We start from the raw sequence: 128,391 nt of genomic DNA on the forward strand, positions 1-128,391 counted from the left end.
TGGATGTCAGCTAATCTCTATTATGTATGGTTAGCCTTGTGTTTGGGCTGTTGGGGCTGTGCGGGGCTGCTTCAGGGACTGTTGGAGGTTTCAGTGATGCATGCTGCCATCTCTTCCGTTCTTTTTGTTTGGCAAAAATCGATATCTAGAACCAATAACCGACTTAATCTTGCCTATGTAGGTAATCGACTAACAGGTTTTGATGTGTTTAAAAAAAATATTCTAATATTTCTTTCTTTTTATAAACAATAGTCTGATTAACCACTAAACCCACTATTATACTTAGTACTTTACTTTTTTTTACATTTTTATCCCACGGTTTTTGTAACCCACCCAGTGCCAATTATCTAAGTAATCCTGGGCGCTACACTGCCTATGCCAGCCTAGGGAGAGCCTAGAGCCGAGCTCATGCCTCCTTCAATGCATGAGAGCTAGCAAGCCGCTTCTTAATCACCCGACAGGGGGAAGAGTCCCCAGTAGGATGTAGCGTGTGGAAGGAACACGTTATTCCAACCAGTTCCTTTCCCCTCCATCAGGCGCCCCGGCTGACCAGGGGGAGGCGGTATAGAGACCAGGATTACTGCATGTTTTTGTGAGGGTATTAACTACCCTAGGAGACACGGGGAGAACATGCGAACTGTTGTACGTTACTAATGAGCCCAGATAAGACAGGGCCCTATACTGTACATCCACAACAGCTCCCTGACAGTTGAGTAGGTCCAAGTCAATGGTGGACGCGTCCTGGATGTCAGTCATCCAGGACTCATAGTGTAGCTCAGTGGTTCTCAACCTGTGGGTCGGGATCCCCAAATTATTTTGGGGGGTCCCCAGATGATTAGCTTAATGTGCAACATTGTTTTCTCACTCAACAGTATAAACAAATCGACATACAGTATAAGTGAATACAGGGTATCTGCACATTTCTAAAGTGACAATTTGAGGACTTTTAAGACCAAATTGTCAAATATTACGTAAGAAAGAGGCAAACGTTGTGAAAATTGCAGATCTACAAGCTCACAACGCCTTGCAACGCGTATTTATCTGTGGGAACCGAGTCAAACTAAATGTAATGCCTCAACTCCTACAATTCCAAGTCCTTGTCAGGGTGGGGGGTCCCCAGTTCAATTATTTTGGGGGGTCCCCAGTTCAAATATGATTATTTCTGGGGGTCGCCGTCGCGGCCTGAAAAGGTTGAGAACCACTGGTGTAGCTTACTGGTCTCAGATATCCTCTCATCTGAGCCCACTCCCCAGTCATAGCTTGAATCCGCTTCATTGTTGGTGACCAGCCTGGAGACAGAGGTCATGAGGGTCATGAGGGTCGGGCAGGGTCCCGGGTCGGACCAGTGTAAGAGAGGCTCCCGATGTCGATGAGGGATTTGGTTCAGGTCACAGTTCAAGTATAGCCCTTCAGCTAGGCCTATATCAGCCAAGTCGGTGGCACAATTACTCCTTCTGGTAAAACAGCTGATTCCTGGAGTCCTATTGATAGGTAGGCCGGCCAAATCTCTGTGACACAGTTCTGTCGTAACCCCGTGTGGAGGTCTTCAAGGTCTGCTAGTGCCCGCCTCGTTCCAATGCCAGCGCGAGGTGGATGACCATCTCACCATCTGACCAGCTATGATGGAGTTCAGCCCCCATTTGAACCTGGCTGAGACAGACATGTTGTAGGCCCATCTCTGCAGTGGCCGTCAGTCCCAGCAAGGAGCCAGCGACGATGGCATGCCACCCAGGGAGCTTGGAGGAAGGGAGTGGTGGCTCATTGTAGCACCTTGCCATCCATCAACGGAGGAATACATTATTTTGTCAACTGTCAAGGCCTGGATGGTGGCTGTAGTAGAAACCAGGGTTTATTGTTTATTGTAATTTTTTTGATCCCATTAGCTACTACCTTAGCAACAGCTGCTCTTCCTGGGGTGCACACAGAAATACATTACATGACATAACATGACAACATATTACATGACAGTAAGAGAACAGTTACAAACTTAAAATACAACCAAATGTAAACAAATGAATAAAATCATTACAGTGATACCTCAACAACCATAGATCCAATTTCCGGTTTATAAATATTTACACCCAAGAAACACTAAACAATGTATAGTATGCTTTAGCTGTAATATAAAAGAAGATTTCTTGAGATGTTTTTTTATTTCTTTTAAAAATCTGATTTACTTGTTGACTGTATGAGTTGTGATGGAAGACTATGCAGCTCTTTCATTGCTCCATACATTACTGTGTGCTGCATTGAATTAGTATTTGAGATGGGAAGCGTAAAGAGACCTTGTGATGAATGAGTGGTGTTAGGTGTGTTCATCAGCCATACAGGACACCCGGGACCCTATTTGAAACAATGCCCTCTTTAGCGACGTGTGTGGGCCAAGGCGGCGTCAACGCTTTTCGGCGACTGCCGTTGCCAGTGCCCTTGGGGTGGCGAGAGAGCCTGGTGCCTTCGACTGTATGTTCCTGTACTGTAACCAGTTTGGTCATCCCACTTCTTCTGACACCAATGTTAATAAACGGTGGGTTGAAGTGGCAATGAAGAGACATGGCAACTTCTCTCGGGAGCTCTTTATACTGTGGCAACTGTACAATAAAGTTTCTGCATGCCAACCTCTGCCCCAAACACCACTCAACTAAACAGGCTTGGCTTTGGAGATGAAAGTGGATCCAAAAAGAGACTCTCCCACACAAAAAGAAAAGGGAGGGAGTGCATACAGACACTACTCACTACTCACTAATCACCCACGGTTTGCAACAGTAATACACATACAAAATAAATGGCTCAAATGGAACATCACTCATCACGATAAACTATGCTTAACCCATTTCCTAACTTAGATGCAATAACTCAACAATGAACAATAACTATAGTACATGCCCAGAGGCATGCTGAGAAGACCATCTAGGGACACGTATAATATCATGAACATGTTTCACATTATCTGTGTGGTGGTTGTTAATATTGAGCCATTGCAATATCCTCAAGCTTCTGATAGTTGAGATTCCCAGGAGAATCAGCAAAGCCCAGAGATCAGTTAACTATTATGAAAGATTAAAAAATGCAGTCCCATAAAAACAAAACAAGCAAAATGAGCAACAAACAATAACAACGAAATTGTCCAGAACAGCACATCTTGCTGCATTGTTTTTACAATGACTGAAGCAAAAGCATAAAATGCGACACCATCACTCATGGTGGAAGGAGCTTTTTTTTTTACCAGGCAGACCTTTGAAATGGCCACCCTTTCTGCACACAGTATATGAGATACAAGGTATGTATTTTCTGAGTTGTGTGTTGTGCGAGCGTCTTCCTTGAGCTGTGTAGAGGTGTGTCTCAGTCTGCATGGTTAAAGAAAACATTCTTTCAAAGATTAGTTTTAGGTAACATTAGATGTTTGTGTTTTGACCTAGTTCTGAGGCCCAGAAGTCATCATTGTTCGAAGAAGAGAATCACAACAATGGCTTTTTTCACCCCCTTAATGGTGTTTGGTTTGACGTTACGCTTTTTTGTCAATGACACATTTGGGCCTTTTCGCAGATTTCACAAGGTTTCAATGGTCACTGTATTTACGCCGCCAGTTATACCTTTGTGCCTGTTACAAAAACTAGTATACTCTGTACAATGCACCTGCCAGTTGGGTGGAAGCCAACATAATTGCAACACAAGAGCAAGCATTATGTCATGTAATGTTTTTCCTTGCCACTGTGATAGGGCTGCACGATTATGGCCAAAATTATTTTCACGATTATTTTGGTCCATATTGAAACCAGAATTATTTGTCATGATTATTCACTGAGTTTAGTGACACAAATATTTTTGATTGCACACGTAGCACTGCTTTTACATACATTTTGTGCCACTGTACATTCCTGCTTATGTAGACATTTTTTAATAAAAATAAAATTGGTCCTCCTTATTCTGTACTTTAAATTCTGTGCATCTCAGAATGAATACCAAAACTTAACACCAAATATGTCAACAGATTACTGCTTTCACTTTTACATTGTGCTACATTCCTGCTAATTAACACATCAGTAAATGTCAATAATCGGACGATTGCGTTCATTTAATTGTGGGAAGCCAAAACCGTGATCACGATAAAAATGTGATTAATTGTACAGCCCTACACTGTGGCCAAATGCTTGTTCAGGAGGGAAATGTTGGGTCTCTGCTCTTGTGCTCTATTAGTGTCTGGAGACAACTTGTTGTGATTTGGCACTATAATAAAATCTAATCGAATTGAATAATACTGGGATCTCCTTATGGAACTACCTCGTGCTTTAAGGCAATTGTGGAGAGTATTATTGTTTTCCCTGTTTAAGAGATGGAGTTTGAACCATGCCGTGCGGTATCTTGTAATGTATTTGTTTCCATAGACTTGTTTATTTACATGTATAGTTTGTTTCCATCAAGGAGCACTTTGCACATAAGTTGCAGCGCTATCTACTGAGATGTTTATGTCATGATGACGCTCCCTTGAGTTATTGTGCTTTATAAATTCCTAATAAAAATCCGATCCGATCAGATCACTGCTTTGTAAACATTCTCACATTCAGCCTTTATAATAATAATAATAATCATTTAGTGTTAACGTAATGCTTGAATACGCCTTACGTTTTAGATGAGAAATAGCTGATTATTGGATAGAACTGCAGTTCTTTCATGTTTTTCTGAGACATGGGAAAATGCAGGTGACTTTAGCAAAGAGAGGGGTATCTCATAACATGGTCCATGTCAGCTGTCCCACTGTGCATCTCTCCTTTCTAATGACGCTGGCCATGGATCCTGCCCTAACCTGCTTGAGGTTACAGTGAAATTAACACCCTTCCACAGGCTACTTACTACAACACTTTGTCATCTTTTTTTTCCTTTCTAGAAGTAGGTTTGATGCATGGCCACGAGGTTGAGAAATGTTTCCTTTCCCCAGTTTGGTAACTCAGTAAGACATCAAGGTCAATTCAGCATGACATCATTTCATTTGTGATCAGTGTGTGATTCACTGTATAGTGAGTTGATGGTATTTCTTCAGTATACGTCATTTCACTCCTGTTACTATAGGCCTTCTACAGCTTAACCACCTCAACCCTATAAGGTTGACCGGAGTCCCTCAGGGCAATATACTAGGGCAGTGGTTTTCAACCTTTTTCATGCCAAGGACCCCTAAATTGATATACATTTGGCCGCGGACCCCCATCTGAAAATGTTTCATGCCAGGGACCCCCAGAAGAGAAGATTTGTGTTAAAAAAAAAGAATAGAAAACGAAATTCACAAAAACATTCTCACTTTTATCGGTTCTCGCTGCGAGCTTGTAGATCTGCTATTTTTGAATAGCCAACGTATACAATATGGATAAAGGTTTGAAAATGTATTAACACCTTTTGCTGGGGACCCCCTGGAACCCCCTCAAGGACCACTGGTGGTCCCCGGACTGTACTAGGGTATTTTCTGTTTTCTGTTATTCAGGGGAAAGCTTTCGCATAAAAATAGCAGATCGACAAGCTCACAACGCATTGTGAGCTTGTCGATCTGCTATTTCCTGCGAAAGCTTTCCCCACAAAACGGGTGCTGGGGTTTAGGTGGTTAAAATTGGAAGCCCATTCATATAGAACAGTGGCTTGTCCATAAAGTGCTATTTCTCTTTGGCAGAACATTAACTTTAGCACACACAACATTTATGAACCTCAACAGACCCTTGGGCATCAGCTAATACCCACACAAGTCCAGAGCTGTCTATGGCTCATGAGGTAGAGTGCAGGCCATTAGGCTTACAGGAACCAGAAGGGTCACAATTCCATCCCAAGCTCTTCCTGGTTTTAATTGTGTCGAAGTGTCCTTGAGCAAGAAACTGAAGCCCACTGCTTTCTCCCAGTGAGCTGGTACCTTGCATGGTTCCTGTGTGTGTGTGTGTGTGTGTGTGTGTGTGTGTGTGTGTGTGTGTGTGTGTGTGTGTGTGTGTGTGTGTGTGTGTGTGTGTGTGTGTGTGTGTGTGTGTGTGTGTGTGTGTGTGCGCGTGAACGTGTACAAATGGGTGCATATAGACCAAGTTATCACCCATCTATCTATCTATCTATCTATCTATTTATTGCATAAGGGAAAACATATATGTAGTTAAGCAATATACCTGAACCAAATGTTTTAATATTATATATGGTGAGACCAGAACAGGCACTCAAATGTTGATGCTTTTTTCTCAGCTGAGATTTGCAGATTTTCTTGATGGCAATTGTTTGTCTCAATTGATAATTCTTTCTGCGTGTGTGCACACACACACACACACACACACACACACACACACACACACACACACACACACACACACACACACACACACACACACACACACACAGAGAATAAACATCATATCCTCATCATCATGTTCTAGCAAGCCATCAGGTCGATTTCAATTTCAGTCAGTGGTTGCATGGATGGATTGTGTGTGAACAGGTTACAGCATCAGTTCCCAGACCCAGACAGACTGATCCATGCACAGTACTGTAGTGTTGCAGTGGTAGCAGTCAGCCAGGCTAATACTCGCAGGCTCTAGGACCCAGCAGCAGCAGCGCTGCTGTCAGTGCGTTAGGAAGGCAGCGCTGTAGTCTCTCTCTCAGACAAAGAGTGTCGGCAGAGAGACAGACCGCGTGCCTCTGTGTGTGTGTGTGTAGACCCTGCAGCATCTATCTGTCTCCATACTATACACCCACTACCACCAGCCTCCCCACTCCCTTCAGCACACCACTGACACGCAGGTGAGTTACACACACACACACACACACACACACACACACACACACACACACACACACACACACACACACACACACACACACACACACACGGATGATTAACTCATTTGGTTTGATCACCAAATGTATTTTACAGTCAGAAGGATTTCAGCCAGCAGCACCCGCTGTCTGGCACAACCTGGCGATTGTCATTTGTAGTTAATTTAAGAATTTAATGATTGATTTAATGAGCTTTTATTCAGCGTGATGATGTGTGTGGGGCCACTGAGCAAGTGGTCTGTGTGTGTGTGTGTGTGTGTGTGTGTGTGTGTGTGTGTGTGCGTGTGTAGGTGTGCGATCACACCCCATTCTCCTTTTCTTCAATGTTAAACCTGTAAGACCTAATATTCTCTCTAGTCTACAGATGAGACGTATAGTGAAACTTTTGAATGCGGCTTTAAAAGCAGCTCAGAATGGATTGATATGTCTAGACATTAATATAGATGATGCTGAAGCTGTGTCTTTAGAGTGTGTGGGGTCTTCTATACTGTAGATCTCAGTGGGGAGTCTCTCTCTCTCTCTGCCAGCCTGCCACACAGAACAGAACAGAACAGAACAGGACCAACATCACATTATCACACAATGTAACTGCAATGCTGTCTGTCTGATCATGATCATGATGATGATGATGATGCTCAGATGAGCTGGATTTGATATGGAAGAATGTGTCCTTTTCTTTTAAACCTGCTCTGTTAAACATAAAGCATCATGAATGATTATTATGATCCTCATTAATATTATGGTGGTTTGACTAATACTATAGTGGCTATAGCCTATATACAAGTGACTTGTGGCTGTGTGTTAAGGAAAAGCAGTGTACTGTATCACATCACATCCATTCATTCATTCATTCATTGAGAAGAGCATGTACTTTCTTGACTTGAGTCAGTGCATGAGTCGCTGCATGCTGCTACTACTGGAAACGGGGTTCATGATGTCATAGTCTAATGGCAGGACAATGGACTTTGAGACAATGGACCTGTCCTAGATGATGCTGCTGGTGTGTGTGTGTGTGTGTGGTGGGAGGAAGGGTCACTTGTTTGTTAGTTCTGTCTATTAAGGGCAGCAGATGGGATTGAGAGACCTGGTGGTGGGCTTTGTCGGCTGAAGAGAAGAGCGCCCCCCAATTCCACACACGAGTCCCCACCCACCCTATCTGTCCGCCTGTCATAAAATCCCGGTTTAGGGGGGACGGCTGGGGGTGTGGCCGGCCGGGGCAGGGGGGGGGGGGCTGCTTGAAGGCCCACCACCACCACCTCAACTCAACATTTGTGGGTGGTGACAATGTGCTCCTTCTATTTAAATGCCCTCTGTTTGTCTCTGCTGCCTGCTCTGATATGCATCTGTGGAATTCAGCTGGGAGGGATTAGGAATGGTGGAGAGAGAGAGAGAGAGAGAGAGAGGGGTTTGGTCAATATATGATCCTTATTGGACCTTTATGTATTCTGCTGCTCATCATGCATAATTCACAGCCATGAAATTAGTGACAGTGGAGATTATGATTTGATTGAAATTCTTTATTAGCAATAGAATAACCTCTTGAGATGGGTAACATCTCGTTTTTCGAGGGGGTCCTCAAGAGGATCACATGCATGCAGGACTGTTTCATTCCATGGGGTTTTGTGTGTGTGTGTCTGTGTGCGTGTGTGCGTGCGCGTGTGTGAATTTATAAGGTGGTAATGATGGGTCATTTTTTTTTTGTCAAAAACCTATAGCACTGGTGATTGATTCAGAATGAATGAATCTTGTCAGGACTCCTATAAAAGCTGGAATGCAATTATTGCTTTTTAATCACTTTCAAGTTGGCATGCCTATTTTGGGCCTGTCATTATTGGCAAAAGATGTTTAAAACATTTTCCAAAAATGGCAAACATTTTAAAAAAAATAGCGAAAATAGCTGATCTTCAAGCTACAAGCTGTGACGAGTGTGAGCTTGTAGATTGGCTATTCCCGCTTTTTTTCCTCTCATTTCTTTTCCTTAAGTGGATAACAAGCCTGCTCAAATTGAGTCTGTTTAAAGCCCACGTCAACGTATTTAGGCGAGTGTTGCGAGGGAGTTATTGGATTACCACACAACATACGGCCAACAGCTGTTTCTGCTGGGGTTGAGAGTCACAGCTCTTAGCTCTCAGGCCCGTCCTCTGATTCATTTCCCTGCCGCACACCTCATTTCAATATGCTGATGAGTGGAGGAGATAACCACGCAACACTGACTGCATACATACTGCATGATGAGAACACAGGGTTTTAACTTCAAAACAAAGAAACAGGGATTTGAATGAGTCAAAGTAGTCACCAGAGATGCCAGTCACCAGAGATACCTGAGATGAGTTAGATATAGATAATGAGTTCCCAGATGTATCGGGGCCCTTTTGTGTGTGTCCGTGTGTAAACGTGTGTGTGTGTGTGTGTGTGTCTGTGTGTGTGTGTGTGTGTGTGGATCAAAGGTGAAAGGTTTTGTTATGTGGCTTAAGGTGTGGTCACACAGCTAATATGGGATTTAAGAGGAAGTGGGTTTCATTTACTAGTTTCCTCGACCCTGCATAACGTGTAGGTATAGCTTTCCAAATAGCCATGCAGCCAGTTGATTACTACAACAATAGAATCCTGTGGATCTAGGGATCCATATGGGAACGAACGGTGTGGCTCAAATGTGGATCTCCGACTTCCTTTGACCAGCCTGTGATATCAGTCATCTACTGCAGGTGGTTCTCAACCTTTCTCAGGCAGTGACCCCCCAAAATAATGGCATTTGAACTGTGGGGACCCCCCAAATAATCATATTTGAACTGAGTGAGGACCCCCCAAAATAATCATATTTGAACTGGGGACCCCCCACCAACACCACCCCTGACAAGCACTTGGAATGTTGTTGAGGCATTCAATTTAGTTTGACTAGGTTCCACAGATAGATATTGTGAAAATAGCAGATCTACATGCTCACAACGCCTCGCATTGCGAGGCGTTGTGAGCTCGTAGATCTGCTATTTTCAAAATGTTTGCCTCTTTCTTCTATTATTTGACAATTTGGCCAAAGTTTGACCATTTTATAGTATAGTTTGTTGATTACTTATGATGTCTTAAAAGTCCTTAAATTGTCACTTGGGGACCCCCCAAAAATCATGTGGGGACCCCACTGGGGGTCCCGACCCACAGGTTGAGAACCACTGATCTATTGTATGTCATATCTCTGACGTATAGGACCCCATACACAGACCCTCTCTTATACCATCTTGCTAGCCTTTTCCAGAGAGAGCCATGAAATTGACATTTACAACAAGAACGAAGGCCTGTCCAAGGATGACCTAGACTCTAGGTCATCCTTTTTATTCATAATTGAGCAAATATGTCTCTCTAGGTCCTAGAGAGACATATTTGCACTGTAATTTATTTGCTGATAAAACCTTATTTATTTCTGATTAAATGTCCACAGAACACTAGCAACTTGGGCTGTCGCAATAACACATTTAATTGATGACTTAAATATACGAAGACATATTTAATAATTGTATACATGTAAAAATAGAAGAAATAACAGATCTACAAGCTTACAACGCGTCACTTTGTGACGCGTTGCAAGCTTGAACACTAGCAACAAATGTAACCCTACGTTTAGTTTCATGCATGCAAGGCAAGACATGGACCAATTGACTTGCACTGCAGTGCAACAGACACACTCAAATGATTGTCTGCTTAATCATTTAGTCATCTCATTCCCCCAGCTCATGTCTAGTTCTATTCCAATGCAGACCTATTTTTCTATTACATTTCCCCAGTGAGTCATTGTGGTGTCCCTGAAAACGGAGAAGATGACATTAAGAATTGAAGCAGATAAATTTTTATTTTCACCAGAGCATCGTGTTCACCACCACCGGGTGAATGTGATGAACCTCGTGGCAGTTAGAGACGTCTGACTAAGGATTTTCTTCTTACACCACAGAGCTGCATTTCTCTTTGGGTTCAAGCCTTGTAAGGAGAGCTTTCAAAAATATATTATGGGGTTAAGAGGCCTCTTTCGAACGAAATGTTATTGGGAGTTAAGGTGACTGACTCATCATTTGCCCCCTCCTCCCCTTATAGTAACCTTCTTTGAATGTTTGTAGGACATGTCATTGCTTGAGACAAGCCATTAAAGGGATAGTTCACCCCCAAAAAAAGAGACTTGAATTCATGGATATTTTTTTGTTTTTGTCGCATTCCTAAGCCAATAATTGACCAGTGGACAGGTAGGCAGCGGTTCCGGTAGGAGACACAAAGGAGAGTCTTTGTGTCTCCTACCGGAACCGCTGCCGGTCATCAAATTATTGTCTTAGGAATGAGACAAAAAAATATCCATGAATTCAAGTCTCCATGGGGTGATTAATCCATAGAAAAAAGTCATTTTGGGGGTGAACTATCCCTTTAAAACTGCAATCTGCAACTTCTTTTTTTAATGAATAGAATGTTAACCAATCTGTATTGTAGTATGTTAATACAATATATAACTATTACATCTGCAGTGGTTGGAGGAGATCGGCCGATACTCTTCCACTGAGACATTTTTAGACCCAGTATAGACACCTAGTGTACTGGTTGACAAGTAGTACTGTCTGAAGCCCATGAGCTCAATATTTCTGCTGGCCAAGTAAAGTGGGGATGGATGCCTTGGTAGAAATCTGGTCTGTCATCATGTGGGAGACCTCAAGTTCAAATCCAGGGTAGGAGTTGAAAGTTATGGAATTGCATCTTTTAAGAAACACCCTTGTGAATTAAATGACCTGGTTTATTAGGAGTTAAGATCCGGAATGAGCTTTTCGTCTACATTTATGTCCAAAAAAGGCCTTTTACATTAGAACTTTATCTGAATTGTTTAGAGCATGTCATGTACAAGATATTTGATCATTAATCTCCATATCTTCCGTGAGTGGCTTATAACTCAGTACATCTGAGATTGTCTTCTAGTCTAATAAGAATAAATACCAGCTGGGTCCACCCACTCAGACGACGCAATTATCTTCCTATCAAATACAGACGACGCAATTATCTTCATATCAGATTTGCACAGCAGTCTGTCCGGCTCAGAAATGCAGTCAGTGTGTGTGTGTGTGTGGTGTCTGTCTGACATTATAAACCCATTGATTGAACTTTGATTATGTAACATAAAGCTGATCGATAACGACTGCTGTGTGCTGACTCAATTTAAAATGTCATAGAACTTTTCAGGTCGAGGACCTGTTATTATTCTAACAGACCTGGTCCTGGTTCAGGTCCCCGAGGGAGAAGAAGAGACCTGCAAACGGTCTCTGTCGTGGTGGAAACCTCATATGTCCAAAACTGTTACTTTTTCAGGATTCAAATTCTAAAACCATCTAAAGTAGCAGATCTTTAAGTCAACCAAATGGACCCTTATAGATTTTTAACTCTTGAGAGCGTAAAATGAAACCAAATATTTGGTTATTTTACACTCTTTACACTATTATTGTTTAAACACCTGCATTACTTAATTAAAGAATTCTTATTTTGATCAATGTTTGCCTGTTATCTCTCCTATGGTACCAACATCAATACAGCATGGAATTGTGGAAAAAAATCTTTATTCTAATATTTTAAGTTTTATTCTAAGTTTTAGGTCTGAGAGGCAAAATCTCATGAAATGGTGGTTCCGTGGCTCAAAAGCCGAATAAATAATGGACCTTGATATGAAAAAGGTTCAAAACCACTGAAGAAGGGCATCAATTTACGGAAAAAAAGTTACAATATGGAGATAAGAGGTTTCTGGCCGACAGCTACGAAATGTTCCACCACTACCCCTCACTGTCTGGGTCACAGACATGGAGCTAATTGTCACAAGGGACTTAGCACTGTAGTGGATGGATGTGTGAAACAAGAGCCGACAGGAAGAATAATGTTACCATATTTTCAATTGTTGTCACACTTTCCTTTCAAAGCATTGTTAAAGCACCTTACAATATTCTGTTCTTGTTTTGGGGTTTTTTCAGAGCCCCCCGGACCCCAACCCCATCCCGAACCACCACCACCAGCACCACCAGCACCGCCGGCACCATGGAGCTAGACTTTGGACATTTCGACGAGCGAGACAAGTCGTCCCGCACCCCGCGGGGTGGGCGCATGAACGGCCTGCCCAGCCCCACCCACAGCGCCCACTGCAGCTTCTACCGCACGCGCACCCTGCAGGCGCTGACCAACGAGAAGAAGGCCAAGAAGGTGCGCTTCTACCGCAACGGCGACCGCTACTTCAAGGGCATCGTGTACGCCATCGCCGCCGACCGCTTCCGCACCTTCGACGCGCTCCTGGCCGACCTCACACGCTCGCTCTCGGACCACATCAACCTGCCGCAGGGCGTCCGCTTCATCTTCACCATCGACGGCCTACGGAAGATCGGCACCTTGGATGAGCTGGAAGAAGGTGAGCTTTTGTAGTGGCGTGTGGACCGGTGACGCTAGAAAGGTTTAAAGGAGTATTTCACCCCAAAAATGACTTATTTTCTATCAATTACACACCCCACGAAGCATTGAATTCATGGAGATGTTTTTGTCGCATTCCTAAGCCAATAGTTTGATGACCGGCGGAAAGATGCTAAAGTTTCCGGTAGGAGACTCAAATGAGTCACTTTGAGTCCGCCGGTCATCAAATTATTGGCTCAGGAATGCGACAAAAGAAAAAAGAATCTCCATGAATTCAATGCTTCATGGGGTGTGTAATTGATACAAAATAAGTCATTTTTTGGGTGAACTACTACTTTAAACGTTCCGGTAGGAGACACAAAGGAGACTCTTTGCGTCTCCTACGGGAACAGCTGCATCAAATTATTGGCTTAGGAATGAGACAAAAACAAAACAATATCCATGAATTCAAGTCTCCATTGGGTGACTAATCAATGGATAAAAACTCATTTTGGGGGTAAACTATCCCTTTAACAGCTAGCCCCCCCCATGCATTCATCTGAGCCACCTGAGCACCCATTTGCTGGGTGAAGCAATTCAAGTGATATCCCCTTCCCTATGGGGACCACAAAATACCCCCTTTTCTCTAATCTCTTCATAAAATGTCCTGTCTCTTCTAAGGTGTAGTTCAATACAATATGTTTTGAGTTCAGTCAGTTATGCAAGGTTTGGTCTGTTCCATCGTCATTCGTCACTGTTTATTGAGGAGGATTATCATCTAGCCTACACTGACCCAGAGAGGGAGATAAGGTCAGCTCTCATTAAAAGTAGAGTATCCGAAAAGAGACGTACAAGCCAATTGTTTATGACAACAGGGCCTAAAACGTCAATATAATGACCTTTCTTTCCTTTATTTAGAGAGGAGAGTGGACACTAAAAGGGTAAAGAGTTGGAACGACAGGTCTCTGGCCATAATCAAACCTGAGACATTGCAAAAAAAATATTTATCATGAAGATTATTCTTTTGACTTATGTCAGACAGATAGAGTAGAAACCAATAATACATAAATATTCACTGCAAGTGGCCATTTGGCTCAAGGGAATCACATCCCATACAACCACTATCCATTCCAATCAAATTCCATTGTTATAAAAGTTTGCTCCAAATTCACACGATCCATCTTGCTTTAGTCCAAAGCTACAGTACCGGGAACTGACAACCATTGTTGTATTTGGAGGCAAGCAGTCAGCTGGCATCCTTACACCAGCCCAACCACAGCTATGTGGTTGTGTGTATGGATATACGATTGGGCCTAACAGCTGCAAACAAGCAGTCATATCTAACCTTTAAACTGACCAAATGATGACTAGGCTGATAATGATACTTGGCTTCATGACTTGATTCAGCAGCACGCTAGTTTTACTCTATGCCAGGGGACTTCAACGTTTTAAGGCCAAGGACCCCCTAGCTGAGAGAGAGATGAAGCAGGGACCCCCTACTCTATATTGTATAAAATTGTTTCAGATTAAAGTTTTTTTTTTACTTAGTCTGCTATTTTCCCCCTCTACACCTATAGCCTCTTTGCCAAAAATAGCCGATCTACAAGCTCTCAACGCCTCGCAGCACGAGGCGTTGAGAGCTTGTAGATCTGCTGTTTTCGGCTAATGTTCCCCTCAGAAAAGGAATTTTAGGGTTCAAGTGGTTAATGTAAAAAAACTAAATCCTATCACACAAAGATTTGGCGGACCCCCTATAGCAGCTCTGAGGACCCCCTAGGGGTCCCGGACCCCCTGTTGAAGACCCCTGCACTATGCTATGGGGACGATTCATGCTTCTAGGGCTTATGAAGCAATTTTTTTAATCTAGTTTCTTGACAGTCACATGGCACAGTTGTAATAGATGTATGGTCCGTAATCAAACCACCTCAAAGACAGATATCCACTACCATTGCTCTGAAATGTGGCCGTTATGAAAGGTTTTAGAACGCATAGTAAAATACTTCATTCTCAATCAGAGTCTCGCCAGAATCACAAATAATTTAAAGGGATAGTTCACCCCCAAAATGACTTTTTCTATCGATTAGTCACCCCACGGAGACTTGAATTCATGGATATTTGTTTGTGTTTGTCGCATTCCAAAGCCAATCATTTGATGAACGGCAGCGGTTCCGGTAGGAGACACAAAGAGTCTCCTTTGTGTCTCCAACCGGAACCGCTGCCTACCGGTTCAATGGTCATCAAATTATTGGCTTTTTTGCTTGTAGATCTGCTATTTCCTAACGTTTAAAAAAAAAATCACACCCAGTGTGAAGTGGGCGGTGTGGTCATCGCAGTGGTCATCATAGTGATGGAAGCTCACTTCAAAATTTTTTTGATTTTTGGAAGTTCATAATCCTATTTATAGGTTATTAATATCATCATGTGTCTCGCTAGCCAATCACAGTGCTGAATAGAGTCAGCCAATAGAGTCAGCCAATCACAGTACAGGAAAGTGGGCCAAGTGGGCTAATCACAGTGCAGGAAACTAATACTAATGAGGTGTCCCAAGTAACCCCACTTATAGGGGCGGTTACACCGCCCAAAAAGACATATGTTGCTATAATATCAGTGGTTCTCAAACTTTTTTCATGTCAAGGACCACCCAAAATGATAGGTATTTGGCCGCGGACCCCCATATCAAAATATTTTGTGGAAAAAAAATAATATGACTGCATCTGAGTAGTATCAAAATGCCACACTAACACAGACTAAGCGTTTCCTCAGGCCGCAAGGCTGCTGAACAGGCTGCTGAACAAACACAAAAATATCCATGAATTCAAGTCTCCATGGGGTGACTAATCGATAGAAAAAAAGTACTTTTTTGGGTGAACTGGGTGACCATACGTCCTCTTTTACCCGGACATGTCCTCTTTTGAGGTGCTGTCCGGCCTGTCCGGGGGGAGTTTATAAAATCCTTCAAATGTCCGGTGTTTTGGGATTTTCTTTTTTTTTTACACTGAAAGCGCTAAATATGGTCCTTCCGTAACCCTGGTTCCGCAACACGGCTGCTGACAGGCTGCTGGAGGCACACGTGACTCACGTGTGCCTCCAGCAGCCTGTCAGCAGACGTGACCAAACACACACACTCACACACACACTCACTCACTCACACATGGAACAGTGTCGCGCTCAGCGCTTCCTATCATTGCTCCCCGAAAAAGTTACACAGACAGACAGAGGCGGAGAAAATGCCGAAACGCAAATGTAACTTCACGGATGAAATGCGCAAAAAGTACCCGTGTTTTCGTCTGGGTCGTGACAAATGCGAAGCAGAGTGTACTGTTTGCAAAGCAGGAACATATGTCTCCGTGGCAATAACCGAAACATTAAATAACAGGCTACTTCTCTATTTTCTTTTGTTTAATTAACAGGTTTTGAGGCATTTTTTACATTTTTACATTATAGACATGAGAGAGGTTATTTTGAAGAATGGGGTACCGAAACATTAAATAACAGGCTACTTCTCTATTTTCGTTTGTTTAATTAACAGGTTTTGAGGCATTTTTTAAATTTTTACATTATAGACATGAGAGAGGTTATTTTGAAGAATGGCTCCCCCAAAATAATTAAATAACATAACCCTAACCTAACCCTAACCCTAACCTTAAAACCGAAATAAAGTTTAAAAAAAACAGTTACAAAATCCACCCAAAATCCACCAATTTTTGCCCCAAAAAACGGCCAAAACCGCCCAGAACCGCCCCAAAAAACGGCCAAAACCGCCCAGAACCGCCACAAAAAATCGCGCGCGCTTCGCGCGCGCACGGAACGCATGCGTGCATTCGTTGGGTGTCCTCTTTTTGGGCATTCAGAATATGGTCACCCTATAGACTATCCCTTTAACATGTTGCAGATGTCTGGAAAGCTGCGAGTACTTCTTTCTGATTAAATGATACTGTTGTATAGTATTTGATTGGTTGACACGTTGCATGCGGAGGCTTGCCTGGAAGGAAGGATTATACTTGTCTCTTTGTTGACAAGTTTCTATCAGTAAACCTTAATTGCCCCGTCTCTGCAAAACATTCTAGTTCATTATTATTGTAAGGATGTTTACAAACTGCTAATCAGCTAATCAGCTAATCAGACTTTGTAGAACGCTTTGGCTTGAGAATTCTGGAGCAATGCTATATCAGCGCAACATATTAAATGACAAACAACAGAACGTGCTTTTATACTCTGTGGGGAGACAGTGGCCCGGTGTAGTTAATGAAGTTAAAAAAGATAAACCAATTCTTAATGAATCCTAAACAAGGTTTCATCAATTCTATTTGCCCTGTAGATGAAACCTCCTGCTGCCCATGCTACAAATGTTTGCACATGCACTACTGTTTGGCACTTTGGATAAAAGATGTTACTAAATGGCATGTTTTTGTACATGAACAGTAATTGCACGGTCTCATCTGCACTCTTCTATCCCGTGTTAGTAGAGTGCTAGGCCTAATGGAGGCCCCATGGGCCCCCTGTCCATATCTCCACCTGTTCCCTTGTTTGTGCAATGAAATACACTCTAACAAGAACAATTAAGATACAACGGGAACAAATAATTAGTTCGAGATTCTCTTTTTGTAGTTGTGGAACCTAAAGTCTGGTCTTACTTAACCTCTTTGGCAGATCTGGAACAACTGAACCAGGTCTGTGATTCCCTTGTGAAAAGTGAAGGAGCATCCGGCATGTTCTGATTGGTCTGTTGAGATGTCTATCAAAAATCTTAACAGGCAGTTCAAAGATGATGACAACACATTACTGATGATGAGATCTACAAGTGTGGGCTATTGATTCATTGAATATAGTCTGTGATAGGCAGCTCCATATTACACTGTCCCCCCCCTTTTTATCACACTATGCCCTGGGGAATGTAAACACCCACATGTGGGGAGGAAATCCCTTAACAGCACTGGAACTCTTCCTAAGCTAGATTCACTTATCCAAGAAAATTGGGGACATTAGTCCACTAGAAATAGAAATCCTCATTATGTCTGGGTTTAGTTTTTTACCTGGTAACATTCTAGTTTGGTTGCTGGTGTGGATATTTTGTGCCCAGAATAACCGTACGGTTGCTCTTTAATTTGTCCATTTAACTGCCATCCTGAACAATGCTTAATGTGTCCATCACTTAACGTTAGGCTCAAAGCTGCTTTCTGAGCAATCTACCTTTTAATGCTATAGTAGGCCTGTTACACTTTGTATTCTGCTTTCAGAAGCCAAAGCATCCCATCAGGCATTATGGGTTACTCGAGACGGCTGTGAAACCCTAGAGACCGTTTCTCCCACCGGCGCCCAACTAGCTCATGTAACCTAAATTCCCTTGTAGTTCCTGTTGATGTAAACATCTCCTCAATGAGGCAAATGGCTCTCAGGTGTCAAACAAATTGTTGAATGGCTTATCGTTTTCTCCTTGGAGACACTCGGGCCTGACGTCTGTATCGTCTCTGTCGTGTGGGAAGAGTGAGCAGATCTACAAGGTCTGCAAGGTCTACAAGTTTCGACCTTGTAGATCTGCTACTTTTGATGCTTTTGTGTGACGCTGTAGTATGATCAAGTACAGTAGGTCGTTCATTTACGGGGAAAAAACACAAGAAAGTTTCTTTCTGCACGACAGCAACGCTATCTTTTTACCGTCTGGTCTCTGAAGAGACAGAGCACTAGTCAACATATTCTCGACATCTTTTCGATCATTGGCTGTCCTTTAAGCCAATGGGGAGACATCCCATACTCTGAACGGCGGTCTCGTCCTCCCATGCTATGGTATCATAACAGATTCTGTGAGAGAAATAAGCAACCAGGTCTATGAAAACAAGCCGCGCATACACGGAACACACACACACACACACACACACACACACACACACACACACACACGGTCACAGAGAGAAAAAAGATTGAATGGGGGCAAAACAAAGCATGCAGCTAGCTGGTATACATGACGTGTAATGTCTTATTTTTTACATCTCAGGAGAGAGCTACGTCTGCGCATCGGAGAACCTCTTCAAGAAGGTCGACTACACGAAGAACGTGAACCCCAACTGGTCCGTGAACGTCAAGGCCTCGGCCAACCAGAAGACCATGCAGTCGCTGGCGGCCAAGGCCGCCGCCGGCGCCAACGAGGCCAACGGCGGCACCAAGGACTTCGTGCGGCCCAAGCTGGTGACGGTGATGCGCAGCGGCGTGAAGCCGCGCAAGGCGGTGCGCGTGCTGCTCAACAAGAAGACGGCGCACTCCTTCGAGCAGGTGCTCACCGACATCACGGAGGCCATCAAGCTGGAGAGCGGCGTGGTCAAGAAGATCTACACACTGGACGGGAAGCAGGTAAGGTCTTCCTTCCTCACAACTTTACACCGAGTAGAAACGGAGTGGGTGGCGTTCTTTTTGTGTGCAAGCTTTGTGAAACTGTAGTTACATTGTTAAAGAAAGAATAACATTCAAAAAGAGTTTGAAAAAGGAAGAAAAATGGTACTGAGGTGTTTACCGTACATAGTCAAGTATGTGCTTATCAAATATACATAAAAGTGTATGAGAATATCAGTGGTTTTCAACCTTTTTCATATCAAGGTCCATTATTTATTCGGTATTTGAGCCACGGACCACCATTTGATGAGATTTAGACTCTCAGACACAAAACTTTGAATATTTTGTTATTGTTGGATAAGATTTTGTCCACAATTCCATCCATGCTGTATTGATGTTGGTACCATAGGAGAGATGACAGGCAAACGTTGATCAAAATAACAATTCTTTAATTAAGTAATGCAGATGTTTTACAATAATTTAATGTCAAATTTAATCAAACATAACATTTTATGTCATTTCAATGTAAAATGAAAATGGACCCTTATGGTCCATTTGATTTCATTGATTTCATTTTACGCTCTCAAGAGTTAATGATCTAAAAGGGTCCATTTGGTTACCAACTCTCCATCATTTAGCTGGGGACCACCTGGAGCCCCCTCAAGGACCACTGGTGGTCCCCGGATCACTGGTTGAGAACCACTGGTGTATATATCGTCAATGTAAGGCCAGAAAGGTCAGTGTACTTGGGGTGCAAAATGGTGCATGGAAAGACCAGAAAGAACACATTATAAATGACCTGCTGCATCAAAGTGCAGCAGGTACGTACCGGTATACAGTAAACTATATGGATGAATATGTACAGACGTATGCAGCAGTGTTGAGCGCCTGTTCAGCAGCCTTGCGGCCTGACTCAGGAAACGCTTAGTCTGTGTTAGTGTGGCATTTTGATACTACTCAGATGCAGTCATATTAGTTTTTTTCCACAAAATATTTTGAGATGGGGGTCCACGGCCAAATACATATCATTTTGGGTGATCCTTGACATGAGAAAAGTTTGAGAACCACTGATATTATAGTAACATACGTTATGAAGGAAATTGTAGATCTACAAGCTCCTATGAGCTTGTATATCTGCTATTTTTGTACAGGCGTGTGCAGCAGTTTTGAGCGCCTGTTCAGCAGCCTTGCGGCCTGACTCAGGAAACTAAAACTAACAATGCCACACTGTTAGTGTGGCATTTTGATACTACTCGGATGCCGTCACATTTGTTTTTTTCCACTGACCGCAAAAAAACTTTATCCAGCAGCTCATTTGTGTCATATTCAAATAGAAGACTTCAATGTCGTAGTGCGTGTAACACAGGCTTTTGCGTAGCACACTGGCCATTTTCATGATGTCTATACAAAGGCCCTCTGTCTGTTCCGGGGGAAAACACAACTAAAGGACACGCAGGACCAAAGCCACATAATAATAAGCTCTGTGGGAAGCAACCCGCACAATTCCACATTCATACCATCCACCTACACACACACTCTGCTATCAGGATCAAAGCTAAGCTCTCTACATGCTTACAATGGCAATATACAGTACAGCACATACAGTATACTATATATACTATATATATATATATATATATATTATATATATATATATATATATATATATATATATATATATATATATATATATATATATATATATGAGCGAGAGAGAGAGAGAGAGAGAGAGAGAGAGAGAGAGAGAGAGAGAGAGAGAGAGAGAGAGAGAGAGAGAGAGAGAGAGAGAGAGAGAGAGAGAGAGAGAGAGAGAGAGAGAGAGAGAGAGAGAGAGAGAGAGAGAGAGAGAGAGAGAGAGAGAGAGAGAGAGAGAGAGAGAGAGAGAGAGAGAGAGAGAGAGAGAGAGAGAGAGAGAGAGAGAGAGAGAGACGATGACTGACTGACACAATGACTGACTGACTGACACAATGACTGACTGACTGACACAATGACTGACTGACTGACACAATGACTGACTGACTGACACAATGACTGACTGACTGACTGACACAATGACTGACTGACACAGACAGACAGACAGACAAACAGACAGAAGTCCTGTGTGTCCTGTGTGTGTTGACTCTTGAGAAAACGGACCCTCCGGTTCAATTTGTATGCAATCAGAGCTAAAGCGTCCCTGAGGAGATGTAGCTGTGTAGTAAGTACAATCCACTGCTGTGACCTGCCTGTAAGTAAGGACCGTCATTGTCCGGTCAGTGTCTTTCTCAGGGCTTTAGGGTCCTCTCTGGCGTGTCACACCCTGCTCTCCTGTCACTCAGTGTATTGTCTGTTTGAGTGACTTTTCTAGGTCGCTTCGCCGGTCATTGTTGTGATGGATGTTCTGTTTTGTAAAAAAAACTCCATAGTGTTTAGAACGTATCGTCGCCCGCCCCCCCGCCCGCTATAGTTGTCAGGGGTGGAAAAAGTACTCGGTATTCACATTTTAAATTAAAAATGTACTTGAGTAAAAGTTCAAAAGTATTGGCATCAAAATATACTTAGAGTATCAAAAGTAAAAGTATTCATTATGCTGAATTTAAAGTTTTCAAATGTATAAATATCTTTTGAAAATAGCAGATTTTCAAATCATTGTAGTGGAGTTAAAGTACAATATTTGCCTCTGAGATGTAGTGGAGTAAAAGTAAAAGTACTGGAAATTAAAAAAATAAAAAATAAAAAATACTCGAAATACTCGAGTAATGTACAAATTCCTCAAAATTACAGTACAGTACTTAAGTAAATGTACTCAGTTACTTTCCACCACTGATAGTAGTTGTGCAATAAGTTGGACGGGCTCTGATGTTTCACCCTCTTTAGATCGCTGCACCTCGGTTCCCCTGTTGTTCAGAAAATGCTTTCGTTTTCCCTTTCAAACCTGACGTCCCTATTTTAGGCCGAATGTCACTATAGGCGAAGATTGTCACACAAAGGCTATTCACACTGGCACTCCAAGTCAGATTTTTGGCCTTTCCAGATTGTAATCAGATAATTTTTTTATCAAGTCTGAACAGCAAAAAAACTGATTTTTATGTAGATTTGAACACATTCCTTTAGCCTTGTTCAGACGGCATAAAACTAATCTGACTCCAATCTGAATGGGAATTCAGATCTGGGCCGGATTTGGGCTGCCAGTCTGAACAAGCTTAGGCACTTTTTTTGAGCGAAAACAGCATATCTGTAAACGGGGTGACCCGATAGCTGAGTGATTAGGGCGCGTACCCCGTGGGTTCTCAACGCCCGACAGCGAGTCCCTGGTTCATTTGTCAACCGGCCTGACCATTTGCTATACGTGTCTCTCCCCTGCTCTTTGTCTACAGTTGTCTACTGTTCTTGTCACAGTCTCTGTACTGTCTCTAACGGAAATAAAGCATGATAATGACAAAGAAAATCAGATCTACAAGCTCGGAACGTGTCACATTGTGACACGTTCTGAGCGCGTTGATCTGCTTCTCTTTGTGAGCATGTAGGTCGGCTATTTTCCACTATCAGTTGTAGGATACAGTATATATACTGTAGGGGCTTACTGTAAGTTGTTCAGATATAATATGCTAGGCTCAGGTTCCCTCCTGCGCTGTGTGATTCCCTACTCCCCCTCTCAGAAGGTGAAGCTGTAGTGAGGTTGTAGACTGCCTAATCTGCTGTTTTTGAAAAAGAGCTGGCCTCATTTCATTAACACGGGGGAGTCCCCCCGTATACTCCCCGAAGGTCAATCGACCCGTGGAGAGAGGGAGCACGCTGACCCCCGACCATAATAACGCTGTGACTGTGATGTCTAGACAACCGTTGTTGTGACACCTGGTTGTCGCTGGAAGCAGAGCAGCGTGTTAATCGACGTGTTAATTTTGTTTAAAACACACACATTTCTTTGTCAAGCCGCCCGGTACACAAAAAAGGGTAAAACAAAAAATGTCCTTATGTGCAACCTTGACCACTCCCTGGTGTGCTGGGTCCAGTGTTCCATAGGCTGTTTTTAACCCATTAATACCCGGGAACGCATACTGTGTCATTTTGAGATTTCTTTGGCTATTCAAAAATAGCAGATCTACAAGCTCATAGCGCGGCACCGAGTGCCGCACTATGAGCTTGTAGATCTGCTATTTTTGACAAAAAATTTTGTGCAAATCTTTGAATATATATATATTTTTAAAGCGAACATTTGTAACTCAGATCTTTGCTTCTAAGGGTCCCTGGAACAAAATATTTTACAAATGGTCGCTTGAAAAATCTAGAAGCTCATAGCCGCGCTATGAGCTTGTAGATCTGCTATTTTTGAATAGCCAAAGAAAATGACACAGATGTGTTCCCGGTCTAAATGGGTTAAACCATACAGAATTCAGGACACAGGAGTCCCTGTGAGGAGCCACACTGCGGAGGGAATGGAGCCACATGTGTGGAGGGAAGGAAACCCTTTGTTGCATCATGTAGGCTATACCAGGGTTTCCTTGTTTATTGCGTGGATTCCCAAATAATTGGTAAGCCACTGAGACTTGATTGATAAAATAACATTGATATGAAAAAACATTATGTAAAAAAAAAAACAAATCATGGTATTTTTTTCTTTAACCCAATAAATCCGGGAACGCATGTGTTATTTTCGTGCAAATCTTTGAATAAATATGTTTTTTAAAGCGAACATTTTTAACTAAAATCTTTGCTTCTGGGATTCTACAAATGTCTTCTAAATCCTAACAAACTTTTTTACTTATACTAGCTCCATTAATCCAAGCTGTGACACAATCGATTGATTGATCATTAAAATAAACATGGGGGCGCCGATGTCCGAGTGGTTGGGGGCGCGTACCGCTGTGGGCTCTGGTGGTGCCTGACAGCGAGTCCAGCGGGTTCGATTCCCGAGACCTTTGCTGCATATGTCACTCCCCCGACTCTGTCTCCCTGTTTCCTGTCTTGTTTTCCTGTCTTTCCTCTCTTCACTGTGGACTATATCAATAAAGCCCAAAAGATATCATTAAATAAATAAATAAAGATGCTCTGAAAATGTGCTGAAGGCCCACCCTTCGAGATGTTGAAGTGGGCCCTGATCCAAAAAAGGTTGTGAACCCACTGGCCTATATGTTTTCATCATAGTCTGTAATTATGCAGTAATTATCAGCAATATACAGACTTACAGTGAGCTTTTACAGTACATGAAATGTACCTCCGCACTGCACAATGATTAATGAGGTCTGTTTTACTGTAACATGAATAGTACACTCACAAGGAGGCATTTCTCTGTTTCATGTACATTACAATTAATCACTTTTAACCGTATTTTGGGCATGTCATTATACATAAAATATTTAATAAAGAATATACAAGCTGAAATCACATCGCAATGCGCTGGGCTGTGAGCTTGTAGATCAGCTACTTTCGCTATGCGTGGCTCGACAAAGTAATGTATACGGCTCAAGTGGTTGATGGTAATGTAAGCAGAGCACGGCACTGATTTCAGCGAGAGGCAGAACTGGCCCTTTTTTTGTGTCCATAAATGGCATTTGTGGAAGTCACGATCACATTATCAATGGGGTCAGATAACAGTGGTGTTCGCGGGAGGCTGCGAGAGGCTGCTAATGACTCTGGCCCACTTATGGCTTAGTGGGCGCATGTGCAAAGACTGCGTGTGTCCCCCTCCTTGTAAATTGCTCGCAAGATCGGCCAAAACGAAAGCCATCAACCGATCAGCGCGAGGGATGCTTGACTGCTTTAAGGTCAATCCTCTGGCACTGACAGGAGCGTTTATCCATGTCTGCATCACAGTGATGTCCAGACTCACTGTGGCTTCACACACACACACACACACACACACACACACACACACACACACACACACACACACACACACACACACACACACACACACACACACACACACACACACACACACACACACACACACACACACACACACACAACTCATTTGGGTAGAGAGGATTACTTCAAGAGCCTGAGTTTTCCTCTTCGGAGGCAAAACACTTAGGCTAGTAGACATGAACTAAAAGGAACCCTAGCTTCCCTATTCTGGGCCAAACATTCGGCCATATATTTGGTATAGAGGGGGGAAAAGGAGGGGGCCTAGTATAGATCCCTGGGGGATTATGATCGACAACAAAGTATATGGGGTTTAAGTGGTAAACACAGCTTTAAAGTTAATGGTTGAAAATGGTTAATTCAGCCCATTTCACGCCCCCCAAAATTGAACTTTTAAACTGCTGTACGGAATTTATTTTAATCCATAAAACATTATTTTAACCCATCTGTATGGTAGAGTGTGTTAATACAATATAACTAGTACATCTGTATGGTAGAATAGATTATTTCAATATAACTAGTACATGTTTAGTGGTTGGAGGTGGCCTCGCCCCACTCTTCCATTGAGACATTTACACCCTGGTGTCGGGTAGGACACCTACTGGTTGACAAGTAGTACTGCCTGAAGCTCATGCAGGATGCGCAATATCTTCCCTGACCAAGCGAGCATTATTGCCTCTTGGCTGAGTTGGTCGATATTAGATCTCTCACACGGGACACCGCCAGGCTACAAATCCCTGAAGTGACATTAAAGTTACACATTTCAGCTTGTCAAAGAAGTACAATCCCCTTTTCTCTCCTTATTTATTTATTTATTTATTTATTTTGTTCACGTGATAACCAGAAGACCAAACAACTGCGACTGACTGCAGTGATACTGTATAGCCATGCAGGCAGCTGCAGGGTGGAGCAAACACCAGAAACATGTGTGCATGTGAGAGTCTACAGCTGTTGCTCAGTCCTAACCTCTTTGATATGGTGAACGTGCTCTAGTCATGTGGGGATCCATCTGATTAATATCAATTATGACATAAAGACCGGGGGCCTGGGGGTGGGGGTGGTTGGGGGTAAATATCTTTGTCAATTTTCCAAATATTTTGTGGCTAAGCGATTGAAGGGGACGCATACTGTGTTCGTTCCTTGAAGCCCTCGTGTTTTATTAACATGGTTGCTAAAAGGAACCCATGCATGTCTCCTCCTCCAGTTCCTCGTGAGGACGAGAGAGCAGCGGCACTCAAAAGATGAAATGAATCTTAATGGCCGGTCCCTGGGGTCTGCGACGGCTGCCCCGGGTCCTTTACTGTCTGTCTGTCTGTCTGTCTTTTACACACAAACACTTGTTAGGATTTCAACGTTTATCCTGCTTTTTGTGTGTGTGGGGGAAATGGTTTCTTAGGTACAGATCGATAATGCACCGCACCGTGTAGAGGATCACGTAGAGCCAGACTCGTTTCCATTTCCATTTTCATATTTTTGGGTATTCAAATGAATGGGTGAGTGGATGAGTGCTTGGTGGTTTGAGCCTCAGATCTGCTTTCAGTGATGGCATCCTACTCTCCCCACTGTCACACACACACACACACACACACACACACACACGCACACGCACACACACACAAAGTAGCGTTGGCGGTTGCTTGCCATACATTTTTAATGACAATTTCCTTTCCCCGAAGTGCTTTCTAATAATCAGCAGCATATGGTGTCCATCCCTGCCAGCGCGTATTGTTTCTGGGCATATCATCTAGTGTAAATATGTGCATAGATCATTTGAAGGCAATAGTTCATTCCCAATATATCCCCACAGGTGAACCACAAGCTCTGAACGCTTCGCGATGTGACAACTTTAACCGTGACGTCTATATTTTGGGCATGTCATTACAGTTGAAACATTTTTCCAACATTATCCAAATGTTTCCAAATGTTCCCAACATTTTTCGTAGTTTTCTATATTTTTCCAAAATGTTCATTTTTTTTTTAAATATACGATGCACAAGCTCACAAAGAGTCACATTGCGTTGTGATAGGGCTCAGGCGGTTCATTCCTGTACTGTCTTATACAGTAGGTCCATCACTCTCAATGCATCAATCGATTGTGTCATCGTAGACAAGTGTCACTGATGACACGTGATGTACGGTAGAGTAGCTCTGGTGTGTGTGTGTGTGTGTGTGTGTGTGTGTGTGTGTGTGTGTGTGTATGTGTGCGTGTGTGGGTGTGGGTGTGGGTGTGTGTGTGCGTGCATGTGTGGGTGTGTCTGAGAAAGAGAGAAAGAGAGAGAGAGAGAGAGAGAGGCAGAAATGCTTGCATGCGTTATGGGGGGGGTCTGTCTCTTTGTGTGTGCTGGGGCGGGGGTCTGCAGTGCCATGCAGCTGCTGCGTTGCACGGTGGAGGTGATATTGATGCAGTGGACCCCGCCCCTCCATGATTCTACCCCCCCCCCCTCCTATAAAACCCATTCCACTGCCATCACTACGGCTGCTGCTGCTGGGAGTGGTTGCTAGGAAACCACATCCCTGGCAACAAAGAGAAGCCCAGCTGGTGTGGACCGGTCTGTCAGTCAACACTGTGTGTGTGTGTGTGTGTGTGTGTGTGTGTGTGTGTGTGTGTGTGTGTGTGCAACACCAACGTGTGTGTGTGTGTGTGTGTGTGTGTGTGTGTGTGTGTGTGTGTGTGTGTGTGTACGTACATGCACGTACAGACGTGTGTGCATGCAGTCAACACGTACTGTGCCGAGGTTTGTGTGTGTGAAAGAGTTCACCGTCTACGTGAGCATGTGCTTGCAAATCACCTTGCACACACGTGTGTGTGTGTGTGGATGATATGTGTGGATATGACAGTTAAAGTCTGTTAAATCAACCCTGGATTTTGTAGTTTGTGTATGTGCGTGCATGCGCGCGTGCGTGCGTGTGTGTGTGTGAAAGCAGGAGACATGATGATGGGGTAGATAGTAGGTGACACTTCAGTGAATTAAAAAGATAAAACACCTTGTTTCAGACGATCATCCCCCCGTTCCCATTATATTTTTTGTCAGAGAGTGTCGGAGGAGAGAAAGACAAATGACGCCCATTTTCTCCTCAAAATGCTGGTTGCTTTTCATCCCAGCGGAGAAGGGTGGGGTACGTGGGGCGGATTCAAGAGGCAAAACGACTCCAAATTACGGTCATTTTATAGTCACCGAGGGGAGGGTGTTAATTATTCCTTGTGTGTAAAACATGAGACAATTTGAGTGGATTGCTGCAAAATGGTACGCTGGAGGTGAGGGAGTTTAGTTAATCAACCAGCAGCCATTTTGTGTTCATTGCTTTTGATAAAGGTGACTGTGTGCAGGGGAATGTACTGTACATATATATATATAAATATATACTGTATCACAAGTAAGCTTATCTCCCTAATGATGTTGATTGGGAAAGTCTTGGATTGATAGCTGGCAAAATGTGTAGAGGTTTAATCCATTATGACCGGCAGATCTACAAGCTCACAGCGTGGCACCGAATGCTATGAGCTTGTAGATCTGCTATTTTAGAAAAATCGTGAAAATGTGTGCAAATCTTTGAATATATATATATATTTTTTAACATTTGTAACTCAAATCTTTGCTTCTGCAGGGGGTCCCTGGAACAAAATATTTTAAGATGGGGGTCCGCGGCCAAATACATAATATTTTGGGTGGTCCATGACATGAAAAAAAGTTTGAGAATCACTGATTTTAGCAACATTAGTTTTTTCAAAAAACTGTTAGGATTTAGAAGACATTTGTAGAATCCCCAGAAGCGAAGATTTGAGTTAAAACATTTTGCTTTAAAAAATATATATTGAAAGATTTGCACACATTTTCACGTTTTTTTTTTTTTTTTGCAGATCTACAAGCTCATAGCACGGCACTCGGTGCCGCGCTATGAGCTTTTAGATCTGCTATTTTTCAATAGCCAAAGAAATCTAAGATGACACAGATGCGTTCCCGGTCTTAAAGGGTTAAGCCCACACATGTGACTTAATGCAAGAATCATTATAATTTGAGTTTTTATCTGAAATGTACGCCATATTATGTCTGAAATGCATTCTGTATGTTGCTGAGTGCACTGCACTCTCTGTGCCGTTGCAGGGGGTGACTATGGTCTACAACAGCAGACTTACCTCATGTCTCCTTCACACTAGATAATGCCATAACATTGCTGCATAGGGAAATTACCATAAACCGCTGGCATAGGCAGTGGATAGTCTGCAAAAGGTGTAACCAAGGAAACAAACGAATCACAAAAAGACAAGAGGAGAAATCAAGTTCATGTCTTTAATCACAAAGTCAGCAAGTCTAGGAGACAGCAATCAAGTCAGGCTGTCGTTTCTCTTTTTCCTTACAGAGAACAAAAGATTCCCAGATTCAGTTTTTAGAAGTGGCCCCCATGCTGTCGCTGAGGATTGACTGAATTAGAGCAACGCGAGGCAAGGAGTTTAGCTCTTTTTACAGCGACTGAACGCTTCTTTGAATAGGAAGAGAAGAGCTAGACGTTGAGTTTTTATCAGCGCTCTCCAGCAGCTCTGTGCCACGCAGCAGAGCTAGAGACTGTTGTCATGGCGACGCGCTCCACACTGCTGGGTTCTGTCTGTGACAATGGAGAGAGAAATACGCTGAGTGTGCTTTTTTTTCCTTCTTCTTTTACCTTTCTCCCTCTTCTCTCCCCGCTATACCCCGACAACACCGTTCACTGCAGACACACTTCAGGGTGTGCAGTGCACGCACACACAAACACACACATACTGTATCTGGTAGCATGCCATGCACATGCACCCACCCACACACACACACACACACACACACACACTTCGTCACTGACGGGTGGAAACCTTTTATGTCCAAAAGAGTTAGTGTTCAGGAAATTACCTGAACCTGTGTTCCAATGGATCCAATGTAGCTATTATATATATAAAACACACAGACACACTTAACCACTTTCACCTTTGCTTTCCAAATGTTTTTTGCAGATAGCTTATAGATCAGCTATTTTGTTTGCTACTTTTGTGCAAAACTGTTGTACTGACAAAGCAGGGCATTCATTTACAAAAAAAAAACATAAATGTCAAAACATGGAGATACGATGTTTTCCGCCCGACGACTCGCAGAGAATCGATGCAGACATAATGGAGCTGCCAGAGGGGCGTGGCTCACATGATGAAGCATCTTGAAACGGTCCTGTCCTGTCCTGTCCTGTCCTGTCCTATGTCCTGTCCTATGTCCTGTCCTGTCCTATGTCCTGTCCTGTCCTGTCCTATGTCCTGTCCTGTCCTATGTCCTGTCCTGTCCTATGTCCTGTCCTCTCATGTCCTGTCCTCTCATGTCCTGTCCTATGTCCTGTCCTGTCCTGTCCTGTCCTATGTCCTGTCCTGTCCTATGTCCTGTCCTATGTCCTGTCCTCTCATGTCCTGTCCTGTCCTTTGTCCTCTCATGTCCTGTCCTGTCCTATGTCCCGTCCGTCCGTCCGTCCGTCCGTCCGTCCGTCCGTCCGTCCGTCCGTCCGTCCGTCCGTCCGTCCGTCCCACCGTCCGTCCGTCCGTCCGTCTGTCCTGTCCTGTCCAGGGCTGTCACCATTACAAATTTAAGTTGACGATTAATTGTCACTCAAATAATTGCGATTAACGATTTAATTGTGTGCTTGGCCATTGCACATTGGAACATATGAAGCCTTTTAGGCTCCGTAATCAAAAATTGCACAGGGCAGATATGACAAATAACTGAAATATACAAAGAAATGATTGACATAATTTAATCATCTTTATACATGTAAAGAAAAAGTCATGACACTTTGTAAGCATGTAGATCTGCTATTTATGCTTTTTTTAACATTTGAAAATGTGCGAAAGTCTTTCAACATGGAAACGATTATGACGATTATGCGAAAAATAATTTCGATTATCTCAAATAATTGCGGTTAGACGATTGTTATAATTGTGACACGCCAAGGACTCCTGTCAGCCCGTTTTGCATCTGCTGCTCTCTCTGTGAGGTTCCTGCTCCAACAGGATGTAATATGCAAACCACATCAACAAGTGAGCATGACCTGAGGGGGGGGATACAGAATTTAATAAACCTTAACAAGGTCACATCAGTGGACCAAATGGCTTCCTTATTTCCGTAAGTGTGTGTGACTGTGTGTGCGTGTGTGTGTGTGTGTGCATGTGTGTGTGTGTGTGTGGTGTTGGGGGAGGGGGCCATCAGACACCAGCTGGTGTCCATGACAGTGCATTTCTCTCTGGGTGACTGACTCATCTGTGGAGCAAATGTGTGTCCGCTGACCTCCAGTGCACAGAATTGATGATCTATGCCGTATACAAATCCACTCGGTTCCATTTGTACACGCTCTGGGTTGAATTAACACTGAGGATATTATGTTATCACGTTTTAATGTAATATGGAACGGCGGTGCAGGCTACATGCTCCAGTGACCTGCCAGTACTGAGGTAAAACTGATATCATTACAACGTAGTTTTCCTCTCAAATTTGACTCACTGGCACAGTAAAGTCCTGAGTGTAAATGTAACTACTGAAGGCCAGATTTACATACACGGTGCAGCGCCAATTCGCCCTGCAATTTGCACAGACGTAAGATGTGTGGAATTAACGTCTGATTGGTCCAGCGGTTTGCAAGATCTCAGTAGCTCCGGACAGACAGAGAGGCACACAGACACACACAAAGACCCTCTCTTAGACGGCTAGCCTCTTGCAGAGCCTGGCCAAAATTAAAACCTTGTGGAGGGACACGACGATGCAACTCCATCCATCCATTAGAAGTCGGGTGACTGTTGCCCTTAAAATAAATGCATTTGGAGTCACAAAACAAACAACACAAAACAGGACAAGGATTTGGTGTCTTGTATTAAGAGAGCATTTTCGGGTCCCTGTGAGAGGGGAAACTGCTTTTACAGCTTCACCTCGCTGATGGCTGCTCAGTTGGCGCTTAACACACACATGGTGCTGTTAGCGGTTGTGTGTGTGTTGCTCAAGGACACTTTTGACACATAGACATGGGTGAGCCGATGGTTGGACCGTCACACTTCCGATTCCCACACAGCCCCTCTACCCACTCAGCTGCAGCCAACTATAACAGATGACTTAAAGGTGTTTAAAAAAGCACCTGCATAGTGTGTTGAATGTCACTGCTGGATGTGGGGGAAACATGTGCATTCACCTGGGACAGGCACGGCAACGTGGGCTGTAATATTTCAAATGCTGTGCTGTTGTAGATTCTATGTATCCAGATGGCAGATAGTGTGTGGGCTACTTCGTTGTCAGGAGTATTGCCGGATGAAAACATTGTGTGGGAGGTTCAAGGTTGCCTTTGATTTCTCCGAGTACGAGACTGCTCAATGTATGGGGCAGTCACTGCTCAACGTATGGGCAGCAAGCCCCCAGAACCCAGAGGTTGCATTGAAGCGCATTGGACATGCTGGCCATTCATAGGTACTGCAGCTTAAAACGGCCTGGGGCCACTGTCATTAACGAGCTAAAACGGTTTCGACCAATGGGCTCGACTCACGAGCTTGCGCACAGGGTTGCGCACGGAGTCACCTCCGTGACGCAAAACGTGTCACAGAAGCCCCAAATAGGCCCCGCCCGTCACATTTCCCAACCCGGAAGAAGGGGTGATTTAGGAGTATGCGCTGGGTGAGCAACTCAATGCAAGTGGATGGGCGGGGATTTCCGGTGCCATCTCTATGTATTTCTACATTGTGGTATAACTGGTATTGATACTTCTACTTAAGTAAAAACAAATTGAGTACACCACTGGTCAATGTATGGGCGGTGACTCAAACTGAATTTCCCTCGTGGGATCAGTGAACGTCTGACGTCTGTCTATCGATTTTTCTGTCTGTCTGTGTGTCTAAGTTGACACCAATCTGTATACAACTTAATACATGTTACTGTCATCTCCACCACCTGCTTCCTCTAGCCTGCCTGCGCTGATTTGCACCTGCTTTTCAGAGGCGGAGAAGTTCCACATAAAACTGACCCTCGTAAATTTTTATTAGCATTAGTCAATCCGGCGGAATGCGTAATCATACACTTTATCATATACAGTATATCCTGATTCCTCCCGTCGTCTGTTTGATCCTCACTTACCGTAAATGCATCTACATAGAGATGAGCTGCTGGATGACACACAAAGCAAAGCTGAAAATAGCCTCGCGTTGCCAGACGATCAGAGATCTCCGCCTACTCATACTTTACAACTGGGATTTCTAAATCCGAGGTAGTTGCTGATCTCTAAAATATAAATCCAAGACTTTGGATTGCCTCTGCAAAGCATTTTGTATGGCATTGGCATGTCTCCTCAGAGTTGATCTCTAGATTAGATTTATTTACTGTGGAATTATTTCCACACAGTTTTAGAAATCAGTTTCTAGTTGAGCGAAGAGTTTAGAGACCGACTTGTGAGTCTATAGTTAACTCATTGAGTGCCATTCACGTGTTTCGCGTGTTTTACCGCTATGGTGCAACGTGCCAATCACGTGTTTCACGTGTTTTTGAAAAAAAAAAAAAAAAAAAAAAGATATCATTATCTGAAGATTTGCAGCTCCATCCACTCCTTGTTTAACTTATAACTGAAAAAGGCTGTATCTCGCTTCCAAAGCATTTTTTTTTACTTTGAAAAAATAAATAAAAAATCGCACTGGCCAGAAATAGCCAGAAATAATTCTGGCACTCAGTGAGTTAAAATGACAAGCACACTGCGTTTTTAGGCCTACGCTGTCGGGGGTTTTATTCTGCAGTCCATATAAAACTCAGGGTAGCAGAACTGACAGCAAACATGGCTTAAATAAACAGAGTATCCAACAAACACTCACTGAAACAAACCTGCATGCCGCATATTTACCGCACACAGGGAACTAACTAGACGAACGTGAAACTCAAAGGCAATCAACACACAAGACAGACAACAGCTACAAGACAACAGGAAATACCAGTAACATTACTTTGTAAAGTAAAACCAAAGCACACCACAGACAACAGAAAACGATAAAATGTCTCTACAAAATAAAACATGGAGACACATCCTGACAGGTGCACTGGATCAATGTATCCGAAATGAGGTGCAAAAGGATTAGTGCATCTATAGCCCTCTCTTTGTATGTTCATTTTAAAGGTTGACAGAGAGAAAAACAGAAGATGCTTTGGTTTGGTTCACACACAAACACATTCAGCACTTGCATGACAATACATATCCAGCACAATGCTGCAATGCAACGGTAACAGAACATGTCTCATTTGAAATAAATACACTACTGTTGAACTGCAAAAAAAAAGGAGATCTACAAGCTGACAAAGCGACATGTTGTCAGCTTGTAGCTCTGCCATTTTCGGCATATAAATCAGGCTCAAGAAGAGTGATCAAAGACTGGTTTGGGCAGGGTGGGTCACGATCAGATAAAGAAAGGTCATTGATTGTACAAATACGCATTAAAGGGTTAAGCTAGAATCTATTGGCGGACACGACCTTCCTGTTGTTTGCATTTAGACTTATTGGATTGGAGACTGGATCCTTGGACTGAAGATTGGATTCTTGTCCTAGTTGACACTCATAGATTGAGCTGTTATCACTGACACTATAATATAGTGTTAGTTAAGGTGTTGATTATATTATAATAACACTTATATTATAATTAATTATATTATAATTAACACTTAAATATGACTATAACAATTGTTTTCACAACTGCACATTAACTCATTCAGTGCCTGACTTATTTCCAGTGCCAGAGACAAAATTCATTGTAAAAAAAAAAATGCTTAGGAGCCGAGATACAGCCTTTTTCAGTAAGAAGTTAAACAAAGAGTGAATGGAGCAGAACATTTTCAAATCATCATATCTTGGGTTCTGAACATTTAAAAAAAAATGTTTTGGACGTCCAGTGGCACAGGGCTTATGATACAACGGACGTCTTAGACGTCCAGTGGCACTGAATGAGTTAAAGTTTACGTAAAATGTCCCTTCTTGCAAATGTTTTTTGCGAACCGAGAGGAAGCATCTTGAAATGTGGTGTTTCATCCCGCATTTGGACATTTAAAGGTTCCGGATTGCAGCTTTAAGAAAAGCAAGGCGCCCTGATCATGTCTGCTCAAAGGCCACGGTGTGAAAAATGGAGTGTGTGTTTTTTGGAGGAGATACTGCTGCAGTGTTTTATGCAGAGGCCATGTTATCGATTTAGGTTTTAGTGAGGCTGGAGTGAGAGGCATTGAGTGAGTGGGAGTTTCCCCATGGGCCTGTGAGTCCAGCATAACTCTGAATTCATCACCAGCGAACCAATCCTTTGTTTGTCCAGTCAATTCTTAAAAAAGTAGATTTGAGCTATAGTCATTATTTTATACTTTGGCTATTCAAAAATAGCAGATCTACAAGCTCATGGCGAGCTTGTAGATCTGCTATTTGAAAAAAAATCTTGAAGAACATTTTGTGCAAATCTTTGAATACACTTTTTTTGTGAACTCAAATCTTTGCTTCTGGAGGTCCCTGGAACAAAATATTTGACAAATGTTCGCTTTAAAACATATATATTTAAAGATTTGCACAACTTTTCAAGATGTTTCAAAAATAGTAGATCTACAAGCTCATAGCACGATTCAAACCCTGGGTCTCCCGCATGCGAGAGCATGCAGGAGCATTTTATTTCATACACGGTAAAATAATGACTGTTAATTTAAGCCTGAGAGTCTACGCACTCAGATTTACAAATGGATAAATTAAAGAGGGTGCCTTACCCATTATCCCTAAACTTCTTTGCCATTTTTTTCAAATTTTAAAAACATTCTCAAATAGCTTGTAAATTGGCTATTTGAACTATTTGAAAATGTTTTAAAAAACTAATAAATGGCGAAGAAGTTTAGGGATAATGGCTAAAGCACCGCCAAAAATAGGGCCCTGAGTCTTTAGTTGTACTAATGTATATATTTACAGTATAGTGTGTACATTCCCCTTCCTACTCATGCACAGCAAAATCCGGAGTGTTAATTATCTCCGGGAGGGTAGAGGGACTATTTTGCCACTCCCAGAGTTAAATTAACACCCCCTGATTTGGCCTTGGCTCAGTGGTTTTGGTCTGCAATATCACGGCATTCCGCTCTAGTACTGTATTTATGTGGAAGTGTTAGCGGGATGAGATTAATGTAAATTGCTCCCAGGGGAGCTGCCTGATGTTAGATGTTTTAGTAAGGCGTCTGCTAGCAGATTCTTTTGCCTCTTAACCCGTCTTTAGAAAACGGCTCAGTAAATACTTAAGGGTTGGAGGAGAGACCTGCGGGAAGGAAGGCTCACTTCTGGCACACATAGAAATGTTTGTTTGTTTGTCTGTTTTCCCCCTATAAACCATGCAAGGCACTAACAAACCCTCCAGCCCAATGAAGGGTCCATCTACAGTCTATACTACAGTCTTAACCGAGCAACATCGTTTTGCTTACTTTGTGTTTTCTGCTCAGGGAAACCTCCAGGGCTCTGATTAAGTTATTATTTTATTCATTTAGTTCTAGTTTCAGGTCGCTCCAATGAACTGCAGCGGCCAATGAGGTATCTAGGTTTCTATATCTATGGTGCAAGAGCTTCAGGCAGTACTACTTGTCAATCAGAGCTTCAGGCAGTACTACGTGTCAATCTACTTGTCAATCAGAGCTTTAGGCAGTACTAGTCAATCAGGGTCTAAATGTCTCGATGGAAGTGTAGGTACTAACTAGTTATATTGAATTAACATACAGTACTTTACCATGCAGATTATTCATTACAATAAGGATGCCGGATTCCAGCTTTAACACAAAACAGGAGTGTAGTAAAGTGGATTTGTTAAGACAAAACCAAACTTTTCTGATAGTGAAAGACCAAGGATTGGTGAGCCCTGTTTGAAGAAAATGGCTCTTTGTCCCTTGGCAGAACTTGGCTCAGAGAACAAAAGAGCTTGGCAATGAATCGTTTTGATCTTTATCTGTTCCGACATCATTGTTTGTACAAGATACAAACTCACAAACCCTTGTTGCTGTGCTAAACCATTCAGTCCGGGAACGCATCTCTGTCATTTCTTTCGGCTATTACAAAATAGCAGATCTGCAAACTCATAGCGCGGTACTGAGTGCCGCGCTATGAGCTTGTAGATCTGCTTCATCGTGAACATTTGTGCAAATTTTTGCAAATCTTTTTTTTGTAACTCAAATCTTTGCTTCTGGGGGGGTCCCTGGAACAAAATATGTTCAGATGGGGGTCCGCGGCCAAATACATATCATTTTGGGAGGTCCTTGACATGCAAAGGTTTGAGCACCACCACTGACTAAAAAATAAATGTTTAGAAGACATTTGTGGAATCCCCAGAAGCAATAAGATTTGAGTGCGGTGTAGCATGCTGTAGTGGCTTCCCATTGGCTGGCTATAGATGCGTCGTGCATTTGAATTCCAGTGGAATTTACCGCCTTCATCACCATTTGAAATATTATCAAGACAAATATCGCTGCCAGCTGGCACTAATAGTCAGACTAATTCATATTAATAACTGTGAGGTATTGTCCAAGCCCTGTCTCTGTTTATGATGGCGTGTTTATAATATGTTATTAAACCCGTAAGCATGTGCCCGTTTTCAGTCAAAACTGTGACACATTACATCCCTACACAAGCATGACAAAGGAGACACAGGGGCTCTACTGTGATTTAAAGCTGAAATACGTAACTTTTATGTACTACTACCCTCAGTTTGAACCCGGTGTCTCCCACACAAGACACCACATTTGTAACCGGTCATACAAGAAGCAATAGGCGCTTGGCCCTGGGGAGATATTGTGCTTATGAGCTTCAGGCAGTACTACTTGTCAACCGGTAGACACTAGGGTCTAATTGTCTCAATGGAAGAGTGGGGAGACCACCTCCAACTTCAACAGGGGGTCCTCAGAGCTACTACAGGGGGTCCGCGAAATCTTTGTGTGATATGATTTTTTTTTTTTACATTAACCACTTGAACCCTAGCATCCCTTTTCTGAGGAGAACCTCTGCGAGGCGTTGTGAGCTTGTAGATCAGCTATTTTTGGCAAAGAGGTTTAGGTGTAGAGGGAAAACAGAGCAGAACAAGTAAAAAAAAAGTTGAATCTGAAACACAATTTTATATAATATAGAGGGGGTCCCTGCTTCATCTCTCTCTCAGCTAGGGGGTCCTTAGCCTGAAAACGTTGAAGACCCCTGGTATAGTGTATTAACATACTCTACCATATTGATTGAAATAATGTTTTATTAATTCAAATAACTCATGGATTGCAGCTTTAATGACTAGTTTTTCCTGCATGTTTTGGTATGTTTTCTCACCTAAGGCTATAGTAGCATTTTCAGCCCAGTGGTCCATGAAGGATGGATGAATTCCATAAAAGGTTAAAATTCAGAGGTTATTGAGTGACCTGTTGATGGTTTCTAAGAATGTAGGATGGAAGGAATGTGTTTTCATTGCTGTGTTAAAGAGATCTTAGAAGGTTTCCACCAGTTTATGGGCCTTAATGCCTTAATGCTCTCTGTACTGTTTGTGACCAGTGATGAAAGTAACTAAGTGCATTTACTCAAGTAGTAAGTGACGATCTATACAACTTAATAAACCAATGACATGTAGGTACAGGATAAAAGAACCAACCATTAGACGTCCTACCCGACACAAGGTTGTAACTTGGAAGACTAGGCACACCACCTCCTACCCCTGCAGATGTACTAGTAATAATATTGTATAAATAACGTTTCATTCATTAAAATAAGTTCTGGGTAGCAGCTTTAAGCTCTTTCTCCCTCTCTGTCTCTTCCCCAAGCAGAAAATAAGCACATCTGAGTATCATTATTTCTGTCATACTTGACATGAAAGGAACTTCAGCTCCGTGGTGTCCCACTCCCCGGTGGCTCAACAAGTCATTGCACTGACAGTGACCAGTGTTTCGATGAGGCCTTCTGTCTCTATGGTCTCTCTATGGTATATTAATTAATTAATTGATTAATTAATAAAATAGAAAAGACTGTGTAATGCATTCTTATATACTAGATAAATACCAGTATACAATTTAGGCAGTTAGCAAAAACATGAGAACAAATGACCATACAGTATATTGTTGGGGAGTGGGGACTCTGGGGAGGGGGGGTGGTCCTTGAGGATTTTATGAAATATGCTACTATTTGGTAACCCTCTGCCAGATGGGGGCGGTATTGACTTCACAATACAGCCTCCATCTGGACTCGCTCAGATAGTAGAGCTGCCCACACCGCTGCGTGTTCGAACCAATCAGCGGCTGCTATAGAGCGGGATCATCCAATCACCTGCCAAGTAGCTTGAAAAAAAAAGCGACCGCCCCTTCATCGATTGTGCTACCGAGGTCCAGGGGTGAAAGTGGCTGAGTTTTCTTGCCGGAACTGTGAGGACGCGCGGCGAAGCCGCGCGGCCGGGGGAATGCGGGCGATTTTTTTGCGGTTCTGGGCGGATTGGGTCCGTTTTTTTCGCGGTTCTGGGCGGATTGGGTTCGGTTTTTTTTCCAGTTTTTGGTTTCTTTATTTTGGTTTTAGGGTTAGGATTAGGAGTTAGGTTAGGGTTATGTTATTTAATTCATATTTTTGCCTGATTTTACCAATTTATTATCACAAAAAACAATTTCTGCCTAATAAAATATTCAAACAAAATGGGTTTATACTAATGTAAAAAATGTATCCCTTTAGCCCTATTTTATACCTAGGCTATTTGAAAATAGCCGATCTACAAGCTCCACAAGCTTGTAGATTTGCTATTTTCAAACATTTTAGTAGTTTTACTTTTGGTACTTTAAGTACATTTTGATACCAATACTTTTGTACTTTCACTCAAGTAAATTTTCAATTCCAAACTTTTAACAGAGTGCTTTACATACATACATTGCAGTATTGATACTTTTACTTAAGTAATTGAGTACTTTTCCCACCACTGTACCTGGGCGTTGTTGTTCTACAAACTTTGTTTTTAACCACATTGTCAGCTTCTTCAACTCTGTCTTCTTTTCTCTTAAACATCTCAGTTAGTTTTCGTTGCATTGTGCTTCATTTATTTTTAAAATTGCATTCTTCATCAAAACAGTGTTTATTTCCCCTCGCGTTTCTTTTCTTTTCTTTTTTTCTCCAGAAAAGACGTGTTGATACTGTTGAACCAATCAGAACTAACTATGCTAGTCTGTCAGCCAACCAGAAACATGTTTTGAACGTTGGTGGGATTTAATTCGTCGTAAAGCCCGCCTTCTTTATCCGGTAATTTGCACATACACACATAGGCACGGACAACGGCCGTTTCCGTATCCGTTTTATACCGGATCTCCAAGCTGCAAAGTGAATTGATCCCAGTCCCAGTTTCGTTTCGCTGGGGAGAAGAGGAGACGCTTCTCCTCTCGGCTCCGTAAAATAAATAAACACCGTAAAAATAGCACGGATTAAGCTGACACAAACACACAGTGGAACAATTCAAAAGCACTTTATTAGAAAATTGAATAATTGTGTATGTTAATCTGACGTTAGTAGATTATGTTTTCTTCTTGAACATGGCCATGGGTCTGTGGCAGGTTATTTAATATGGGATTTTCACAACTACCTTCGAATTTTTCTTAACGGAACGGCGTTCCGGGACCAAATCTTTTACCGGAACGCCGTTCCGGACCGTGCCGGCCCACTTTCACCCCTGCCGAGGTCCCAGATGGAAGTAGCCTGTGAAACAAATGTGACGCAAGCTTCTTCCATCTGGCAGAGTCAGGTTAACTATTTGGTCCAGTAGCTCAAAATAGGTTGAGAACCACTGCTCTAGGTCTAGTCTACCCCATTACTCCCACCTATCAAACCCCTGGTCCTCTGGGACTATACACTGCAACTGTCAGTAAAGTACAGAGGACCCAAAAGCAGGACTCGAGACAGGCTAGATAAACTTTAAGTATGTAATAACAGGTTGACAAAGGGAGGTAAGTTTGCAACTTCAGAATCGCCAACTGCCAAACACAGACTCTCTTATATAATGGTCTACAGACTGGCAACAGCAAATGCAAAGGGCTTAAATAGACAGGGATAAACAGTTCACAGGTGAACACAGGTGAACTCAACAGACAAATCAAGAGACGATAGGCAGAGGGACTAACAGGACACAGGAGGAGATAACTAATAATCACCGGGAGGTGAGACAAGGCAGGTGAAAAGTAACTAGGCAGACAGGAAGGCACAGAACATTACTACAAAGTAAAGGTACAGAACACCAGGGCAAAAAAGGCAACAACAGTGTACAGAAATACAAGACAAAACACAGAACAGCCTAAACAGGCCTAAAGAATCCAAAAGCTAAATAATACAGTCAGAGTCCAAGGCCCGAGCAGCGGACCGTGACAGCAACTATCAATATTTACAAGCAATTTAACAGAAAAATAAGCCCAATGTCGCTTATAATACAGACATGGTAACACTGGTGGTGGTTTTGTTTTGGGCAGGGGGTGGGGCTGAGGTCATATGGACTCTGACAGCTGGTGAGGCACAGATTAGGGACGGGCCTGATGGGGCGGAGGGTGATGGACACCTGGAGACAGGGAGGAGACAGTCTGTTAATAGGACACACACATGCAGACATACACACACATACCTAAACACACACACACACATATATATATATATATATATATATATATATATATACATACACACTACACAATGCTTCTGTGCTCTTATTGTGTGCATACATTAAACAGTAAAAATGTACAGCAGCAAGTACTGTACACTGTATAGCGATGAAATAATTGTGAAATAAAAGTGATGAATGGTTTTAATATCATCTGAGCTGAGAGACGATGAACATCGTTCCAATATAAAATATTTTTTGTCATATCGTTTTATCATGTTATTACATGTAATTGTAGTAATTAGTGATGCATTAATGTGTGTAATCACTTTAATGTTGCAGCTGGAAAAAGGTGGCTCCAATTTTAATGACTTTATGTGCTGCTGGGTAGCTTAGCCAGCTAATACATGCTAATGCTAAAGCTTAGCTAATACATCATCGTTTATCAGTTAATCTTGTTATTAGTCATCTAAATCTGCAACATAACTAGTAAGTAAGCTGTCAAATAGTTGTAGTTAAGTAACTGAAGTCCTACGGGCTTGGGGCGGCACCTGTCAGCAGGGAGTGTTCGGCGGGAGGAGTAGGACGGAGGCTCTAGTCTACGTCCTCCCAGTGGGGGCTCCTCACTGGCAGGTGAGCCAGTGAGGACTGTTGTCACAACAGCAGTGACAACACAGAGAAATGGGTGTGCGGAGGAATTAATTGGCATAATGACTAAATTGGGGAGGAAAAAAAGGGGGTAAGAAGCACAACAAAAAAGAAAAAAGGGGGTAAGAAGCACAACAAAAAAGAAAAAAGGGGGTAAGAAGCACAACAAAAAAGAAAAAAGGGGAAAGAAGCACAACAACAAAGAAAAGAATGTGACCACTGGATTTGGACATAGTCCCCCTTGCAGCCACACTGGCTGCCCGGGGCTGCTGTCACCAGTGTTGATTTCGTCGACCCAAAACTATGACGAAAAATGTCTGTCGACTACCTTTTTTCACTGACGAAATAAAAACAAAATAAAAACTAAGCTATGATGACTACAACTATGACTAAATATACTGACAATTTCGTCAACAAATAAAAACTAAAATATTTGGGAGTGACTAGTGGAGAAGAGATCCAGTAGAACTAAGACAAGTCATCATGGGTGTGTGCGTGTGTCACAGACCGAAAATAGTTGATCTATAAGCTCACAGCGCGACACGTTGTGAGTGCAAAAAAAATGCTTTGGTCGACTAAATCAACTTTAGATTTAGTTTACTAAATTATTATGATATTTAGTCAACTAAAACTAGACTAAAAGTAAAACATTTCAGGTGACTAAAATATGACTTTTTATTCAAAAGACTATGACTAAAACTAAATCTAAATTTGCTGTCAAAATCAACACTGTGGCTGTCACCTCCCTTCCTCCTGGCTTTGTGTCTAGCAGTGGTGGAAGAAGTACGCAGATATTTTACTTAAGTAAAAGTAGCAATACCACAATATAAAAATACTCTGTTACAATTAAAAGGCCTGTGTTCAAAATGTTACTTGAGTAAAAGTACAAAAGTATTGGCATCAAAATATACTTAAAGTACCAAAAGTAAAAGTACTAATGTTTGAAAATAGCAGATCTACAAGCTCACAATGCGCGTTGTGAGCTTGTACAGTAGATCTGATAAAATAGGGCTAAAGTGGTTAATGTATGTTTTATAATATAGTAATTAAATGTATATCTGCAAAGTAACTAGTAATCAAAGTTTTCAAATACTGGAGTGGAGTAAAAGTACAATATTTGCCTCTGAGATGCAGTGGAGTAGAAGTAAAAGTATAGCAAATTGGAAATACTCTAGTAAAGTAAAAAGTCAATCAAAATTGTACTTAAGTACATGTACTTAGTTACTTTCCACCACTGGTGTCCAGGGACGAGGAGCTGCATGGAGGAGAGGAGGGTACAGCTGTTAGATGTATAGATGCCACGCCGGTGATTCAGCCCTGCGTATTTAGACAGCGTCTTCTTCCAATGCATGAAGACAACACAACCATCATGGTGCAGCTGCTCCATGGGGCAGGGCAGGGCAGCTCGGGGCAGGGCAGGGCGGGGCGGGGTGCTCCCGAATTATCTGCAAGCTCATAGTTTGGATGTGTGTCACAAAGGAGGACTACTGTAGTTTCCCAGTAGAGGTGGAATGTACAGAGTGTGGTTCGGCCCCGAGTCCTCCTGGAACACCAGGAAGAGTCATCATGATTCTCTTTGTATTTTGTATATCCTTGCTGTCAGGCAGAAACCTCTTATCTCCATCTTTAAACTTTTAAACTACAGCGCGCAAAAGCATCAGAAGTAGCAGATCTGCAGGCTTGAAACGCTTGTAGATCTGCTACTTTTGCCATTTGAAAAAATAAAAATGGTGTTAATATTTTGAAGCCAATGGGGGTTCCTTAGCAGCCACACGGTCGATGTGGAAATAAAGCGACTCTTACAATTCGGATGCATAAGCCAACACTGCTTATACAAAGACAAGGCAACTTCTTCTCATCTGCTTCTTGTTTCAGTGTATTTAATCTGTGTATGAACTACTTTCACCCTGCCATCCCTACGTTGGGCATGTCAATATACAGTATGCGAACATAAAAAAATTGCAGATCTACAAGCTCACAGCGTGTTGCATCACAATGAGTCATGAGCTTGGTAGATTGGCTATTTTTGAATATCCTTAGTATAAATCAGGCTTAATTGAATAAAAGTAAACGCGGCAATTATAGCATGCATTGAAATGGGATTAAGATAGCATTACAGTGTACTTTAGCTTTACAATGAGCTAAATACACTGGAGCAAGCACATTATAGTGTAAAACAAAGCTTTATTAGCCCCAGCCCCACAAAGAACATGAAGGAGGAACCATTAACACGGTGGGTCTTTGTTTCTAGGCTATAATAAGCCTGAGTATTGATTGGTCAGCTCTGTGGAGAGGGGGCGTGGCCAGAGACATCTGTCCACTGAGTGAGCCATATTGTGCCAACAGCTGCTGTAGAGACTAGAGAGGAAAGACCCCGTAGTGGACCCACAGTCTGAACTCTGAATCAGCTCATCATTAACAGGAAAGGAGCAACTTTATACCGTACTGGGTACTTGTGTTACTAAACTTGTGAGGGCCAGATGTCCCCACAAATACAGTAGAACAGGGGTCTTCAACGTTTTGTTGGCAGACACGTTGTGAGCTTGTAGATCTGCTATTTTCGGCTCCCCCCAGTTCCCCCCAGAATAGGGATGGATGCGAGGGTTCAAGTGGTTCAAAACAACGACACTACATGTTTAAGGCAGTGGTGTTGACAGATTCTGTATAGTTGTGTGTGTGTGTGTGTGTGTGTGTGTGTGTGTGTGTGTGTGTGTGTGTGTGTGTGTGTGTGTGTGTGTGTGTGTGTGTGTGTGTGTGTGTGTGTGTGTGTGTGTGTGTGTGTGTGTGTGTGTGTGTGTGTGTGTGTGTGTGTGTGTGTGTGTGTGTGTGAGGAGAAGCAGCGTTTAGCTGAAAGGCGTGCTAACGTGTTAAGTGTAACACATACAGTAACTGACCTAGAAAGCTTCATGCAACCTCTGTGATGCTGGACAACGGGTGCCACTAGGGCTGTGAATCTCACGATTAGATTAGATTCCGATTCTTGGGTTCATGATTCGATTAAAAAAGTAACATTGATAAACGCAAGTAACATTAACGAGTGTCAACGAGCATCAGCTGGACAGTGACACACACACCTTAGCTGTGCTGAACTGAATATAGTTTTAAAAAAATCCCTTGAATATGAATGAAGACATGATAATGTTTACTGTTATTATGGTAAGCTTACATTTCATATCGCAAACACCATAGAGTAAAATGGTGAATCGATTTTGAGTCGTTGATAATAAGAATCGCGATTCTTACTGTACATGAATCGATTTTTTCCAACACCCCTAGGTGCCACCCTGCAAAACTCGAGGTGTCAATTTTACAAATTTCACCTTCACAGTTCAATGGACACTCTAGTGTGCAGTGTAGACAAGTGTCTAGTGGAGCCGTCCTTTTGACCTGTGTTTAGAAGTGGTGCAAAGTAACTAAGTATATTTTGATTTACTTTACTTTACATTTTTCTATGCTTTACTGCTCCACTACATCGATCTCAGAGGCAAATATCGTACTTTTTAGTCCACTACAATTACTTACAAACATACATAAAGCAATTAACCCTAATCTTTTTTTTTTTACTATTTTCGTTTTTAAAACCTTTGAAAAAGAACTTGTGAAATGGGACATTCTGCATAATGAGTACTTTTACTTTTGGTACTTTGGTAAAGTTTTTAATACAGGACTTTTACTTGTGGAGTATTGTGGTATTTGCTACTTTTACGTAAGTAAAAAAATCTGAGTACAATCTTCCTCCACCACTGGTGTTTAGTGGGTCCAAAGATGGCATTTAGTGAACATTCTTTCTGCCTAATTACAGGCTACAGCAGATGTTCTATACACAATTATTAATCATTATATGACACAACAACATTGGTTTTATGTCTGAGGTATGCACTGTGTTCTGACTCCATTCCACACACTGTTATGTGTAGCTGTTAGCCACGGTCTGATACCTGGGTAATATCACTTCTTTAATTAGTCCATAATCAGCATGTCAGATCCAATTAATTTAAATATATCATAATGGAGTAGCAGATTAAGAGCCTCTAGGGGTTGCTGCAGGGTCTTGGTTGCTGTATTTCCATTTCTTTTCATGTCTTGTGTTAATATTGATATTATCATAGAATTTTTGTCTACTACATAGCAATGATAAAAAGAACACTTAAAGGGATAGTTCACCCCCAAAAGGACTATGGATTAGTCACCCCATGGAGACTTCATGGATAATTTTTAGTTTTTGTCGCATTCCTAAGCCAATAATTTGATGACCGGCAGCGGTTCCGGTAGGAGACACAAAGAGTCTCCTTTGTGTCTCCTACCGGAACCTGCTGCCTACCGGTCCACTGGTCACCAAATTATTGGCTTAGGAATGCGACAAAAAAATATCCATGAATTCAAGTCTAAATGGGCTCTTATGGATACAGAGGGTGCAAAATGGATCCAAATGGACCCAGAAGGCTCAGAGTTAAATTAACTATAACGCTTTTACAGTATAATATCTGATGATGTCATCATAAATGAAGTTTGTTTGTTTGTCTGCACGTTCCACAGGTGACCTGCCTGCAGGACTTCTTCGGTGAGGATGACGTCTTCATCGCTTGTGGTCCAGAGAAGTTCCGCTACGCCCAGGACGACTTCTCTCTGGATGAGAACGGTAAGACCACCACCCTATGGCACAGTCTATAAGACCACCACCCTATGGCACATGTCATAAGACCACCACCCTATGGCACATGTCATAAGACCACCACCCTATGGCACATGTCATAAGACCACCACCCTATGGCACATGTCATAAGACCACCACCCTATGGCACATGTCATAAGACCACCACCCTATGGCACATGTCATAAGACCACCACCCTATGGCACATGTTATAAGACCACCACCCTATGGCACATGTCATAAGACCACCACCCTATGGCACATGTCATAAGACCACCACCCTATGGCACATGTCATAAGACCACCACCCTATGGCACAGTCTATAAGACCACCCTATGGCACATGTCATAGACCACCACCTCATACACCATAGTGTCTAATGAACTCACAGATTCTTCTTGAAGGAGTAGTTCACCCAAAAAAAAATCGTATTTTCTATCAATTACACACCCCATGAAGCCTCAATGTCTCCTACCGGAGACTCCGCCGGTCATCAAATGATTGGCTCAGGAATGCAACAAAAACAAAAAAAATACTTAATTATTTGGGTGAACTACAATAAAACACAACAGTTACACATCCACTTGGCCCCAATACGACCGTGGTTTTACAGTGATGTTTAGAACAGCCTAATGTATATCAAACTACTTGAAATAAAAAAATATTGATAATCATGGCAAACTTTTTTTTGATAAAAAAAAAAATCAATACATATACCTACAGTATAGGCAACGTTTCATAAAATAAATACAACAACAACAAAAAAATATTCATACATATTCATTCTAATGCCAAGCAATGTAGTTCCTCAGCTACATTTAGCAGAACGGTTGCCAGGCAACACACTCACAGACACAGAAACACACAGACGCAGTGGAGAGAAAGCATGCTTCTAGACAGACTGGGGTGATCGTTACAGTAGCATGCATCTGGATATCAGCATTAACAGGCTCTATGCACAGCAGCCACATCGTTCTTCCATTGTTACCAATGATACTAATGAAGGCTCTGTTCCATTCTGGTCAAACAGAGTCAGGGTGCTGGCTCACTGGAAACTCTGCTACACCAGTGGGTGTCAAAGTGTGGTCCAGGGACCCTCATATGGTTCATTGAGGGGGGTTCCAAAAAGCCTGTTACGGGTGTGTAGCTCTGAGAGTGTACAAATGGAACCAAATGGCCTTTTGGTTCCATTTGTACACTCTCAGAGTTATGGGGGGCATGTTAGCTCTCCTCTTTGTGACATTTTGAAGCTGTTTGTTTGGTGCAGTAATAATGATGTAATGTGGACACAGATGTGTGTTTATAGAGAATTTTACAACAGCTTTGAACATGCCTTTTTTTTTTGGTTTGCAATCAGTTCAAAGCTTTTTAAGATATTCAGATTAGGAAGTCAGATTCTGTCCGGCTATCTCTGGCCGGCGGCCGGTTGCTTGTTATGCAGTAAATGTGAGGTTTCCACCCGACAGAGACGATAATGTGAGAGAGAGATAGAGCCCTATCTTGCGTGCCGCCTTACCCCTTATGCCTGTGTCGATGTATGATCTACATCGACACGTTGTGAGCTTTTAGATTGGCTATTTGAACTTTTTAAAAATGTTTTTCAAAATAGTAAAACATGCATACAAAGTTTAAGAACAAGGGGTAAGGCAACACTGTGGAGTCCACAGCCTGAGAGAGAGCGAGAGAGAGAGAGAGAGACAGAGAGACAAAGAGAAAAAGAGAGAGAGAGACAGACAGACAGACAGACAGACAGACAGACAGACCGAGAGAGAGACAGAGAGAGACAGAGGTGAGAGAGAGAGACAGAGAAAAGAGAGAGGCAGAGGGAGATTAAAGGAGATCATATCAAGACAGAGAGAGAGGGTCTGAGGGAGAGACTGCCTTATCTGCAGTGAAGCTGCAGGCGAGAAGAGCAGCCATTAATCTAGGTGCTGATAGGTTTAGGTCAGTTCAGTGTGTAGAGAGAGCACTGCAGTACAAGCCATTATTGTACATCCAGTGTTCATTTATCCGGTCAACGTTCAGAATTACACACACTCTGGATTTTACTGTGTAGAAACGGCATCTTTTTATGTAAATCTCTCCCGTATTAGTATGATAAACAACGCTTCATTTAACTACGCTATGCTACGTTGAAATCAACATTTGTTAAAGGGATAGTTCACCCCCAAAATGACCTTTTTTTGGAACCTTGAATTCATGGAGATTTTTTTTTTTTTGTCGCATTCCTAGGCCAATAATTTGAAAATAAGATTTATTTTGGGTGAACTATCCCTTTAACCACCTAATATGCCACCTATAAACCCCTACACTTAGTTTACTGTGGTCCCCCAGGGCTCTATACTAGGTCTGCCCCCCCCCCCCCCCCCCGCTCTACTTCAGTTGACCTTTTAGATCCGCTATGTTCGGTGAACGTTCAAAACCACCAAACACCAAAACCCCTCCAAAAAACATATCTGTTGATCATGTTACCACCGACCTCCTGTGGTTTACCCAACAGCTGAAAACAGGGTCAAACAATCGATTCCCCCCCCCCCTTCCCCTTCTAAAAATCTCTCTTGTGAAAGGGAACAACACAACATGACAGTAGTAGGTCAGCAAAGCAGCCCATGAGTAAAAGTAGGTCTGTCTTACACAATGGCTGCTACACCTGGAAAAAGCACCGCTGTAATGCTACACCCCCTCCTGCCAAAAACCCTTATTTTTTATATTTTTTGCTCTCCAGCTCGCATCCCCCCTCCACTCCTCCGCTCCGCGTTGCACCTCCAGCATCTCATGAATAAGAATGACCTTCATACCTCACTGATTTGCCATGCGGTATCTATATATATATACTATATATATATACCTCTCCTCCTGTCCCCGCTCTTGTCTTGAATTCTGGGTCTTGGCAGGAGACGCCACATTGTATCATAATGATCAAACTCTGCCTTTTTTTTTCCCCGGGTCCCACTAGCCTGCCGATGCTAAATTAGTTCACGGGGGGGGGGGGAGGGGGGGGGTCCCGTAATAGACAACATCAGCTGAGGTCAATGTCAAACCAACTGGCATTGTATAAGATTGTATATAAAGAGTAGAGCTGTCACTACTATATACCATGAGCTGGCTCTGTGTGGGCTTTGGGGGAAGGGGGAGCCGCGCCTCTTTCCCTACCGCACACATATTAGATTATTATTATTATTAATACAGCACCTTCCAATATAACACAGGTCACTCCTGTCCATGTCCAGTTGAATACGAGTCCTGTGTAATTGAATGGGCAGCAGCGCAGGGCTCGGCCCTGAAAATACTGACACTATTAGGCATTCCATTCCATTCCATTCCTAACCCTAACCTGTGCTGAAAAGAAAAACATTGATAAAGAATATTGGATATTAACAAAAATGTCAGATAACAATCCTGTAGTTTTTGGGTTAACATGTGGTTTGAACAGAATTTCAGGAAAAATAAATGGCACAGATAGATAAAATGGTAAACGGTGCATTTATTACAGTGCCTTTATCCAAAACCCTTGGGTGAAGCTGCCAACGTGCGTTACATTCACCCACCCATTCACACCCCGACGGTCGGAGGAAACCATGCCACGCACCAACCTGTTCATCAGGAAGCGGTTAGGGGCTCAGGTGTCCTGCTCAAGGGCACTTCCACACTGACCCAGGGCTCGAACCGGCAACGTTCAGATTCCCATGAAGCTCTACCTCCTGAGCCACCGCCGCCCACAGACAGAGAGATAGATAGACAGACAGACAGACAGACAGACAGACAGTAGGGGTGGGACGATAATCGTTATTATCATTTATCGTGATAAAAGATTGTTACAATAATCATATTGCAGAGATTTAAATTTATCGTGAAATTTGGCCACACAAATCGTGACATGTTCATAATAGTCTCATCCCTAATAGATAGGCCGATAGACAGACAGATAGATGTGTGTGAGTGCGTGTCTGTGTACGTGCACGTGCGTGCGTGCGTGTCTGCGTACGTGTGTGTGTGTGTATGTGTGCGTGTGTGTGTGTATGTTTCCATGCAGGCAAAGAGCAACGTCTGATCTCATTTACTCAGCGACGTGGATGGCCAAATACAGATGGACTCCAGGCTCTGTGTGTGTGTGTGTGTGTGTGTGTGTGTGTGTGTGTGTGTGTGTGTGTGTGTGTGTGTGTGTGTGTGTGTGTGTGTGTGTGTGTGTGTGTGTGTGTGTGTGTGTGTGTGTGTGTGTGTGTGTGTGTGTGTGTGTGTGTGTGTGTGTGTGTGTGTGTGTGTGTGTGTGTGTGTGTGTGTGTGTGTGTGAGAGGTTGTAGAGTAGACAGTCTGTCACTCTGGAGTACAGCAGAGAGCCTGGTGGCACGTGGTCGTCACCACCAGCGCTATGAGCCACGCTGTAGTGCAACGCCTGCGTCTGCTCGCCCGACAGTGTGTGAAGGTTACGAGCAGGAGAGAGTGAGAGAGAGAGGAAAGACACAGCGAACCGCGATAGATCCCACGAGATGGAGGGAGGACAGAGAGTATAATTAGCATCGACGGAGGAAGAGAAGAGAGGAGAGGAGAGGAGAGGGGAGGGGAGACTCCAGAGAACCAGAGGGTTTAATGATCGTTGTTTCTAGAGGAAACACACAAAGATGGAGAGGAGGGGGGGAGCGGGGAAGACAGAGAGAGAGAGAGAGAGAGGAGATGGAGAGAGCATGCATCAGACATGAAGAAAGACAGAGAGAGAGAGGGGGGGGTGGAGAGAGCATGCATCAGACAGAGAGAGAGAGAGGGGAAGAGCAAATAGAGGGGAGGAGTAGAGTCTGGAATCTGTCTGCCCTGATTAATACAGTGAACCCAGAATGCACTGCATGCATCTCTGCTGTTCTGTACTGTACTGTATTGTACTGTACTGTACACCATGTATACAAAAGCAATGTTACACACAACGCGCAACGTAACACAACACAACACAACACAACACAACACAACACAACACATCTGAGGTCCCTGGACAGGCTGTCAGACTGTCTAAGTACTGTCTGCTTTTATCATGTCAGACTGTCTGATTCTCTCTGTCTCTCTGTCTCTATCTCTCTCTCTGTCTCTCTGTCTCTCTCTCTCTCTCTGTCTCTCTCTCTCTCTCTCTCTCTCTCTCTCTCTCTCTCTCTCTCTCTCTCTCTCTCTCTCTCTCTCTCTCTGTCTCTCTGTCTGTCTGTTGATCTCTAAGAATCAGAGCAGAGTAAAGAGTGGAATATGAAAGCAGATTGGACCAATCTCTTGTGAATACCATACTGTAGTAGAACATAATAATAACATTCATGTAAATATAATACCAGACTCTAATCTGATATCATACACTAACACTAATAATAAATTAATGCATAAAAAATAGAGTACAACCTTCCTTCACTTCATAGGAAATGACCGCACACTGACTCCATTGTCAAGAATGACACGATGGATCAACTTACTTCAATGCTTGAAGCGTTGAAGTAAGTCGGTACATGGAGTACGTTTTGATAAATGAGTGTTGCAGACATTTCTTTAGAGTCGAGGAATCTTTTAACACTCCATACTGTTGTTGCAAAGCCTACTTTCTGGTCTTGACCAGCACTCTCCCCACTCACTCTGGAGACGTCTAGAAAAAAGAAAAAAACACAATCAAAGACCAAAAGAACAGCGATAGTCATTACAATGAGTTACACTGCTAGATCAGGGGTCTTCAACAGGGGGTCCTTGGAGTTACTACAGGGGGTCCGCCAAATCTTTGTGTGGTGGGGAACATTAGCCGAAAATAGCAGATCTAGAAGCTCACTTGTGAGCTTGTAGATCTGCGAGAGTCGGTGTAGAGGGAAAAAGAGCAGACCAAGTACAGAACCGACGGTCAAGTTGACTAAATATTGAGGGTTTAAAGGTTAACTGTCTGAAAATACACATTAACATGAATCCAGCTATCGACGTGCTCCAGTGCTCTCCAGTTGAACAAAGTCACACAACTGCAATGTTTTGTTGAATCCTTTTGTCTGGAAGTGAGCCAGATAACATCTGTTGTTGTGGACACATCTGTGCATCATGTAGAAATTAATTCCCATTGTAAAGTGTTAATAAACGGTTATCCCTCTCTTTCTCTTTGGCTCAATGTCGCGGATTCGAGTCCCGAGGCCTTTTGCTGCATGTCACTCCCCATCTCTCTCTCTCCCCATTTCCTGTCAAACTATTTACTGTCCTATCAATAAAGGCATAAAAGCCCCAGAATAAATCTTAAAAAATAAATAGTAGTACAGTATACTCTCTATGCCCCTAGCTGTCACCTTTCACGATGTTCCTATGTTACGGTAGTTGCACTTCTTGCTTTTGTGTCTTTATAATACTCATGCTGTGTGTGTGTGTGTGTGTGTGTGTGTGTGTGTGTGTGTGTGTGTGTGTGTGTGTGTGTGTCTGTGTGTCTGTGTGTGTGTGCGTGTGTGCGTGTGTGTGTGTCCACAGAGTGCCGGGTGATGAAAACCCCCCAGCCGAAGATTCCGGGTCTGATGAGGATTGGAGCCAAGAGTCCTGGTCCCATCAGACGCAGCAAATCTCCTGCCGAGTCAAGTGAGTCCACTAATTATCTGATTTATAATCACACACGTAGCCTCTGTAATGCTTCATTTTGTCTGGAACACGCCTTAGGATGAAAGGTATAGGACCCCCAAAACATCTAGAGAACACAACAAGGCCGTAAGCGGAAACTTACAGTCTTTACTGACAAAAAGTTAACAAACACAAGTACACCTCTCACAGAGGGGGAAACGGGCAAACAAAGGTTCTTCCTCAAAAACGAGGGAAAATGTACAAACAAACAATAACTCGAGCAAGTCACCACCTAACACAATGAAACACAAGACAATAATCCGGCAACCTGACAATTGGCACATTGGCAGTCCTTTTAAATACCAGAACACTAATAACTCAAGCATCTTCAGCTGGGTGGCCCAGGTGGAGTCAGTCTCTCAATAAACATCTGAACAGTGAGAGGGAGGCTATATATGGAACTATACGGGCGGGGCTTCCCATCGCCACTGGCCGGGGCTTTCGCCCTACTGGACTTAGGGAAGCCCCTATGGTGGGGGCGTTGTCTCATTCTAATACAGCCTGAAAACCCATTCCAGCACCTGCCTCAGTGGCTTGCCTCGCCAATCATGAAACTGCCCAAACCCTACCTCCTGGGATCGAATCCCGCTGCCGCTGCTATTTTTCCAACAACCGCGGACAATTTGTTTCGCCGATAAAGTATAGTTTTTGACCGTGACGGAGGCGCGCCGTCTCAAGCGAACTTGAGCCACGAGAGGCACCGCCGAGCGAGCTAAAGCGAGCGAGTCGCCATGCCGAACGTTGCGAAGTTCGCTTGAGCCGACTCAGCGCCGTCCGAGTTATGTACCGATAGGCACAGAATCGTAAATCATGTTTTGGGGTTAGCATTTGCCACAACTGCCACTCAAAGTGACTACTGGTCAATCACAGCGCGTCTTTTCCGGGACTTTTCCAACTACCGTGCACTCAAATAATGAGTAGAACAAGACAAGGGATAAGTCACATCAAAGACAGTGGCACACTGGCAGGGGCAGAGGCCACTATCGTGACAAATGTATCCTCTGTCACACACCGGTATCGCACACAGAAAATAGGTGATCTACAAGCTCACAAAAGCCCGGCAGCGACGCATTGTTGTGAGCTTGTAGATCGGCTATCTTTGACGCCCGACATCATCGTGCAACAAAGTATAAAACGGGCTTAAATGTCTCATGTTCCAATGCTAAACCACTATGGCTCTTTGGTCCCAGTGAAGACAAACCAGCTTTAGTACAAAGGCTGACAAATCCTGTGTTTTGCTCTAAGCTAGAGGGCAAAGGCAAGGCATGAATTATATGAATAGCACCAAAGCAATTCAATGTTCTTTACATAAGGCTTAAAAACGGGCATTTATACATTAAAAAAATGCATTTCAAAGGAAATAAAGAATAGAAGGAATACAAAAGAATTTAAGAATATAAAAAGGCATAGGTAAATTAAAGGTCATAGTTTTACCCATTGTTACTGCCGCAATGAACTCTATTTGTCAGAGGTCAAGGGATTTTATAACAACTTTGTAAAACATAAAAAAAGGAACTGCCATTGTGGAATCAAACAATTTAAAGGAGTAGTTCACCCCAAAAAATACGTATTTTCTATCAATTACACACCCCATGAAGCCTTGAATTCATGGAGATTATTTTTGTTTATGTCGCATTCCTGAGCCAATAATTTGATGACCGGCGGACTCTTCGGTAGGAGACACAATGGAGACTCTTTGAGTCTCCTACCGGAGACATTAGCATCTTTCCACCGGTCATGAAATTATTGACTTAGGAATGCGACAAAAACAAAAATATCTCCATGAATTCAAGGCTGCATGGGGTGTGTAATGGATAGAAAATAAGTATTTTTTTGGGGTGAACTACTCCTTTAACACATACAGTGCCAAGATCGCATCGATGCGTTCTTTCAAATCCATCGCTTGAGTGCCAGGATTCCAAAGAACGCATTGATGCGTTCTTTTGAATTTTCATTGTTTAATCTGTGATCGCACGGCTGTGTTTATTTCTCATCAACACTTTCGTTTTCCACTTACGTCACACTCACCCGGAGCCGAAAAAAATAATAAAATTCCGGGTCACATTGTTTTTCTCCGGTAATTTTCGACCAGAATAAGGAAAAACACGGTTTTTCACACGGTATAAAAAACGAACGGACAGCTCAACTTCTATTTTCTTTGGTCCGGGTGACTAACAGTCATCGTCGTAGTGTATCACATCGTTTTCAGGCCGATCAGCGGACCAGGGCTTGTCGAAAACGTCACATCCGGTGAAAGACAGGATATGACGTGGGCCTGTTTGGGAGGGGGTGAGCGAGGTGATCAATGTCTGGATTTGCTGCTCTCTACTGGTGGAACTGTTATATGTGCTTGACAACACAATCAGAGAATGTATTTGAATGAAAAATTACAAAACAAAAAAATTTAAAAACACGCAAATTGCTGGCACAGGGGTGAGTACATTATGAATAAACTCTGGCAGTCAATGTGTTAAGAACTGTCTGGGTTGACAAAAGCCAGAGTAGACATTCAAATTTCCCCCTTAAATCATAATCTATAATTTTGTCAAAGGGCAGAGATGGGTGTCTCCTGTCATGGGGGGGGGGGGCGAGGGAGGGAGGCGTGCATTGTGTTGTTCTTGTTTACTGGGTGGGCACGTGGACGATCATCTCCCTAATCCCAGCAACACTTTCCAAAAGGTCCTGCCACTTAGTAATACAGCAGATTGAGGACACACACAATCCTGCCTTTGTTCATTTGACAGCAATCTGAAGAGATTAAGAACACAGAAATGTCCTTAATCCCAGATGATTTTGCTCAGCGGCGGCTAAATGTGGAAATTAAACAAAAGGTATTTATTTGGAGGTTCCTGCGGTCAGGACTGTAAATATATTTAACGACTGCACTGTCTCTATTTATGAGGAGGCCTTGATGACAGGTAGAGATGAAGGGAGAACAGATATTGTTTAGGATACATTTTGTGTTAGAAATTGTAATAATTTGTTCAAAAGACAGACGCAAAGGAATAAAAAAACAAAAAAACAATCAAAGACCAAAAGTGATAGTCATTACAATGAGTTACACTGCTAGATCAGGGGTCTTCAACAGGGGAGCCCTAGGGGGTCCTCAGAGTTACTACAGGGGGTCCGCCAAATCTTTGTGTGGTGGGGAACATTAGCCGAAAATAGCAGATCTACAAGCTCACAACGCCTTGTGCTGCGAAGCGTTGTGAGCTTGTAGATCTGCTATTTTCGGAGAGTCGTGTAGAGGTAAGAAGAGCTGACGAATTACAGAGCCAATGGTCAAGTTGACTAGTAAATATTGAGGGTTTAATGGTTAACTATCTGAAAATACACATTAACATGAATCCAGCTATCTATGAAAGTTTAATCTTCAACACATTTTTATACAATACGTAGTGGTGGGGTCCCTGCTTCATCTCTCTCTCAGCCAAGGGGTCCTTGGCCTGAAAACGTTGAAGACCCCTGTGCTAGGTAAAGTGGATGGCATGCAACTAATTGCCAAGAAGGTTTACTGTGACATTTGACCAAGATGATCTAAACATGGCCGCCATATATCATAAAACTTGCTTGAATTGTCCATCATGTAATATTGAATTTTCTCCAACATGTAATATACCAGTAAGTTCAGATAACCACGTCTTGAAGTGAGGGACAGTATTTGATTTCTAGAGTCTTTTGTTTGTTTTTTGCAATTACCATTCCATACATTATTGTGTTTTGTACAGAGACATTATGATTTGACAATAAAAACAATGCTGTCTCTGGATCAGGTTTAGGATTAACTTTGCAGCCTGAACGTGTCCATGCGTTGTATTTCATGATGACAGCAGGACAACAGATTTGGCCTAGGTGTTTCTGTGTCCTCCCGTGACCCTCAGTCCGTGACATCTGTCACTCCACTCCGCATGATTAGCGTGACGGTCATTTGTCCTCTCAGGACTAAGCTGACCCATCCTCTCCTTCCAGGGCTCCTTAATAATTCAGTAAATACTGCTGGGGGGACACTGTGGCGTTTTAAAGACACCAGATGGACAGCCAAGAGCCTGGTTAGAGTGGGATCATGGTTAAGTGTTAGTAAAACCCATTCACTGATAAGGTTCACAGTTTCACTCATTAAGGGCCGTTCTCCAAGCACTATAACAATAACCACAGTATATCATTCACCATTGCCTTTGTTATAGTTGACTGTGCCATTCACTTTAATTAGAATGGAAATTTACGCCATAAATGCCTCCATATGAGGGCATACTTGTTTTTTAACGTTACACAGACGTTTACTTTCAAGCATCAACTAATGATTACTGCCATTCAGGGGCGTAGCCACGGGTGGGCTTAGGTAGGCATATAGGTATATATATATATATATATATATATATATATATATATATATATATATATTTCTATATATAATATTCAGCCATTTTGATAACAGTGTATATATAGGTATCCGAAATCCGTAACAAACCAGCAAAAAAGTAACAAAAAAACGGAGAAAAAAACCCCGGATATTTTCGCTAGCGTTCTGGCTACGCCACTGCTGCCATTACAGTAGTGAAGATCCACTTATAAGGTGTCATTTCTGTGATGGTGAACGTATGGTTCTTCTGTATTCTGTGGTATTTGAACGCATTGAGGATACATTAAAAGAAAACAACAGAGCGACAGTTGAGGTTCCAAACTGTTATTACATTTTTGTGCAGAAAAGAACAGAGAGGATGATATGAAATCTTCACCAGTCGATCTAGAGAGTAAACTAACCTCTTATAAGTCATATTCTTCTCTGCTTATTATCTGGTCTCATTTCTGGCCACTATATTTCAATATAGCCACTGTAAAAAGTCCCTTCTTTATATCCAGACATTCTACCTCCTTAATATCCTCTGTTGAATGTTTACCAAAGGATTATGCTTTCAACACAAAGCTCCAGTGTCTCTCGGACAACTACTGCTGAAAAGAGAAAACAACCTTATTTTCCACACCTTTCGTCCTAGGGGGTGGAAAGGGGGGGGGGGGGGGATCCCATATAAGTTTACACGACAGTGCCTTAAGTAGAGGCTCTTTTACAGTGGACTGATTGCACTGACTTGGGACGGTCTCACTCAATAATAATGTTCAAGAACAATGGGTTGAGTGCCAGTCTGCTTTGTAAACTATGGGGGGGGGGTCCATTATGTGTCTGGAGACCTGCCACCATGCTGGAACATTACTACCCTTCAGTGATCAGATGCTGCTAGGGGAGGGGGGGGGGGGGGGGGTTGCCAAAGAGCACAAACATCAAGTCTCCAAAAACCTAGAAATCTGAGAGTCAAATCCCCTGACTCCTCCACCGAGAGAGAGACTACCTAATCTGCAAAAACCCAATGAAAACACCCTTCTGGCTTTTAAACGGGGCATGATGATGGATGCCTTTTTATACTCACAGTTAAATGAACACTCGTAGTTTTTAATAGCATCTTTCCAGGAACAACGACACCGACCAAAAGAGTTCAGGGATATCAAACTTTTCACTTTGCTGTTTTATTCTCCTTTCAGAAATAACAAATAACAGTAACTAATGTGGTCAGGAGAGACGTGCCAATGTGATGGATTAGTCACCGCAGAACACAAAAAAAAGACTGTAACGTTATCGGCCTCTCGCAGCAGCCCGAAGGAAACCAAAGAAAATAGCGAGGAGAGGAGGGGGGGGGGGGGGGGGTTCAAATGACACCATTGAAAAAAAAGGTCAAAAGAAAGACATAGGGAGAGGTGGAGATGATAAGATTACAGCCTATTCTTTTTGTCGCATGCAGCGCTGGGTCCCTTCGCTACCGCCGCAAAAAAAACGCTCTCCAAACATTCCGTGGCGGGGCCTTAGTCTGTTGGCTCGTGATGAGATGAACCTTTTTAGTGGCATTAGAAGCTGCTTGACAGGAAAGGCTTTTATTTTAAATATATATCCTTTCTTTCGTTTGCTTTGTTTTCACCTCCCTGCGCTTGGCAGACACATAACAGCGGGGCCATCTGGAATTTCTACGGTGTTCTTTCTTCGGATCGTTTTGTAAACAGAAAAGTCTTTTTTAAGGGGCCTTTTAACGCGACCAGACCACACCGCCGTCGTCGTTTGCCCGCTCTTAGATGTACGGCACACAATGTTACCACACACAGATACCCTGGCAACCTGGCAGGATGTCCAGATGGGAATTAAGTGAGTGTGTGTGGGGGAGAAACTAACAGAAGCCTAGTCAGACGCACACACACACACACGCACACGCACACGCACACGCACAGACACACACACACACACACACACACACACAGGCACAGGCACACACACACACACACACACACACACACACACACACACACACACACACACACACACACACACACACACACACACACACACACACACACACACACACACACACACACACACAAAGACAGACACACACACGGACACACGGACACTCACACACACGCACACGCACACGCACACGCACACGCGCACGCACACACTTACACAAACAGAGCCCCAGTCTGCACTATGAGCCAAATGAGACTACACTAAAATCCAGAGTGCTCTGAAAGTGTAAGAATGGACCCTCTCGGGTCCATTCTTACACTTTCAGAGTTAAAGGAGCACTCTGGATGTTTAAAGGCTTCGGGGCTGATCTTTCCCGGCCCATCGCCAAGCGAGGTCATTCAGTCTCCTCTTTATACGTCTGTGTTTTTTAACCTCTTACTTACTTCTCTGACTTTTTGTCTCTCTGCCTCCCTTCCCCCCTCCCTTCCTTCTCCTCCTCTCTTTTCCTCCCTCTCTTTTTCTCCCCTCCGTTGCGTCCTTGTTGTTGCGACCCCGCCCCTTTTAACAACATCAGCCAATGGCACGGGCTCCAGCAGCCAGCTGTCCACCCCGATTTCCAAGCATTCCCCAACCTCAACCCCGTCCAGCCCGGGCCTCAACCGCAAGCAGAAGGTATTACCTACCGGTCCCCCCCACCCCCCCATCCACCTAATAACCCCCCCCTATCCCACCCTCCTACTCCCCCCACACCCCTTCCCCCTCCCCACCACCTCCATTCCATTCATCTCTGTCATCCTCATTGTCTCCTGTGTGCCCCGTGGTATTCACCAGGGCCGCCACTGTACGGGTGGGCAGGTGACTTCAAGGTTCACCTCCTGTCCTGTCCTGCCAAAAAACAAAAAAGGTGCACTTGCTGTGGAAAAGGATTGCATAACATTATCTAGTAATATTTTTCAGACTTCCCACCCTGGAAAAAATCATTTCAGGGAGGTTAAGAGAATATATGAACTTATATATTTTTCATAAATGCCACATATTATGTTTAACATATATGTGGATATACATGAGCAATATATATGACACATATATTTCCTATAAATCCACATATATGCACATATATGAACCTGAATATGGCATACATGCAGCATATGTTTGCCATATATTGGCATATATGTATGTTGATACATTTAGTAGACAGGCTCTAGACCGGATCCGGCATTTGACAGAAACGCTAATTTCATTTCCGGGTGAGGTGGGATGTCTGCATTTTACTGTATGGGCTCAAGAGGTAGAATCGGAATCGGAAGGTTCCAGGTTTGATCCCCGGCGGCCGGCTCCTCCTGGCTTAGTGTGAAAGTGTCCTTGAGCAAGAACACTGAACCCCCCAACTGCTCCTGTTGAGCGTTGTTGGAGCCTTGCATGGTTTCCTCTGCCGTTGGAGTGTGGATGTGTGAATGGGAAATACGCTGTTCAGCACTTTGGAGAAAGCAGTTTTTTCTTCTTCTTTTGTACCATCATGGGTTTGAGTTATACGTTCTAAGTGTGTTTTCTCTCCCCTCGTCTCTGCAGGATCTCTACCTGCCCTTATCTCTGGATGATGACGACTCTCAGGGAGAATCCATGTAGACTCTCCTCTGCGGCTGCAGCCTGCCTCCAGTTTTTGGCCTGACACACACACACACACCCACCCACACACCCACACACCCACACCCACACCCACACACACACACACACACACACACACACACACACACACACACACACACACACACACACACACACACCGAGGTGTGTTGCCTCCGCTGCTTTCCACCTTCACTGACAGTGCCACCTAGTGTCCAGGAGGACCGATCTCTCTCTCTCGTCTTTTTGTTGTCGAGGCCTTGGCTAACAACAGGGCTTACTGTATAATGTGACTCTTTGCTGCCCGAGAATTATCCCGTCGATTAAACAATCTTACTTTCTTGCCAAGCTAATATATATATACAGTACAGTTCATACACAAAGCAATGTTGCAAGAAAAGGAAATGCTCGATACGGAGCAATATGAGCCTATAACACTCAGAGTAAGTGATTTTGGAAGCTGAAGAGGAGCAGACAGATTACTAATAAGCTGTTCTCTCACTATGTACAAATATGACATTGATTTTGCTATAGAATGAGCCTAGCATAATTCCGAGCAGCAAACAGAACTTCTCTAGGGGTGTATTAGTCAAACTTTGACTGAAATGGTTTGTTTTTTTAAACACTTTCTGTCCTCCTGTCTTACTGATCCTAGGTTTAAAAAGGTGTGAAAGTGTAAACAGCGATATTTTTTAAGAGGAGGTGACCGGTCCGCTACGCCGGAGGAAAGACGACGGCTCGGTCGGTCGGTCTCTCTCTCGCTCTGCTTGTAAATACTGTGCATAGCTGTCATAACATCCCCCGTCTAATAATATGTTCATAACTGTGCTTCAAGAATGTCCGTACGATGTCTGTCTGCCCAGCGTTCGCTCATCATTATACAGGGTATGGGTCAAAATGAAAGACACAAGCGGAAGCGGCGTCACTCGCTGAGTGCAGGCTACGTTTCCTCGCGTCGGAATCCCAACAGATCTAACGGTATAGGCCCGCTGTAAATGCACCGTTTAACCACTTAAACCCTATACACTCCGTTGACCGGAGTCTCCCCAGGGCTCTATACTAGGGCCCCTCCCGCCTTTTTGCTCTACTCTAAATGTCTGCCGAAAATTGCCCGACCTAAAGCTCACAAGCTTTTTCTCGCCGAATGTTTGGGACGCTAGGGTTCAAGTCGTTACTGTAACGATCCTCTGCAATTAACTCCAGCTCAAGATGCATTCCTTTTTCGATGGGGGCGTCTAAAACAATAATACTCCATTTAAGGGGGCATTTGATTAGTCAAAGAGCTTAAAGCCAATGCCTTCTTAATAAGATGCTCCCATCCGATCTATAAAGTGACACTTCAAAACTGTCGTAAAAACGTGTCATGTTTACAGCACGAAGTAAAACCGACGACTGTGCTTCAGTTGACTTAATCCAAACCGTGCCGTGACAAGCCTGACAGGGTTTGGATTCGTTCATCAGGTCAATGATGTACTGTAGACGCGTCCTTCGTTTTGATCCTATACATATATAATGGGCTATATATGGTATACTGTATGTGTATACCATAAGATTTTATTTAATTTTTTCTCATGAATTGCAGTGCATGGTAGTGATGAATGGTAATGGAATCATGGGCATGTACAAAGCAGAATTGGGAGACTTTTTGTTATGGTTATCCAAAAAACCAAAGTGAAATGATTAGACCGCTATATGAAAAGCGAAGCAAAACAAAACAATGAGTGGGTCAAAAAATAACTCTTCTTTGAGCTGATTTAATAGGATATTCCTTCATCCTCTCCTTAAAAAGTGATTTTATAGAGGTGACCGTAGCAGAGGTTTTTTATATTTAGCACTGATGTTTTTTGGAAGATTGATAAAAGCGTCAAAGCCAAAGTATGTATTTGACTAAGGAATATAGAAATGGGGGAAAAGTATATAATGATATTATTTCTAAGGTTCGGTCAGTGCTGTAGGAGAAGGCCAAATGGGGGGTATAGGCTATGCATGATGCTTTTAAACTAATCAAAAATAGTGCCAGACTGTTTGTTTATGGCAATTAGAGTCTCAACAACGTAGCAGAGCTTCTCATACTTTGCATGGCTTAAATAAAGATTTTCACAATTTTCAGATTTTCAGATTGACAGAGATAGAATAAAAAAAAAAGCGATCTTTGTAAAGTCTTGTAAAAATTGTTTCAAATCCTATTAAAGGGGTAGTTCTCTTGTTTTTAAAATCTTTGAATTTGATATCGCACTTTTAAATCGGCAATACGGTTACTGAGAAATATCCACTGGGAAGCTTGTTTGCTTGTTGCTGCAATGCTGTTGGAAACGAATGGAATCAGCTATCCAGCAGTAACTGTTTTTGTTTACTGCTGGTGAAATTATTTTAATGATACAAAACTGAACTATCCCTTTAAGGCTAAATCCATCTAAGATTGTCACTAGATTTATCATCGTCACTCACCACCACCTCTTCTCTACAGCCTGTTTGCAGCTTTAACCCATTTAAACCGGGAACGCATCTGCGTGTGACCACTTAAACCATTATTTTATACTTTGGGCTATTCAAAAACAGCAGATATACAAGCTCATAACGCGGCACAGAGTGCCAAGCTATGAGCTTGTAGATCTGCTATATTTTTTAAATCGGGAAAATTTGGTGCAAATCTATAATATATTTTAGCAAACATTTTTAACTCAAATCTTTGCTTCTGGGGGATTCTACAAATGTATTATTTTTTTATTTACTTATGTTGCCATATATATCAGTGGTTCTCACACTCTTTTCATGTCAAGGATTTGTCCGCGGACCCCCATCTCAAAATATTTTGTTCCAGGGACCCCCCAGAAGCAAAGATTTGAGTAAAACATATATATATACATTCAAAGATTTGCACACATTTTCACGATTACATTTTTTCCAAAAATAGCAGATCTACAAGCTCATAACGCGGCATGAGCTTGTATATCTGCTATTTTCGAATAGCCAAAGGAATAAAGAAAATGACACACAGATGCGTTCCCGGTCTTAAAGGGTTAAGCCTCATTCATGCTCCGTCCGCGGCGATGTTGCTGCACGCCGAAAACGGTCTGTGACGCCATCGCACGACGATAGCATGAATCGGGCTTCATATGGACGTATTTAACCACTTAAACACCATATGGTTGAGCAGAGTCCCTCAGGGCTCAGCACTAGTGTCTTTTCTGCTTTCTGTTATTGTGGGGAAAGCTTTTGCAGGAAAATAGGCGATCTACGCCGCGTTGTGAGCTCGTCTATCTGCTATTTTGTTGCAAAAGCTTTCGCCACAGTAGTACGGATGCTGGGGTTTCAGCGGTTAATTCATTCCACTCACTGCTACTTTTGCCGTGTCTTACCGCTGTCTGTGGGAAAGGCTTCTCCTCGGATTTCTGCAGGGAAATGAAGCCGTTTCGAATCGGACAAATAATGACATTGGCGAAAGGAAAGCACAACATCAGGGCTCTCTGTACAACACTTTATCAGCCGCTCTGTATGTTGTGTCATGGTTTAGATCGTTAGCTAGTCCGCTAATTTCGACAGAAATATGTTAATGAGAAAACCTGACACATAGTTTGGAAATATGCTCTGAGCGCTGGTGTGCTCTCTAGGGACGATTGATTTGACCAAACGTCGACATGTGACCCCGCGGGGTCTCACCGTTTTACGTCTCGGGTTTGAAAACGGCACTTCCACATCTCTGGAGTGCGAAAGTGACCAAGACGTCGTCCAATGACCCCCCCAGGGACCCCCGTCTCAAAAAGTCACTAGGCCGTTTTTTGAGTGAGAGTGTGTTGCACACTTGACCGCTCAGCTCAGAAAATGGCAACGTCAGTTATTGAGTATCTCCTCTGACCGTTTCGTAAATCAACTCAATATCAGAGCACACTGACGTCACAACGAGATCGCTCTGAACCTCGGAAGCAGACGCTCAGAGAGTATTTCCGAACGCACCCTTAGAATATTTTAGAATAAGTACCAACTATCCAAGAGGGGTGAGATTCTGCCGCTCATGACTTCACAAGATTCCGTCAGCTAAAGTTTGACCGTAATAATAATAATCAACTGCCATACCGAGTCTGTCAATGACATCCCTTAACCTGCAGGGAGCGCTATGGTACCGGCACAACACAGCTGGTATCGGCAAATCAAACTGTCAGGACAAAACACTCACCTTCCAGGAATAATTTTTATACAAAAAAAAGAGCATTTGTAGTAGGTTTTGTTTTTAAGAGGTCATTCTGTATAATCTCACCAGCCGTTTATTACCTTGTCTCTCTTCCCCCCGAATTTTCTACCGCTTATAAACAAAAGAAAAAAGAAGAAAAACATGCTCTCAGTAAATGTCCGTCGTTTTGTGTGAATCTGCCACCACCATCTAACATGGGAGGTGTTAACTTATCACCTACAGTGGTGCCTTTTTTTGTTTTCTTTTTAGATTGCCGTCTTTTTATATGAAACAATACTAAATGGGAAAACTTAAGACACGTGTTCTTTGTTAACAAACTTGTTTGTAAAACACATTTTCAGATGTTTTGAATGAGGAGAGCCCCCACACACCCGCACACTTTATTTTGTAGAGGTACAGGGCTTTTATCTTGGTGTAAATCTGATTTCCTGTTCTCTTACATAGGTACACACATTTTCTGGTTGAATGAAGGACTATTTTCCTTGGAAATTTGCATTGTACTTTCAGTGGTGTTTTACAATGTCACAGTGGCTTGTTTCAGTGCTCCATTCTGTGTATTAACTGGTATCCTTTTTGCAATTAAAACGGTTGTATTTCAACTCTCTCCTTTTGAATGGTTTCCAATAATGTGTGCCTCCATTGTGTCGTTCATTCAGTCTGACAGAGACTTCTTTTAGGTGTGTTTGTTTACTCACAAAACACCATTTTCATGCTCCTATTAATTCCAATTAATAACTGATCTGTGTGTAGAATGTGAGAAAGAGACATTGTGAGAGACAATAGTCCTGGTCCTCACAAGAGAAATGGTTGTTTTATGGCCAAAGATGTCGCAACTCGATGTTGTTCGGCCCCAAATGCAAGGAAGCTTATTTAAGGAAAGGACGCACTGGACGCCCAGGATGGTTCAGGAATATAAAAGAAGACATATCACAGGTTGTTTTCTAACCACTTGCTTTTCGATGTGCACAGTACATTATGTTATTGGGGCATCTAAACAGCGGCAGGTGTCGTTTCTGTCTCGGAGGTATTGTGAGATTTGGCTGCCAGACAGGAAATGGTGGACAGTCTCGCGATACTTGGCATGTTCAGAAACGTACTTTGTGCTCTTTAGATACCTTTATATAATTATACAGTGTACACATCGAAAAGCAACAAAGCAGAAAACAATGTGTGATTTTATAAAGGTCTCAATCGTTCAGAAATAGTGTTTGTTTATAAGCTGTCCAGCCGGCTCTCAGCCGGCTCTCATACTCCAATGTTATTTCACAGAACTTCCGGTGTGAGTCTGCCACCCAGTGCGCAGAATCTGCCGGCTGGAATTGCTGGATAGAGAAAATGACGTTGGCGTCCCTTCCTTAAATAAGCTTCCTTGCCCAAATGCAGGAACTCAACAGAGGGAACCAGGATGAAGCTTAACAAAACTTAAACACAAAACTACTAAACACAACAAGGAAACATCCACCAGACACTCAAACATGGCATACTAAAACTGAGGACTAAGACACAACCTGAGACATACAGAGAACAGAACAGAACCTACCAACACAGAGTTACACAATAACACAGTATTTATAGTCTCTGGGCTCATTAGCAAGACCTCAGCTGGTAACCACAGATGAGTCCATTCAGAGCAATCAGGGAGGGAGAGGAGAGAACTCAGGGGGGGGGGGGTAAATGGTAAATGGTGCATTTATCCAAAGCGCTTTACATAGATTGTGCATTAGATTCACCCATTCACACATACATACATTCACACACACATTCATACACCGATGGTGGAGGAAACCATGCAAGGCACCAACCTGCTCATCGGGACAAATTAGGGGTTCAGCGTCTTGCTCAAGGACACTTCCTCTTCTGGGGGAGCCCGGGATCGAACTGGAAACCTCACGGCTTCCATCCGGCCGCTCTACCGGCCACTCTACCCCTGAGCCACTACTGCCTCTGTATGATGTACGATCAATAATTCCAAAAATGCCAGAATGTACGATCATTTCATCATATTACAAAAAAGTGGGAGGACTTACTAAATTCCCTGGCTGCTGATTTGGGATCTGGTTCAGCTTTTCAAAATAAATCAGTGAATTAGTAAATCTGACCCTAGATCTGTAGGCCTACTAGGAGGCATTAAAAACACGGGTTGTGTCTTTCCAGTCCAGTTCCAGGCTTTTATTTGTGTAAGGTCCAGGAAGTTGCCCGTTTCCATGCAGCATAATATGTAATGCGCTTTTGTCTCGTAGGAGTCTCAAACAAGGTTGTTTCTTACAATAAATACGTTTAAAATTTGTGAAATTACATATACAGTACACACCTGTGATACATATTTTTGGGCTGTGTGTACGATAGTTTTCTTTCAAATACGATAATTTTAAGCCTTCCGTACGATAATGTAAAATTTCCCATCTGGCAACACTGACGGGGGAAAACACACAGGGAAAAGTCTCAGCAGGGTGCACTGGACAGTCAAGGGCATAAATGACCGGGGAAGGGCCCACAGGGCAGTGGCAGAGGGCAAGACCGTGACAGCCAGTGGTGGAAAAAGTACTCAGATGTTTTACTTAAGTAAAAGTATCGATACTGCAATGTAGAAGTACTCTGTTACAAGTAAAGGTTGGTTCCATTTGTACACTGTCAGAGTTACATACTTGTAAGGGTCAATTTAGACCCCCCTAAAGGAACCCAGAGAACCACTGCTCTAGAAATGAATGAAAATGTTCATTGTTGCTGCAATAGTTTAGCTCTCCAGTAGATGGCACTGCGGTAATGTAGTATTTCACACAAAGTGCATGGCCAGACAATGGACATATTATGAGGTAGGCCTACTTGAGTAAGAGCTGGGACTAACCTTGTGTAATTTAATAGCCCACTCGTCTTTTGATTAAAGGTTGTTCTAGTACATTTCAGAATCTGAAAAAAAAGAAAGAAAAAGGAAAACTATTTCAATCTTCATAGGAGATTAAAAAAATAAAAACAGTGATGCATATGAGTGAATCTTGATCTCCTAAAATAAACATTATCATCATCTATACTATTACTATAGCCTATAACGTCAAATATGAATAATGACAAACAAGTTAAAAAAAAAGCCACTTTGAGTACTTAGAAAAGTGTTACATAAATCTGAGATCTTATTATTATTATCATTATTATTATTATTATTAGCCTATTGTTTCTTGGAAGAAACTACACTTTGCTGGTTTCATTGAAAAATATTCCATATGATTATATATAGCCTACTGCTGTTGAATTTGATTATATTACTACAAGTATGTTGTAAACTGTCATCAGCTACTGTTACTGTACCATCAATATACTACCAGTCCAGTAGCCTCCTCACCTACTGACAGATAATTCTGTCATTCTGAGTTTCTAAATGTTGCACTACCGCCATCTGCTGGATACTTAAGCAATTGCAAAATGTATTCAAAGCATGTACTTTTTAACCACAACTCATAAATATGAATACTATAAAGGTCCCCGTTCCTTTAACGGTGTTACATGACGTGTCATTTGGATCATCATAAATGATCGCTCTGAAGATGTTTTGCTCGAAGATTTAACATGCAGAAGAGTTCACGTCGTTCGGGTCGCAGAGGGACCATAATTATATTTTTTTGGACCAATCTGTGACCAACTGAGCTGAAAAGAAAAAAACACTGCGTCACAACAGCGGTGGCGATCAAAAATGATACTTCCGGCTTTCCCTTCAGAATAAAACTAATTCCCCAAACCTTGGTGTTTCTGTAATTGAGTTCCCAAAAGCACCATCAAATATGACACAGTAATTAATTTTCCATTATTTCAGTCCTTTTTTCGTTATTTTGTTTTTGTTTAAAAGAAAAGTGTAACCCAGACTGAACTCACAAGGAAGAACCATCAGGACAATTTTAATAGAAATCAGATTAAATTCACCATTACATTCTTTGAACAAAGTTGTGTGGTTTTCCCATTGTTTGTTGTCATTGTTGTTGTTTCAGTTGTTCATTATGAAGAATGCACTACTAGCCTATCCAATCATTCAGCCAAATTATTAATTTATTTGTTTGAGCATGTGATGCAACAGAAGACTCATGTGTATCTCCTACACCCAGTATCTCCTACACTTACACAGCCATTTATCTTTGAGGCCCCCGGCCCGTACGCTACCCAGAATGGGCAGTCGGCTGGGCACGCAAATACATTACTCGGGTTGTAAAGCATTTGTGGGTCAAACAAGCACCTGTAGTTTAGTGTTTACAGTCTAAAAGGGCCTTATAGTGTGGCCGGGGGCCCTGTTAATGCCACATAGTGCACCGAAGTCAGTTAAGCCAGTGCAGGCTTAACTGTTTTAGGTGCTGCAACAAAGGGCACCAACCTTGGGGGGGGCACCAAACGGCGGGGAGAAAGTGAAAGAAGACTCAACTATCACCGAAGAGCGGCGAAATTTAGAAGCAACGGCTGCTGAAGGAGCGCTAAAACGGTGAAACACCGCAATCTAAGATTTTCCAATGGGAATTCCAATACAAAAAATAACGCCATGACCCAGGGGTAGTGGGAGTGACCTCAGCACTTTGGTACTATAGGAGGGGTCTTGTAGCCTAGGCTACTGTATAGGCTGAGGGGCCTAAGTATTTGAGAGTTAACCACGCTCGGCAAGACCTAGCCGGTTGAGTGTCTAAACGGAAGTACTAGAATTTGGTGGAAGTACCACCCAAGGAAATGTCTCTTCACAGATGAGTAAAGCTTGGGAATGAGGCTAAGAGTTAACCTATACTATATTTTAGTAAATTGTCATTGAGCCGTGTGGCCCAATGCTGCCCAAGGGCCCCTGGTAGTCAAGGGCCCCTGCACTGGCCCCATTGGCCCGGTTTAGCCTATTATCCGTCCTTGCCTACACCGTCCACATGATGACCTGCTTACCACAGTTATAAAGCAAATACTGAGATGGTAACGGCCACATCCTCAGGCCTTGCAAGGCTTTGAAGAGCTCGTCAACAGATCGTCTGTGGTGCCCCAACGATACCTGTGGTGCCCCAACGATTACCAGCCCGGGGTAATGGGATAGGTGAAGGTGAAGAATGCTAGATTGTCTTCAATTACCAGCTACAAAAAGTATTACAAAATATAACAATAATAATAATAGTAATAATAATAACATAAATAATAATAATAATAATAGTAATAATAATAACTTACAGGAATAATTGAAGCAATTTTGGCAACGCTTTGTTGGCTTGTAGATCTGTTCAGCGACACCATCGTACGACGGGGTATATAAAACAAGCTACAAGGGGTTGAATTCATTCTCCTGCTATGCCACAAAAATGTGGAATGCCCAGCCCTACCAAAAGCCGTGAAGGAGTGTGAAACCCTACTCTCCTTCAAAACCTTTCTAAAAGAGTACCTACAGGTGGCTGCAATTCGAAACTTGCCCCTGTAAAAGTCAAAGCCAAACCCCAACTGTTTACTGTACATATTTCTTTTTGTTTTCAAACTGTTTTTATGATGCTTTGCATAGTAGTCTATATGTATGTCATTAAATGTTTCGATGAATTGAGTACAAAGGACCCCAATTGAAACAAGCCATATCGGCTTTCTTGGGTTTAAGATCCTCTTAGCTGACCTTGTATTGAACTGTACTTTTTTTTGCAAACTGCTTATAAAGTATTCAATCAATCAATCATTCAAAGCTACGATACTTTTACCAGTGGTGGAAAGTAACTAAGTACATTTATTTAAGTACTGTACTTAAGTACAATTTTGAGGTATTTGTACCTTACTTGAGCATTTCCAATTTTCAATACTTTTACTTCTACTCCACTACATCTCAGAGGCAAATATTGTACTTTTACTCCACTACAATTATTTAAAAACTTAACTACTGTAGTTACTTTGTAGATTTTGATTATTATTACAAAACATACATTAACCATATACCCTATATACATTTTGGCCATTTGAAAATAGCAGATCTACAAGCTCACAATGCGTTAACTTGCGATGCAATGCATTGTGAGCTTGTAGATCTGCTATTTTCAAAAGATTGTTATGCATTTGAAAACTTGTGAAATGGGACATTCTGCATAATGAGTACTTTAACTTTTGGTACTTTAAATAGATTTTGATACCAATACTTTCGTACTTTTACTCTAGTATATCATTTTGAATACCGGACCTTTTACTTGTATATTGCAGTATTGATACTTTTACTTAAGTAAAAAATTTGAGTACTTTTTCCACCACTGTATAAAACAAGTTACAGTGATTTTACTTTGAAAACCGTAGAGCAGATGGAGCTATAGTATTCATTGACTCATCTCTCCTGACTTGACTCTCCTAGTAGAACGTTCATTCATCTCAGAGGCTCATAGTATAGCAGCAGCTCCCGCTCGCGTGTGTGCGTGTGTGTGTGTGTGTAGTGGTGAGAGTGTGTTAGTATGCTAGAGGAAGATGTCTGTGGATGAGGTGTATGTGTTCAGACCCTTCAAGCTGATCGCTCTGTTCAGCGTGTTCCTCGCCCTGTGTCTGGACGTGGTGGCTCTGCTCAGCCCGGCCTGGGTCACCGCGGACCACTTCTCCCTGTCTCTCTGGTGGTCCTGCACCCAGTCTGGAGCCCAGGATGAGCCCCAGTGGAGCTGCTTCTCCACGCTCACATCTGGTAAAGAGAAATTCTTTCATTTTTCATACATGCATAAATGTGTTGTTATAATGTTATTATTATAATGTTTTTTGTTTTAAATCAATGTTTTATTGTTGCAACGTGGTCAGTGCCGCCCATGCTTTGTTTATTTTGGTATAGTCTAGTACAGGGGTCTTCAACGTTTCTCAGCCCAAGGACCCCCTATAGCTGAGAGACAGATGAAGCAGCAGGGACCCCCACAACACAAATTGTATAAAACTGTGACTTTTTCATAGATTTTAAGCTATTAATGTGTATTTTCAGATAGTTAAAGGTAGGGTAAGTGATTTACTTTGGTTAAATAGCTCTATATTCTGATAGTACTCATTGCTACAGAGTGTTTGTTCAGTAAAAGGAGTCTCCATGTCTCTCCAGCTCTTTATTAAACAGAAAATGCATTTTCAGTGCTCTCTCCTGATTGGCTTAAATGTTGTCACCTACCTGAAAATGTATTCTGTTTACTAAAAAGCTGGAGAGACCCCTGTGACCGAACAAACGCTCTGTAGCAATGATTACTATCAGAATATAGTACTTTAACCTTATACCGTACTTTAACAAAATAAAAATAAATACCCAAAAATATCACTTACCCTACCTTTAACCTTTTAAACCCTCAATATTTAGTCAACTTGACCATTGGCTTTGTATTGTCTGCTTTTTTTTGCCTTTACATCTACTCTCCGAAAATAGCAGATCTACAAGCTCACAACGCCTTGTGCTGCGAGGCGTTGTGAGCTTGTAGATCTGCTATTTTCGGCTAATATGTTCCCCATCACACAAAAATTTTGGTGGCCCTGGCACCCTGTAGTAACTCTTTCTTGAGGACCCCCTAGGGGTCTCGGACCCCCTGTTGAAGACCCCTGGTCCATAGTAGTAACTAGTGCAGTGGGGGTTCTCAAAAAAGATGCTGTGCCAGTGACCAGAGAAGAGTTGTGTGATTAATTTTGTTTCTTCCAAAAATGTAAAAATATACATTTACATTTTGCATCAATATTTTAACCACATATTGTCCAGATATGAAGTATATATCACAAAAAACATGTGTGTGTCTGTCTGTGGCTAATGTTGCAAACCACTGCCCTCTTTAGCTGACAATATTTGTTTTTTCGATTTTTTTAAAGTAGCAGACCTATCTAGCTATTTTGAATTGCCCATGTGTTATATTGGGTTAAAGTGGTTAAACTGATTTTGATGCTATTAGCTGTTATCATTTTGCTTGGGACTCCGACCCAGAACCCTGCAAGGACCCCTGGGGGGTCACCAGACCCCACTTTGAGAACCATATTATTGCCTGCTGGCTATAGTGGGATAAGTGATGTTGAATCAATATTCACAAATCAATGCAGAGTCAAATATGACAACAGTTTACTGAGTTTAACAACAGGCGTTATTATGTAAGGTTGATTATGATGAAGAAATACATAGGCTACACAACTGTACAAACTGTTGAATTATCTCATCATCGTTTGAACTGAAATAGTGGGATTATATTCAGGGTGTACTATACGGATCTTTGTAATCTAACAGCAAAATATTATAATTTTTGCGCAAAAGAAAATTTGTATTTACATATTCATATTTAACCCAATATGGTTCTCAACCTGTGGGTTGGGACCCACCAGAGGTTGAATCAAGAAGAGGGGGGATGTTTATTGTTTATTAATGATTAATGATTAGTCTACTACACCGTAGTGGTGTAACTTCACAATACAAATCATAAAATGCAGTACAGCATGGTCAAGGTTAGTGAAAATAACAACACAAAATTAGAGAACAAAATTTACATTAAAATAAAAACAGGTTTGTCTGTCTGAAAATGCCAATAATAATAACAAACCTAATCTTAACTCATTTCCTTTATGATCATTGCTTCCTCAAGCTTCTTTTTGAAACCAAATGTATTTCTAGTCAGAGTCATATGTGGGGGGAGCAGCACATTCCACATTGCATAGTGGAATGTGCTGCTCCCCCCTGCATGTGTTTTATGGGGTGAGATGGTTGAAATAATTAGCGCCTATTTACTGTATTGATGGGGAATACGTTCATAATGACACCCTGGGCCTGAAGCGATGTTTACAATCTCACAGCTCCTGTTGTCCTCACTCAGTGGTGGTAAAAGTACTCAATATTTTTACTTAAGTAAAAGTATCAATACTGCAATGCAGAAATACTCTGTTACAAGTAAAAGCACCAGTATTCAAAATTGACTTGAGTAAAAGTATAAAAGTATTGGCATCAACATAAGTACTAAAAGTAAAAGTACTCATTATGTTAAGTTTCCTAATGTATAAAATCCTTTGAAAACAGCCGATCTACAAGCTCACAACGCGTCGCTTTGCGACGCGTTGTGAGCTTGTAGATCGGCTGTTTTCAAATAGCAAAAGTATATTATAGGACTGAACTGGTTAATGTGTGTTTTACAAAGTAACTGCTAACTAAAGTTGTCAAATTATTGTAGTGGAGTAAAAGTACAATATTTGCCTCTGAGATGTAGTGGAGTAGAAGTAAAAGTATAGACAATTGGAAATACTCCAGTCAAGTAAAAGTACTTGAGTAAATGTACTTAATTACTTCACACCACTGATTGTACTGACAAAATGTTGTCACATATGGAATGGCAGGATATCCACCAGTGTATCTCAAACATTTTCATGTAAAGACAAGGACCCCCCCCGTAAGAGAAGATTTGTTGTCAATTGTTTTTTGAAAATAGTAGATCTACAAGCTTGTAGATCGGCTATCTACACGTACAGTATGGCTACAGCTGATAAATAAAATGGGGCTGTTCCTCATTTTAGCTGGAACCCCTTCAAGGACCCCTGGGGGTTCTCGAACCCCACTTTGAGAACCAGGGGTTCAGAGGATCTAAGTAAAATGCACCGTTTGAGCTACACTAGAAAGCTATGTTAAAACCCAAGCTGTTGATGGGTTACACATTCACAATGACTTGGATAACCACTTTGTTTACATAACAAAACAATAAATATATATATTTATTGTGGTGTTTACCTGCAGAAACACACTGCCCTGCCCTGGCTCTCTCTCTCTCGCTGTATTTTGGGGTTTTCAATGTTTGTTTTGGTTGCCCCAAAATCATCCCTGTCTACCAAAACAGAGTGAAAACACCAAAAATACAGAGAGGTCAGTGTGTTTCTGCAGGTAAACACCACCACACTACTCCAGTGGCTGATGACTGCTGCTATAGAGGGAAATGATTGGTAAAGAACTTACATATTATGCCTATAAAAGGATCCCTGGCTAATAAAAACAAATTCAATATTGTATTTATTTTATAGTAGCTTTATTTTTATTTTATAGCAGATATACAAGCTCATAGCGCGGCACTCTGTGCCGCGCTATGAGCTTGTATATCTGCTATATAAACATGAATATCAATCAATATTTTAAATATGTTTTTGCGACGGGAGTTGTCCCTATTGAGTAAAAGATGAACTGTTTCTAAATTAAATACAATATTTAAGGTGTTTTTGAAATAGTTATTTTAGTTATAGAGGGCAATTATAATGTATTAAGGCACATTTGGCTTATTAGCCAGGGATCCTTTTAAAGTGACAGCAGTGCTGAGTCTACTACAAGGTGGACTGGCAACAACATAACGTCTTCTGTTGCTGCTACATTTTGTAAGCCTTTTCTACCAGCAGCCACTTTGGCAGGTAAACAGCAAGCAATTCAATGGTGATACTGTTCTGTTTCAAAAGCCTGTTTGGCTTACAAAACGGTGCTGGTGGCTGGTGGTGAATTGGTCCCATGGACAAAAGAAGTAGGTCTCCATCTACCCTGGTCTTCAACAATCATTATTATTAGTTACACAACATGTATTGTGCGTTTTTTACGCCTAAAAGACTATAGGAAACGTTCAAGTTTTGTTTTTGACCTTATTTTAGAGATTGTTTTTGTGTAACCAATGAGATTTGGACTAAAGGAATCCTTAATATAAAACACAGACTATGAAGTCACACAACAGCCATCCAAGTGAATGAAACAATAATTGGACTGGATGGGTGGGAGTCAATTCAGATCATCCCCCCCCCAAAACAAACCGTATGAACCCTCACAAACTGCTCTGCCATTATGTGCACTCTGCACACACACACGCACGCACGCACACGCACACACACACACACACACACACACACACACACACACACACACACACACACACACACACACACACACACACACACACACACATAAAGTGGTGTAAAGTAACTAAGTACGTTTACTCAAGTACTGAACTTAAGAGCAATTATTATTTTTACTTTACTTTACTGGAGTATTTCCAGTTTTCAGTACTTTTACTTTTAATTTTACTTACTTTTACTACTATATCTCGGAGGCAAATATTGTACTTTTACTCCACTACAATTATTTGAAAACTTTAGTTACTAGTTACTTTGTAGATTTTGATTATTATTATAAAACACACATTAACAACTTCAGCCCTATATACATTTCGTCCATTTGAAAATAGGGGATCTACAAGCTCACAATGCGTTGCGATGCGATGCATTGTGAGCTTGTAGATCTGCTATTTTCAAAAGATTTTTGTACTTTTATTCCGGACTTTTACTTGTAACAGAGTATTTCTACATTGCAGTACTTTTTCCACCACTGCACGCACGCACGCACGCACGCACGCACGCACGCACGCACGCACGCGTGTATATATCATGCAAGGGTTCCTCAACACAACAGGACGGCTGTGATGTGATTGATGGCTCTGTGATGCAGAGGAATGCATTACGTTGAATCGGAGGCGGGCCCATTGGGGTTTTGGGGACGTCCCAGTTGAGGGGACATGATGGTGCCTGATGGAGCTCATTACAACCACAATAGGAAGGTCAACGGGGTCAAAGTTCTCCCAAAAAAACAGAAAAACAACTAGGGTTTGGGATCCAGAACTGGATCCAACATTGAACAACCGGATGACCTCCATAAAGTGTAAAGTAGCTAAGTACATTGCTCAAGTACTGTACTTAAGTACAATTTTGAGGTACTTTTACTTTATTGGAGTATTTCCAATTTTCAGTACTTTTTACGTCTACTCCACTACTTCTCAGAGGCAAATATTGTACTTTTACTTCACTACAATTATTTGACAACTTTAGTTACTAGTTACTTTGTAGATTTTGATTATTGTTACAAAACATACAATTAACCACTTCAGCTCTACATTTCGGCCATTTGAAAATAGCCGATCTACAAGCTCATCGCGACGCATTGTGAGCTTGTAGATCTGCTATTTTCAAAAGATTTTTATACATTTGAAAACTTGTGAAATTGACATTCTGCATAATGAGGTACATTTTGAATTCCGGACTTTTACTTGAAACCGAGTATTTCTACATTGCAGTATTGATACTTTTACTTAAGTAAAATATGTGAGTACTTTTATCCCTGGCTAATGAACCCCCCTATCAAGAACGACCCGTCCGTTGTGAGGTTTCAGCTTTTACTTTCAATGGTGTGACGTCTCACATTCTCTTTCTAGATTGGAATGGTTAAAGGGAACCGCTAAGGAATTGGACCTTTTTAAGAGGGAATCGTTAAGGAATCAGAGTCATTAAAATCCCAACCCTAAAAACAACCCCAAGCTGATTTATTATGCACAGCATTTCACCACAACCCCCCCCCCCCTCCTCCAAACTCTACACTGTCTCACAAATTGTTGTGGTCTGGCAGTTTATGATGATGCCTTTCATCTAATGATGTCATCTGTAGGACATTCTTTGCAAAAGAAAACAAAAACAGTTTAATTCAATTATAAGAATGAATAACAGAGAGAGAGAGAGAGAGAGAGAGAGAGAGAGAGTTGTGGTGGAAAGCGAATTTAAAGTATCCTATAAGTTAGTACTACAATAGTGGATTTAATGAATGGTCCTCATTGTCTGACCTACCGATTTGTGTTGTGTTATATATCTTAAGTACAAAAATACCCCAAAGGGGGTGTAGTACATTTATGTTTTATTTATTTATTTATTGGCATTATTATTATTGGGTCAGTATGCTTATTTTGGGGTTCCACTATGTGTTTGGAACTTGAGCTGGAGCTGTCAACTAAGGACTGGTTTCTGAAGAACACAGACAGGTTCAAATGGTTTCTACTCATACTGAAGACAGGCTGTAGCCAGAAAGTAGGTTATTGGGACACGCACGCACGCACGCACGCACGCACGCACGCACGCACGCACGCACGCACGCACGCACGCACGCACGCACGCACACACACACACACACACACGCACGGACACACGGACACACACATGCACACACACACAGCCACAGCTCACTGGCTTCTTCCAGTGAACATCGACCTGGTTCTTTTTGAGGATCAGTGTGTTCTGGCATTGGTACTGCTGGGCCACCAGACTGGGACGGTCCCAGCTGGGACCGTCAGTGGCACCATGCACTCACAGGGCTCCAAACTAACTTCTTAGTTGGTTGCACTGGTGCGCCTTACTTTTTCATATACATGTAGGTGCACCAGCATATCATTTAGGTGCACCGCCACACACACACACACACACACACACACACACACACACACACACACACACACGCACACACAATCAGACATGATAAATGTAAGTGTCACAGGTGCGACCAACAATGTTTAGTTGCACCTGTGAAACTTGACACCTGGACAAATTTTTGGGTACATGTGCACTATGGCATTGGTTCTCAAAGTGGGGTCCGGGGACCCCCAGGGATCCTTGGAGGGGTTCCAGGGGGTCCCGAGCAAAATCTGTTATTGTGGCTATTTCAAAATAGCAGATCTACAAGCTCACAGTGTGTCACTTCGTGCCGCACTGCGAGCTTGTACATCTGCTATTTTTTCTTTTTTTGGGGGGAAAAATTTGTTTGAACATTTTTGAATAATATAAAAAGTTTTAACACAAATATTCTCCTCTGGGGGTCCCTGGCACAAAACATTTTCAGATGGGGGTCCGCAGCCAAATACATATCAATTTGGGGGTCCTTGGCACAAAAAGAGTTTGAGAATCACTGCACTATATGGTGCCCTGACTCATTATGCCACCGCCGTCGTCACCTGCCTGCATCACAGGTGAGGAGACAGGAGACTGGTGGTGAGGTGGAGGGAGGGGAACTGCCTACCGCTCAAACAGCACTGTCCACGGGGAGGTGGTGGAGTTCGTGGACCGCCACTGGTAGTGCCTCTTAACAACGATTTGGAGTGGACTGATAACTGGGCTGCCCTCAGCATAAGGGCGCAGGGCAGGCTGTTGTTGCTGAGGAAGCTCAGATCATTTGGCGTGTGGAACAGGATGCTGCAGATGGTCTATCAGTCTGTAATGGCTAGTGCAGAGGTCTTCAACAGGGGGTCCGCGACCCCTAGGGGGTCCGCGGAGGTACTGCAGGGGGTCCGCGAAATTGTTGTTTGATTAAACAATATTTTTGTTTGAAAAAAACCCCATTATTTTTTCTTTTTTTTCCCCAAAATGTCAAATTGTCTTTAAACATAACATGAATCCATAGCAAACAGATACATGGAGGCACACTGCACAATAACATGGTATGTTTATACATATTTTGGAGAGAATTTTTATTTTGCACACCTACTGGGGCAGGTAGGAGCAGGCAATATAAAACACCCTACGAGGTAGGGGGTCCCTGCTCCATCTACCCATCAGTTTGGGGGTCCCTGGCCTGAAAAGGTTGAAGACCCCTGGGCTAGTGCACTCTTTTTTTGTGATTGCCTGCTGGGGGGGGGGGGGACGCATCTGTGTCATTTTAGATTTCTTTGGCTATTCAAAAAATAGCATACAATAGCAGATATACAAGCTTATAGCGCGGCATCGAGTGCTACGCTATGAGCTTGTATATATGCTGTTTGTTTTTTAAATCGTGAAAATGTGAGCAAATCTTTGAATATGTATTTGGCCGGGTCCGCAGCCAAATACATATGTAAAAATGTTTTCTAAATCCTAAACGGTATGTTTTCCATGTCAAGGACCCCCAAAATGATATGTATTTTTCAAAAATAAATAGCAGATCTACAAGCTCATAGTGCGGCACCGAGTGCCGCGCTATGAGCTTGTAGATATCTGGTATTTTTGAATAGCCAAATAAATCTTAAAAGGGCACAGATATGTTCCCGGTCTTAATGGTATTATATAGGGCTTAAGTGGTTCATTCATAATGCATTTTTGTATGTTTTGGGTCCCGGGGAGACGCCACATTTCTCCTTTTTAGCTGGAAAAGTTTGAGAAACACTGACTGCCATAACTCCATCCAGAAGGCTCAGTGTGGTGAGCCCCTCCCTCTCTCTAACCCAACTGTTACTGATTAGGGTTCGATTGCTTCAGCTCTGACGAATGCCTTCTGTTACTTCACGGCCGTTATTTCATAATCGCCGCAACCGATCGCAGCTGCCGTTTGTTTTTCACTCCCATGGCTACGAGGTGGTGGTGAGCCGTCCAGAACACCAGGTTCTCAACGCATGGTTCGAGGAACCACCAGGGGACCAATTGGACCCTTAAAGGGATAGTTCACCCCCAAAAAGACTTTTTTTCTATCGATTAGTGACCCCATGTTTTTGTCGCATTCCTAAGCCAATAATTTGATGACCGGCAGCGGTTCCAGTAGGAGGCACAAAGTCTCCTCTGTGTCTCCTACCGGAACCGCTGCCTACCTGTCCGCTGGTCATCAAATTATTGGCTTAGGAATGCAACAATAACAAAAAAATATCCATGAATTCAAGTCTCCATGGGGTGACATATTTGTTTGGGTGAACTATGCCTTTAACCGGTCTGTGACTCAGAGAATGTATAGGCTTGCGTATAGCCAGACTAAACTATTCCACAATCTCCGAATGCTATGTAGAGTCTGGAACTACACCATGCCGAAAGACGAGAACGGAAGCTGTCATCTGTTCTTCATTTCTGTAGGACTGTATGACGGAAGCATTTGAAAATTGCGGGAGGCAACGGTCTGGCCCGCGAGACTAGAGAGTGTACGTTTGTACACTCTCAGAGTTAAATTTACTTTTTTACAGTGTAGGTCGAGGTCCCAGAGATTCAAATTAAATAAACATGTTATGCAATATGTTATGCATATTAAACTGGGGGTCCTTGAATTGAAACAAGGTTGAGAATCGTGTGTGTGTGTGTGTGTGTGTGTGTGTGTGTGTGTGTGTGTGTGTGTGTGTGTGTGTGTGTGTGTGTGTGTGTGTGTGTGTGTGTGTGTGTGTGTGTGTGTGTGTGTGTGTGTGTGTGTGTGTGTGTGTGTGTGTGTGTCACAAACCACTGGACTGATGCAGCACCATGTTTCTTGTGAACCCTGCCAGTAAGGCCAATTAAGGAAGTAACTCCCCAATCTTTTTTTAGTTTGTAGAACTTCATATAATTTGACACCGGAAGTCAGTGGAGGTCGGATTGGCCTGACACTTTGCCCAATTATGGGGATGACTCATATAGCACTGACTTTAAGTGCATTTATATAGTGCCTTTTATCCACAGCGCTTTACCTCTAAAATAAGGTCAAATCCTCTTTTAACCCATTAAGACCTGGAACGCATCTGTGTCACTTTAGATTTCTTTTGCTATTCAAAAATAGCAGATATACAAGCTCATAGCACGGCACCGAATTGCCTCAGGTCTTAATAGGTTTTCAAATGCGCAACACATTTTGTGTAACCAATAATAATGATTGTTGAAGACCAGGGTAGATGGAGACCTACCATTGGACCAATTCACCACCAGCCACTTGCACCGTTTTGTAAGCCAAACAGGCATTTGAAACGGAACAGTAGCACCATTGAATCGGTTGCTTGTATACCTGCCAAAGTGGCTGCTGGTAGAAAAGACTTGATGTTATGTTGTTCCCACCTTGCAGTAGACTCAGCACTGCAGTCACTTTAACCCATTCCATCCGGGGAAAGCATCTGTGTCATTTTAGATTTCTTTGGGCTATTCAAAAATAGCAGATCTACAAGCTCATGAGCTTGTAGCTCTGCTATTTAGAAAAATCTTGATTTAAAAAAAATATATATATATTTGCGAACATTTGTAACTCAAATCTTTGCTTCTGGGGGGGGCCCTGGAACAAAACATTTTGAGATGGGGGGGGGGCAAATACATACCTAAAAATGTTTTCTAAATCCTAACAGTATGTTGCTATATCAACTGTGCTCCAACTTCTCCATGTCAAGGACCCCCAAAATGATATGTATTTGGCTGGGGACCCCAATCTCAAAATATGTTGTTCCAGGGACCCCCCAGAAGCACAGATCGGAGTTAAAAATGTTCGCTTTAAAACATATCCTCTGCAGCCACTGGTCCTCAAGCCACTGTTCTTGAGCAAGACACTGACTGAACCTCTAACTTCTGTTTGAGGTTCAGTATCTACTGAACCTCTAACTGTTTGAGGTTCTAACTGTTTGAGGTTCAGTATCTACTGAACCTCTAACTGTTTGAGGTTCTAACTGTTTGAGGTTCAGTATCTACTGAACCTCTAACTGTTTGAGGTTCAGTATCTTGCTCAAGAACAATTTGACACTTAAGACCCAGGGGGAGCCGGGGATTGAACCGTGGAACGTGGCTCTGATTCCCAAGCATCCGCTCTACCCCCTGAGCCGCTGCACCACTGACTGTCAGCCCCACGTCAGATGACCAGCGTTGCCACATGTTGTGAGAGAAACAAGCAACCAGGTCTATGAAAACAAGCCCAAAAGAAGCGACTATATCATTGTATCATCATCATCGGCTATTTGGGGGTAAAAAACTGTGAAATGTTTTTGGAACATTTTAACGACACACATCTTGTGTAATGGGAGTCCCTGGCACAAATAAATACATATTCATTTGGGGGGTTCTGACTCCTTGACATGAAAATGTTTGAGGACCACTGGTTTAAATAACATTAGGAAGCAAACTACACTTTAGAAACAAGCCCCAAAAAAACGCAACCCGCGACTTTACAGAAAAACAAGCCCAAAGTCGCTCATAATAAGCAGACCTGGCAACACTGCAGATGACTGACGTCATCTGACTGCCTGGTCACATAAATTCTACAGGGAAGCCATGGCGTGATTAGACGCCGTCTTGTTTTGTGTCTTTTAAATAATCAGACGTGTAATGTTATTCCGTGTGACCTGGTTGTCCCCACACTGTGACAAAGCTCTCCTATGGCCCAGAGAGCTGTCACATGTGTGGGTGTTTGTTTGTGACACATTATTCACTCACCTCTGTGGGATTACAGGCCTTGTTTCATGTTTGTCAGCACAGCGCTTCCATTCAGCGCAGGCCTCTGAATCATGCTTTTGTTAGCAACGCTCTCCCCTGTAACCTGTGTGTGTGTGTGTGTGTGTGTGTGTGTGTGTGTGTGTTTGTAATTTACTTCTATTACTATACTTGTGAGCAGGACTAAATGTCCAAAGAATAAATAACGCACAGCCCTCCGTTCCTTGGGGCTGAGCCAAACTGTAAGAACAGAATCATTCTGTAAGAACAAAGCGGGGCTCGCAACTCTCTTGTTGAATGCTCCAAAGGTTTTTTTATTTGTGCCAAGTTCTGTCGTAAATAAAAAACCTTTGTAGCAGTCAAGAAGAGTTGCGAGGACTAAATGACCCCACAAGAATAGTATAAATGTATATGTTCCTGGTCTCATCACAAGATATTGTTTTGTGATGTTAAAAATGATTTGGGGAGTTACCACTTCTTTTTTTCAATTCGATACGATACCGATACTTTTGGGGTCGATTATATCGATACCAGTATCGATACGCACACCATTAGTAGCGTTAGGATTAAGAGGTTAGGTAGGTTTAGGGGTTGTGATTGGACTCATACTTAGTTGTGTGCACCAGTGTTATATGCACCGAAAATAGCATTCCGGATTTGGGGTTAGGGTTAAAAAGGCATTTCTTTTTTATGTCATCCATTCAGTCATCAGCTTCAGGCAGGTCTATGGTCTAAAAAAATGCCATTGCTTGCTATTAAAAATGTTGCACAGCTTGAGTGTGCGGAGGCTGCCTTTTATTATTCATTTGGTTTCCTTTTGGCTCCAGCACCTCACCCAAGTTTACTGCAGATGATTGAGCAATGAGCAGCTTTTTTTATTTCTTTAAATGGCATTCATAAAATCGGTGCCCTAAAATGTTGATGTCCTCACTAGTAGGCTAAACGTGTGTGTGTGTGTGTGTGTGTGTGTGTGTGTGTGTGTGTGTGTGTGTGTGTGTGTGTGTGTGTGTGTGTGTGTGTGTGTGTGTGTGTGTGTGTGTGTGTGTGTGTGTGTGTGTGTGTGTGTGTGTGTGTGTGTGTGTGTGTGTGTGTGTTCTCCTCCTGCAGACTGGCAGATTGCCACCCTGGTCCTGCTGGTGACCGGTGCCGTGGCAACGCTGGTGGCGTTCCTGGTGGCCCTCATCTCCCTATGCCGAGGGACACAGAGACGACACTATCGCCTGGTGGCCGTCTTCCTGCTCACTGCAGGTGAAAGGACTGACTTCTTTCTTTCTCACTCACTCTCTTGTGCTACATGTCAGTCTCTCGCCTCATAACACATAACGTGTGCAAATGTGACCAAATGGAGCCTTTGCAGCCATTTGGTTACATTTGTTACTGATATACAAGCGAGTGCCGCGCTATGAGCTTGTACTGTAGATCTACAATACTTTTTTAAATAGTGGAATATGTGTGCAAATCTTTGAATATGTTTTAAAGCAAACATTTTCATATACATATTATATTCAAAGATTTGCAAAAATCTTTGAATAGCCAAAGAAATCTTAAAATTACACATATGCGTTCCCGGTCTTAATGGATTAAATCTGTTACTTCACGGCCATATTAAATCGTCGCAACCGACCGCACGATACATTTTGTGTGAAAGTGACCTGTGTCACTGTCTTTGGCTTTGTTTAAAAGTTAACCAAATATATAGAATGTAAAAGACGGGTGTTTTTCAAGGACCATACCGGCGTCACTACGTCACTGTCTATTCACAGCTTTGGCCACAACGTTGGTCTGTAAACATAGAGCATTTTTTCCCCGTAAATGACGGTTCCGTGGTTTTGTACTTAACCATGAAGGAATAGGGTTGTGTGCTCCACATATGGCACTACAACTTCTATACAGACAGGCCTTCTTGTTCCTGAGAAGACTGAATGTGAGTGCTGCTGCTGCTGGGACAGAGGAATGAGGCGTTTTGGGGTGAGCTCACTCTCTGTGGTGTGGAACGGAGAGTCCCATGTGAGCCTCAGTGAACTAGCTCTCATGCCAAAAAAAGGCAGCCGCAGCATGATCACACTTACCCCAAAAAAATGTGTTCCCACAGGCTCCCAACTAACAGCCTCTCTCTCTCTCCCTCGCCCGCCACTACACCACCCTTGTTGCTTTAAAATGGGCTTCTCTCTTTGGAAGTGTTGTAGGGGGTAAAGTCGGATTTATACGACACTGTTGTGTGCTGCTGAACATAGCCGATCTACAAGCTCACAACGTGTTGTGATGCAATTTACAATTTAGACATTTAGCAGATGCTCTTAATCCAGAGCGATTTACAAAAGATAATACATCAAATGTATAGAGACAGTGTTATACCTCAGTAGCCTCACATCACATCACATCAGTATAAACATTATAATACCTAAGAAATTACAATATATAGGCCTACATTGAAACTATACAAACTTTGGGATGCCAGGTCAACAAAGTCATAAGACTGCATGGTCGTCAAGGCGAGGGAGAGTGCTACGGGCTAAAGTGGAGTCTGAAGAGGTGAGTCTTCAGATTACAGTGGAAAATTGGGGTCTGCAGTTCTAACTGCAATGGGGAGTTTGTTCCACAGTTTTTTGGGAGCCAGAAGGGAGAAGAGTCTGGGAAGTGTGGAGCGTTGTAAAGTAAAGTAAAGTAAAGTAGTTATTTTCGTCCCACGCTTAAGGCTGCAGTTGAACCAATATATATATACTGTTAAATTAAATGTATTGGATCAAACTAAATGTTTAAAGAGCCTTAAATGTGTTTTTTTGTGGTTTGTTTTAGCTGATTCCACTTATGCCTATGTGTGGTACATATTTCACAACTTTTAGTCACTGAGTCAAATTTAAAGCTGTATTTCCTACCTGAGATTTGAGCTTTTAAGGAGTACAGTATATGAAACTTTCTGCTCTTTCTGTCCCGAAGGCAACTAAGCAACATGTAAAGACGGCCCGGCCATGCCAGGCGGTGTCAGGCCGTGCTGATGTATGCCTCCCGTTTCAAAACAAACTAGTTCTCCCTCACACTACGCTACGACTCGCAACGATCGATTTGCCCGCCGTTCGTCAACGTGTTAGTTTGCAGTCGTTGGTTGGTGTGTGTGTTCTTGGTGCTTCGTGGATTCTCAACAGTCGGAAGCACTGGCAAACAAATTGCAGTCTAATCGAACCGCATTTCTAACACCAGCAATTAAGCACATCCTCTCACAGACACAGAAATAGAAATATATAAAAACAAACAGGCGTAACAGCCACGACCCGCAAGCTCAAATCTGTGCTGACACAGCTGTGAGGATTCTCTGGCCAATCAGTACTCACAGACTTTACACGACACCATTTAGTTCTAGTTCAGCACCAAAAGAGTGGGGTCCTTGCCGGATGCACCACTTTCTCACTCACTCTCTGCACCACTTTCTCACTCACTCTCTTCTGCTACATGTCAAGTCTCTCACCTCATAACTCATGATGTGTTTAAATGTAGCTACCGGGTTCCTTGCATATGGAAACGACCGCAAGTGCTATATGGAAACCCGGCATATTTCAGGATTCGCTCATGACCTTTTTCCACCACGATTCCAACAAAATCTCCTATTGAGCCGTGGCAGTACTGTGAGGTCTAAAAGAATAAAAGTCTGCTCAACAGCAATGCTCCTAAAAGTGTTTTTTTTTACTTTAAAACACAGAAAGTGTAAACCTTTTAGGACCAATGCTGTTGTGCAGACTTTTATTCTTTTAAACTGTTACCCTGTGTCCAGCACCAGCGACAAACTGGATGTGTGCAACCCACTTCTGAACCCACGTCTCTCACTTTGGTAGCCAACCAGTGTGTAGTAGGCCTACACCAGAATAAAAGCAGGAGCACCGCAAGCGTAAACACAGTGAATGGAGAACAAGCGGCTACTTTATGCTACTTGACTTGCTGCTGCGTGTGTGTGTGTGTGCCTCATTTGTACTGAAAACCCCCCCAAAACAAAACCTAAGAGCGTAGAAATAATCAGACCACATGGAAACATGGGTTCACTGTTCTTCAGAGAGAACTGAGAGCTCATTGGCTGTTGATGCTCACGTAGACACAAGAATCCACCCCGTGACTGGAAAGGAAATCCAACCGATTTGTTTAAGTCTTTGAACTACTGTTCTCTGGCAAAAAATAACCGATCTACGAGCTCAAAACGGGTTGCATTGTGACACGTTGTGATCTCTGTAGATCTGCTGCGTTCTGTATTTTTAGAACATATTTTTGCAAATGTTTGCCTAATAATGATATGCCCAAAAAAGGGCTGCCAGGTTGAAAGTGTTTAAACAGTTTTTAGTATCTGTTAACGCAGCTCTAGGGGAAGTCACACTACTAAAAACGTCTGATGGTTTTGGGGGCCGCACGCTGTCTACGTGCTGCCAGACCAGAGCCAAGGCCCACAGTGAGTCTGTCTGTGGAACCACTGACGCATTGGGTTCAACGTGAAGCCAATATTATACAGCATGGTTTCCAAACAACGGTCAAAACACAACCGCAGCCTCGCTTATAAACCTTGTGCCCTGACCCAAGTTTGCCAGAGTTTCCAATACAAATTTGGACTATGTAACAAAGAGATGTCCTGTTTATGGAATCAACATTAAAAAATGCTCCCGACCTCAGTCTGAATTGATACTTATATCGCTGTTGTCGGGCCGAAACCTCTTATCTCCATATTATTTACTTTTTGTGTTTTTTTTTGTAAATGAATGCCCTACTTGATCATACTACAGCGTCGCACAAAAGCAGAAAGTAGCAGATCTGCAAGCTCGAAGCGCGGCGCAAAGCGGCGCGTTTTGAGCTTGTAGATCTGCTGCTTTTGCTGTTTTGGATTTTGAATCCTGAAAAGTAAGTTTTGGACATATGAGGTTTCCACCTGACAGAGACGTTATGTTAAACTGAAGTCTTTTCTGACCCTGCCTAAGTGTGTCAAGGAATGAAAAATAAGACAAAACGCAGGAGCAGCAGACAGTGACATTTAAACGCAGCAAAAAAAATCCTGAGGGTTACCTTTGACTCTTGGGTTACTTGGGACAATGGAACCCTTACAGGTTCCCCCTGCCTTCTTTTTGCGTACAAGTAATCTTTGTCTTGTTCCGTCCATCTGGGCCGGGGGCCGTCTTTCAAAGGGACCAGTGTGAACGGGGTCTAAATTGCAGGGGACGTAATCTCCGTGGCTTTGGCTGTTTTCCATTTAGCGAAAACATGCAGAATCGCAGATGCAGTGTTTTCCTTTCCGTGTGTGTGTGTGTGTATGTAATTGCCTGGAGGGGCCCTGTGAGAATAATGTCTCCCCTTATAGCTGCAGGAACCGACGGGCGAACAGCAAGTGGGGAGGAGGTTGTGGAGTCCTTGTGTTAAAACCACTTAAAGTGCCTCTCTGGACTTTGCAAACCAGTGGTGGACAAAGTACTCAAGCCTGCAGTCAAATAATTACTCGACTACAAGGGAAAGTTGTTTAGTCCAATGTGTGCTTGAGTTAAAGTACTGGAGTAATTGGCTTTTACAAGATGCTTACAGTATGTATTCAAAAGTAAATGCTTTTGGAAATACTATACACACGCTATACGTTACGCTTTTGACACGTTGTCGGCTTGTAGTTGTCGGCTATTTACGCCAAACGTTAGCCCCAGAATACTGACGCTAGGGTTCAAGTGGTTAAACGCCCCCTTTTTAGTAGTAAGCGTATAGCTCCTCTCCGCTCAGCTTGTGGAAGTGCCGTGCGGTATGTGTGTGTTTTCGTCAGCCAGAAATATGAGCTCAGCAGTCAGTCAGTCAGCCAGGCTCAGGCTGGGCTGCATCAACACCACGGTCTGCATTCTTGGGCAGAGAAATGTCTTCCCCGCTGCACGCTCCATCTGTCCTGCAGCAGGGAAGGAAAGGAAAGGTGGTGCAGAGAGAGAGGGAGAGAGGGAGGAAGAGAGAGAGTGCTCTGGAAATTACACAACCCCCCCTTGTGTCTTTTAGTAGGCCTTTGTACTACGGCTGCTGCTGGCACGGCACGCCAGGGCCGCCGAGCAATTAATGGAAAAAAGAAATTGCTAAACGCGAAAAGGAACTACTGCTATTTTCCAAACTGTAGAGTCTGCAGTAAATTCAATTCCATGTGGGAGGGGGAGGGGGAGGGGAGGGGGGGGTGGCCTTGGGTTACAAACTGGTCTTCTAAAAGGTATTCTAGCGCTGTCAGGATCAACTTTGTTGTTTGTCTGATCACTGGTTTACAGGTGTAAAGATGTTTTTTGGGGTGTGCCCCATCGTTTGCAGTTTTCGTGAGAAAGGGAGGAGGATGGAGATGTCGAAAAACACAGGATTAGACAGGTCAAATAATAAGAGATGCATACATACAGTACATACATCGTTGCTGTCGGTTCTAACTTAAAAAATAATAATAATAATAATTAATGCCCTACTTGATCATGCTACAGCGTCACACAAAAGTATCAAAAGTAGTTTTGAGCTTGTAGATCAGTTTGATATGCATTAGATAGCATTATGTGTATCTCCATTTGTACACTCTCTGACTTAGAGACAGGTGAAGGTCCTTTTGGTTCCTAACTATCAATCGTTTAGCTGGGGACCCCCTGGATCCACCTCAAATACCCTTCTGAGGTCCCTGGACCCACATAGAGAACCACTGCCGTAAACAGTGCAACAAAAAAAAAGTTGCAAATGATCTTGTAGATTTTCTACTTTCGGTGCAGGACACCGACGCGCGTATATAATAAGCATTATAAGAAAGCAGCACAGCCGGCGGAGGAGGGGCTATCAAAGGGTTGCGTATTAATTAACCCAATAAGACCGAGAAAGCATGCTTCTGGGGGTCCCTGGAACAAAATATTTTCATATGGGGGTCGGCGGCCAAATACATATAATTTTGGGGGTCTTTGACATAAAAAGGTTTGAGAACAACTGATTATAGCAACATACGTTTTTTCAAAAAACTTTTAGGATTTAGAAGAGATTTGTTGAATCCCCAGAAGCAAAAATTTGAGTTACAAAAAAGAGATATGTTCAAAGATTTGCACACATTTTCTAAAAATAGCAGATCTACAAGCTCATAGCGCGGCACTCGGTGCCGCACTATGAGCTTGTAGATCTGCTATTTTTGAATAGCCAAAGAAATAAATGACACAGATGCTTTCCCGGTCTTAATGGGTTTGAATGGATCATCGATATGACTTCTCGTGTGGAGCATAATAACTAAAAATAAGCCCTGCGAGTGGCAAGGTGCAAGGTTTTTTTATTGTCTCTCATTCGCAGTCGAGAATACCGCTTTGAAAAAATTGCATATGTCCCCCAAAATGGTTCTGCCTCATAGCGCACACAGTGCGCTACAGTTTAAACCCATAAAAAAAGGAATTGTAGCCACCGGTATTCAAGCAGACCACAGTGTGCCTCTGCTCTGTGCACATGCACACACACACACACACACACACACACACACATGCGTGCGGCGTGCGTGCACACACTCACTGACTCACTCACTCACTCTCACGCACACACACGCGCGCGCTCACTCGCTCAACGCTGCCAAGTCATTTAACCACAATCTCCATGGGGAGATTTGGCTCTTGGATGGCTTTAAAAGAAGTCATTAGTGTGATAGCAGGGTTAAAGTTATTGCACCTCTGTGGTTGAACGCATTGATGTGGATTGTTAGACAGTCGTCCGCAAGGCAAGCACACTGGAATGGAATACATGGAGGTGGAAAGACAGGAAAATAAATGGTGTTGTACTATAAAGAGCAGCGGGCGGACAAAGTACCGAACTCCAGTACTTGAGTCAAACTATAGATACAAATTATGTACCGGAGTGCATGCTTAAGTATTCAAAAGTACATGCTTTTAAAAATACCAACTATTCAAATGTGCAAATTACATTGCTATGTTATAGTTTTGAAATTTCCCCCCAAAATTGTGACAATAGTAGATCTACAAGCTCACAACGTGTTGCATACTCACATTGTGATCCGTTGTGAGCTTGTAGATCTGCTATTTCTTTTATTATAATAGGCCTTACATATAGGGCTTAAGTGGCTAATTCATAATGTACTTTTTCCTTTCCTAGAAATGTAGTTGAGTCAAAAGCACAATATCTGCCTTTGAAATGTTGTGCAGTAAAGGTCAATATGGATCCAGAAATATAAATACTCAAGTAAAGTACAGTTACTAAAAAAAATTACTTCAGTACTGTACTCAAGTAAAGTACTGTACAGCATAGCAAAATCACAGTTCCAATAGAGTTGATGGGAAGCAGATATGGTGTAATTGGGCCTGGTGTATCTTGATTCTTGCCTTGTTTTGACACAATTCCTGTTTTTAAACTATTTATTTAGACGGGCCCATAAAAAAATAGCCTTCATTTCCTCATTGATAGTCTTTTACGGGAATTGTAGATCAGCGTCCTGCAAATTTGATTTGGAACCGTTTCCACTTGAGCGATATAATCATGCCGTTTTCGCCCTGAGCAATTACCGTCAGTGTGCTTGTGAATAATATGGAACTTCAAGGCTCTGACAGATGGAAAGCAACAAAGGCAATCACATCAGTGACCACTTGTTTACCTGACAGGTGGGAGAATTTGAAGTGTCAAAACATCTCTATTTGGCTACTTTGACATCATATAGAGCAGAACAGAACAAGTTGTTCTCCTTATCAATTATGTTTGCCATTTAAAGTGCTGACATCACCAGCTCACCGTGCAAAGGGAGACGGAACTACTGTGGAAGTAGTTCCACAAACAAACCTATTATTATCATTCAGAATCTGTGCAGACCTTCGTCTCATTTAATTTAAAAACGCACTTGTGTTTCTCAGGATAATTTAGACAAACATACATACACACACTGCAATAAAAGTACGACCTCGTCATTGCTGGGAGGCCATGTATAATATACGTTTTGGCGGTCGGTGCCCCGCGCCGAGGTTTGAAAATAGAACGGAGGTATGAAAGAGGCGTGGAATCGTTTTGACGAGCCCACTTGACATCTCCAGTTTGACTACAGCTATTAAAAACAATGGATGCGTTGTGGGGCTGGCCTAGTGGTTAAAGCGCATACCATAGGCTCTATTGCAGCCTGACAGCAAGTCGCGGGTTTGACTCTCGAGCCAGATGACCTTTGCTGCGTTTCTTTTTTTTAAAACTTGTGTTTGTTGAGCACCATGTTTGCATTGCAGATGGTGTATAACATGAACAGAGAGAGAAAATGAAAATAAATAAATGACATTTGGAAATAATAATAAAAAAGATAATACAATCAAATAAAAAATAAAAAAAATCATTCCTCCTTTCCTCTCTTCTGTACAGTCATTTGTTTGGGTCCTTTTTTTTTTTGCCTTTGCTGCGTTTCTCTCCCTGTCTCTCTCTCTACTGTGTACTATCAATAAAGAACGAAAAGTCCCAAAAATATATTTAAATGATTTTTTGTTGCGTTAAGTGAGTGTCCGACGCCGTCTGTCTGTCGGGGTCTTTCCACTCAGTTTCTCCAGGTGAGCTGCTCAATGGTAGCCAGCAGAGGAAATCACTGGTCATACTTGGAATATCTCGGGCGTGAATGTGTGTAACTTGGCGCTTGTCCACTGCATGGTGTTACTACTGGCTCAACTCAAATCAACTCTACCTGACTCGCTTTTGGTAGCAGGTACTTTGTTTTCCACAGCGGATAAATAATGATTGAACAAGTTTCTTCAAAAACATTGTTTGGGAAGCCGTTTCAAATGTCTTAACCGTTCTTGCATTTCGGTGCCAATCCAGACTTTATTGAAAAACCACATAAATCCTATACTTAGCTGACTGCATTTCCAAGGGCTCTATTACCAGGGCCCCTTCGGTTTTTACAATACTCTAAAATATCTTCACCGAAAATACGTCTTTTTCACCAGATGTTAGCCCCTGAATAGGAATGCTGGGGTTCGAGTGTTTTTTTAAAACGACGTGTTACACTGGTTGTCAGGGCAACAGCTTCAGCTGTCAATACAATACAACTTATATAATTGGGGTGGTTGTATTTTGTCTCCCTGCTCCTCTATTGAGACATGCAAATTTTGACCTGATGGTTAAATTCATCCCCTGAGCAAGCAGGCAGTCAGGCTCTATTAGCTCAGTGGTAAAATGAATGCTGCACTTGTGCAGGAAACCGGGGGCCTGTTCCTCAAAAGGTGAATTAAAAAAGCCTGGCCTTAAGCCAAATCCAGGCTTGACAAAGTCGGGTCCGAAAAGCCTCGTTTATTCCGTTCCTCAGACGCCAAGCCAGGCTGAAAAGGAGCAACTTTGTCGAGCTAGGCTATGTCAAGCCAGGTTTGAAAATAGAACGGAGGTATGAAAGAGGCGTGGAATCGTTTTGACGAGCCCACTTGACATCTCCAGTTTGACTACAGCTATTAAAAACAATGGATGCGTTGTGGGGCTGGCCTAGTGGTTAAAGCGCATACCATAGGCTCTATTGCAGCCTGACAGCAAGTCGCGGGTTTGACTCTCGAGCCAGATGACCTTTGCTGCGTTTCTTTTTTTTAAAACTTGTGTTTGTTGAGCACCATGTTTGCATTGCAGATGGTGTATAACATGAACAGAGAGAGAAAATGAAAATAAATAAATGACATTTGGAAATAATAATAAAAAAGATAATACAATCAAATAAAAAATAAAAAAAATCATTCCTCCTTTCCTCTCTTCTGTACAGTCATTTGTTTGGGTCCTTTTTTTTTTTGCCTTTGCTGCGTTTCTCTCCCTGTCTCTCTCTCTACTGTGTACTATCAATAAAGAACGAAAAGTCCCAAAAATATATTTAAATGATTTTTTGTTGCGTTAAGTGAGTGTCCGACGCCGTCTGTCTGTCGGGGTCTTTCCACTCAGTTTCTCCAGGTGAGCTGCTCAATGGTAGCCAGCAGAGGAAATCACTGGTCATACTTGGAATATCTCGGGCGTGAATGTGTGTAACTTGGCGCTTGTCCACTGCATGGTGTTACTACTGGCTCAACTCAAATCAACTCTACCTGACTCGCTTTTGGTAGCAGGTACTTTGTTTTCCACAGCGGATAAATAATGATTGAACAAGTTTCTTCAAAAACATTGTTTGGGAAGCCGTTTCAAATGTCTTAACCGTTCTTGCATTTCGGTGCCAATCCAGACTTTATTGAAAAACCACATAAATCCTATACTTAGCTGACTGCATTTCCAAGGGCTCTATTACCAGGGCCCCTTCGGTTTTTACAATACTCTAAAATATCTTCACCGAAAATACGTCTTTTTCACCAGATGTTAGCCCCTGAATAGGAATGCTGGGGTTCGAGTGTTTTTTTAAAACGACGTGTTACACTGGTTGTCAGGGCAACAGCTTCAGCTGTCAATACAATACAACTTATATAATTGGGGTGGTTGTATTTTGTCTCCCTGCTCCTCTATTGAGACATGCAAATTTTGACCTGATGGTTAAATTCATCCCCTGAGCAAGCAGGCAGTCAGGCTCTATTAGCTCAGTGGTAAAATGAATGCTGCACTTGTGCAGGAAACCGGGGGCCTGTTCCTCAAAAGGTGAATTAAAAAAGCCTGGCCTTAAGCCAAATCCAGGCTTGACAAAGTCGGGTCCGAAAAGCCTCGTTTATTCCGTTCCTCAGACGCCAAGCCAGGCTGAAAAGGAGCAACTTTGTCGAGCTAGGCTATGTCAAGCCAGGCTGTGTCCAGCCAGGATAATGAAGCCAGGCTGAATGGGCGGCGATTCGCCGACGACGTATTTCTATAAAAGACCATGAACTCGAGCGCAGATTCCTTGAACTTGACCAATCATGGCAGCGGGGAACAAAACTCGAGCAGCGTTTTTCTCTGTGGCCGAACAGCAGCAGCTCATGCAAGCATATGAGGAACAGTGAAACATGTTATCAACAGAAAAGGAAACACGGCCGTTATTAATAAATCCAGGGAGAAAGCGTGGCAAAGTATATTGCAAACACACACAGAGTGTTTGATTGTACTATCTTTATAATTTGATTGTATTATCTTTTTTATTATTATTTCCAAATGTCATTTATTTTTTTATTTTTTAAACACACACAGAGTGGGGGGGGGGGGGGGTTGACCGCGACGGGATGAGCGGGGGACGGGACGAGACACGCAATAACCCCCACATTTGCAAGACCACTTTGGTAGAGGTTTGGGTTGTGTAGTTACCTTGCCAGCAGCCATCATGATGTAACTCCAAAGGTGGACAAGAAATAAAAAACAATTTCTCCATTGACTAGAAATTGATAATTTAAAATATGCTCCTTATTGACTTACACAGAGGCTCCTTTAAACCCGTAACTAATAATTTATATATATATTTAAATATATATATATATATTATATTATATATATATATATATATATATATATATATATATATATATATATATATATATATTATATATATATATATATATATATATATATATATATATATATATATATATATATATATATGTGTATATGTATGTGTTAGACATTTTTTATAATATTTAAAAAAAATTGGTAATATATTATCAAACATCTAACAACAGTATGAACTATAGTGTTAACAGAGTGACAATGACATATCACATGAGTCATTGTGAAACAATTATGATTCATGGTCACACACTATTTCAGTAATATAATTACATTGATTATATCTTATTGTATTGATTTCATTTTATTTGAATGCAGGGTCATTAAAATGAGTCCATATACAAACACATGTTTTGAATTAACTGTGGAAAAACTTGAAGAACAAGGCACTGGATTAAGTAAGCTTGGCTGTTAGCCTGCTCCTGACCAGGCTAACTTCACAGCTAAATTGCCATGGTAACTAAGCTAGGCTTGCTTCAATTCTCTTTTGAGGAATCGGATAAGGCTAAACTTAGCCAGGGTGAACTGGCTAAACTAATCTTCAAGATAATTCACCTTTTGAGGAACCGACTCAGCTCTAATCCTGGCTAAATTAAGCCAGGATAGGTGGTAAAGCCAGGCTTTAGCTCTAATTCACCTTTTGAGGAACAAGCCCCAGGTTCAAATCCGGGCTAGAAGAGGAAAGTTACATTATTACAGTTTAACCCATTCAATCTGGGAAAGCATCTGTGTCACTTTAGATTTCTTTGGCTATTCAAAGATAGTAGATATACAAGCTCATAGCACGGCACAGAGTGCCAGAAAACAGTTTTATTAGCCTTCAAAGCACAACAGTAATTGCTTCCAAGCTGCATTCAAATGAAAGAAAACCGCTAGAGCTAGAACAAACATTAAAAGGAGATGTACTGTACATCGGTTATCACAAGAGAAATATGGAATAGTTGTGATAACGACCTAAAGATGTGCAGTTCCATCTATAAATTCAAGAAAATGTTTAAAGATAATATAGTGGGTAAATATAAAACTTCATTATAAACCATAAAATATTATTTCTAGTATGTGCAAAGACAAATGTTGTCTTTGTCTTTGTTTTGTCTTGAGTATCGATGTTTTGTTATTGTTTGTTTTTAGTATATTATAAGGGTAGGCATTATAAGCTACGGCCAAGTATTGTTTTTTTTTCTTTGGTAATGTTTGCTAACTCTGTACATGGGTTAAGACCGAAATAAACTATTCATTCATTCATTTGTAATTTATTTTTATTTTATGTGTTTTGTGTCGTTGCAGTGGTGCTGCAGGCCTGTGCACTGGTCCTCTACCCCATCAAGTTCATCGACGGCACCGTCCTGCAGACGTACCACGAGTTCAACTGGGGCTACGGCCTGGGCTGGGGGGCCACCATCTTCATGCTGGGGGGGGGCATCCTCTTCTGCCTGCGCACGGACATATATGAGGACGCCACCTACTGAGACACAACCTTTCAACACACCGTCAGGACGGACACAGACCTTTTCACAACGTTGGGACACACGCACAGACCTTTTTTCCCACAATGTCAGGACACACGCACAGACCTTTTTTCACAACGTCAGTCAGGACACACGCCGCAGACCTTTCACAACGTCAGGACACACGCACAGACCTTTTTTCACAACGTCAGGACACACGCACAGACCTTTTACGCGCTGGGACACACGCACTGCGCTCACAGCAGGGGTGCTGCTTAACACCGCAGGGACCCCCCAAATGTCAAGGCTGCGGATGGACGGATGGACCCCCATCTGAAAAGAGTTTGTGCCAGAGGGGGGGACCCCCAAAAGAGAATATTTATGTTTTAAAAGAAATCAAAATTATTCAAAAATTTCCCGACATTTTCGATATTAAAAAAAAATTCAAACTATTCAGAAATGGCAGATGTACAAGTTTGCGGCACGGCACAACATGACGCGCTGTGAGCTTGTAGATCTGCTGTTTTTGAATAGCCAACATAATGGATAAAGTGGTTAAAATGATTGTGATGCTATGTTAACTAATTTAGCTGGGGACCCCCTGGAACCCCAAGGACCCCACTTTGAGAACCAATGCCTCACAGTCTCTCTCTCCCTCTCTCTCTCTTTCTCTTTCTCTTTCTCTTTCTCTTTCTTTAGGGCTGCAACTGTCGATTATTCCATTGATTGCTTTTTTTTTTTCGATTCATCGAATAATCCCAATAAATAGTGAAAATAGCAGATCTACACGCTCTCAGTGCAACGTCTTGATAGCTTGCTATTTTCAAAAACGTTGATCATTTTTAAAGTTTTTTTTACATTAACCAGTACCACTCGAACCCTCGGATCCCTATTCTGGGGGGAACGTTAGCCGAAAATAGTCGATCTACAGTACGTCTGTTTTACAAGTATTTAAGTATTGACGGTTTAAGTGGTTAAATGTCTGAAAATGTAGTTAGCGGGGATCCCTGCTTCATCTCTTTCACAGCTAAGGGGTCCTTGGCCTGAAAAACGTTGAAGACCCCTGGCGTCCCCCCCAGCCCAGAGTGAGGTCTCAGGTTGAGGTCGAAACCCCCCGGAGAGATTTCTGGACGGGGTTTGAACCGCTGGTCTCTCCAGACCTTTCTACAGCACACTGCCCTCTGGAAAAACCCTTGTGTTTGGTCAACCCACAACAAACTGGCGGATGATTTTGTTTTTAAAGGGACTGATTTTTTTTTAGCTCTTTTTTTTTCTCTTTTCTTTTGTATTCTGTTTTTTTGTAGCGTTCTGTGACAATGAAGTGTTGTTAAATGTATCGACGATGCTGTCGTTTTATACTTGCTAAATAATTGCTGATCGACGACCAGATAGGGAACTGTGGGGGGACTGCAGCCTTGTTGTAAAGCCTCACATCTTCTCCTTCATAGCTTGAAAACATATTTACTTTTTTGCTGTGTCCTCCTTCCAGGACAGCTGGTATAGTGTAAAGTAAAACCAGTGCCACTGACACGTCCTATAGAGCAGTGGTTCCCAAACAGTGGGTCGAGACCCATTTGTGGGTCGCGGACCCATTTTTATGGGTCGCGACTCGCAAGTAAATATCCCTTTTTTTCTTTTTACAATTATTCATAAAAAAATTTCTAAATTCCATAAAAAAAAATACATTAAAAAAACTTTAGGAGTAGTGAAAATAGCAGATCTACAAGCTCACAACGCGTCGCGATGTGACGCGTTGTGAGCTTGTAGATCGGCTATTTTCACTAGTTTGGGTCCCGGGAAGGCATGAATTTTCTCTTTTGGGTCACGACCAAAAAGGTTTGGGAACCACGTGCTCTGGAGGCCCACTCTGGTATCACGTTGCTGTAGTAGTAGTGTGTTGGTAAACTGTACACGGATGAAGCATTGTAACCATTTCTACTGGGAGAAAAAAAGCACTTATATGCATTTGTAAAAGTTATTATGGCAAGTAAAACTAATAAAGGTACACTGCAAAAGAAAAACGATATTTAATAATTTAATGTTGTGTTGCACTGCCAATAGTTTTAAAGGGATAGTTCACCCCCAAAATGACTTTTTCTATCGATTAGTCACCCCATGGAGACTTGGATGTTTTTTAGTTTTTGTCACATTCCTAAGCCAATAATTTAATGACCGGCAGCGGTTCCGGTAGGAGACACAAGAGTCTCCTTTGTGTTCTACCGGAACCGCTGCCTAGTAGTGCCTACCGGTCCGCTGGTCCAAATTATTGGCTTAGGAATGCGACAAAAACTAAAAAAATATCCATGAATTCAAGTCTCCATGGGGTGACTATTCGACAGAAAAAATGTTTTGGGTGAACTATCCCTTTAACCCCTTTGTACCGTTTTAAAGGGTCGGTATATCTAGAAATCGCATGCCTAAAACAGCAGATCTGCAAGCTCACACTGCATCGCATTGCAACGCGTTACGAGCTTGGGGATCGGCTATTTTTCGGTGAGCCGACACTGGTACGCATTAAGCATTATAAGGAAGCACCGCAGCCAGCCGATGTATAGGGACCATCATCACAGCACTGGTGAAGGAATGCATATTTGTGGACTTCTTTGCGTGGAGCATAATAACAGTTTTAGCCCCACTAGCAGCACGGTTCTGAGGTTTTTATTGTCACATGCACTTAAACAATACAGCTGTGGCAACAGTGCAGGCCGGAAAATTATAGAGCCTCCCTCAATGGCGTGTGACAACATTTAAAATACAATGACCAGATCAAACCGTCGATAAAGCAAAACACTGTGGAATTAGCCTGTGTCTGTGTGGGGCTGCAGAAGTAAATCTGTGGATTGTGAGACTGTAGTCCTGTAAAATCTGTGTATGGCCTTATATAATATATACAGTGTAATGCAGTGGCACACGTCACAAAAGTAGCTGCCGTGACGTCAGTTAAGTGAACCGTGCAGTATAAATAATACTGAATAGGTTCATAGGTTTGCGCCCCCCCATCCAGTTATTTTTACACTGGCACGGGACGCAGTCCAAAGGAAGAGACTAGAAAAACAACATAAACAAGACAAAGAAGACTAGACTAGGACAACAAGAACTCAGTCACCAGTGGTGGAAAAAGTACTCAAATATTTTACTTAAGTAAAAGTATCAATACTGCAATGTAGAAGTACTCTGTTACAAGTACAAAGTCCGGAATTCAAAATTTACTTGAGTAAAGGTAAAAAAGGTATTGGTATCAAAATGTACTTAAAGTTGTACAATGCAGAATCACAAATAACGATTTTTAGCAACCTCTGTTGGTCACTACCGTCACTGCATACAATTTCCCTAGTCCTCGATTACCCAGAATTCCATTCGTTTTCACCGGAAGCGTTTCAAAAAGCGATCTTTTAATTGTTTTATACTATCTACGGATCGTTTCTCTTAGCCAGTGGAGCATTAGTTACCATGAGCTGTGCTTTCTTTTTCTGTTCTTTTTCGATCTTCCAATCCTACATTATCTTAAAATCAGCGTGAGGTTCCTTTTTGTTAATAGCGCGGTAGTTCCTGGCCAAACAGGAAACCGTTGCGGTAGTTCCTGAGGACGTAATTTAACCAACCTTTCAACCTGAAGTCCCTGTTTTGGGCATGTCAAAAAATAGCGAATATAGCAGACCTACAAGCAAAGTATAAAATAGGGCTTCAATTGTTGAGGAACTGAAAGAATGTTGATATAACATGCCGTGTATAAATATTAGAGTTTAATATAGAGTTTACATATTTCCAATCGCCATGCCAACGGAAAGAAGATTGACACTTCTATAAATACTGTTTGTGTGTTTGTGTGTTGCCCCTTTATAGATCTGACCTCTCAGGAATGTGTGTGTGTGTGTGTGTGTGTGCGTGTGTGTGTGTGTGTGTGTGTGTGTGTGTGTGTGTGTGTGTGTGTGTGTGTGTGTGTGTGTGTGTGTGTGTGTGTGTGTGTGTGTGTGTGTGTGTGTGTGTGTGTGTGTGTGTGTGTGTGTCAGTGGGTAGAGGTGACATGGTTACATGTTCAAAGTGCAGAGGGAACATACATGACGAGCCTTTCAATGGCATGATGCTACCATGTGACGCTGGTGTCATGTCCCCCCCACACACACACACACACACATAAACACACACATAAACACACACACACACACACACACACACGTTTGTGAGTTTGTATTACTATACTTGTGAGGACATCAACGTATTAGGGCGGCGATTTTATGAATGCCATTTAGAAAGATTTGGGCATTTTAAACCGTAAGCCTAAAGCCGAAAATGTTTTGGTGCACGACACGGGCGCACAACTAAATCATGCATAATTCCTACCCAAAACCCTGAACCTAATCTAAATGTCTATAATCCTAACTCTAACCACAACCTGAATAATTTGGTAACCCTTATTATCTCTAAAAAATATTTTAAAACCTTAAATCAACCATTCTTCTCCTGGTCCTCACGTATCTATTTTTCATGTTCTAGGCCTACTATACTATAAACTCCTGTTGTACTGCAGCCAATAGCATGTTTCAGTACTATGACACTTTACATTAGTCTGACTCTTAGTCTTAATGCAGTCGGTGTACTATTGATCTGTGCGTTAATCCCCGTCGGAATGGCGACGCAAGCATAGTAGTCAATGAAATCTCCACAACCACTTAAGCCTTCACACGGCATAAAATATAGCTGATCTCCACGCTCATGTCCCTGTGACATACCAGTGTAATGTCCGGGGGGTGTACTTTATATATCAGGCTGCCCTCAAACTATATGGAAAAAGGAGATAACCTCCTGACCTTTGAGCGGCACAAGGCTACTTACTTACAGTACATGCTTATACGATGTATTGTGAGCTTGTAAATCTGCCAAAAAATTAAAGGCAATTTTTTTAAACATTTTTATAAATTTTCCGCCTATAATGACATGCCAAAAATAGGGACGCCATGCTTACTTGTTTACATGTTTACTTTGAAATGTTTTGTAGTTTTTGAGATATTTAACTTTTAAAAAGTGCATCTGAAAACCAGCAAGGACATCTTTCCAACTTGTACCTGGCGCTTTTACCTTTATCTAATCTTTCAGTGAAGAGCACGCAAGTGAAGAGAATAAGTAAGAACACCGTGGTGCAGTGGTTTAGATACAGGTAACCAGAACGTTCCCGGTTCAAATCCAACTGGGACTTTTTTCCAACTTTTACCTGACTCTTGCACCTTTATCTAATCTTTCACTGAAGAGCGTGCAAAAGACCAGAGGAAGTACAGTATGAACCATGGTGAAGCAGTGGTTAAGATACAGGCCTTGCACACAGAAGGTCCTGAGTTCAAAACCAGCAAGGACATCTTTCCAACTTTTACCTGGGGCTTTTACCTTTATCTAATCTTTCACTAAAGAGCACGCAAGTGAACAGAATAAGTAAGAACCACTGTGGTGCAGTGGTTTAGATACAGGGCTCGCAACCAGGAGATTCCATGTTAAAATCCCAGTCGACTCATGCTGGATCACCAGTGGTATGCGCCTGGACCGCTAGGCCAGCGGACGCCCCGTTTAGAAGCATTTTACATAAACATGATGGTCTCGGATATTTCATAAAAAAGTAAAAAGTTAAAGCCTCAATCTGTGATTTCTTCAAGTGGTTGACCGAATGTAGAACAGCAGCAACATAGGTTTAGATTGATCAGTGGTGGAAAAAGTAAAAGTACCAATACAGCGATATAGAAATACTCTGTTACAAGTAAAAAGGCCTGTGTTCAAAATGTTACTTGAGTAAAAGTACAAAAGTATTGGCATCAAATTATACTTAAAGTACCAAAAGTAAAAGTACTAAAATATTTAAAAATAGCATATCTACAAGCTCACAATTGTGCATTGCGACGCATTTTGAGCTTGTAGATCTGCTATTTTCAAATAGTCTATGTATAAAATAGGCTTAAAGTGGTTAAAGTATGTTTTATGATATAATAATTAATATCTGCAAAGCAAAGTAACTAGTAACTTAAGTGTTCAAACAATTGTAGTGGAGTAAAAGTACAATATTTGCCTCTGAGATGTAGTGGAGTAGAAGTAAAAGTACTGAAAACTGGAAATACTTCAGTAAAGTAAAAATACTTCAATATTGTAGTTAAGTACAGTACTTGAGTAAATGTAGTTAGTTACTTTACACCACTGCCTAAACATCATCATTACATTTTCAGTCACGAGATTTAATTTAATTTTAATCTATTGTGTCATACAGTAGGAACTGACATAATAGACTGGCCACGTAGTCCAAGATTCACATGAAGACCCCCCCCCCCTTTTTTTAATGGAAATATTAAGGAGACATTTTACCAAATAAGCAATTTATTATTCATATACTGTGATCCTGCATGCCAAGACTAGAACAAGTTTGAAAATACAATTGAATTCAGAGTGAATTCTTGTCTGTATTGTCATAGTATGACAATATACATTATTATATATGGTATGTTATACAGGACACTTACAGTAGGGTAGCCTAGTTGCTTTACATACTCGAAAAAAAACATTTTAGCAATTCAGAATTCAAAACATGTGTAAATAGAATTTAAAGTATGTCTTGGGACAAAGCATGATTACCACAGAGGTCTGGAACAAAACCAAGCAATTCAGATGTAATATGTGTTCCTCTAAATACAAACGCTGCACACACAAAAAAAAAAAAATCTATTTGTTACTCTGGTAGTGTACAAATTGCAGTGTTGATTTCGTCGACTAAAACTATGACGCAAAATATTTGTCAACTACCTTTTTTCACTGACGAAAACTAAATAAAAACGAAGCCACAATGACTAAAACTAAGACTAAATATATTGACAATTTCGTCAACAAAAAAAAACTAGACTAAGATGTTAGGGAGGGACTAGTGGAGAAGAGATCCAGTAGAACTAAGACAAGTCATTTTATGTGTGGTTGCGCTCGGGTGTTGCGCTCTGAAAATAGCAGATCTACTTTTTTTTACTAGATCTGCTATTTTCAGCATGCAGCCAATTGTAAAATCAGCTGCCAAAATACATTTTAGTCGACTAAATCAACTGTAGATTTAGTCGACTATAATCTTATGATATTCAGTCGACTAAAACTAGACAAAAACTAAAACATTTCAGATGACTAAAATATGACTGAAACTAAACAGAATTTTATTCAAAAGACTATGACTAAAACTAAATCAAAATTTGCTGTCAAAATCAACACTAACAAATTGGACATTTTGGTTCCATTTTGTATACTGTCAGAGTTTTAATGAAAAGAGAATAGAAGGTTAAAAGCATTCCCCGGAGAGAAACCTGAGCCCTGGGCACAGTAACCAGACAGGCCCTGCACTGTGTGACTCCTGCAGGGACAGATTCCAGTTACTGAGCCCTGGGGACAGAGGGACACCGTCACGTTGGCCGTTGGTCTCGCCCGGGGGACGTTAGTCTCGCCCGGGGGGGGGGGGGGTTCTGGGGGGACAGAAGAACAACCGTCATGGGGGGCTGGCCTCACAGGGGACTTTGACAGCTGTTTGCATCAACAAGCACTAAGGAAGAGATGGCACCTCAATGTAAAATTTGCTATTTTGTCCAAAAATACAAAAATATATATTTGAAAAATGTTCTTAAGTAATGTAAAGTATGCATGATCTGAACATGCACAGTGCATCATGATACTGTAAGACTTAAATTTAAGAATTTTGGGCTTGAATTTAAAATGGGCATTGTTTATGCCCAAAATGATTGGATATACAGGTTTTGTAGCAATTGTAGAAATATTAGACCTTAATTGTCAAATGATCAATCATGTTCTACTCATATATACTTTACATTACTTAAGACCGTTTTCCGTTGGACCAAATAGCCAATTTTACATCGAGGTGCACACTCTTAAGATTTAATGTGCGGTATGTTTTGTATTAATGATCTAACTTTTTTAGTAACTAGTTACTAAAAGCTGTCAAATAATTGTAGCGGAGAAAGATGTACAATATTTGCCTTTGAGATGTAGTGGATGGAGTTTAGTAAAAGTAAAATAAACTTACATCAACATTGTATTTAAAGGAGTAGTTAACCCAAAAATGACTTATTTTCTATCAAATACACACCCCATGGAGCCTTGAATTCATGGAGATTTTTTAGTTTTTGTCGCATTCCTAAGCCAACAATTGAATGACTGGTGGAAAGACGCTAATGTCTCCGTTAGGAGACTCAAAGTTGACACTTTGAGTCTCCTACCAGAAGCACAGCCGGTCATCAAATTATTGTCTCAGAAATGCGACAAAAACTAAAAACATATCCATGAATTCACGGCTTCATGGGCTGTGTAATTGATAGAAAATAAGTCATTTTTTGGGTGGATATACTCCTTTAAGTACTGTAGCACAAATTACTTTCCATCACTGCAAAACGTGAGGAGATCTAAAAAGAAAAGGGCCATCGTTCACCACAGTTCATCGCTGTACACACAGAAAATAATTAAGAGCTACAAAGTCCAAAAGGGCAAGTTTGTTAGGCTATACACGCTAAGTTAGAAGTTATATAAGTTATATTTCCCTGTGTGGAGATTTGGATCCACTGTCCCTGGATCCTGGGTCTGGTCTGGAGTCTGGACCGCAAGCAGTTGGATGTTCTTCTGCAGAGAATTGACACGGTGAATAACGGATCAGTTACAGACACTGGTGCTTAATACCAGGGCTATACGCTATGTACCTACAGTACCTGTACCTACCCCCCACACAAATTACATATTAACCTGAGATAAAGATATCCCCCCTCTTGCTCTAACCCACTGTGCATGCTGTAAGCATCATCTGATCTCCCTTATATTCCATTACATTTTGGGCTTTTAACATTTTCAAAAACAGTGAAAATAGCTCACTAAGCACTCATAAGTATGTTTATAATGCATTATGACAGGGGTTTCATAGAAAGGGTTACCAATAGAATGGACAGCGCTTCTTCTTCTCTTTCCACACCCAGAGTTATACCAGCCAGTAATTAATCATTTTGTGGTTTACATCATCAATTAATCAAGAAATCGCTTCTATTAACAACAAGACAAATTATTCAAAAGCGTGACAAATAACCATGCAAATATGACAGTCGCACACGTCTGCACGCACGCACGCACGCACGCACGCACGCACGCGCACACACACACACACACACACACACACACACACACACACACACACACACACACACACACACACACACACACACACACGCGTGCACGTACATAGCAACTTGGAGACTTTGCATTCTCCTTACCCTAATCCTTACCCCACCCTAACCCTATATAAAATTAAGTAAAATCCAATTGCAGATCAATTAATTCGTCCCTAATTTGGACACTTTTGACAACAACTTTGTCTCCAAATATGGCCTGGGACTAGCCTGGTAAACCACACCCCTTCCGGAAATCTGGTTTACCAGGCTAGCCTGGGACAGGTTCACTGTATGAACCGGTAGACCTGGTGGTGTGTGAATCATCCAGCTGACTTGATGGCCTTGGAGAGTTTCCATGGATGTTGAAACAGGTCAGCCTGAGACCAGATGGCTGTTTTCTCATCACATAGACCAGGGGTCTTCATTGTTTTTAAGCCTGAGGAACCCTTGGCTGAGAGAGAGATGAAGCAGCCCCAATTTGTTGTATCAAATTGTGTCGCAGATTAAACTTTTTCATGGCTTCATGTTTGACAGCATTATCATCAGTGTATTGAACTATACTTTCCGGTGCTTTATTTTGAAAACTGCTGTTTTCAGACATTTAACCACTTCATCAATACTTAGAAAACTTGACCTTTCAGTCTTTACTTAGTCTGCTCTTTTTTTCCCCTCCCAACCAAACCTCTTGGCTGAAAATATTTTTGGCTTAAGTTCTCCTCAGAATAGGAATGCAAGGTCCCACTTTCATGGGACCCCTGAAGGAAGCCTGTTTGGGAAGAGGATATATTGTGCTTTGAGCTTCATACAATACCACTTGTCGACTAGTAGTGGTCCTAACTGACTACAGGTTAGGTTACAGGTCATAACCCACTATACAGATAGGTTGGTGAAGCTTTATTCACTACAAAAAGTTGTGGATTGCAGCTTTACACACACACTCACACACGCGCACACACTCACACGCGCACGCACGCACGACACACACACACACACACACAGACACAGACACACACACATTTGGACGGTGCTTAGTTCCAGTAGCCATCATCAGGCTCCACAGCCGAGCCTGACCCCCATCTGTTCTGTTCCATCCTGTTCTGGAATTAATGAGTCCTGTTAGACTCTAACACATGTTCAGCGCACATGATGCACTGCTGGGATGTTACTCTACAGCAGGGGTTCCCAAACTTTTTCAGCTCAAGATCCAAAAGATAAATTTGGTGTCTCCCAGCTGCCCCCAAACCTACAAAAATATGTGATTAATTTATTAAGCCCTATTTAATATGAAAATAGCATATCTGTCGCATTGCGACACTTTGTGAGCTCAAATGCTAGTTTCGCTATTTCTTAAAAGTTTTTACATTTATGGAATTATTTCAATTTTTTGAACATTTCTGAAATTATTTTGAAAATTTAATCAGATTTTTCTTTTTCTTTTTGAGGGGGGTGGGTTACTTAATATATATATTTTTTCATTTTATGAAACAAAATGCATATTACTGGTCTGTGACCCAAAAATGGGTCCTGGCCCATTGTTTGGGAAACACAGCACTACACAACCATAAATTATGGTTGTGTAGAAATGTAAATATCTCCACAATATATACACAATATGTGTAAATTATGGTTGATTGCATCTATTATGATAATAGATGCCTGTTGGGGGAAAAAAACTGTTGTGAGCTATTCACTGTTTGATTAGCCTCGGAAACCCTTGCCTTTTTTTTTGTTTCAAAAGAAAAAAAGGCGTGTTTGATAGACTGTATAATATTATCCAGAAACCCATGTTGAAGGCTGGCTGTCTCATTTCCACTGTTGATAGTCTGTACATAAGATACAACACATTGTCACCCATGCATTATTCATTGGTGATAGATAGGGGTATACTCATGCATATTCACTGGTGAAAATTGTACATTTAGGCTTATAACTTATTTATTGATATGTATATACACATAGACTGAGTTAACATTTGACGCCCAACTCATTCAGGCCAAGTTCAGCATGTCTGGTGTCCAGTGGTGGAAAGTAACATTTCTTGAGTACATTTACTCAAGTACTGTAATTAAGTACAATTTTGAGGAACTTTTACTTTACTGGAGTATTTCCAAATTTCTGTACTTTTACTTCTACTCCACTACATCTCAGAGGCAAATATTGTACTTTTACTCCACTACAATTATTTGAAAACTTTAGTTACTTTGCAGACATAAATGATTACATTATAAAACATACATTAACCTTTTTAGCCCTATTTTATACCTATGCTATTTGAAAAAAGACGATCTACAAGCTCACAACGCTTCGCATCGCGATGCTTTGTGAGCTTGTAGAACTGCTATTTTCAAACATTTTAGTACTTTTGGTACTTTAAGTACATTTTGATACCAATACTTTTGTACTTATACTCAAGTAAATCTTTAATTCCAGACTTTTACTTGTAACAGAGTACTTCTACATTGCAGTATTGATACTTTTACTTAAGTAAAACATTTGAGTACTTTCCCCACCACTGCTAGTGTCAGACCCTAAGTCTATGTAGCCTATTTATGAAATAAAGACAGAAAGAAACACTTTATCTTATCCTGCTCTTGCCTGTTACTTCCCCTACGTTTCAGTCCTACAGCTGTTGCTGTCACAACACCTGCATTTATACCCACAGGGATCAATAAAGCTTTTCATTTTAGAATGAGTAGTATAGAGCCATAAAAAAAGATAACGCTATAGTTCCATCTAGTGGAAATGTATGGCACGTCATGCTGAATGAGCACGCTTATGTTTTTTTGACCAGGAAAAATCAGCTCTGATCTGTAATGTGTGTCTACTGGAATTCCTACTGAATTTGCTAATTTCTGGTGACTCAAATATTTCAGTGGTATGATTAAAGAGATAGCTCACCCCTAAAATGGCATTTTATGCAGAAATGGGGGTCAACCTCCCACTAATTGAAACAAAACCAATCTCAGCTGATTCTGTATTCTTAGTATGTTCTGAACGACAGAATAAAAGTTTCAAGGGATTGTATGAAGGGAAAGTTTTGAAAATGGCCTAAGTATGACCCTACCAAAAACATTTTTTTGCCCTTTTAGTCTAGGCAGAATTTCAGAAAATGTGCTTATTTAAGTAAGTGCTGAAGGCAAATCGTGTTAACTTAGGGCATACATGTTTTTGAGGGGTGCTGAATCCAAATCTGCTGTATGCCCAATTCAAAAATGGCTGCTAATGCCTCAAAATTGACCATTTAAAGATGGCGTCCATACTGAACTATATTAAAAACACATATTTCTGACTAAACTAGAAACTTGATTCAATGTTGCTTTTAAAGGTTTTCATATGGGGAATCCACTGCCATATTCTGACTTGAGATCAAATGTGAAGAAATGGCTTAAAACTAATATTTATTGTGATGTCATGTATAAGGGTTATTACAAAAAAACTTGGGACAAATTCCTTAACAAGAAATGTCTTCACCAATGTGTTGTAAAAGTGTCTGGCAAGACTTAAAAAAAAGAAAGAAAGAAAGACAAAAATTCAACTCCCCTAGGGCAGTGTTTCCCATTTTGGGTCACAGACCCATTTTTATAGGTCGCGAGTAAAAATCTGCAATTATTTCACAAGATAAAAAGTCAAACAAAATTCAAAAGAATTCCAGGAATAAATGATGCATTGAAAAACGTACAAGAAATCATGAAAATAGCACATCTACAAGCTCACAATGTATGTGTCACCATGTGACGCGTTGTTCACTTTTCCTGCTCATCACAATATATTGCTGGGTGCATGTAAAAGTTGCTTTATTAGTTTATTTAAATACGAGACATTACTCCACAATGTCAATTGCCTCAGAAGTCAAGGTCACCTATAGGGCCTGGTATTGAACCAAGAATCTTCTGTTAACAAAGCACTGACTTTTCTCACATGCTACATAGATGATTTTTGTGACGACTAATTACTTAGCCTAAAGATGATCCAAATGGACTTGAATCAGGGACCTTGAGTTTCTAGCTAGAAACTCAAGGTCCCTGATTCAAGTATAAAACACTGACATATCTCTCATGCAATAGAAGCATGGTAGTTGTTAAGGATGTTTTAATACTTAGCCTGACTTTAGATGTACTGCGGAGTGAAAAGGTTCCAAAAGTCAGATTGGAACCAACAACCTTGTGATTATGAAAGAGCGATTCATCTCCTGCACCACAGAAGCATGAAAGGTGTTTGTGACAATTAAATACTAACCTCCATAGCATTATGTCGGAGTCTTCTACAGGAGTCTCTGAAGGAGTAATATCAAAAACTGTTTTACTTTTTAAAGCATTCAAATTTTTTGTGATTTCATTAACTTTAGATTTTTTCATTAACTTTAGATTTTTGTTAGATCTGACAGTTGTTTAATTTTTATTGAGGCACTTAAATATTTTATTTGAGTTAATGATCTTTTCCCCCTGTCTTCAGTTTGATTGGATGGCTGTTTTCTCTTCCCAATGGCATCAGTTTGATGTCATAGTTTATTGAGTTTTCTTTTTGTGTCCCGAGTCTTGAACCTACAGCCTTTGGTTTATAAATTCCTGACCTTAATGCTTGAGCCACACTGGCATTGAGGAAGTGCCATCGAAAAACTCAAACCTTGTAGAATTTAGAAGGACAGTGGAAATGTGAAAATGTGCCTGATGGCACCGGTCTTGAACTCTTTGAAAAGGTACTACTTACAAACCACTGACACAGCTGCCGTGCTACAGAAGCATGGCACTGATGGAAGATGCAAGTGAGAACAAAATACTTACCCTGGTAGAATTTGTTTGCTCTTCAGTGAAAGATCAGAGCCAACAGGTACAAAACATTCTCAACCTTGGTTTTGAAACACGATTCTTTGTTCTTCAAAGCACAGACTTATCTCCCGCACCACAGAAGCATGCATGACTTTTGTGACTGATTACTTTTACATTTATATACAGAGTGGAGTTAACATGCAAAGTGACAATCTTACAAAAGGTGGACTTTAACCAACTTCATCTCTATTTCGGGAATTCTGTATTTTACCACTGGTTCATACTTGATTAGTTGTCTTGCGTGCTCTTCAGTGAAAGATTAGATCCAGGTACAAACTTAGTAAAAAGACAGCCATCCTTGGCTTTGAACCGAGAACCTTCAGTTTTCAAAGCATTATCTTATCTCCCGCACCACAGAAGCTTGTAAAACACTTTCGACAATGAATTACTACGGTTGATAAACCTGTCTTTTCTTTTGTGCACAAAGGCATAGAAGATACATGTGAGAACCAAATGCTTAACCTTTTAGAGTTCAGACGACCTTTTAGAGTTTAGATGACCTTTTAGAGTTTAGAAAACTCTCAGCTCTGAACTCAACAAGATCTGCATCTGGCTCTCTGACAACAAACTTTCATTACACCTGGGTAAAACTGAATCCATCCTCTTTGGGTCCAGTCCTAACCTTAGCAACTAGCAAGGCAGAGAGTTTCACGATCAAAGTGGGTGATGATGTCATCAAAAGAAAGGATGAAATTACCTACCTGGGCTCCATCTTGGAGGCAAACCTCTCTGGTAACAAAAACGCCGAAAAAGTGATCAAAAATGTCAACCAAACAACACGCTATTTGTGGAGAATTGATCGTCTAGTCAGTAAGAATACTCTGAAGATTCTTGCAGGGGCCCTCATTCAAGGTCATTATGATTATGCATGCACTTCATGGTATCACAACACCTCCAAGGCCTTAAAAACAAGGCTCCAAACATCCCAAAACAAACTTGTAAGGCTACTTCTTGGCCTCAATCACAAAACCCATCTAACCCCTGCTCATTTTGCTAGGATTGGATGGCTTAGGGTTGAGGACAGAGTACAGCAACTTGCTATGGGCCTGGTCTTAAAGATACACCACAACATTGGGATCCCCCTGTATTTGTCAAAATACTTCCAAAATGTTAATGAAGTCCATGATCATAACACCAGAGGCAGCTCCACAAATCATGGTTAACCCATATTTGGCTCAACTAAGGGAATGAACTCGTTTTCATGCTATTCATCAAAAATGTGGAATGCCCTACCAAAAGGAGTAAAGGAGTGTAAAACCCTACTCACTTTCAAAACTGCCCTAAAGATACACCTTCAGCAGGCTGCAATTCGAAAATGGCCCCTGTCTAAGTCTTAACCTACCCCCCTTACCCCCCCCCTCTTTCATTTTCTTCTTTTGTATATATATTTTTTCTGATTGTATGACATTCTGTATAGTAGTGTGTATATCTGTCTGTCTCCTATATGTCATCATGATTTGTGTGCATGGGGTTCTCATCTTAAACAAGCTGCGTGCTTAATGAGTCTTCCAGTTTAGTAGACCTTGTATTGTGAATTTGTACTTCCATGTACTGTGATTCTCATGACTTACTAAATAAAAGTACATCAATCAATCAGATGGAGTGTGGAAATGTTCCTTAGGAGTTTATAATGCTGTCACCTCGCTTGTGCTACTAAAAGGCTTGGAAGATGCACATCAGCACCAAACGTTTAACCTTAGATAGTTTAGATGACCTTTTTTTTACTAAGAACATCAACTTCTCAAAATCAAGTCTCCCAATAGGCTGAGTTCAGTCTAACCCCAGCTATTTTGCACAAATTAAAACATATATATATATATATATATATTTTTTTTTTTATTAATTGAAACTTTGTCAACAATGTGCTATTGGTGGTACAACAAAGTACATAGGGTTTAAAGGGGTGTTCCAAATATAAAATAATAAAAAAAAGAAAAAGGGAGGACGCTTCATGCAGTAGTAAGACAATTGCAGTCACCAGAACCAGGGATGTGTGCTTTCACCCAGTCTAACATGGAGTTTGAAGTTGAATGGGCTCATATAGGAGAGTGCGTGTCTGTCTGAGGTGCACACAAAAGCAATTATTCTCCTATGAAATACCCCTTTAAGTGGTTAAATCAGGTTAAGCCATCTATTGTCCAAGTGCCCCACTCCTGTCTGCAGTTAAAAGAGTGTGTTGTTTACTCTGAACACAAACATTTCATGCCTGAGGCACATATTAGTACAATTTTGGGAATGACAGTTGGGTCATGTTACTACGTGCGTGCGTGTGCGCGTGTGTGTGTGTGTGTGTTTTGGGGGCGGGGAAGAGCATCGCAGGACACACAAAACGCCCTGATGAGAAAACTTGAAGGCAAAATCAAGCTGACACATTCGAAACGGATCTATCAAATCATATTTATTGGTCTTAAAGGGGTGTTCTGCATTCAGAAGTTGCAACTAAAACAGTTCCTCTCAGCTAATACTTAGGTTATTTTTCATAAAAGAGCAGTTCTCTTTCAGATAGGAAATTTTCCTCAAAAAGGTCACACTAAAAATTTAAACCTAGAGAGAAAACAAAAAAATCATATATGTATATATCAAATCTTGATATATAAATATATCATGTACGAAAAATCATAATGTTATCAAAAATAATTGCGGGCAAGGAGTGTTAACGGTTGTGAGGATGCTGCATAGAAGTCAATTAAGCCAAATTTATGCTTCGTCACACGACGAGTATTATAGAGGGCCAGGAATGGCAGATTGACAAGCTCACAACGCATCGTGGATGCGACACGCTAAGAGCTTGTCGATCGGCCATTTATTCCGGTGTGCAACACCGTCGTGCCCCGAAGGATGAATTGGGCTTTTTACACACCCAGGAGGGAACAGCAATGACAGACTCTATGGGGAAGGTAGCTCTGGTCCAGAGTGTTAGCGAGTTCTCGCTAACGCTCTGCCAGTCGCGCTGCTATTCCCATAGACAGAAACTTCCACTACAACTGTTTCTGCCCACCAAAAAGTGGGCAGAAAAGTGCCCAAAACAACTTTGTCTGTTACACATAAGGTCGGGTTCTCAGACGTTTCCCACCAAGGGGAATAGTCTTTCAACATCATAAAAGAGCCTTTGTTTCGGTGAGTAGTGAAATTGTTTTCTTTATTTTTTACCACAGTTGGAGACCTCGCACGGTAGTGGATGTTTCTGTCTATGGGAATAGCACCGCGCCTGGCAGAACGATGGACCAGAGCTATGGGGAAGGATAAAATCCAAATCAATTTGAACATATAGCTACTATACAGCCGGAACACCTGAATCGAAAACAAGCACAGCAAACACATTTGGAAAAAGTATATGCATTTAGTATGCATTTAGGCGGGTTCAAGCCAAACCATTCTGGGGAAATAAAGTTACCCTAATATTACTGAAAATATAGATGGTTTACATACTAAACAATATCGCTTGTTTGTTTGTATACAAAGAGCTTAAGATTTGCTAATAATTTCAGTAATATTACATTTATTATCATGCCCCCCCCCCTCACCAGTCATTTCACAGACAACATACAATTTTTTTCCATCTCATTTTGAGACAAAGCTTTTTGTAGATAACAAAACCTAAATGAAGACATTAAAATATTAAATATATATATATCCTTTTTTTAAGAAGAAAAGAAAAAGAAAAAGAGTGGGGCCTTTGAACAGGAGATGCACACACTACTGCTGACACAAGAGAGATGCTTTGCTATGCATGGCAAACAAACAAAAAAGAAGTGGGGAAAAAAAGATATGACAATGCTTTAGGTTTAGAAAACGAAGCAAATCAAGTTCACTCAAAAATAAATACAGCCACAACCTGTAAACACTACCTGCCAACTCTGGTTTTTCACATTGAGCTTTTTTTGTGGGTGGTGGTGATGGGGGGGGGGGGTATCACAAATAGATTTCTCACAAGGCACTGAAGACCAAGAGTGGTCCACGGTCCAGAGTTCAAAATCAATCTGGGCAACACCCTTTCCTGCAGAGCTTCAAATCCATGAAACAAAATGTTTACAGAACAGATGTAGTTTTTCTTTCCTTTTTAAAAAAATCTTACATTGTTTATTAGCATTTTATCTGTTTAAGTATATTAGTTTCAACCCTGTCCTAAATTTTTAAAACGCACATCAGATTCAAGGCTCGACTAAATGAATCCACTGTCCGTGCGGCATGTCACCCACACTTCCCCCGTGACCCCCATCTCGCCCCACATCCCAGGTCCTACGACAGTCTCCGGGTTGGACAAAACCAGCCGTGCGGGCGGGCGGGATGTCAAAGCTACAAAAGCTTTGTCTCAAACGTTCAGGGCCTGCTCCGGCCCTGAACGGATATGTGAGAAATCAAAAGCAGCGTGACACAAAAAGTGGAAGTGACCACAAAAACCTCATTAAAGGCTAATTTCATACATCGGCAACGACTGTCAGTCGGACGACAAGAAGTGACACTTTATCTCCAGATGACAATACACCCACCGACACATTCGCCTGTAAGCCTGGTGTATTCTCTGTCATACGACGGTTTGGAAAAACAGGCGATCTACAAGCTCACAACGGCAACGCAGTCTGTTGCGTCACATGGGTAATTGGAATGGATTTGACAGCGTGTCAGACGTTTGACGTCAAACAGGATGTCCTGTCTTCGTCACATTTTGACGAAGACGAAGCCCGTTGGTACAGTATGCCAACTCGAATGGCACCGAGTGGGCTTCAGACTGCCCCGCCCCTGCCCTGTTTTAACTGCAGACTCGTCAACCTATTACGAGTCGAGAATGGCACGTTCTCACACTCTAGTGTGGGCGGGACTACCGGGAGCATCGTAAAATGATGCAACGGACGGGGATCCGGTCGCGACTTGAGAGTGAGAATAATGTGTGAGCTTGTAGATCTGCCGTTTTCGCCGAGCGCCGGGCCGAACGGGCTTCATTTTGGCACCATACTCTTATTATTATGGATGTGAAAATGACACAATAAATCTGAGGTTAAAAGTTGGGATTGTAGGCTCAATGTGCAGCAAGAAATGATGACTCGTCTGTGTGCTCAGAATTACTTCTAAACTTTAAAACCCGGGGTGTTCCGGGGTGAGGGCCGCACATCACGGAAAAAAGCAATAATCCTTCACAGATCTGTTCACATTATAGTTGAGAATAACTCAAATTAAAGACGGCAGCCTTTAACCTCATGAAACAGCATTATACACGACATCCAAAGTAATAAAAACTCATGGTGTCTTGAACGTCCACCGCCGCCCCAAAATGGCGGTTTGGTGGTCAAATGTATGGAGATAAAACCCTGCACTGGAGGGGAGTTAAAATGCCATGCAGGCTGGTTTTGTAAGGCATGCATCATCATGGCCTCCTCTTCCTCCTCCATGACCTCATACGGGGACAGAAATATCCACAACAAGCCCTAAAAAAGGGGAATCTCTTCCAAAGATCCGAAAGGTGGACCGCTTGCAGGAGAGAGGTCAAGATTGGAGGCAGAGCAGTATTTGGTGTGGGGGGGGGGGGGGGGGTGTGTGTGTGTGTGTGTGTGTGTGTGTGTGTGTGTGTGTGTGTGTGTGTGTGTGTGTGTGTGTGTGTGTGTGTGTGTGTGTGTGTGTGTGTGTGTGTGTGTGTGTGTGTGTGCGCGTGTGGCGAGTGGACGCGGATCACTTATAGCGGCTTGAGGGGGAAAACATCGACATGCTACTGTACACCACTTGTCTACAAAAACACAAAACGCGGAAAACAAATCAAAACTTGATTTCTGGTCATATTGCTACAAATACAGCTAGCATGGTTGACTAAAGTGCCTGACAATCTTTGGTCTACCAACCCTTAACGCGAAATGTTTTTTAAAAATCTTCAAAGATTTCCAAAACCTTTCCAAAAACAGCGAAAATAATATTATAGTATAATTATAATTGTATTTTCGCGCAGTACCATCGTATGACGAAGTGTAAAAGAGGGCTTTTAAGTGGTTGCAATATCGCAAGCCATGTCAGAATATGCGTTAACTATGAAGATAAAATCAATAAGGAATAAATGCTTCTATAAAACACCATATAGGCCGGAGAAAACACCATTTTCTTCCAGGTATGATCAATACTCAGAACTGATTGGGTTTTTTTCTTTTTTATCACAACTCACAGTTTGAACATCTTAAAATATACCTCTAAAGTTATACAGACATATGTTAACATAATCTTCATCAAACCCTGAGCAATGGCTGCATGTAAGACTTTATGATATTAATTATTCTTCAAAAAAGAAAAAAAAAGAGAAACAAATCTATTCAGTGATAGAGAGAATAAAAAAGCTGTGATTGTTAGGATATGTTACGATATGTGCATGCTTTTAAACGACGATTTTTTTTCTTTCAATAATTACGACTGCGGGACTCTAAGGCTCAGGATTGGATGTTGCGTGTGCGCGGGACAAGCTCGCGTTTTATTTTTCTCGACAACACGTCAAAGTGAAATGAGACTATGACTATGCAGTTAAAATCCCGAGTGTTCATTCGCCAACATCTAAAAAGCTCACAACGCCTTGTGAGCTTGTAGATCGCCTAATTTTCGGCGGTGTGATTCGGTGTAGAGGGAAATACCCTTGTATAGAACCCTGGGGGACCCCGGTCAACAAAGTGTATAGGGGATTAAAGTGGTTAACTCAGAGACCCTTACGGGTCAATTCTTTACAGTCTAGATCAATAGTTCTCAAAGTGGGGTCCAGGGACTTTCAGGGTTCCTTGGGGCGGTTCTAAAATCAACCCTTACAAGGTTTGTAACTTGCAGTATACAAATGGAACCGGGGGGGCTTTAAAGTTTGAGAAACACAGCTAGAACAAAACAAAACAAACAGCTATAGAAGTCATGAACCGACACAGATCCCTTCACACACACACAAAACATAACCTTCAATCGATAAATAGCGGAAATCCCCACCATGGTCCATTTTAGCATAACGTCTCCGTCGGTTTGAAACCTCATATGTCCAAAACTGTTACTTTTCAGCATTCAAAAAGTAGTAAAAATAGTAGATCTGCTACTTTTTTGTGTGACGCTGTAGTATGTATGATCAAGTATAGGGCGTTAACTTACGAGAACAAAACCCACAAAAAGTTTAAATACGGAGATAAGAGGTTTCTGCCCGACAGCAACGATTATCTACAATAGCCAAAAACACACACACACACACACACACGCAAACACACACACACACACACACACACACACACACACACACACAGAGCCGCGTATCCATTGACAGTAACAGCCTGTTAACCCATTAAATCCGGGAACACATCTGTGTGTCATTTTAGATTTCTTTGGCTATTCAAAAATAGCAGATATACAAGCTTGTATATCTGCTATTTTTGAAAAAAAAAAGGAAATTTGTACAAATATTTGAATATAATATATTTCTAAAGCGAACATTTGTAACTGTCAAATGTCTCAACAAATGTCTTTATTTTTCTGAAAAACTACTGTTGCTGTATCAGTGGTGCTCAAACCTTTCCTTGTCAAGGACCCCCAAAATTATATGTTTTTGGCCGCCGACCCCCATCAAAATGTGTTGTTCCAGGGACCAACCCCCCAAAAATGTTGTTTCTGGCCTGGACCGCTGGAGTAGCAGTCCAGGCACCTGTAGGCTCAGTGTAGCCTGACAGCGTGTCGCGGGTTTGAGTCCCGATCCCGCTGGACTTTGCTGCATGTCATTCCCCATCTCTCTCTCCACATTTCCTGTCAGCCTACTGTCCTATCAATAAAGGCATAAAAAGAAAGATTAAAAAAAAATAGCTGATGTACAAGCTCTATGAGCTTGTTTATATATGCTATTTTTGAATAGCCCAAAGTATAACAATAATGGTTATAGCTAAAAAAAATCTAAAAATGACACAGATGCGTTTCCCGGATTGAATGGGTTAAGGTCAGCAGAGTGTAGTGTGTCAGTCAGAGTGGTGCAAGGTGAGGACATGTGGATCACACACACACACACACACACACACACACACACACACACACGGTATGTGACAGCTCTACGGCGGAGCTGCACTGCGCTTAGCTGGCTGTGACACACGGGTGCGCTGGCCATGTGGTGGAAAAGTAACTAGAGGGCAGTGGTGGAAAGTAACTAAGTACATGTACTCAAGTACTTGTACTTAAGTACAATTTTGAGGTACCTTTTATTTTATTTACTGGAGTATTTCCAGTTTCCAATACTTTTACGCCACGTCATCTCAGAGGCAAATATTGTACTTTTTACTCCACTACAATTATTTGAAAACTTGAGTTACTTTGTAGATTTGTAGGATTATTATTACAAAACATACATTAACCACTTCAGGCCTATATACATTTCCGGCCATTTGAAAATAGCAGATCTACAATCGTGAGCTTTTTTCAATACTTTACACTTCTGAAATATTTGTTTTTATTCCACTCCAATTATTAATTTAGAATACTTTACAAGTTACTTTATAGATAGAGCGACACGACACGTGAGTTTGTAGGTCTGCTATTTTCAATAGAATTTGACAAATAATTAATACATTTACTTTTGGTACTTCAAAGTATATTTTGATACCAATATACTTTTGAACTTTTACTCAAGTAAAATTTGGAATGCAGGACTTTTACTTACTTTTACAAGGATTTCTACATTGTACATTGTGGTATTGTTACTTTTACCAATACTTTTACTTAAGTAAAAAAAACCTGAGTACTTCTTCCACCACTGGTCACTGCATGGCTCTCTGGGGAAAAGGCCACCTACTGTACAGTAGCCTTTTGCTAATCTCATCTCTGCCTGAGCGACCGTTGGGGTCACCCTGCCCTGCCCGCAGATGGCAGTAGAGAGGTGGCAGATAAGACCGGGGCTGTGCATTGCAGGCTGACTTTGCAACTCCATAATATAGCACTGTTTCTCTCCACCGTTAGCCTAGCAACCGCACTACAAGGCCAAGCTCTCCAAGAGAGAGACAGAGAGCGAGATGGAGAGTTCACTCTTCATTGGAGCGGAGGCACAGAGAGAGAGACAATCTGACATCTAAATTGAGGTGTCTGGCACACACAGTCCCGGGCACCGGGCACAAAATAAAAAAAACCTAGGCGTCATCAGATATGTTTTATTTAACTTTCGATGCCCACATCAGGAATGTGACCAAGTCTGGCTTTTATCACTTAAGAAATATTGCCAGAGCGCGACAGTTTCTCTCTCAAGGCCAATACTGAGAGACTAATGCATACTTTTATTACCAGTAGCCTTGAACTGGAACAGTAATGCTCTCCTTGCAGGTCTACCGAAAAAAAGCCATATAGCACCACTCCCAACGGGTGTTGACCAGGACAGCACCCATTATTACGCCTGTTGTACAATCGCCGCACTGGTGGCTACGTGTTAGAATAGATTTTAAGATGTTTTTATTGGTCTATAAATCACTTAATGGTCTCGCTCCCGACTACATGACTGACGTGGTATTAAGATATGTAATCCCTCGGGTGGTATGGTAGTTGACTCCTGGTTGTTCCAAGGGTCCGGTCTAATACTGGACCCCTTTTAGCCACTGTGACCCCAGCCTGTGGAATGGCTGGCCAGAGGACCTGAGGGTGGCAGAGTGTGTCGATAGGTTTTAAAAGAACTGGGCTGGCTTTTATCTAGTGTGAGTTTATTTTGACTTGCAGTTTTTATTTCCTTTTATTATTAGTTACATTACATGTATTTGTTCATTTTAATGTTTTTTTTAAATTATTTTTTATGTTTATTATTACTTTTTATGTTCAGCAATTGGAGTTGCATTTGATGTATGACTATATATTTTTCATATATTAAAAAAAAGATTGACTAATTGATTGATTGATTGAGTGTGATAGGCAGAATAGACTCTAGAGACAGGCGGTGTTGGGGAAGTTACTTTCCAAATGTATTACTTTACATGGTACTTTAAATGAAGAACATTACAATACCACTTTATGTGCCAAATATTGTTATATTACTTTTCCGTTACTCTTACAAAACACCCTCAAGTGCAAAAGAACTAGCCATGATATTAAAGGAGGAGATGGAATACAAGCAGAATGCCACAATAGTGTTATTGATATTAAAACGATACATTAGCAGCCTAAAGTTCAAGGTCATGATGATGAAACACAAGCAACGCCTTCTATCAGTGCATTAAAGTAATCAAATAAAACCGAAGTGAATGAGAAGACAAGCTGCACTGTAATGAGTGTAATGAAAAGAAACTCAAATTAACAGTGTTTCATTAACAGAAGTAATGCCTTAACACTCAACTGTGACATTACACCAATTTGTAAAATTAACACCTTATTATATTACTTTGTTACTTCTGAAAGTGATATTAGTTGATATAGTGCATTACCCCTCAACACTGGCCACGATGGGGGTGAACACAATAAACGGATAAACGACATAGAACGCAAAGAACACCGACACATTATTAGAAGGCTGTATATGGAGATGGATCTAATTCATAAATATAAAAAAAAAGAGGAAACGACAGCAATAAAAAGAAACAAAGGAACAGAGAATGAGGGTGATACAGACGACATTGAACAGAGAGAGAGAGAGAGAGAGAGAGAGAGAGAGAGAGAGAGAGAGAGAGAGAGAGAGAGAGAGAGAGAGAGAGAGAGAGAGAGAGAGAGAGAGAGAGAGAGAGAGAGAGAGAGAGAGAGAGACACACAAGGGTTTTTTGGGCCCGCTTCCAGCAGCAGTGGTGTGCCGTGGTCACATGGGGACAAGAGAGGAGTTGAAACGAGGCCCGGGCCGCAACGCAACGGCCAGCTGAACTGCAACCGGCCCGTCACACAGCCTCGTCGTGTTCTGGGCCCGAGCCAAACCGGACAAACAAGCCAGTCATTCAGCGCTATGGCCGCACGGCACCGTCTCCCTTTACTCCTCTCTCTCTCTCTACCGTCCTGTCCTCTCGCCCCGTCAGTTAGCAAACAAGCTGTCTACCACCGTCTGCCAACAGAACACACGTCAGTCTTAACACGCGGGCCAGGAGCACGGCGGGGGGCCCCCTGCCACTGAGAAGCCGGATAAAGCTACGGATCCGACAGCGTGGGAGAGTGGCGTATAGCCGCCTTAATACACTGTCACAGTCCTGAGTGTTCGTTTTAACTCCCTCAAAAGGGTCCGTTTTGGTTCCGTTTCGTACACGCTTTGGAGTTAAACGAAACACTGTGTGGCTTTTATCACGTAGGAGCCCAGGCAGCGACAGGAAGTCGTGACGAGTCGTGACATGACACGCGGAGAGGGCGCACGTTTCTGAAACAGAATGTCCCCAACAGAACAGGCCATAAATAGAAACTTAAAAATGGAGACTCCCCATGACGGGGACTTAAAATAAACCCAACAAAGCAACTCTTGTCTGTGTACAACATTAAACAACCCAAGGAAGTGAACAGGTTTGATAACAACTGACATCAGTGATGGGAAAGGTGCAGGTATAGGACGCGAACGGCGTTTTCCCAGTGACTTGCAGGCAAGGGGGCTGGGGGCCGGGTGGGGAGCGCAGTCAGGGCACAGAAGTCAAGGCACAGACGGCTGTGTTGTTGACGGACAACGGATGGCCACGCCAGCTACTATGCATCCCAGACATATATAGCTTATAAGGATTTGTAATGTAAGGAATTTGTAGATGTAGGCCTACGCAGGTTTATGGTTTCCCAAGGACTATAGCCGTTTCACTCATGATACAATTTCTCTTTCATAACAGATACATGTGCCAGATAATCCCCTACAATAAAACACCAAGAGAGTAAAAAAAAAAAAGTTTCAGTCATTCAGTCCGACTTCACTGTAGCGTATAGTAGCCTTTTCATAAATTATATTTGTACTTAGGCTGTCGTGAAAGGTTATAATATTTAGAGAAATTTAAAGTTTCAAATACAAAAGTAGTAGTAGTAGTAGTAGTAGTTGTGAATTAGCAAACTGGACATTTAGACTGAATGTTTCCTTTATCCTCATCTTGCGCTAATGCAGGCAACTGTGCCTTGACCTCTGTGCCCTGACTGCGCTCCCCACCCGGCCCCCCGCCCCCTTGCCTGCAAGTCACTGGGAAAACGCCGTTCGCGTATAGGACCTCTTCTTTGCATAGATACAATTGTAGGGGCATGCGCATCGTCATCATACCCCCGATAAAAACAAACATACACATCCGTTTTCCTATATAAAGCTCATTTTGCAAATTAAAAAATAAAAACCAAAAAAACTGTGCGCTTACATAGATTCAAAGCAGAGCTACGATAATATCACAAAAAACGGCTAAGATATAGCGTCTGAGCCTTACAGTATAGCTAAACTCATTCACCCCAGGATTAAACATTTTGTGTGTAATGTGACGTTTTCTTTTTTTTTCTCTTCTAATTTTCACAGACTTGACTTTAAGGTATAGCTATTTATATCACATTCTCCGTAAACATGACTTGCAGTCAGTGTAGTAGAATAAGAGTGCTTTGAGTAAATCCAAGCAGACTTTTTTGCTGTGCACGATTAAGAGATGCTCCAATCAAGTGCACTTAAAATAGCTTGGACAGCTTCTAAATAATCTTTTTTTTTTCTTCTTTTTTTCCCCATCATAGAAAAGTAGAATTTAGTATACAGTATGTATAAGTAGTGTGATTCCCTATAAACATTAGTTATCAACTATATACAGTCAGTCCTACTTCCATAGCTCCATGCGAAAAAACAAAAACAAAAAAACAAATTCTAATGACGCTTCAGGATAAAAACCAATCCACCAGCTACTGCTGGTTGGCCAGTAATGCTCTTATTTTTTCATGTTCAGTGACATCTTTTTTTTAAATCTTTTTTTGTTTTTAATCATGACTATACCAGTGGTTCTCAAAGTGGGGGTCCATGCAGGGACCCTCAGGGTTCTTTGAGGGGGTTCCAAATAAGACTCTTTAAGCCTGATTTATGCTCCGTTGTAGGTCGGTGAAAATAGCAGACCTACAAGCGCGCAAAACACGTCGCGGATGCGACGTGTTTTGCGCGCTTGTATAAAGCGCGCAAAACAGACACGACTCGAGTATAAAACAGGCTTTTTACGGGTGTGTCGTACGTACGGGTTCATTTGGTTCCATCTGTACACTCAGAGTTATGGGTGGTGGGTCTTTGAAATGGAAAGAAGAAAAAAAGGTTTGAGAACCACTGATTCATATACCTCTTGGATCCCCCCCACCCCCCCTGTACAGTACAGTACTTTTCTGCAGCTCGCTGATGCTTTAAAGAGATTCACATCTCGTTTCTATTTGCGTGATGGTATAAGAAGAAGGTGCCAGTGGCGGTGGAACCCTGCTCATGTTACCTATTGCTCAACAACCCCCCTGTTTGCCCCTGAGTAAAAGAAAAAAAAAAAAAAGCCAGGCACCATGTTTGCCCCTGAAGGGGAAAACACCCTTCAGGGGCATACCAGGTCTCTCCCCTATCCCCTGCCCCCAGTGGTGGAAAGTAACTAAGTACATTTACTCAAGTGTACTTAAATAAAATTCTGAGGTATTTGTACTTTACTTGAGTATTTCCAATACTTTTACTTCTACTCCTCTACATCTCAGAGGCAAATACTGTACTTTTACTATTTTATACATAGGCTATTTGAAAATAGCCGATCTACAAGCTCACAACGCGTCGCATAGCGACCCGTTGTGAGCTTGTAGATCTGCTATTTTCAAACATTTTAGTACTTTTACTTTTGGTACTTTAAGTACATTTTGATGCCGATACTTTTAATCAAGTTGATTTAGAATTCGGGACTTTTACTTGTAACAGAGTATTTCTACATTGCAGTATTGATACTTTTACTTAAGTAAAACATTTGAGTACTTTTTCCACCACTGATCCCCATGCCCAACCCCCCTCCGTTCCACTTCTTCTTCTTCGACCTGGCCAACGACACAACAAAAACACTCCCAATGTCCAGTGAAATTCACCTCATATCCCCCCCCCCCCCCCCAACAAAAAGACTGCCCCCCACACCCCACCCCCACATAAATAAATAAACACACACACACACACACACACACACACACACACACCTCTGTACAGTTTGCCCTCTGTCACAGCAGTGAGCCCAACGTGTCACAGACACCCCGGGCCCAGCGGCCGGAGGAGGGTGTCCGCTGTCCAGTAATACTCAAGTCTGAAAGTCTGTCTGTCCGTCCTCCCCCCCCTTTCCCCCCCATTCAGGAGGAAGATCCAACTATGATACGCATTGGGGGGGCGGGGGCTGGTAAAACTCCTCCCCCTCTCTTAAGTGTGGAGGGGGGCGGGACAACATGAAGAAAAAAAAGAAAATATACGCATTAGGGGGGCGGGGGCTGGTAAAGCTCCTCCCCCTCTTTTACGAGTGGAGGGGGGCAGGACTTGAATACAACATGAAAAAAAAAATGTTTTAAACCACTTTCAACATGGTGTCCCTATATTTTGGGGCCATTTTCAAACATGTTTTCGAATACTTGAAAAATAGCGGGAAAGGAGCTGATCCACAAGTTCCACACAATGCGCCAACGAGACATATAGAGCTTATAGATCGGCTGTTTTCACCACAGGACACCTCCATACGATGAAATATGAAATAGGGGGTTAAGTGGTTAAAAAAAAAAAACTGCAGCAAGGCCCAAACAAAAGGCTTCTATAGGCCAGTGGTTCTCAAAGTTGGGTCCGACCCGGGAGGGGGGGTTCCAGGGGGTCCTCCAGCTAAATGATTGATAGTTATAGGAACCAAAATGGACCCATGCCAGTCTGTAACGCTTGAGAGTTTACAAATGGACCAAATGGACCCATTTGGGTCCATTTGGTTCCATTTGTACACTCTCAACAGTTAATGGGGGTCCGTGTGGCTAAAAACTAAAACAGGGGGGTCTTTCGAAATTAAAAAAAGTTTGAGAACCACTGTTATAGGCCGTGCCAAGAGGGAGTGGAGTGAGGGGGGTGTGGGAATAATTGCTTCAGCAGCGTGTCTGATTGGACCATGTCCAGGGTGACATGATGATGATGTCATATGAGACAGGTGTCAGAAGATGCCCGTCACATTGATTTGAAAGGGTTCTGATGGAGCCAAGCACGTGGGGAACAGAGAGAAATAAAAAACAAATGGAACTTTTTTCCAGGATGTGAGCTTCAAACCCACACCCCTCTCTCTCTCTCTAAGGCTGGTTTTCCACTACGAAGGGCTAAACCCAGAACATTACAGAACCTGTGGAAGTTAGTAAATACCTAATAAAAAAAAGTGGGAAATATGGCCAGATCTGCTATTTTCGCTTTTTTAAACATTTTGAAAGTATACGTTCCCAGAACTCAGGATTAGCACTATACCTCCTTAGCAGGGTCCAAAACCTTCATTTGGTTCAGAGAACCGTATCTGAAATCCAGACCCTGTGAAATACGTTTCACGGCAGGACACGGTTCATGTATAGTTCTCATAGTGGAAAAGAGCCATCTGTCTCTCTCTCTCTCGCTCTCTCTCTCTCCCTCTCTCAGTGCTTTTACTGAACAGCCTGGCCACTCTGGGTTTTAAAACATTGCATCCCAACAGTTCTGAAAAGCCGTTCCAACAAAATGATATCATATCACCCCCCACTCCCCCCCCCTCCTCCAAAATAAAACCCCGCCCCTTCAATGAATAAAGAATAAAACATTATTTTAAAAAATGTAAAAGAAAAAGAACGAGGAAACAGCCGTTTATCAACATGGTGACAGACCTTCAAGCAAGAAGCCTGTAACCCCCCATAAGGGAGGGAGGGAGGGGGGGGGGGCTTCAGGAAGAGAGCGAGAGCGAGAATAATGATAACGTCCCTCTGCTGGAGCCAGGAACATGCAGCCTCTCTTCTTCTTCTTCTTCTTGTATTATTCTGCTTTTAGTTTAGTTTTTTTTTCTTCAGTGTAAATAAACAACACTGACCCCGGGGTCAGCGCTGTCTTGGAGATGGAAACAGCGTAGCCAACACCCCCAACACCCCCCCTCCCCCGTCACCCTACCCCACCCCCGCCTTAGCGCAAGTCAGAGTCCACAGCTGCTGGATAAAAACTCCCAAAACCGTCAAAAAAACAATCCTCCTCTTAGCCAGTGGTTGGATCGCTCTGTGTGTGTGTGTGTGTGTGTGTGTGTGTGTGTGTGTGTGTGTGTGTGTGTGTGTGTGTGTGTGTGTGTGTGTGTATAATTGTATTACTATACTTGCGAGGGCCATACGTCCCAACAAGTACGACAGAATTTGAGAAATAGACATTTTCTGTTCCTCACAAGAACACGTTTTTTATGATTAAAAACAAAAAAATTGTTACATTTAGGCTCGATATACTTAGTTGTGCGCTGCTGTCGCGCACCCAAAATAGTCGATCTACAAGCTCACCGTTTGCAGCTCACGGTGCGCAATTCTAGGGTTAGGGTTCGAAATGGCCCAATATATCTATATTACTGCTATATTACTGTCCTAAAAATGTTGATGAACTCACAAGAATAGTAATACAAACGTGTGTGTGTATGTGTGTGTGTGTGTGTGTGTGTGTGTGTGTGTGTGTGTGTGTGTGTGTGTGTGTGTGTGTGTGTGTGTGTGTGTGTGTGTGTGTGTGTGTGTGTGTGTGTGTGCGTGCATGTATGGTCGTGCAGCAGGGTTCCTCTGGGTTCATTGACGGTAAAAAGATGTGGAGTGCAGCAAAGTAAATCATAAAGGTGTGTTTGTGGGGGTGTTTTGGGTGGGGTGGGGTGGGGGGTAATACGTATACTTCAGGTATGG

The 128,391-nt window shown here is 42.0% G+C and overlaps 2 protein-coding genes across 3 annotated transcripts; both read left to right on the forward strand.

Annotated features, from left to right (window-relative positions):
- The first annotated feature begins 6,632 nt into the window (after nucleotides 1-6,632).
- LOC308089892 (neuronal migration protein doublecortin-like) lies at nucleotides 6,633-66,538 on the forward strand. 2 transcript variants are annotated; one of them, XM_080434844.1, is made up of 7 exons: nucleotides 6,633-6,753; nucleotides 12,768-13,195; nucleotides 19,166-19,518; nucleotides 47,120-47,222; nucleotides 53,693-53,797; nucleotides 60,697-60,794; nucleotides 61,692-66,538. In XM_080434844.1, exons 2-7 carry the CDS (start codon nucleotides 12,832-12,834, stop codon nucleotides 61,746-61,748), a joined length of 1,080 nt encoding a protein of 359 aa, XP_080290970.1. In that variant the 5' UTR covers nucleotides 6,633-6,753; nucleotides 12,768-12,831; the 3' UTR covers nucleotides 61,749-66,538. The 2 variants fall into 2 exon arrangements, with proteins under 2 accessions (XP_080290970.1, XP_080290971.1); XM_080434845.1 differs by lacking the exon at nucleotides 60,697-60,794.
- Nucleotides 66,539-72,322: 5,784 nt separating this feature from the next.
- LOC308089896 (transmembrane protein 47-like) lies at nucleotides 72,323-97,711 on the forward strand. The gene is made up of 3 exons (XM_080434851.1): nucleotides 72,323-72,571; nucleotides 84,922-85,062; nucleotides 97,483-97,711. Exons 1-3 carry the CDS (start codon nucleotides 72,364-72,366, stop codon nucleotides 97,662-97,664), a joined length of 531 nt encoding a protein of 176 aa, XP_080290977.1. The 5' UTR covers nucleotides 72,323-72,363; the 3' UTR covers nucleotides 97,665-97,711.
- Nucleotides 97,712-128,391: the final 30,680 nt, after the last annotated feature.

The sequence above is a fragment of the Gymnoscopelus braueri genome (assembly GCF_963280865.1).
Source record: "Gymnoscopelus braueri genome assembly, chromosome: 8".
In the NCBI taxonomy this organism is placed as follows: Eukaryota; Metazoa; Chordata; class Actinopteri; order Myctophiformes; family Myctophidae; genus Gymnoscopelus; species Gymnoscopelus braueri.

Excerpts from the sequence above, each read along its gene's own strand:
- LOC308089896 (XM_080434851.1), top strand. The coding sequence starts at position 72,364 with ATGTCTGTGGATGAGGTGTATGTGTTCAGACCCTTCAAGCTGATCGCT. Across the intron at positions 72,572-84,921 it reads CTTCTCCACGCTCACATCTG|ACTGGCAGATTGCCACCCTG; the intron begins GTAAAGAGAAAT and ends CTCCTCCTGCAG. Across the intron at positions 85,063-97,482 it reads CGTCTTCCTGCTCACTGCAG|TGGTGCTGCAGGCCTGTGCA; the intron begins GTGAAAGGACTG and ends GTGTCGTTGCAG.
- LOC308089892 (XM_080434844.1), top strand. The coding sequence starts at position 12,832 with ATGGAGCTAGACTTTGGACATTTCGACGAGCGAGACAAGTCGTCCCGC. Across the intron at positions 47,223-53,692 it reads CTTCTCTCTGGATGAGAACG|AGTGCCGGGTGATGAAAACC; the intron begins GTAAGACCACCA and ends GTGTGTCCACAG. Across the intron at positions 53,798-60,696 it reads CAAATCTCCTGCCGAGTCAA|CCAATGGCACGGGCTCCAGC; the intron begins GTGAGTCCACTA and ends TAACAACATCAG.